At 32.6% G+C, this 142,125-nt stretch overlaps 18 protein-coding genes, 1 long non-coding RNA gene and 1 other non-coding gene across 29 annotated transcripts in view; 11 read left to right on the top strand and 9 right to left on the bottom strand.

Annotated features, from left to right (window-relative positions):
- Positions 1-5,650, top strand: part of LOC112702264 (uncharacterized) — a 7,245-nt gene extending 1,595 nt beyond the window's left edge. Inside the window, exons 3-7 of the mRNA XM_029288192.2 lie at positions 510-656; positions 1,595-1,756; positions 1,868-2,041; positions 2,997-3,463; positions 4,761-5,650. Of these exons, the coding sequence (XP_029144025.2) occupies positions 510-656; positions 1,595-1,756; positions 1,868-2,041; positions 2,997-3,463; positions 4,761-5,369 (1,559 nt within the window). The 3' untranslated portion in view covers positions 5,370-5,650. The remainder of the gene's footprint in view (positions 1-509; positions 657-1,594; positions 1,757-1,867; positions 2,042-2,996; positions 3,464-4,760) is intronic.
- A 1,391-nt stretch (positions 5,651-7,041) lies between these two features.
- On the top strand, positions 7,042-14,746 carry LOC112702263 (uncharacterized). The gene is made up of 7 exons (XM_025753230.3): positions 7,042-7,646; positions 7,890-8,039; positions 8,528-8,665; positions 11,454-11,603; positions 13,027-13,206; positions 13,347-13,744; positions 13,945-14,746. Exons 1-7 carry the CDS (start codon positions 7,097-7,099, stop codon positions 14,554-14,556), a joined length of 2,178 nt encoding a protein of 725 aa, XP_025609015.1. The 5' UTR covers positions 7,042-7,096; the 3' UTR covers positions 14,557-14,746.
- A 2,093-nt stretch (positions 14,747-16,839) lies between these two features.
- On the top strand, positions 16,840-18,567 carry LOC140174190 (uncharacterized). The gene is made up of 3 exons (XM_072198613.1): positions 16,840-17,506; positions 17,794-17,943; positions 18,289-18,567. The coding sequence occupies exons 1-3, from the start codon at positions 16,945-16,947 to the stop codon at positions 18,546-18,548; spliced, it is 972 nt and encodes a 323-aa protein (XP_072054714.1). The 5' UTR covers positions 16,840-16,944; the 3' UTR covers positions 18,549-18,567.
- Positions 18,568-21,689: 3,122 nt separating this feature from the next.
- On the bottom strand, positions 21,690-22,688 carry LOC112701054 (uncharacterized). Its single transcript, XM_025751855.1, has one exon. The coding sequence runs from the start codon at positions 22,686-22,688 to the stop codon at positions 21,690-21,692; it is 999 nt and encodes a 332-aa protein (XP_025607640.1).
- A 3,077-nt stretch (positions 22,689-25,765) lies between these two features.
- Positions 25,766-27,016, top strand: LOC112701053 (uncharacterized). The gene is made up of 2 exons (XM_025751854.1): positions 25,766-26,044; positions 26,408-27,016. The coding sequence occupies exons 1-2, from the start codon at positions 25,766-25,768 to the stop codon at positions 27,014-27,016; spliced, it is 888 nt and encodes a 295-aa protein (XP_025607639.1).
- Positions 27,017-29,015: 1,999 nt separating this feature from the next.
- On the bottom strand, positions 29,016-30,254 carry LOC112702262 (uncharacterized). Its single transcript, XR_003153958.3, has 2 exons — positions 29,814-30,254; positions 29,016-29,278 (listed from the first exon to the last, which is right to left on the bottom strand). It is a non-coding gene; the product is annotated as an uncharacterized lncRNA (long non-coding RNA).
- A 764-nt stretch (positions 30,255-31,018) lies between these two features.
- On the bottom strand, positions 31,019-32,358 carry LOC112701052 (uncharacterized). Its single transcript, XM_025751853.1, has 6 exons — positions 32,355-32,358; positions 32,161-32,310; positions 31,819-32,066; positions 31,444-31,647; positions 31,260-31,352; positions 31,019-31,150 (listed from the first exon to the last, which is right to left on the bottom strand). Exons 1-6 carry the CDS (start codon positions 32,356-32,358, stop codon positions 31,019-31,021), a joined length of 831 nt encoding a protein of 276 aa, XP_025607638.1.
- A 14,104-nt stretch (positions 32,359-46,462) lies between these two features.
- Positions 46,463-51,115, top strand: LOC140174189 (uncharacterized). Of its 5 annotated transcripts, none has more exons than XM_072198610.1 (4): positions 46,463-46,857; positions 47,553-47,699; positions 48,072-48,158; positions 50,653-51,115. In XM_072198610.1, exons 1-4 carry the CDS (start codon positions 46,500-46,502, stop codon positions 50,709-50,711), a joined length of 651 nt encoding a protein of 216 aa, XP_072054711.1. In that variant the 5' UTR covers positions 46,463-46,499; the 3' UTR covers positions 50,712-51,115. The 5 variants fall into 5 exon arrangements, with proteins under 5 accessions (XP_072054711.1, XP_072054709.1, XP_072054708.1 ...); XM_072198608.1 differs by having other exon boundaries at positions 46,463-47,187; positions 50,653-50,999; XM_072198607.1 differs by lacking the exon at positions 50,653-51,115 and adding an exon at positions 48,908-49,337 and having other exon boundaries at positions 46,463-47,187.
- A 5,745-nt stretch (positions 51,116-56,860) lies between these two features.
- Positions 56,861-58,169, top strand: LOC140174443 (uncharacterized). The gene is made up of 2 exons (XM_072199029.1): positions 56,861-56,896; positions 57,297-58,169. Exons 1-2 carry the CDS (start codon positions 56,870-56,872, stop codon positions 57,900-57,902), a joined length of 633 nt encoding a protein of 210 aa, XP_072055130.1. The 5' UTR covers positions 56,861-56,869; the 3' UTR covers positions 57,903-58,169.
- Positions 58,170-64,312: 6,143 nt separating this feature from the next.
- Positions 64,313-65,624, top strand: LOC140174442 (uncharacterized). The gene is made up of 3 exons (XM_072199028.1): positions 64,313-64,949; positions 65,149-65,295; positions 65,390-65,624. Exons 1-3 carry the CDS (start codon positions 64,322-64,324, stop codon positions 65,560-65,562), a joined length of 948 nt encoding a protein of 315 aa, XP_072055129.1. The 5' UTR covers positions 64,313-64,321; the 3' UTR covers positions 65,563-65,624.
- An 8,579-nt stretch (positions 65,625-74,203) lies between these two features.
- On the top strand, positions 74,204-75,905 carry LOC112702259 (uncharacterized). Its single transcript, XM_025753228.3, has 2 exons — positions 74,204-74,888; positions 75,006-75,905. The coding sequence occupies exons 1-2, from the start codon at positions 74,436-74,438 to the stop codon at positions 75,609-75,611; spliced, it is 1,059 nt and encodes a 352-aa protein (XP_025609013.1). The 5' UTR covers positions 74,204-74,435; the 3' UTR covers positions 75,612-75,905.
- A 122-nt stretch (positions 75,906-76,027) lies between these two features.
- Positions 76,028-77,552, bottom strand: LOC112702261 (1-aminocyclopropane-1-carboxylate oxidase). Its single transcript, XM_025753229.3, has 3 exons — positions 77,310-77,552; positions 76,690-77,223; positions 76,028-76,521 (listed from the first exon to the last, which is right to left on the bottom strand). Exons 1-3 carry the CDS (start codon positions 77,412-77,414, stop codon positions 76,252-76,254), a joined length of 909 nt encoding a protein of 302 aa, XP_025609014.1. The 5' UTR covers positions 77,415-77,552; the 3' UTR covers positions 76,028-76,251.
- A 5,780-nt stretch (positions 77,553-83,332) lies between these two features.
- On the top strand, positions 83,333-84,850 carry LOC112702258 (1-aminocyclopropane-1-carboxylate oxidase). Its single transcript, XM_025753227.3, has 3 exons — positions 83,333-83,528; positions 83,620-84,153; positions 84,311-84,850. Exons 1-3 carry the CDS (start codon positions 83,424-83,426, stop codon positions 84,593-84,595), a joined length of 924 nt encoding a protein of 307 aa, XP_025609012.1. The 5' UTR covers positions 83,333-83,423; the 3' UTR covers positions 84,596-84,850.
- A 3,770-nt stretch (positions 84,851-88,620) lies between these two features.
- Positions 88,621-91,906, top strand: LOC112702257 (vacuolar protein sorting-associated protein 29). 3 transcript variants are annotated; one of them, XM_025753226.3, is made up of 5 exons: positions 88,621-89,168; positions 89,410-89,554; positions 89,648-89,828; positions 90,803-90,940; positions 91,298-91,906. In XM_025753226.3, the coding sequence occupies exons 3-5, from the start codon at positions 89,697-89,699 to the stop codon at positions 91,598-91,600; spliced, it is 573 nt and encodes a 190-aa protein (XP_025609011.1). In that variant the 5' UTR covers positions 88,621-89,168; positions 89,410-89,554; positions 89,648-89,696; the 3' UTR covers positions 91,601-91,906. The 3 variants fall into 3 exon arrangements, with proteins under 3 accessions (XP_025609011.1, XP_025609009.1, XP_025609010.1); XM_025753224.3 differs by having other exon boundaries at positions 89,404-89,554; XM_025753225.3 differs by having other exon boundaries at positions 89,390-89,554.
- A 149-nt stretch (positions 91,907-92,055) lies between these two features.
- On the bottom strand, positions 92,056-94,398 carry LOC112702256 (chitin elicitor receptor kinase 1). 4 transcript variants are annotated; one of them, XM_025753223.3, is made up of 4 exons: positions 94,111-94,398; positions 93,912-94,011; positions 93,175-93,327; positions 92,056-92,841 (listed from the first exon to the last, which is right to left on the bottom strand). In XM_025753223.3, exons 1-4 carry the CDS (start codon positions 94,261-94,263, stop codon positions 92,582-92,584), a joined length of 666 nt encoding a protein of 221 aa, XP_025609008.1. In that variant the 5' UTR covers positions 94,264-94,398; the 3' UTR covers positions 92,056-92,581. The 4 variants fall into 4 exon arrangements, with proteins under 4 accessions (XP_025609008.1, XP_025609004.1, XP_025609006.1 ...); XM_025753221.3 differs by having other exon boundaries at positions 92,235-92,537; positions 92,687-92,841; positions 93,912-94,398; XM_025753222.3 differs by having other exon boundaries at positions 92,282-92,515; positions 92,687-92,841; positions 93,912-94,398.
- Positions 94,399-107,985: 13,587 nt separating this feature from the next.
- On the bottom strand, positions 107,986-108,089 carry LOC112704560 (small nucleolar RNA R71). Its single transcript, XR_003155179.1, has one exon. It is a non-coding gene; the product is annotated as a small nucleolar RNA R71 (small nucleolar RNA).
- Positions 108,090-115,516: 7,427 nt separating this feature from the next.
- LOC112702255 (uncharacterized) lies at positions 115,517-117,195 on the top strand. The gene is made up of 5 exons (XM_025753218.3): positions 115,517-115,651; positions 115,755-115,825; positions 115,946-116,026; positions 116,161-116,204; positions 116,834-117,195. The coding sequence occupies exons 1-5, from the start codon at positions 115,612-115,614 to the stop codon at positions 116,931-116,933; spliced, it is 336 nt and encodes a 111-aa protein (XP_025609003.1). The 5' UTR covers positions 115,517-115,611; the 3' UTR covers positions 116,934-117,195.
- A 1,500-nt stretch (positions 117,196-118,695) lies between these two features.
- LOC112702254 (protein ACCELERATED CELL DEATH 6) lies at positions 118,696-121,767 on the bottom strand. Its single transcript, XM_025753216.3, has 4 exons — positions 121,297-121,767; positions 120,336-121,039; positions 119,717-120,264; positions 118,696-119,578 (listed from the first exon to the last, which is right to left on the bottom strand). Exons 1-4 carry the CDS (start codon positions 121,311-121,313, stop codon positions 118,895-118,897), a joined length of 1,953 nt encoding a protein of 650 aa, XP_025609001.1. The 5' UTR covers positions 121,314-121,767; the 3' UTR covers positions 118,696-118,894.
- A 13,442-nt stretch (positions 121,768-135,209) lies between these two features.
- Positions 135,210-136,150, bottom strand: LOC112701050 (uncharacterized). The gene is made up of 2 exons (XM_025751850.1): positions 135,684-136,150; positions 135,210-135,303 (listed from the first exon to the last, which is right to left on the bottom strand). Exons 1-2 carry the CDS (start codon positions 136,148-136,150, stop codon positions 135,210-135,212), a joined length of 561 nt encoding a protein of 186 aa, XP_025607635.1.
- A 2,670-nt stretch (positions 136,151-138,820) lies between these two features.
- LOC112701049 (uncharacterized) lies at positions 138,821-141,686 on the bottom strand. The gene is made up of 2 exons (XM_072198606.1): positions 140,715-141,686; positions 138,821-140,547 (listed from the first exon to the last, which is right to left on the bottom strand). The coding sequence occupies exons 1-2, from the start codon at positions 140,965-140,967 to the stop codon at positions 139,961-139,963; spliced, it is 840 nt and encodes a 279-aa protein (XP_072054707.1). The 5' UTR covers positions 140,968-141,686; the 3' UTR covers positions 138,821-139,960.
- Positions 141,687-142,125: the final 439 nt, after the last annotated feature.

The raw sequence follows: 142,125 nt of genomic DNA, 5'->3' as shown, positions 1-142,125 counted from the left end.
TATGAGAGTCTCTCGAATTCATGACTTTTATTAATTTTATCTCTTAAATTTTAATTACTACTATAAAAATTTTTGAAATTGAATTCTAAACACTATAGTAATTTTAATTTTTTTTTACGTAAACTCTGAAAATACAGTGATAATTTAGTATTTTTTTTGTTGAGCCAATGTCAAAAAATAGTTTAGAGACTATTATGGTATCCGAAATTTAATTTTAGAAACTAATATAGTACAATTAAAATATGAGAGAGATTAAATTAATAAAAATAATAAATCTGAGAGCACTGCAAAAATTTAATCTATAAAGAGAATTAAACTTTACTCTAGTTCGAATATAGTACATGTATGTTTAGCTGCATTATTGTGATTTAACTCTTTGTGTAAGTCTTTTTAGAAACATCGTAACAAAATTATCCAAGAAACAAGTTCCCCCATGTCTAATTTAAAATAAAATCTAAAAATTGAATTCAACTTATTATTCTTTAATTTAATTTCCTCTCCTTCCAAAGGTATACTTGTCGAACCACTAGATGTTGAAACTACAATGGATAAGATTTTGAGAAAGATGAAGAAGCCTCCATCTGAAAAGTTGGAGTTCCCTGAGAATTATGCAACACTATGTCAAGCATTGTTGAACTTAAAATCTCTACTTGTGGGTATGGATTCTCATATTATCCCGCTTAATTTTCTCCTCTTTCTTAATTTGTTACTAAACTTAATTTCTTTTAAAAAAATTGTTCAACTTTTAAAAGTTTTTGGATAAACTACCAAAAATGTCTCTAAAAGTTCAAATATTAATACTGATAAAAATAATTTTAAAAGATAAAAAATGACAAAAAAAATATTAATTTAACAAATTAATCAAATATGAGATATATATTCTCAAAATACGGCTCTAGAAATTGGATTTTTAAACAGTCTTTTGCATGCATATAAATATGATATTTTTTCACTCGCTCTTAAGATGTGATAATTTTATCTCCATTGATTTTTTATTTGGTTATTTTATTTCTAAATGAATAGCTGAAAATTTTAAAAACAAAAATTGAAAAAAAAGCGAATTTTGTCTCATCATTTTTTTATGTATTTTTAAATAATTATCTAATATTTCTAAAATTTAATCAAATATATAAATCATTTTCTACTTATAAAAAAATATTTTTTTTATTTTGTCAAAAATAATGTTATTTTTAAGATTTTTTTTTGTCATTTTCATCTTTTATAACTATTTTTCAAACATTTTAGTAATGCTTTAGGTACAATGTTTATAATTTACTCAGTTTTCTTAGTCTTTATCTATGATAGATTTTGGTTCCTCTATTTCTTTTCTATTACTGACTTTAATTTTAAACAAAAAAAAAAGTTTTCGGTTGAGTTTACCATGCATATCAGCATGTGATATATCATATTAGTAATTTAGCTTGACATGCAAATATTTAATAGAATCAGTTAAATTATTAATGGCATGAACAACAATAAAAAATTTAAAGTTTTCTAAGGAAAAAGGAAATTAGAGGGACTTTAAGAATATAAAAAAAAGTTTATTTTAATTTGCAATAGTAAATTATTGCAAAACGTGTTTCTGGTTGGACAGGAAGCTGGAAAGAAGAACAGGAAAAAGAAAAGCATGACGCAGAAAATCCACAAAAGAAAAATTCAGAAAAACATGAGGTTGGATTTCTGCCACCAAATTATTCTACCCTTCAACAATTCATCAGGTCAATGTACGTGCACACTCTTGGCCTCTCGGGAGTGGGTATGTACGCCTTTCCATTCTTAATTATCTAAATTATTCTACTACTATGATTAATTAATAACATTACTGATTTTTTATATATTTTTTGGATGGTATATTAATTTTGAAAAGCGTTGAAGGATGTAAAAAAGATAAAGAAGAAGCACCAGTGGAGTCGTCAACTGCTGGACAAACTGATGGAAAAGCCATATGAAGCATTTACCGGAAGGGGTGGCCAACCTGATCTTATTAGTGGTTGGGAGTTTGACACTGGCGTCTTTGAAGCTTTTCATCAATTCAATCAAGGTAGTACTATTAGATAATTTAATATATTGGATTAAATTATTATTTAATTATTTTTAATTATTAATTACATAAAGTTAATTGTATATAAATTTGCACCTACTTTTCAATTTATATATTCTTTTTATGATCAAGGTTTTGAGAGAAGAATGTGTTTTCAGATATTGTGATTCTGAATAAGGATACAATGCATTTGAGTTGCATTTTTATTTTTAAATACAATAACACTATGACTAATAAATATTATTATTATTATTATTATTATTATTATTATTATTATAACTGATAATAATTTGTATTCACTTTTATAATATAAAGATTTATACATAGTTTTAAATTTATATTTATTAGAGTTTACACATATAAATTAGCATAATTTGTACTTACATACATTTATTAAAATTTACACACATAAATCATAAAATTTATTTGTTAAAAAAATTTAGTATTTGTGTTAGTCAAATACTAGCCAAAATTGCTAAAAACTATATTGGCTTTCAAAATTTTCTATTTATTTTTTCAAAATTGTGTGAAGTAAAAAATAAAAAGTAAAATTTTATTATAATTTTTTCCATACAAAATTTTAAAAATAAAAAATAATAAAAATAAAAAATAAAAAACCAACCAAACTTATTCTAATATTTTCATCTATATTCAATATGTGAAAAAATTGTTATTATTACATTTATATTATGTGAAATAGTATTTATATCATCATAAGAATATAAATTCTTTAAATGCACTTTATGATATCTTCATTGCCCAAACCAAATGATGTATGTTCTGTTTTCCTCATCATTCCCATTTTAGTTTCCTTTTTTCTTTTGGGATTAATATAAGGAATGGGAAGGAGGTTGGTTAGGCTAGTGTTGTAGGTTCTGTTATTCTGTTAAAACAGAATCTGTTAAGTTAGTTGTATTGTAAAATGTAAAGCAGATTTATGAATTACATTCCACAGGTGAAAACAGCAGTAGATTCGAAAATGTTGAAAAAGAAAAAGAAGAAAAAATCCAAACACCAATGCTGTTGTCATCGCCGATAACAGATAGCAGAAAGTCAACTCCTAATCAAAATAAGGAGGCAAAGGATGGCATTGACCCGAAAGAGACAGCATTTCTAGTGGCGGCGAAAAACGGCATAGTTGAAATGGTTATCAAGATTCTATCGAAAATACCAAGTGCAATCCACAACACTAACACAAAGAAGGAAAATGTTTTGCTGGTGGCAGTGATGAACAGGCAACCCTTTGTCGTTGAGACACTGAGAATGAAATCAAAACCAGAAGTTTGGAACAACTTGGTTCTGGCTGCAGATGATGATGAGAACACCATGTTGCATTTGGCAGCTTATGCCCTCGGTGATGAGAAGCCATGGCAGATACCTGGCTCTGCTCTGCAAATGATGTGGGATATCAAGTGGTTTGAGGTATTTCTATAATAATTAATGCATGTTATATATATTGTTATTTCTGTATCCGCATACATATTTTAAGCAGATTAAAGAATGAGTAATTATCAAGTAGTCTCAGAGTAAAATAAAAAGATTTATTTTCTCTAATTAATTTATATCCCATAAGCTAAAATGCTTTTGTTATAAGCATTTATTAATAATTTGTCATTTAATTAATACATCAGTGTAAGAATAATATTATTAGTATGGGATTTGGAGTTTGAATTTTAATTTAGAGAATAAAATGTGATCTCTTACTATTTATTTTATAGATGGAGTCAAGAGTAAATATGAGAGAGAAACTATTCAAGGGTAGAAGATCACATTTTACCCTCTAAAGTAAAAAATTAAAATTTAGAGAATCCAAATCTATTAATATAAGTAGAAAATGAATTTAAAATCTAGTTATTAAAAATTTAAAAATAATTATTTTTAATTTATATGTAGCAAAATCTATGGTGATATTATAGAAGTTAGTTACAATGATTATACAACTTTAGCAATATTTAAAAATTATTGTTAAAATTAGTGTCATTTTTATTATATTTTAATTTTTTATTTTTAAATTAAAAAATATTGTCTAACAGTAAAATAATTATTTTGATTTTAACAATATTTTTTAAGGTTTCTTTAAAATTTCATAGCCATTATAATTAATAGGGTTTAATTAATATGTGTCTTTTGGATACATAATAACGTTACTAATTAAAAAAAAGTTTTTATAAAAAATAATTCAAAATTTAAAATTTTAATATATTTATTGTACATTTATTAAAGTAAACTATTTAAACTTTTTATTACTAGTAACTTTAACTCTTGTCCTTAGTACATATGTTAACTACATCTTAGTTAATATAAGCATATTTTTTTCCTTCTAATTATTTGTTTTCTGTTTTCAGTGAATTGATATAATTATATACAAGAATTTAAATTTTTTTAAATAAAAAAATTAATAACGTAAGAGTACTAATCATCCATTGAATTTTCTATGATTATTTTTACTTTATCGTTTTATTAATTTTTTTACTTTAGAGGATTTTCTAATATACAATTAATTGGTGTGCCACTAACTGCAAAAATAACTTGTAATGCTAACTGTCTAATCACTGATTTACTTAACCAATATATTAACTATACTAATTGCCTAACAAACTGATATAATTATGTCGATCTTAGTCTTCACTCAATTAAACTTAGATGGATCAACCTTGTCTTAAATTAATTTCACACAAGCAATTATATATATTCTACTATGCATGCATGGATTTTGCAGTATATCAAGAGCATTGTGCCGCAACACTTCAATTACAGAACCAACAAGAATTCAAAAACTGCAGGAGAAATCTTCAAGACAGAGCACAAGGATCTCGTCAAAGAAGGTAGCGAGTGGCTAAGGGAAACATCGGAATCTTGCTCTGTTGTAGCAGGGCTAGTAGCCGGTGTTTCCTTTGCCACAGCAAGCGCTGTCCCCGGAGGGACAAGCGACGAAGGTAAGCCTTTGTTAGAAAGACAACCGGCATTCGAGGCATTCGCAGTTTCGTCCCTTATTGGACTTTGTTTCTCCGTCACCGGACTGATAATGTTCCTGGCCATCCTGACTTCTCGAAAAGAAGCAAGGGATTTTCGCAGAGGATTGCCGACGAAACTGCTTCTAGGGTTGAGTTCTCTCTTTGTATCCATCATAGCCATGTTTGTTTCCTTTTGTTGCGGCCATTTCTTCATTATCAATCACAAGTACAAGACGTTCTTGTTTCCTTTCTATGCCGCCACTTCCATACCCGTGGCTTTCTATGCCTTGGCGCAGTTTCCACTCTACTTTGATCTTCTAACTGCTATTTTGAGTAAGGTGCCACATGCAAGTGACAAAGTTGAAAGTTTTTAGCTCCTTTCTATTATATATATATGTATCCTTAATCATATTTTGATTTGCTGATTTTTTTTTTTATTTTTCTTTTTGGGGATTTGGGTTTATTTTTTGTCTCACAAATCATGTGGTGTATGTTTCATTAATGTACGAGTTTTTTACTACGGCCGATAGATTTAGTTATGTTTTCATCAAACCAAAAGTAGTGTGTGTTTTTCTGTGTCATGGATTTGTTTTTTGTGGTTTGTGTGTGTAATTTTGTAATTTATGTGTGTTTTCAAAATATATTCATTCATGTGTATTATTACTTAAATACTTTTTATGTGAAAAGTTTGACAAATATAATATAAATACAATCATATAAAATTACAATGACGATGTTAGAAAAAAATATGACCATAAAACTCTTGCCTTATTTATAACATACACCGTTAGAATAAATTTTTTTATAGAGGCAATCAATTCTCGTTGTTACCTTAACAAAAATAATTAAAAAACAAAACATTCAAGCAAAAATAATTAAATACATAGTTAAAACGCAAAAAAAAGTTAAATAAATTTCACAAAAAATATATATTGTTATAAAATTACTTCTCTCAACAATTTAAATTTACATAAATTTTTTGCATATATTTTTTTTGTCTTATACTAAAATTATTTCTTCTAGAGTTACCACCAAAGATCGGATTTTATATCTTTAGACCATAAAAATTATAATATTATATCATAAAATTATTTATCTAAATAATTTAAGATAATAGAAAAATATATAAATGACTATCTCTAATATATTCATTCACACAAAAATCTTTTTTGTTTTTTTAAATTTATATATATATTTTTATAGGATTTCTTTTTATTATTGGTCTTATGATGTTAATTTTTTTTTTATAATCACAAAAATTAAACTCTAAATTTTTAGATCATAAAATTTTTAATATTATATTATAAAACTACTCCTAAAAATTTGAAATGATAAAAGGATACACACAAATACCTATATCTCTCAACAATATGGACCAAATATTAAAAAAAGGGTAAGAGCTAATATTAGAAACAAATTTTACAATAAAAAACGAGGGATAAAAAGATACGCTTCTGCTCCCTAACAATAGCTTGGCTATAACAAGTTAACAACACAGGTGAATAATTCTTTCCTTCAATAGTATTATGGCCCGTACTACACTGCCCTTCCTTTTTATTTCTTTTGATTCTAACAATCAAAGGTTAAAAAAAAAAAGCAAAAAAAAAAAGAAGGGAAAAGAAAAGGGGGGGGGGGGGGAGAGCGTTAAAGAAGAGTGTTGCTTTAAGTATGGTAAGTCCAATTTTAATAAGCGAAAGAAGTTTCAGAAAATTGACGCAATTTGTGTTTTTGTTTTATAATTTATACTTTGTTATTATATCTTAAGAGTTAAAAAGTGACGGCTATATTAACTATAGAAGAAGAAAAGAAATTAAGGTGTATGTTACCTAAAATTTTGATTTATATTATGTTAATTAGTTAATAATTATTAGCTATCATCTTTTATATAATGATATTCTCATTTGAGTATTTATGAGAGTGTTGATGTCATGAAGGAGCTTCACTCAAAAGTTATAATAATATATTATTCTTCCCTTGTGATCTAAATAAAGCTAAAAGCATTAGATTCGAGGAATACAAATAATATACATAAGATGCGAACTATACTAATTAAGTATAACATAAGTCCGAAAGCCTTAGAATTTGCAATATTTGGCAAAAAATGTCGTCCCCTATGATGAGTTCATCACCAAAGAAAGAAATATCCGAAGAAGATGAGACAGAAGTTGAATTGAGTAAAAAGCTAGCACATTACACATTAGAAGGCAATTGGGATGAAGTAAGGAAGATGTACGAGTCAAAGCCAAAGGTACACACCATAACGGTTAACAGTTCTGAGGACACGGCGTTGCACGTGGCCGTGGATTTGGACGAAGAAGAAGTTGTTAAAGATCTTGTGAATGAAATCGTGGCGCAAAACACGGGTGCTCTGGAGAAAGGGAATGAGCACGGCGACACGCCTCTCCATGTGGCGGCGTCAAGGGGGTTTGCGAAACTCTGCAAGTGCATCATAGCGGAGAGGATAGAATTGAGGAGATTGAAGAACAAGAAAGGGGAGACACCATTGTTTCTTGCTGCTCTTAATTGGCACAAGGAAGCCTTCGCTTACCTCCATCACACCCATCAAAGCCTCCCCATCACTTTTCCGGAGCTTGTCCGCCACCATGACGGAGATACCATTCTCCACTGTGCTATTAGGAGGGAGCATTTTGGTAAGCCATCTTCAATTCATTGCTTAATTATTACAATATAGGAGCTAGCAACTTTTGTGTTTTCTGCCGATACTTAACCATCAAAAGAAAAGTGAGTGATTTCTCATCATTGAATGTAATCTCACACCATTAAAAATACTATTGATGACCAATTGATGGTTACAAAATACCAAAATTGCTAGCCCATTCCTCGTAAATATATACATGACTAATTTGTTCATATATATTATTATGGTGGAACAGATTTAGCGGTGATAATACTGCATTATTTTGGTGAACTTGCTACCCTCAGCAACAACAAAAGGCTCACCCCTCTCAAAGTCCTTGCTACTAGGCCATTGGCCTTCCCAAGTGGAATCAAATTTTCATGGTGGAAGTTAATCCTCTATCACTGTACGTTATATGCTTGTATATTTGAAACCAAAAGATTCAGTTTAATTTGTTCCGAATATTTTGAAAGACTAATATTATATATCCAAGTCTATTTGTTAACCAAATTTAATTAAATTAATCTAACATAATAAAAATCAGTTATAATTAATACTATTTTAAATTTTATTATTTAATTTGTTTAAACTTGATTTATAAAAAATCTTAGATGTGTAATATTATTTTATTTGAAGCATTACGAAATCTACATTCGTTATTACATGCAGTATGGACATTCTAAGTGATCACTTATAGAATTGCAAATATTTGGGTGTTCACATTCATCTCTTAATAATCTTCTTTTTTTTTCATAATATTTTTTTTTTATTTTTGTTTACAATATATATTTATTTATTTACTCTTTTTCAAATAAAGTTCAAATTAAATATCATTTATTTTTTTAAAATGATTGATTTCATCTACTAATTCTTTTTTTTTTCATTTTTTTAAAGGTATACTTGTAGAACCATTGGATGCCGAAAGTAAAATGAAAAAGTATTTGGAAAGGATGAACAAAACTGAACCCGAAGAATTGCTTCCAGAGAATTACACCACATTATACGAATCCTCAAAATCACTCATTTCTGTTGGTATGTGAATACATTTTCATTATATCCCTTCTTTTCCTCTCTCGTATGTACTTGAACCAATTCAATATATGAGACATGCTTCGCCGGTGAGATGTGACTGATTTTTCGTATATACATATCCTAGTGACAAACATTTAGCTTACGTTTGTTTATCGATAGGGATTTAGAGACACAAATTATATTTCACAAATAAGATATGAATATAGACATTATTTTTAAAGATATTGAATTAATATATTTTATATTTATCTTGACCCAAAAAGATACAACGATATTAATAAAAAGGTGAATGTTATCCAACCCCTCTAAAATAACATGTAAGTTACCCTTCATTATGTGTCACATTGTAATTGGTCCTTATCTTAACTATAGTTAGTTATTTTCTAATTTATTATTCTTAAAATATTAAAACTCCACTCCCGTTAATTGAAGCACATTCCACTCCTCTATTTTTTATTACGTAGATTCGGTCCTTCCAAGCACGGTTGCGTTCGTGACAAGAATCACCAACGTCATCGCCATCTACTGCCTTCCCACACAACCTCTATTTCTTTAGTGCATCATCCCTTAGTCACGTCTTTGAATTCCGTCGCCCATAACTTGTCCTTCCCAGTATAGCTAGTGCTTCTTTTTGCCATGTATCACTGCTTATCCATATAATTAATGGTTAATTTTAGTTATTAAATTTTTTTTATTAAAAAAATAAATCTTTATTTAATTACGTGACGGAACATATATTTATATATAAAATATAATATAATAAAATAAATCTATTCAAAGTATTTAAAAGTATAATTAAAATTATGAATATACAAATATAATAATAAAATTTGTACTCCAAACAAATAAACATATTTTTTTATCATACATGTATTATTTAAAAAATAAATATATTATTAAAATTAATAACAGAAATTTAAAATAATAAAATTTAACTTTTTTACTGTATTTTTTATAGTATTTTTATTTTTTTAATTTTTAATTTATTAGTACTTTATAATTTAATTAAAAATTAAACAAATTATTGTTATGAAAAATTATTTTTTGTATTATATTAGAGAAGAGACCAATATAGCAGTTTAAAAAATAAATTGTATAAATATTTAAGAGATAAATATGAAATACATACCTAAAATAAATAAAACAGACAAAATGGGAGTACTATTGAGAAATGGAGAATTATTTTTGTCTGTTTTATTTTTTTTATTTATTTTAGGCATGTATTTCATATTTATCTCTTAAATATCTATCTATATAATTTACTTTTGTATTTAAAAATTTTAATATTATCTATTTTTTATTTAAAAATTATTTTTACATTATTTTTTAGACTGTTATATTGGTCTCTTCTTTAAAATAATACAAAAAATAATTTATCATGAAAATAATTTATTTAATCATTAATTAAATAATAAAGTACGAATAAATTAAAAATTAAAAGAATAAAAATACTATAAAAAATACTTGTAAGAAAGTTAGATTTTATCATTTTAAACTTGTGTTATTAATTTTAACAATTTATTATTTTTTAAAATAATTTATGTACAATAAAAAATATATATTTTTTATTTTAATTATACTTTTAAGTACTCTAAATAGAGTTATTATATTATATTTTACATATGAATATATGTTCTATCGTGTAATTAAATAAAGATTTATTTTAATAAAAAAATTTAATAACCAAACTAAACATTACTTAGGTATGTATTTCATATTTATCTCTTAAATATTTATACAATTTATTTTTTAAACTGTTATATTAGTCTCTTCTCTAATATAATATAAAAATAATTTTTCATAAAAATAATTTGTTTAATTATTAATTAAATAATAAAGTACTAATAAATTAAAAATTAAAAAATAAAAATACTATAAAAAATACGGTAAAAAAATTGAATTTTATCATTTTAAGTTTCTGTTATTAATTTTAATAATATATTTATTTTTAAATAATATATGTATGATAAAAAAATATGTTTACTTTTTTGGAGTACAAATTTTATTATTATATTTGTATGTTCATGATTTTAATTATACTTTTAAATACTTTGAATAGATTTATTTTATTATATTATATTTTACATATAAATATATGTTCCATCACGTAATTAAATAAAAATATGTTTTTTTAATAAAAAAATTTAATAACCAAATTAACCATTAATTATGTGGGTAAGCAGTGATTCACGCCAAAAAGAAGCACTGGCTGTACTATACTGGGAAGAGAGGTTGTATGGGAGGGCATGGTGATGACGTTAGTACTTTTTGTCACGAATGTGACGGTGCTTGGAAGGACCAAATCTAGGTAATGAAGTGATAAACAAAGAATGGAGGAGTGGAATATGCTTCAATTAACGGGAGTGGAGCTTTGATATTTTAAGAATAATAAATTATAAAATAACCCAACTATGGTTAAGATAAGGACCAATTACAATGTGACACATAATGAAAAGTAACTTACATGTTATTTTAGAAGGAGTTTGGTAGTATTCACCTAATAAAAAATATATATTTTTTATTTTTTTATTATTCTTATTAATTTTTATAAATATATATTTTATTAATATATTTTTTTCATAAATTTTTTAAATGAACAAAAATAAAAATAAATTAGACTTTTATAATTTATTTTAACTCAATATTAAACAAAATATAAAAATATTAATTTTTATATTTTTTAGCTTTTGTATCTTATTTTTAAAATGCTATCTTATCATATTCTCATAATCAAATATAGCCTTAGAGATAATAGAATTATGTTGCAATGCAAATTGTTTATGTGCAGGCAAATTGTTTTTTACTTGGGGAAGTGATGACAAGGTCGATGAAGAAAATCCCTCAGAAAAATATGATGGATTCTTTCCACCAAACTATGCTGTAATTTGCCAAGCTATCAAAACTGCATACGTGTCTTCTGTTGGTGTTTCTGGACAAGGTATATATTATTGCTTGTTAACTCTTTAAATAGTGATGGATTAACAAAATTTGAACACACCATCAACACTTACATATAAGCATAACAAAAAGAATGTTATGGATTAAAGTAAGACAAAAACAAGAAAAAAATATATATTAATCACTTAGAATTATTTATTTCAACTTAAAGTGTTGCGATTCCTAGCTAGTCGTTTTCTTGATTTCTTCGTCATTCTCGTAGCTAGGCTTGGTGGTTGGAGATGTTGATGATGATTATAGAACACTATGATTACATTGAAATGATTATTATTATTATTATTATTATTAAGCATAACAAAAAGAATGTTATGGATATAACTCTCAAGGGATTAGAGTAAAAAAAATGGACTAATATTGATTTAAAAGACAAAAATAAGATAAAAAATATTAGTCACTTAGAATTATTTATTTAGATCTTTTAATTTAAAGTGTTGGTATAAGTAAGGGTAAAAATAAGCTAGATCAAATTTTGTTTTTAACAGATAAAATCTATCATATGAATATGGTTAATTAATTTGGGTTTAATTTGTAGTCTGTTATAAACTTTTTTTTTAAGTATTAAATTTTGTTTGTTATTCAGTTTGATTTAACTTGAAACTTATTAAAAGACTTGACATTTTTTTATAAAAATAAAAAAATTTAAAAATATTATTTAAAAAATATTTTTAATAAAAATATTTATATATAATATATCATATTTAATATTTATAAGAATTTTAAATTTTTTAAATATTTAAAATATATAAAAATATTTATAATAAAATATAATAAATTTAAAATATTTAATTATTTTATTAATAATAAAAAATTATTCATATATGTAATTATGTTTTAGTTGATTCAAATAAATTTGTCAGATCAATAAAATTAATTAATGAGCGTAAACTTGATTTATTAGGTAAAAACTCAAGTAAAGTCGACTTCACGTGAAGTTGATATTTGAGAGTTATTGGATAAAAATTTAGTCAAATCAGTCAAATCATCTAACAGCTCTCAAGTATCAACTTCATGTAAAATCGACTTCACTTGAGTTTCCACCAATTTATTAATATATTAAAACTTTTAAAAAATAAAACTTTTAAAAAAATAAGATTTTGTGCCTATTTTATAACAGATTTAATTAAATAAAAAAAATAAACGGCAGGTTTATGACAAACCACTTAGCCTATTTTCATCCCTAGGTATAAGTGTGTGAGCTTTTATAACCAAAGATAAAAAAAAAAACTTTATAATAAAGTGTAAAAAGACTATTGCACGAGGGAATAAGAGAGAGACCCATTCACACTGTCTGCATTATTATCGAAAGGAAGATAGAGCTGTATTATTCACACTATGATTACATTGAAATGATTATTATTATTAAGATATATTGGTTCAAATAATTATTGCATATGGTTGTTAAGTGTTAAATAAGGTAAGAAAGGCAAAGAAGAATCACCAATGGAGTAATCAACTGTTGAAGACACTCATGAAAAACGCTTCTGAGGCATTCACTGGAACTGGCGGTAAACCCTCTGATGATTGGAAAGGTGACTTCGAGGAAATAAATGATGCTTTAAATCAACGACAGAACACGCCGGAAGGTATCTGCGTACTATTCTGGACTAGTATATATTTTAGTTAGAGGACAGAAATGATTTAATAATTACATAAATATTTATTTGAGCCTTGATATCATCTATATAATATAAAATAATGATTTAGTGTGATATATAATTGATAGCCCATGAACATCATGATGGCGACGACAAGGAGGAACACGAAGATGACGACGATGACGAGGAGAAAATGACACCGTTCTTAGTGGCAGCAAAGTACGGCATAGTTGAATTGGTGGAAGAGATTCAATCCAGGATACCAAGTGCCATATACAACACCAACTTAAAGAAGCGAAACGTGTTGCTGGTGGCAGTGATAAATAAGCAACCCCTTGTTATTGAGAAATTGAAGAACATACTATCGACTTCGAAACCAAAAGTTTGGGAGAACATGGTGCTGGCAACGGATGATGAGGAGAACACAATGTTGCACTTGGCGGCAAAACAGCCTCTTGGCAAGGACAAGCCTTGGGGCATAGCTGGCTCTGCTTTGCAAATGATGTGGGAAATCAAGTGGTTTAAGGTATATCATTAACTCATAATAAATTAGAAGCATATTCTGCATACATATATGATTTTAGATATAAAGATTAAAAATTATCCTAGAAAGTTAGAATTAAAAAAGAAAATTGAGTCCTAATTAAAAGTAGATTCCAAACTTATTCAGAGATCATTTCTGTAATTTAGAACAAGTAACACAACCTATTACCTTGTTGCATGCAGTATATTAATGAGATTGTGCCGGAACACTTTTACTTCAGAAATAACAATGAAAAAAAAACCGCCGGAGAGATCTTTGCCGAATACCACAAAGATCTCATCAAAGATAGCAGCGAGTGGCTGAAGGACACATCGGAATCTTTCTCCTTGGTGGCAGCGCTCATTGCCGGTGTGTCCTTCGCTACAAGCAGCTCAGTGCCAGGAGGCAACGGCGACAACGGCCAGGCACCACTAGCCGGTCGACCGGCATTCGATACATTTGCCATCGCCTCCCTCATTGGACTTTGCTTCTCCGTGACGGGACTGATAATGTTCCTGGCCATCCTGACATCTCGGAAAGAAGCCAGCGATTTTCGTCGGAGTTTGCCGTGGAAACTCCTTGTAGGGTTGAGCTCACTCTTTGTGTCTATCATAGCAATGTTTGTTGCATTTTACTCCGGCCATTACTTTCTCATCCAACACAAGTACAGGACATTGTTGTTTCCTCTTTATACAGCCACTTCTTTTCCGGTGGCTTTCTTTGCCGTGGCGCAGTTTCCACTCTATCTTGATCTTTTGATAGCCATAGTCAAGGAGGTGCCACGCCCAAATTATAAAAGTAATAATCTGTTATAATTTCATATTTGTACACTAAAATCAACCACTAATATATTTAGGTATAAATATATGTGTGTTTGAATTTATTTTTAATGTGTATTTATATTTTAATATATATTTCATACTAATAACTAATTTTGATAATTGATTTTAATATACACCTAACATAATACATACTACATATATGTGTAGTATTCCATTCCTATCATTTGTGGTTTGTACTTTCTACATATATATGTTGGTTGTTTCTCACTTAATAAACAAAGTATGGTATATGTTTTATTAATGTATGATTTAAGCTTTATTGAGGCATAGTATTCTCTCTTTATATTCGTTACAAGTCCCATACTTTTTTAAAATATATTTTTTGGATAATTTATAAATGTGAGATATTCTCTCTTTATAAATATATTTTTTAAAATTAAATTAAACTAAATTAATCTCAATTATAATATGATATGAGAAGTTCAGCACATATCCGATCTAATATTACTGAACCTCCAAATAATTATTTTTAGACGTATAAAAAGAACATACTACAAATCTCACATCTATAAAAAATAAACCTATTTAATCTCATTTATAATAATATCAAAGCAATTATTAACCAGCAACACCATGCAAAAATCCAAGATTTGGGACCAAGAATATAGAGGGTGAAAAAGAGATGTATGTGTTATATGGAACTGATCTGACTTGTTCTTAATTAACAACATGTTGCTTTTGAGCATGTAAGGAATCTTGGTATCTGAGGTATATATATATATATATATATGTACATGCATCATGCATGGTTGAGTAACAATGATGAAGATGAAGACGATTAGAGGAGAGATGATATGATATGAGAGAAATTGAATTTCTCATTCTTTGTAAGGTTCTCTTGTATTCAGAGAAAGGTGCAGTGTATATAAGTTCTATTTATATGGCAAGCTGATACCAATTCTGTTAATTAGCCTAATCACAAAACTATGTAATCCGAACTGAATTGTAATCACTACTCTAATTGTTACAACTGAATTTCCTTATCAAGTAACTTCTTGTTTTAATTTGACCCAAGTTCATCTACTTCTGTAGACAGTAGTGCCTTTACTGTCATATACCTCAACAAAGTATTTTTATGTTATCAAACTCATACCGTATTTGGTTGCTTGCTTTTTCCTGATGAACCTGTTATTTTACAAATTTATATTATGCTGTCTTGTATATAATACTTGTTTACAAATTTATGATACATATGTTTATTATGTATTTACCATATTATTGATAAAATCTTAAAAAATGGGAAGTTTGGTGCACATATACAAGTATTCCGCAATATTAATTAATATATTAGGTTTGAATATGTGACCTGAAAGTCATACAATAATAAATTAATAACTAATCGTTGCTTTAAAGTAACTCTTTTAGTTTTTTTTTTTAATATTAGTTTTATAAAAAAATATAAATATTAGTTTATCAGTTAGTTTTTAAATTTTAATATTTTCTGTAGACTTTAATATTATAATGGAAGAAATCTCTTTATTAATAGGCCCTGAACATCTGAATAATTAATAGGGCCGGGGCTGATTTTTCATTGACATACTAGACAAATTCACTGTGTAGCGATGAAGGATACTCCTTCCGGAATTTGCAGCAGGGTACGAGGAGGGCTCTCATGGAGGTTTTATGCTAAGATAGTGTAACGCGTTACTATTATTTAGTCTATTGATGTTTGATTAACACTATTGCTTTAGTTTTGTGTTGGTTCCTAAATATAAATCCATTATTGTGCACGTACTTAAAGCTTAAAGTTTTAATTACTTTCAACAACGCCGGAATCTCCACTCAATATTTTATTCTTTCCTTGTCATCTAAATAAAGTTAAAAGCATGAAGCAAGAAATTGATAAAGGGATTATATTATTTACGCACGTAAAATTGAGATGGCTAGAAATCTTTTTTAGCGTCTTACGTGGTTAATTAAAATAAATTCAATAATAAAATAATCAAAAATATTATTTATACACTAAAATTAACTACTAATGTATTTGTATATAAATATATGTGTAATTTAATTTATTTTTAATATATATTTATATTTTAACATATATTTTATATTAATAATTAATTTTAGTGACTGATTTTAATATATACGAAGTATAATTTTAAAATAATATAAATTATATTAAAATTAATTATTATATATTTATATAAAAATATATGTATAGTTTAATTTTTTTAATGTATAATTTAATATATATTTAATATTAATAATAAATTTTAGTGATTAATTTTAATATATTGGTTGTTATTAGCAAAATGGGCAATCCATATAGGTATGGTAACACACACAAGATGCTAACAACACTGATATAAATCAACATTAGTTCCAAAATAAAGCCATATAATTTCCACTTGTACAAACATGTCATCGACAAACGAAGTAAATAAAGAAGAAGAAGGAATTGGAATAGAACTGGCCGGAGCCGATGAAGAACTGCGTGAAAAGCTAGTCCAATACACACTAGAAGGCAATTGGATTGAAGTAAAGAAGATTTACCGCTCAATCCCAAAGTCCCGCACCATAACGGTTAACAATTCTGAGGACACGGCGTTGCACGTGGCGGTGGATTTGGACGAAGAAAATGTTGTTAAAGATCTTGTGAGTATAATCGTAGAGCATGAAAAGAGTGCTCTGAAGAAAGGGAACAAGCACGGCGATACACCTCTCCATGTGGCGGCGTCGAGGGGGTTTGCGAGACTGTGCAAGTGCATCATCGGGGAGAATGAGGAGAGGATAGAGTTGAGGACATTGAAGAACAACAATGGGGAGACACCATTGTTTCTTGCTGCTTTGAATGGGAACAAAAAAGCATTCGCCTACCTCTCTCAAACATTTCATGATCGTCACCAAATTATTTTGCCTCATCTTGTGCGTCATCATCAGGATAGTATTCTTCATTGTGTTATCCAGAGGGAATATTTCGGTAAGCTACCTAATTTTTATATATATTATTTTTTATCTCACATTTATCTTTAATAGAGTATTTTTATTTTAAGAATAATCATTAAAAAAATTTTGAACGCATTAGTTGTGAAAGGAAAGTATATATTCAAATATATTATCGGTTGAATAATATTATTTGTGAAAAGTATTTTTTTTGTTGACATTATATATTTTAAAAGATTTTGGATACGAGGATATATACATACATTGATTGCTTATTTAATTTGTTGGTATCTGTATATATATTGCTATGGTGGATCGGAACAGATTTAGCAGTGATAATAGCGCATAATTTTCCTATGCTTACTACACTTCGAAATGAGCATGGATGCACCCCTCTCAAAGTTCTTGCTACTAAGCCCTCGGCTTTCCCAAGTGGAATCAAATTTTCATGGTGGAAGCGGATCCTCTATCACTGTAGGTTTTTGTATATCTAAACACTATACACATATAATAGCTATTAATAAGATAAGAGGCATCAGAATTTATTATTTTTTATTATTATTTAATTATTAATTCAATATTTTTAGTATAATTAATAATCTAACAATATATTTTATTTTATATTTTTAATTATTTATAATTAATTGATGATTAAAAATAATAAATTCGAGTGATTCTCTAGTATTCGACAATAAAAAATTGTGTCAATATTATTATCATGTTGAGCAATAGTGTTTTGGTTATTAATCAAAGTGTAGTTATATTTTTTTCTTGTTAACTTATTTTACTTTTCTTTTCTTTTCTTTGCTTTTTCGAAAGGTATTCTCGTAGAGCCACTGAATGCTGAGCATAGACTGAAGAAGATTCGAGAAAAGATGGAGGCTAAATCCGAAGAAAAGTTCCCAAAGAATTACGCCACATTATGGGACTTCATTAGTAAGTGGATGTTGGAAAATAAAAGAACAAGGCACACACACAAAGAATATAAAATGAAAAAGAATGTATGTATTGAATGTATTTGTGTGTTGTGTTTTAAAATGATTATTACATACGTATTTATATTTTTCTTTGACACCTAAATTTAATACATTTTAATAAACAAATGGTTTAAATTAAAATTAAATATAGATAATTTATTCAAACTATGGTTTCTATTCATTCTTGAATTTTAACCATCAAGTTTATTTTTAACATCCTCCCTTAAACTTGATAATTTTCTGACTCCAATCATAATCCTTAACTTTTGAAAAGCATCATATTTCAGAGGTTTTGTGAAAATGTCAGCAACTTGATCAAGTGATTTCACATACTCAACCTCCACATGCATGTTCTCAATACATTGTCGAATGAAATGATACTTTGTTTCTATGTGCTTGCTTCTGTCGTGAAACACTGGATTCTTTGCCAGGGCAATCGCTGACTTATTGTCCATCATGATCTTGGTGGATTCAGCTTGCTCAAAATGAAGTTCCTTCAGTAGTATCTTCAGCCAAATTGCATGACATGCACATGCAGTGGCAGCAACATATTCAGCTTCACAAGTTGAAAGAGTGACTATAGGTTGTTTCTTTGAACACCAAGAAATTGCATTATTTCCTAAAAAGAAAACAAAGCCAGTAGTACTCTTCCTGTCGTCAATATCCCCAGCATAATCACTATCACAATAGCCCATTAATTTGAATTTATCTGAAGCTGAATAAAACATGCCATATTCAAGAGTGCCTCTAAGATAGCGAAGAATTCTCTTGGCTGACTTCATGTGGGTTTCTGTTGGATTTTCCATGTAACGACTAACTAACCCAACCGAAAATAAAATGTCAGGTCTGGTACAGGTCAAATACCTTAAACTCCCAACGAGACTTCTGAATAATGTTTGATCAACTTTTCTTGCTCCTTCTTCCTCTTTGGAAAGTTTGACTCCACACTCCATAGGTGTATTGGTAGGATTGCAGTCTAGTATGTTGAGTTTCTTCAATAGCTCTCTTGCATAAGCCTCTTGTGAGATGAAAATTCCATCCTCCATTTGTTTCACTTCAATTCCCAGATAATAAGACATTAGTCCCATATCACTCATCTCAAATTCTTGAGCCATTACTTTCTTAAATTCTTCAAACATTATTTGATTATTTCCTGTGAATATAAGATCATCCACATAGACACAAACAAATAACAAATTTTCTTTTTCCTCTTTCACATAGAGTGCATATTCATGAATGCACCTAGTGAAACCATTATCCTAAAAATACGTATCAAGACGATCATTCCAAGCTCTTGGAGCTTGCTTCAGTCCATATAAGGCCCTTTTAAGCCTTAACACCTTATCTTCACAACCCTTAACAACAAAACCCAAAGGTTGTTCAATATAAACTTCTTCCAGAAGATTACCGTTCAGAAAAGCAGACTTTACATCCATTTGGTGGATTTTCCAATTGTTCTGTGCTGCAAGTGATAACAATAGCCTTATCGTCTCCAAGCGAGCAACTGGAGCAAACACCTCATCATAATCTATTCCTTGCTTCTGTTTATACCCTTTTGCAACAAGTCTTGCCTTATATCTTTCTACATCACCTTTAGAGTTCTTCTTAACTCTGTAAACCCATTTGACTCCAATAGCCTGATGACCACTTGGAAGTGATGCAAGTTCCCAAGTGTTGTTCTTCTCAATTGCTTGAATTTCTTCCTCCATAGCTTGTATCCATTTCTCATCTTTGATAGCTTCTTTAAAACTTAAAGGCTCATCATTGGAGAGTAAACACAATAAATTTTCATCTTCTAGTATTTCTGTTTGCTTATAGAGATCAGGGAGACTTCGATATCTGTGAGGGCCTTCGCTTGAACTAGAGGATGGAGATGACGATGATGATGCTAGTGGGGTTAAGGCTGGTGTTGAAGGATCGATTTCGCCTTGCACTTCTTGCATCGGGGCTTCTTTTTCCTCAAAGTAAGGTAGAAAATCATAAGTGACTTCATTTTGTGTACTCCAGTCCCACTTTGTATTTTCTTCAAACTCAAAATCTCTGCTTATTATTACTTTATTATTGATGGGATTGAAGAATTTGTAGCCTTTAGTATTCTCCTCATAACCAATAAATACAAGCTTTTGGCTCCTATCATCAAGCTTCGATCTTTCTTGCTCAGGAATTTGGACATATGCAATAGATCCAAATACCCTTAAATGTGATACATTAGTCTTCAAACCACTCCATGCTTCTTGAGGTGTTATATCTCTCAAACTCTTGGTAGGTGAGCGGTTCTCCCCATAACTCTTTAGGTAATGACTTACTTTTTAACATCGTTCTTGCCATATTTAGAATTGTCCTATTCTTTCTTTCAGCAACTCCATTTTGTTGAGGCGATCTAGGAACAGTTAGGGGACGTCGAATACCATGATTTTCACAAAATATCTTGAATTCATTTGAAGTGAATTCTCCACCTCTATCAGTTCTGAGAGCTTTTATCTCATAGCCACCTTCTTTTTCAACGAGGGCTTTAAACTTCTTGAATGCTTCAAATGCTTCGCTCTTTTGCTTCAAGAAATAAACCCATGTTTTTCTGGAATAATCATCAATGAAAAGCAAAAAATATGCGCTCTTACCAAGTGATAAAGGCTTGATAGGTCCACAAACATCCGCGTGGATAAGTTGAAGTGGCTTGGTAGCTCTTGATTTGGACTGCTTTGGAAAACTCTTTCTTGAATGTTTTCCAAGCAAGCAAGCTTCACATAACTGATGAGGATGATCAATTGCTGGAATTCCTTTAACCATCTTCTTTGTTCCCAATTCTTTGAGCCCACCAAAATTTAAATGTCCATATCTCATATGCCAAATCCATGGTGGATCTTCAATACACGACTTCAAACATATAGCTCCACCGCTTCTCATGTTTAACAAGAACATACGATTTCTTGTCATAGAAACCTTAGCAATAAGATTTCCATTTTTATCTCTAAGCCAAAGATAGCGATCTTCCATGACTATCTTGCAACCATTCTCCATAAGTTGCCCAATATTCAAGATATTATTCTTCATCTTTGGGATGTAATAAACATTGGAAAGAATCTTATGACTTCCATTCTTCAGCTCGAATAGAATCGTCCCTTTGCCATTAATCTCTACTTTTGATTCATCACCAAAATGCACGTGTCCTTTTATATTGGTGTCGAGTGCTACAAATTTACTCCTATCACCTGTCATATGGTTGCTAGCTCCATTGTCAAGATACTACGTACTATCTTCAGAATTTTGATATTCCTTGAGCGTAAGGAATAATGTTGGTTCTTCAACATCTTCACTGTGCACAACAAGTTTATTTTCTTCTTCTTTGGATGTCTGACACTCCCAAGAATAATGTCCATCCTTTCCACATGAATAACATTCAATGTGTCTTTTGTCAACGGTTCTTCCTCTTCCACGACCTCGAGAAAAATTTTGATTTCTTTTCTCTTGAGAATAATTTTTCTCATCTCTTCCTCTTCCGTAACCACGTCCTCGTCCTCGTCCACGGCCTCGACCTCGTCCTTGTCTTCCATTTTCGTTGGTTTCTCCTCTAGCATTCCACGAAAGTTTTGCCTGCAAGACATGCTCCACACGTTCTTGCTTGCCTTTATCCATTCTTTCTTCATGGGCTCGTAAGGAACCATTCAACTGATCGATGGACATCTTATCCAAATCTTTGGACTCCTCAATGGCTACCACAACATGATTAAATTTTGAGTTGAGAGAACGAAGGATTTTCTCAACAACACGAACATCGTCTAATTTTTCTCCAAGCCTTTTCATTTGGTGCACTACCGTCAAAACTTTGGTGAAATAATCCGAAATGGATTCAGTCTCCTTCATCATTAGAGACTCAAACTCAGCCCTTAGAGTTTGAAGACGAACTTTCTTCACCTTTTCAACTCCCTTGATGGAATTTTGAAGAGTATCCCAAGCCTTTTTTGCGTTGGTTATATCAGCAATCTTCTCAAACATATCATCATCCAAGCCTTGATGAATGATAGTAAGTGCACATTGATCTTTCTTTCTTTTATTTTCTAATTCTTCCTTCTGAGCTTCCGTTAGCTTGTCCACATTCTCTGGTTCTACATAGCCTTTCTCAACCATCTCCCACACTCCTTGAGCACCGAGAATTGCTTTCATTCGAGCTGCCCATTTGTCATAGTTGAGCTTAGATAATTGCGGGTATTGAAAAGATAAAGTAGTTCCTTTTGACGAAGACATTTTATAAGTGGCTCTGATACCACTTTGTTGGAAAATAAAAGAACAAGGCACACACACAAAGAATATAAAATGAAGAAGAATGTATGTATTGAATGTATTTGTGTGTTGTGTTTTAAAATGATTATTACATACGTATTTATACCTTTCTTTGACACCTAAATTTAATACATTCTAATAAACAAATGGTTTAAATTAAAATTAAATATAGATAATTTATTCAAACTATGGTTTCTATTCATTCTTGAATTTTAACCATCAAGTTTATTTTTAACAGTGGATGCATTTTCATGCTAGCATTATTTTTAGAGAGTAAAAATAATGGCATGAATGAACAAGTAGCTTGACTAAAATATTAATTAAGTAGTATTTGGTTTGTATTCTGCTGACAACAGGGATATGTTGGTGGGAAAAAGATCAGGAAGCAGACATAGAGAAATCCATTAAGAATCATGATGATAGTCCATTTTACCCACCAAATTATGAAACGGTTCTCCAAATTATCAGTTCTATATACGTGCTCGTTTTTGGTCTCCACGGTGTCGGTATGTCTTCCTTCTTTTCTTTGATGACGTCATCAAAATTATTTTGATCATAGCAAACTTATATGAGCCTCAATGTATGTGCTTCAAAAGCGGTAAAGGAAATAAGAAAGACAAAGAAAAAACACAAATGGAGTGGTCAATTATTGGACGCACTGATGGAACGCCCTTACGAAGCATTCGCAGGAAAGGCGGGAGAGCGACCCGATCCTCGCGGATGGGATATCCAACCTGAAGTCTATGATATCCGAAGACGCCACGGGAAACAGCAAGGTATTGATGAAAATTTATATCCAGTTTTTTTCATGTGAACAAAATTGATAACTAAAAATTATTAAATAACTTTGATTATTGCACGTGAGGTTTTGTCGCATATATCATATGAGATAAATTTAGAATTAAAATTGATGGTTTATCAGTGGCTAAGAGAAGGGGGTTGAATTTTAACTTTTTTTTTAATAACACTTGCTGTTTTTCAGAGTACTTGAGGAGATATTTTTATTTTTGTCTCGTGTCTAGTCAAGAGACATTTTGTTTTTGTCTCGTAACTAGCCAAGAGATATTTTTCAGTTTTGTCTCCTATGCAGCAGAAACAGAGATAGAGTAGAAGAGAGAGAAAATCACACCAAGATGTATTCTAGTTCAGCTGCCAAGTGCAATGCAGCCTACATCCAGTCTTCATCAACAATGATGGAATTTCACTATAATCATCATGATTACATACACCAATTCTCCCTAGGAACTACCTTTCCTATCTAGGACAAGTCCAGAATCTAATCCCCAATCCTAAACTTGACTTGGTCACTGCCAAGCTTTCAACTGCTAAGTGCTAATCCAACTTGTAAGGGGATTCCCACAAAATCATGAAACATAACACAGATGTACAAAGGACCTCTAAGGACATCTATGGCTTTTTTTTTTTAATTTTGCACTCTCTGGCTTTTTCCGCTCTATGGATTTTTCTTACAAACCTCACTGTTTGCCTTTTTTCATGAGACTTAAGACAGACAAAATTAAACAGAAAAATACAAAATAGAAAACATTGAAGGAGAAGAACTTCTGTTAGCTTAAGTAGCTATGAGAACTCTGTGCCTTGAACTCTCACTCCTTGCTTCAAGTCCTGGCTGTTCTCCCTTATTTATAGAAGGGGAAGCCTCCACGGTTGAAACTGTTGAACTAAGCTAAACTTCTTCTTCTTCAAGCAAAACCGGTTCGGCCAGAGAGAGAGGAGAGGAAACTGAATGTAAAACCCAACATGCAATTACCTCTGTGTCTTCCCTTTACACCAATCTTCACAAATCCGAGCCATCCATCTTGACTTGCACTCCAAGAAGGATCCCTAGCCCTTGATGAGTTCTTGATGATGACAGCTTCTTCTGCTCTAACTTCTACATCTTCTCCACGTAGCTACAGTAGCTACCTCCTGTGGTAGTTGATCAAAAATTGAGACAAGCCATCCCTTAAGGATCTTCTTCCTCTGACCGAATGGATCTCCACCATTTTTAGAGTATAGAGAGCTTGAGCTTACTTCACTATTTCTTACCTCTTTTGGCAAAGATCTCAGCCACTCCATACTTCAGATTTTCTTTTTCTTGAAGCCATCCTTACCATGGCCTCAAACTTGCTTCTGGCTTCTTCTTTTTGCTTCTGATTTCTTGCAAATGCTTCCATGTTTTTCTGATAGAAGTGACCGAGAGTTATGAGAGAGAAGAGAGAAAAGAAAGAAAAATATTCAATGGATTTGAACAAATGAATCAAGATGAATTAATTTTACTTCCCTCTTACTTTAGGTAGCGTGTAGCACTAATGATGTCATCAAATCAATTGCATATTCTCTCTCATGTTTTCAATGCAAGTTAACTCAAGTTAATTGAATTTGAAATCCATTACAAATTAAAAGTGGAATCCGCTGAAAACATGAAACTTTGATTTCTATTAATATTGGTTTCGGACCAAGCAAACTTGTTTCAAGCAAAATGAGTTTGGGCTAATAGTGATGATTAAATATGGCCCAATAATAAGATATTGCTTCAGCCATATCACTTAAACATTTTTTGAATAAGGCTGAAAACTTGAATTCACATTGGACTTGCAATTATTTTCTTTTTTGGCCTAAAGCCAAATTCTACAAGTAACAAAAAATTATTAAATAGCACATTAAAATCAGATTAATATTTTTTGTAATTAATTCTATTAATAATATTTGATCATCATTAACTTTAATTTGGAGTTTTTTAAACTCATCAAAAATAAATAAAATAAATATTTAGTAGATATTATCTTATTTTAACGTGTAGCTAAATAAACAAAATATATTTTTAATATAAAACTTTTTTATAAGAAGATGTTTTTAGTGAGTTTAAATATTTAACTCATTATATCTAATATTATTTTGTTGTTTAATAAGCATTAGACTAATTTATTATTTTCTTCGAAACATTTTTGAATCGTCGATCCAATACCTAAAATTGGTCCAACTAAGGTACTGACGATGAAGAGACACCATTTTTATTGGCTGCGAAGAATGGCATAGTTGAAATGGTGGTCAAGATTCGACGTCTGATACCAAGTGTGATCCACAACACTAACTCAAAGAAGGAAAACGTGGTGCTGGTGGCAGTGAAACACAGACAACCGCATGTTGTTGAGGCACTTAAAACAGAACTAAAAGATGAAGTTTGGAATACGTTGATTCAGGCAGTGGATGACGATGACAACACAGTTTTGCATTTAGCAGCACAAAAACAAGTAGGGAGAAAGCCTTGGAATGTTGCTGGCACTGCCTTAGAAATGATGTGGGATATAAAGTGGTATCAAGTAAGATCTCAAATCACTTTTTCAAAAAACTTAAACCGATAAAAAATATGTATAATTTTTATATTTGCAGAGCATTCTTCATCACGAATGTATATGTACACGAAAAAATTTTAGGATTCAGCATTTTTATTAAAATTTGAACAATATTTAATTATAAAAAAGGGTATAATCTCATATTATTAGATATAATCTCAATAATAAAAATAATTAACAAAATAGTTAATAAACAATAAAAATGAGACCAATTAAATTAGTGAGTCTCTTGTATTATCTAATGTGATCATGTTAAGGAAACAAAAGAATAATAATTAAAATTTATCTTATTTAAAAAATTACTTTATATTTCTGTTTTTAACGTTGCAGTATATTAAGAGCCTTGTACCGCAACGTTTCTACTTTAGAAGCAACAGGGAGTCAAAGACAGCAGGGGAGATCTTTCAGACATCACACGAGAGTCTTGTGGAAAACGGCAGTGTGTGGTTGAAGGAAACATCGCAAGCATGCTCTGTGGTGGCAGCACTTGTTGCGGGTGTCTCCTTCGCCACAGCCAGCCAATTCCCTGGTGGCACCAACGGTGAAGGCAAGCCGCAACTAGAAGGCGAAGCAGCATTCCATGCATTCGCCATGGCTTCCCTCGTCGGCCTTTGCTTCTCTGTGACAGGACTCATAATGTTCCTGTGCATCCTCACATCTCGAAAAGAAGCCAAAGATTTTCGCAGGGCATTGCCGCTGAAACTGCTTCTAGGGTTGAGTTCCCTCTTCGTCTCTATTGTAGCCATGGTTGTATCTTTTTGCTCTGGCAATTTCTTCATCTTCAGTAGCAAGTATGAGAGTTTCCTCCTCTCCTTCTATGCAGCTACTTCCGTACCTTTCGCTCTCTATGCCTTGGCACAGTTTCCGCTATACTTTGATCTTCTAATTACTATTATCACTAGGGTGCCTTGGCCAAGTAATAAAGCTGACAATTTCTAAAGTTGTCATAATGTTCCATTATTCTTCTATGTCAATTTGGGCTTCCATTCGTTGTGCATGGGAGAATGAAAATTTTAATCTTTAAATTAACAATGTTTCGGAGATACTTTCAATGTCACAAACATGGAGGACGATACCTTCATGTTTTCCTACACATTATTCCTTGTACTTGTTCCTTATTTATTTGGTGGCATAGTTTTGGATGGCTAAGAATAATTATGTGTTGACTGACAAATAATCTTACAACATGTGGCATGTATGGTAACTCATAGAAAAGTGTAATAAAAGAGGAGTGTGATAAACGAACAAACACTAATTACAATGGCAAATATAAAAATTGTTCTCTAGAATAAGAATTTTTGTGAGATGAACTACTGGAGGGGATTGAAAAAAATTAGAGGCAACTAAAAAAAAGCTGGCCAATAATAGAAAAAAAGTGGTATTAAATAATTAAAATTATGCAATAAATAATTATATTCAACCATTTGTAATATTTTGCCAAGTTAATATAATTTGTAACAAATAATAAATGAAATCATATTTGTTACGGAAAATTTTTTTTCTATATATTATACTTATTTTAACTTAAAAAAAACATAATTTATTTCATTAATTATTTGAGGCAAGATTGATGGAAGTATGGAGTCAGTATTAACAAATACTAAGAAATTAGAAAATGATGTAAATGGACATTATTTTATCTTAATTTTATGTCACTGACTACAAATTGGTGCCTTAATTTATATAGAGTATTTTACTCAAATATTATTACTATAAAACAAAATATTTATATTATATTAATATTATATGTTATATAATTATAAATTTTAAATATTATAAAATAAAAAATAATTTTATTTATTTTATAATGATATTATTTTAGAATTATTTTAAATTATAAACTATTTTAATATTTTTATTATTTGTGTAATACATTATAAACACTATTTATCTTCTAATTTATTTAAGTTATAGCTATGTACGAATAAAATATTTTGTAAATAAATAACAAAATTAATATTTACCTGCATTTAAGAGTATATTCAAGAGTAAAATATACTAATAAATCATATTTTTGTCAATTTTTATTTTATTATTATAACACTTTTAGCTTATACTTTAGAAGGATCTTTTTATTATACGTTTAATAAATCATGCATTATGTGATTCTTCATCAATTTATTTGAAGGATCTTTTTGCATTTATATGCATTCCACACAAAAGGAAGAAGATATCGAAGAACGATTTACACGCAGGTATGTATTGTACGATACAAACAAGCAAGGTATGTGGACACTACAATATTTTTAGATTGAGGCAACATTTAAAAAGTGTTGCCTAAAGGCTGACAAAAAGTTGTTTTTGATCAATGGCAACACTTTTGGACCTAAGGCAACGTTTTTTGTCGACGTTGCATATACAGCCGTTGTCTTAGATCAAGGCAACACTTTTTTGTTTCAAAAGCAACGCTTTTGAGAGCAACACTTGGTAAGTGTTGCCTTTGGTTGAAAAACAACAACACTTCAAAGGTGTGTTTGAGACAACACTTTTGCAGTGTTGTCTCTTCTCTCATATTTTGGTCACTACTAAAAAGTGTTGCCTATTTGCAATAAAATGCAACTCTTTTATGTGTTGCTTATAAATTGGAATTTGCAATCCTTTGAAGTGTTGTCTATTTGCAATAAAATGCAACTCTTTTGTGTGTTGCTTATAAGTTAGAATTTGCAATCCATTGAAGTGTTACCTATTAGTTTTGAATATGCAACCCTTTAAAATATTGCCTTTTCTTTTGGATATGCAACCTATATAAGTGTTGTCTAATATTCAAAATATGCAACTAATAAAAGGGTTGCCTTTTTGATAAAAATAAAAATTATTTTTGTAATAAAAATATAAAAAAATAAAATTTACAATAAAATTTTTTGTTCATACATGTGTAATTATTTTAATTAATAAATAAATTTGTACACAATAAAAAATAATTAGAAAAGAGACAAAATAACTAAAAATAAAATTCTAATTAAAATAGATATTAAAAAGTTCAATTAGTATTTCTAATACATGTTCATCAATAATTCTCAACAAAATAATAAAATTCTTGTCTAACAATAATTGTCATAACAAAATAGTAATTAATATTTATCAAAATAATGTCAATCTATTTGCATATTTTATATCTATGCTTGACTTTGTTGGAACAATCTGATAGTGTGTGGTATGATGAACTCAAAATCCTCTTGCCTCCACTGAGTCCAATAACTGCTGCATTTAAATGAATTGGGGTTTAGTTAAAGTTGCATTTTAAAAAAATTGAAACATAAAAGGTGCAATAACGGAAAATGATGCATGGTATGTGTTTGATGAAGTACCTGAGTAAACTGAGAAAGAGAAATGCAATGAAAAGATAAAAATGACTGAAACATAAATTTGAAGGGGGAAAAAATGAAAAGATAAAGATATGAAACAACTCCCTTGACAATTTCTGTCATTCCTGCGAATGAAACAGCAGTTACTAGAGTCTGTTGCAATAATAACATGCATCACTCCCCAACATAGCCACATTATTTCAGCAATGAAGAAAAAATTTTCTTCCTCACAGTAGCACAACGCTACAAAAATAAGTAATTAAAAAAGAAAAAGAAAAAAAGATGATTGATTAAAAATAGCAAGAGTGTATTGCAGAAGTCACCATGAAGTAAGATGGCAGAAGACAGAGAAAGCAAAGGCCAAAAATGTTGATAGTCCATTCCCAATAAATGATAAATCACAAAAATTACTGCAAATTTTTTTGTTATACCTGGTCATCACTTTGGATCACGAGTTGATGAGGAAGGACGATCGTTGCCATTCGAACATTGCTTACTATTTATATCATGTGTTGATTCCTTGGCTCGTAATAAAGATAGTGCTTCATCAATATCTGTGCCAAGAGAACTCTGTTGCAAGAGAAGCTTCACAAGATCCTCCAAACTTTGGACTCTATCTTTTGTCTCATGAAGTTCAGTTTTCATTGAACTTATAGTCTCTGTATGTTGTTGCTTAATTTTAGCAATCTCACGTTCTTTCTGCAGAGATGTTTTTGTGCTTGTCCTCCCATAACATCGAACTCTTCCTGGTTGTTCTTTGCCAAATACTGCAGTAAATGCTTTTTCGGGAGTGTCTCCAGCTTCTTGGTGGCTCTTAAGTTTATCCTATTAAAAGAAAACATAACAATTTTAGCTTGTTTCACTCACTGATTCTCATGCTTCTTTCCAAAATAGCCTAAAAGTAAAGGTGTTATGTCATGGCTATTTCCTCGGTTCAAGAAGAAGCATAGCAAGAATGTGATGATGAGTTCCCCAAACAGAACTGAATCTGAGAAAGTTTCTCAAGTTCTTAAGGACATGTGAATAGTTTCAATTAAGACACTCAAGAGGGAGTTAATGAAAGCAAATGAGAGTAGGGATGCAGCATTAATGGAAGTTTCTGAGATGAGAACTTCATTGGGGGAACTTTTAATACTTTTAATAATGATATAATGAACATATTAAAAGTTAAAACTTAAATTTTATGTCCTTTTCACAAAAATTATATTCACTTAATAATATGTATTTTAAAAACACACATTTTATTCAAGTTGATGGCTGAGAGCTCTGTTTACCAGTCATGTCCATATCAGCTACCCATTAAATATAAATAGATGACAAAAATTAAAGGATGATTTGATTGATTTCAAACCTAAAAATGCAAGCTGTCTTAAATTAATGCCTACCAAATCCCAAACTCTTAAAGGACACGGGAATTGACTTTGAAGGCTCTAAAATCAAGATATATACATATTACATACTATAACAATACATTTTTTTAGTTTAAACCCTCCGGTGGGAATCTTAAGGGTGGAAGAGAATCCAGGATTTTATATTCAGGATAGGATCTTAAGTTTTATATAGGACAATCTGACTTAAAATAATATTGTAAATTAAGGTAGTTTTATTTTAGATCAATTTGTAAATTAAGGCAGTTCTACTTCAACTTATTATGACTTACAATAACAGTTTGTGTTCCTGAATCAAGCTCTTTTCCTTTTCGTCCAGTTCGAGTTGCAACAAACACATCAACCTGTGATGGGTCTTCTTTGTTCTCATTCATTTCACGCTACAAGTAAGGGGAAAGAGTATTAAAAATGGCCAAAAATAATATTTATCTAGTTTTAAGATGGTCATTATACAACAAGAAAAAACTTATAAAAAATCAAAATTATTACCATTTCATTACGCACTCTTGCAAAACTTATAGGTCCCATTCGATGTTGATGTTGTTGCTTTTTACGATTTTCAGAATTTAAACGAGATAGAGCCTATACCCAACAAAATTAAAGGGAGTTATATGTAATAAACTAAAAGCATAAAAAAAGACAAAGAAACAGAATTATTTATTCTACAACTCACCTTAACAGAAGGAATACTCCAATATGCAATTAACTTTTGAAATTGAACTTCTGGAATATCTAAAGGGCGATTTTTCAGCATATCTTCAATGTTGTTATATCTCTCAAAATGCTTTCCCTTGATTCTTGTTTTGTAACTTTTCCAAGCTTCTCGAACACCAGTCATCACCCACCCTTTCCCCTCTTTTGGAAGAATGAACTTTGACTACGAAAAAGTACAAAACAAAAATTATAAATGACAATTCAAGAACACTAAAACCAAAGACAAAACTGCAGTGTAAAACAGCAGCTATATATTTTCACAAAACTACAGCTAAGCCATACAAAATTGAAAATTTTCAGATCATAAAAAATAGATGAGAAATAAAACACTTACATTAATATATTTCCATATGCGCTTTTTGACTTTGAGGGGCACAGCTTTCCAACTAGTGTACATCAATGTTATGAAATCGCTATTCCTTCCCATTGTTCCAATAAAGTAAGTTAAATCATTCACTCTTCTTGGAGTTGGTCCCACTGCTTGTCCTTTATAAAAAGTCACTTCTTCTCTTTCTTCCCAACTTCTTGCATGGATTTTAGCATACCTTGTTTTTGCTCGTGTCCTTCTAGTCTTTGGAGTATCTATAAATATGTGCAATTTAACCATTTAAATGAATTATATAACTATACATGCTAATGAATGAGTAAAATGATAATTATGTATAAAGTATAGCACCTTTAACATTGTTAGTTTCCATAAGGTGATTGTCATCACCATGAAGAACTTCATCTTCATATTCACCAACATAGTCCTCATCATCCGAGAAATCATCATCATCATCATCTCCAACTTCATTAGCATTTGCTCCACTATGTTCCTCCTCTCCTTCCACATGAATCCATACCAATTACACTTTCCCCATGATTAACCCATCGTGTATAGCCCTTGACAAATCCAAAGCATATTAAATCGCTATAAATAGACTCTCTTTGACCCCAAAGGAAGTTGCAACATTTTGCACAAGGACATAGAATTTCCTCTCCTTGAGGATTTTCAACGGAGTAAGCATAGTCCAAGAATCTATTGACGCCGTCTCTAAACTCTTGGCTATGTCTTGGTAAACTCATCCAGTTCTTGGATGAGTCCTGGGAAAACCTAATTGTTCATAGTGATATTACTATTAAACTAAAAATGATTATGGTCTTAAACACCAGCTAAAATAATTACTTTTGAAAAGATATATTTTAAAATAAAAATGCTTTTATATTTTAATTTTTTAATTAAATAATCAGTATTTTGTTACATAAAAAAGTGCAAAAGAATAACATAAACATATAAAAGCAAATAAGTATAAGATAGAAATATCTTACGAGGTCATGCCGCAACAATTTGCACTTAGTGTTCAGCTGCGTATACCCAAGTATGAGTGAAGGAATCAATCTGATTAAGAAGGAGAAACCAGAGAAGATGAGAAAGAGTACGAGTGAAAATGAATTGTGACTTGCATAGAATCAATCTGATTCTGCACTTAGTCCAGCTTTTATATACACAAGAGAGTGCAGGTTTTATATAAACAAAAGCATTCTGTTTTGTGACTATTTGATTCATATTTGTGTATAAAATATGAATTAATTTATTTCAAGAGAAATATCTAACGAGAAAAAAGAAAAGTTGTTGTTTGAACATAATGGTACGTGTTTTTTTACATCGATATTATTTACTCAATCCAAAATTAAGGAGAAGTGTTTTGATTTATGAATCAAATTTTTTTGGTATTGTCATTAAAATTAAGCACAAATCAAATAAGTACAGAAATACAACAAAAGAATGTAAATGTTTCAACAACTAAAACAAAGCAAAATAACAAACATGAATAACAATTAAATTCTATGATCCTTTCTTCTATTAATGTATTTCTTATATTTTCTCTAGATGATGCACCACCAATTTTCATGCTGCTTCTTTTTGGATTGGTCTTCCAACATCCCCTGTCACTCTATTTTCATGATGTACATTATTATCTACCATCTCTTAACATTTTCTCCTAACACCATCTCTTCCAGTAAACGTATTAAGTATGCTAATAATAAAATCAGCTTATTGCTATCTTCCTTATGCATTTGGTTTCATAAACTTTTCTTCAACTAATCTGTCTCAATTGTGCATTCACTTTGTCCAACTTCTACCTTTAATATTTGTCTTTTTCCACTCTTTTCTATATATGAACTCTTTTTGGCTTGCAATTCCACACTCAAATTTTGTATGATGAGCTTCAAGTTCATGGTTTTATTTTTCAAAACAAAAGTTTGTTCCCAACACACCACCTCCTTCCCTTTTAGTCAATCTACTATTTTCATGAATTTTGTACATAGAGGGAACAAAAGCTTTTAAACACTATTAGCAAGGCCATTAAAAAATATAAATAATTTTGATTAATATTTTTAAGATACTTAATAACCAAATATATTAATGTGGTTGTGATTAAAAGCTTGGAAGGTTGAAAAGTACAGGAGGTATAAATTTGATCATCCAAGTGTTTAACACTTGTATCTATATCATTTGGAAGCTAAGCTGTTCTTTTAAATCCCCAAATCAAGAAAAATACATGACAATTGTATCTTTTAATGGCCTTGCTAATAGTGTTTAATGCATGACACTTATTTTCTGGTAGGAAACGTAGTGTAGGCATGGCAAATAGATAAATACCATGATTTATATTAGCTAAATTTTACAAGAGGTTAGTGTGATATACCCAAGTAATAGCTTCTTTTTCTCATTTTTTTTCATGCTGTAACTTTCATACCAATAACAAAGCTAACACATGACACAATCTTCTATTAACATGTAACAAGCTTATGTTACATACCAAAAGTGCAAACTGCAATAATAATATATTTATGAAGTAAGAGAGCAGAAGAACCAATCAAATGTAAGGGTGGGACCCACTGAGTTGCACACGTGGTAAATAAGGGGAACAAGATTTTGCTACCATGAGGCCAGGAATGTGAATACTCAATTTCTGGCAGTTAATAATAATAATTTAGAAAAACAATGTTTCAAAAACTAGTCCAATAAGTACATGATGAAGATTGATCCATCCATTTCAAGATAACCTCCATTATGATCATTATCTTAATTAATTCAGAAGCTTGTAATCTTAAGCCAAAGATATTCACCATTCTCACGTTGTAGTGATGTGTTTCTTGGGAATGATCGATGATTTTTAGTTGTTTTGTAAGCCTTCGAAAGAGTTGCCACTGTAACTTGTGCAGCAGAATATGCAACTTCTGATCCAACCAAAGTTAACAGAAAAACAGCCTGCAAATTTGAATAGGACACGTTACACAATTAAATAGATATTCTAAAGAAATTATTTTGTGAAGCTCATAGGTAATTCAATACTGGCAGAAAAGTAGTAAATGTTATTTAAGTTAATCATCATCCCCCCAGTCAAATTATATATGTTAAAAAAACATCAACTCAGTTAAATTTGTGATTGGAATGATAAAAATTAAGAAAGCAATCCAATAGTGAACCATTCAATTGAATCGTGCAACCCTAATTGAAATGCAATCGGATCGGAACCGGAGAAATTGTGAAGTGAAAGGAGAGGAATAGAGAAACAGTGTTACTTGTTGCTGCGAAGCGGCGTAATCGGCGTCGTCGAATAAATCGTGAAGCTCCGATTCTAACATCGGCGAAATCGCAGAGAAGTGAAGATGAAAATAGAAAGTGAACTCACAGAGGAAATAGAGAGGAACAAGTTTAAAATTAATATACACAGCAACAAGTTTAACCAAAAATTAGGATTCAAAACACAAAAAGGTGCTAAAATAGAATAGAGAAAGAACAGTAGAATCATCAGTAACTGCAGAATAATGCCGAAACGAGAATCTTACAAAAAACACGAGCAGTGATAATCGAACAGTGACCGGCGGTGATGAACACGAGCAGAGAGGATCGAAGCTCAATGAGAAGAGGAGCAGAGAATCGAAGCTCAACGAGCAGAGAATCGAAGCTCATTCGTGAGCAGAGAAGATCAAAGCTCAACGATCGAATCACATTCGCGAGCAGAGATTGAGATCGAAGCTCAATAAAGGAACGCGAGTCATCATCGAATGGATTGAAGAACCAGAGAGGAATGAATCATTTGGAATGGATTGGGGTTATGGATTTCATTAGGGTTGGGTTTTGCTAACAACGAAAGACTCTTCTTTCTTTCTTTTTTTCCATTTTTCTCCGCATAATAGTTAGCCTTGTCGTTTTGAGTTATTTTTATTTTTTAACAAAATATTAAAAATTTTAAGCAACACTTGAGAAGTAAAGTTTAAAATAAAATTTAAAGACAACTCTTAAAAAAAGTAATATATTATTTTTATAATAGTTGTTTTTGTATATTTAATAGAGCAATACTTAATAAGTGTCTCCTAATTTATCAATAGCATCACTTATGGTGTGTTATTAAAAATTCATTGTTATAATACTATTTTATTACTATTAGTATAAAAAGTTACCTTTATATATATTAGGCAACTTTTTTTAAGTGTTATCTTGAACATATGTTACAATAGCCCATAAATGTTGTAGTGGGAGGTGGACCCAAAAAGGAAAAAATTGTAAAAGTAATTTATAAAAGAAAATTTTATTTTATTTTTCATATTTTATTTTGGAGCAATATATATCCAATTTGTTTGATGTCTATTTTCACCAAAGACTGCGTAGTCCCTAGCTACCTTAAAATAAATGACAAGGTATTATTTAATTAATTATTTATGTTTTGAGACAAATCAATACTTTTTGAAGATTTTATATATGCTTTTCACCAAAAATAAACATATTCTTTTAGAAAATGATAATATTATTTTCGTCATTCCATACATAATTTTATTATATTATATATTTATATAGATTTATAAAAAAATGTATTATTAAAATAAAAATAACATTATCTATTCTCTAATATTTTTGTAATTGATATATTAAGAATTATATTAAAGTAAATAAATATCCGAATATGACACATTCAGACTCGTAGTTTTGAGATTTTTACTTTTAATTTTAGTGTTGTTAAATCAATCTAAAATTTCAAAGAAAAAGTATAAGAAACAACATAAATCAGCCAATTTTTTAAACAATTCTATTTAATAATTAATTTTAAATTTTTTAATTTAAAATTAAAATAATTAAAAACTGATTAAAGAAACCCTAATTACAAACTGTAAAAACCTTTCTTTCTCTCACACTCTTGTAGCCGCACAAAAACCTTTTTCCTTCTCTCCATCTCTCCCTTCCACTTCCACTCCCACTCCCACTCCCATAGCCGCGCCATACACACTCTTCTCCGTTGTCATCGTCACCGAACCACCCAACGCAAAGCCCTCTCTATCCTCCTCAGCCACACCACCCTCTTCTTCTCTCTCCGCAAATCAGACACAACTAAAAAATGGATTAATACTGACAGATTTACAGACGGATTTGGTCTTTATTACAGACGGATTTTTGGTTACCGACGAAATTACTGACGGATTTTGTCCTTCTGTAAAAGCTCCGTCAGAAATTATTTACTGACGGATTTTTTTCCGTCAGAAAATTAAAGACAGATTTTTATCAGTTACTGACGGATTTTTCCTCTGTAAATTTTCTATCCATTTCCCAAAGGCGACGAATTTTCTGACAGATTTTCCGACGAATTTTCCGTCTGTAATTACAGACGGATTTTCAGACGGATTTTTCGTCTGTAATTATAGACGAATTTTTTGACAGATTTTCCGTCTGTAATTTGAACTTTGGAAAATCATCCCACGTTCTCATTATAGACAGAAAATTCATCTCTAAATCCGTCAGTAACGTAAAATAGAATTTTTTTATTTTTTAAATTGCAAAATAAACTTGTTTTCATACAAAATAAATATAAATTTAATATAAATTTTTATCTAATTTGTATTCGAATATTTATAATATTTCAAGAAATAAACAAATTCATCGTATTATGAAGTACTATAAACAAGCAAGTCAATATAATTCAAAACATAAACAAAATATATTGATCATCAACTATAATTCCTAGTATATTGTTCAACCATACTAAAACTATCAGCTATAGTCTTTAGTGTCATCTTCATTCTCATCATCATCATAGTCCTCATTCGAAGATATTGAGGGTGGCGGCGGTGGCCGTGGTAGTGAAACTGCACTAGAACTACTTGATGCTCTAACCTTCTCATAATAGCTAATCTTTCTTTTGTGACACATTTAACTTAGACAATAAGAGCTATATTTCTCACCGGAAGTGCTAGTTTCTACAACAAGACTTCTGGTTGCCACAGGAGAAGAATTAGGTGATTGTTTCTTCTTCTCAGCAGTAAGAACTTGAGAGAGAGCAGCTACTGTTGCTGCTCTTTGTGATCCTTGACTTCTTCCAATTGTCTTAGGGCTAGAACTTTTGGTTCCGGATGATGATTTAAATACAGAGTTTAAAGTAGTCAAAGCTTCTGCTCTTTGTCTTGGTCCTCCTTGATTCAGCCCATTCAATCTATCCTATGACTGTGAGAGTAAAAAGTATTAGAAAGAAAGGCAAGTTCCAACGGAGTATAAAATCATCATGATCTATGACTTGATTTGGAGATGTTCAATTTAATTTAAAAACTATGATATCTTTCCTTCATTTTCCTTTTTGGCAAATTTAATTTAAATACTATGATATTCTTTCCTTCAATTTTCTTTTTGGCAAAGATGGAAAAATCTGAACCTGTACCTACCTAAATATAATTATTAATTTTACCACTAATAACAAAAGAAAAAATACCATATACAATATGCTTAAATGCTTTATCATTATCCTACACCCTCTTGTTAGGAGAACCTACTTTTGGTTGAATTTCATTGACTATAAAACAACAAAGAAAAACATAGTTTATACAATCTTAAACATGTTGCCATACCATACTGGATGTCATATCAGAAGATGAATTAAAGGCATTAGACAAGACAGCCAAAGCTTCAGCTCTTTGTCTTGGTCCCCCTTGACTTGGCCCATTAGACTTTTCCTGTCAACATATTCAGCAAGCATAGTTAAACAGATATTCATTGCACAACATATTTACTGTACAACATTAGAGTAAGAAAAATAGCAAAACTTTTGTCATCAGAATTAATAACTCAGGTCTATACCTCTACAGCATGGCGAATCCCGAAGAGTAATGTCACCTTTTTCTGGAAAGAGTTCCCCTGAACCTGCATTGCATCAGGAAATAATCCATAAGGTAGCTCATTTTGAAACATGGACATGCACATGGATTACCTAATCAATTTCAGAAATCACACATATATCTGATATACTTCTGCTAAGTATATGTATTGATAGCATTATGTACCTGGCCAATTTCAAAAGCATTTTGTTTTTCTTTTGGGTTCACAGACTGGCCAATCCAAACAAACACTTCTGCATGCGTGTCTAGTATGAGGATGTCCTCTGTTAACAAATCATCTTGGGAAAAGTTGTACACCTCCTCTACCTGGAGAGTAACGTATAAGGTAGATTTAGAAGAAAAATAAAACCTATAGTTACAGAGTTACTGCTGACTGGTTTCCTAGCAAGAGTGTGAAAGTTTACATAATGTGGTAATCACAAACTCACCTGAAACTTTCCTGGTGCATCGACATTGCATAAGAATATACAAAATAAAAATGGTTAGCTTAGTTGAATATCATTAAACAAATATGGAGTTTCATAATTATATGGAGAAGTACTTATATGATGATACCTCTATTAAAATAGAAACTAAACAAATGTGGTTCTCTGATAATGTCATTGTTGACTTTTTTGCTGGTGTAACTCTGTTTTCCTCCAAGAGCAAACCAGAAAGCTGAGCTTTCTGTTCCTTCTTTAGCATGCTTTAAAGCAACTGCAGGTTGGATATGGATGCGTCAGTGTAACACATTAAGAAATAAGATGTTGTAACAATGACTATTACTAAATAATCTTCATATTAAAAATCATTTAGCCAACTGGTGAATGACTTCATCTTGAAGTAACCATTTAGGCAAACAGAAGTATAATGGATAACGAAAATTTTATAGAAATCCATTCTAATAAAAAACTTGCGAACTTGTTATGTGTGGAAGTGGTAAACTTGTTCCCAAAGGTGAATCATACAAGTCAATAGACACCAGAAACTCGAAAAACTGTGTGATTCATACCCATAAATAAATAAATAGAATTAAAAAAATAAATACTGCAATCAGTAATTCAGCATCCAAAAAATAATATATCATTAAAGTTTAAACAAGAAAAATAACCAAAAAAGCCATCAGATCAATGAAGGACCTCATCAATATTGATTTTATCCATTGACATTAGGTAGCAAATTTAGCATTCTTATTTAAGAATCCAGTAAATATAGTAGTTTCTAATGCAGAATTCCAGTTCTGTTCATAGCATATATTTCATCAAAAATTACCATGATAAATTACAAATCATCAGACAGGAATAAATAGATGGACTGACTTTGGAAAACAACAAGATCATATCATCTTATAAGCTCTCGCTTCAACCGCTAATAATATACACAGGTTCTATTGGCAACAGATTAGAGGCACTGCTATACAAAAGCACTCATCTTTGTAGCATTGACTCCACAAATGAAAGTATTTACCCAGTATCAATTTCAATCATCAACTGGTAAAATGAAAGAACTGTTAAAGAGTAAAAACATAAGTGAGTTTCAATTCAAAGCATGCTAGTACACCACAAAAATACAAAACTAACAAGCGGACCAAAAAATGAAAATAACCTGAATAACCCCATGAATCTGAACTATTTAAATACAATTACTGCAACCAACTACTAATAGATATCTGTCCAAAAAAATTTAGCCAAAGTTAAAATGAGACGTTTGGGTTCAAGGTTACATTAAAGGAGACTAGAAGTCAAAACAAAAGGCATATATCTTAAAATAGAAACAAGGAGACAAACACAGAAGCCACACAAGCAAAACCACAAACTCGTTGAAAAAGTGATTAGGAGCCGCAGCATCATCCATCAACTCCAAAATAAATAAAATCAAATCGGAAAGTTGAAAAAAGAAAACAAGCTTATCATCGTAGAAGAAAATATACTCCATCAAGCAAACAATACAAAAAATTAATATGAATAAAAAATAAAAAATAGTAATTATAACAATTAACAAAAGAATAAACAGAGAAATTAGGTTTGAAAAACTGAAAGCGGTGGTGGTGAAGAGTGGCACCTGAAGCAAATTTTGAAGATATGAATCACCACATTTACCAAACTTCAAGGCTGGTCAATCGTCAACTCCTTTGCACAAACATCAAAGCCAATACACGCAGCAACTACTACATGAACAAGAACAAGAACAAGTTTTTTGGCTACTGAGAGAGAGAGAGAGAGAGAGAGAGAGAGAGAGAGAGAGAGAGAGAGAGAGAGAGAGAGAGAGAGAGAGAGAGAGAGAGAGAGAGAGAGAGAGAGAGAGAGAGAGAGAGAGAGAGAGATGGAAATAAGAGGCAAAAGCGCAGATCAAGCACCTTTGAGAATTAAAGGAAGCAGAGATTAAATCACAAAATCAGAAATAAAATCACAAAATCAAAGACAAACGCTAGCTTAATCCTAAATAAAAAATGGCGAGGATCAGAGAATCAGAAACAACGCACGGCGAGGAGGGGAGGAACCCTTCGCAACGGCGACACCACGAGCTCAACTCAGAACTTCGTGCGACAGCGAGGAGAGGAGGAACGATGCGAAGAGGGCCGAGTAGAGTTTTCCCAGATGACGAAGGCACCCACAGTCTGTCCCCGCCGGCGGTGACAGCACCTTCTACCGAAGGAGAAGAGTTCGAGGTATGAGGGCGAAGAGTACGACATCACCTTCTACAGCAACGCTCGAATGGAGTGTGAATAGGTGGTGATAAAATTAGGGTTACCTCAACATTTCCGACGAAAAATTTAAATTACAGACGAATTTTCCGTCTATAATAATTTAATAAAATGCAGCGTTTTGTCTATTTAATTATAGACGGATTTTCCGTCTGTAACCATTTCCCACGAAAAAAAATTAATTTTACCGACGAAATTATCGATGGATTCTATTTTCCGTCTGTAATTTATCCTAATTCATTTTTTTTGTTTTCCGACAAAAAATCCCTCTGAAATTCCGTCTGTATTTCTGTGGGATAAAATCCGTCGGAAATATCCGTCTGTAATAACTAGTTTTCTAGTAGTGAGACCTTCGCACCAATTTCTGCTTCGTCGCCGCCACAACCCCAGGGCCACCGAACCCTAGCTCCGGCCCCTCTCTCTGTGCCATCCTGTCTCACTCTCCAATATTAAACCAGTAGAACAGCCGAAACTCCCTAAGCTCATCCAAGTTTCGACGCAACAGAGGACAGCCCCTGTTCCTCCTCCTTCGAGTGAGCTTAGAGACGCACTTTGGTTAACTCCACTACCGCTGCAACCTCAACCTTTTTCTTAATTTCTTACTCTGTTATTTTTCACATGTTTTGAACAAACTCAATTTTTTAATTCTTTTATTTCAGTTTAATTTGGTTTAGTTTTGATTAGAACTTCAGTTTTAATTTTCAATCGATTTCATCATTAGTTCAGCTTGGTTTCTTACTTTCTTTTAGTGGAAATAGGTTGTTTGATAGGATTAGCTTAGGTTATTAGGTTTTGAAAAGTGTTTAGATTGAATTATATTGCTGAAAATTGCTGCTGAATTCGTTTGAGCTGAAAGCATTGAAATTGTTGATTTGCTATAACTGTTGCTGGAATTATTTGAAAATAGTTAATTGTATTCATGATTTGCTATTTTGTGCTGAATTAATGGAGAATTTGTTATTGAGATTGTGTGAAAATTGTTTGATTGTGTGGATATTCACTGTTTTACTGCCCATTTTTACGAATATGTTGCTGAAACTATTGGGTTAATTGTGTGATTGTGTTGAGAAATTGTTGAGGATTTTGTTGAGAAATTAAAAATATTCTGAGTTTACTGACTTTTTGTTGAAAAATTGCTGCTGAAAGTGTTTGGAACTATTCTGAGTTTGCTGATTGAATTGATGGAATATGCTGTTGAATTCATTTGAACTGGTTTAATTAACTTTCTATTGAATTAATGGAGGAATTGTTGCTGGCATAGTTTGAATATTGTTGGGTTGTGTAGAGATTTTCTGTTTTATTGCTATTTTGCTGGAGTTGTTAAGATTATTTGATCATGTTAATCCACTATGTTATAGCCAATTTTGCGGAAATATGATTGTTGAATCAATTGGATTATGCTTGAGTATTGCTGTTAATCCACTAGTGATACTCCATCATGCTTTTATGTTTCTTGGACTTGAATTTCATTTGGTTTGGATTTTCTGATTTGTTTGCTGAATTTTGTTTAGGTTTAATTACAATTTCATTTTTGCTGATTCATTGTTGTTGGATATCATTGCTGAAAAGTGATGGGAAGGATGTTGCAGTGAAGATTTTGAAAAGGGACGATATACAAAGAAAAAATTTCAAATGATTATCAAGCTCAGATAGATCCATCAGCATAAAAAATATTTAGTGCATCAGAAAGTGTAAAAAATAATGGTCTTGATCCCATTAAATTTGTCATAGCCTCAATGCCAATTCTATTGACAATTTCATTATGTTTGTTATATTATATTCGGAAGTTGGTATTTCAAATTCTATAAGCAAATCGAATGACGCTTGTATCCTTGTATGGAATTAATCTTTTCATTATGTTGTTGTTAAAGTAGTTTAGAGAGTTTTTCTTTTTTCACTGTCTTTGTAAGTTACCAAGTTATCATGCAAATAATGATGGCTATTACTTATATGAATACAGGTACATAAATAGAAATTTTTCTTCTTCAAAACTATTGGATATTTAAGAAGCAAATACAAACAGATTATAGAAGTAATTTTGAATGGTGTATCTTAAACTATTAGACATTTGTATATGAGAACTTCAAAATACAAGATTGATAAAAAAAAGAATTTTATGATGAAAAATAAGATTGATTATACTACACTCTTAGTGTGATAGCTTCAAAAGTGAAACCAACATGGCATGTATGTTGCTTGGGAAGGTGGTGAAGGAATTTATAGGCATCCATAACTGCTACACAAGAAAATTTGAAAAATATATAAAGTAACATCTATTTAGTATAAAAAAGGAACATCCTGATGCTTGACAGAAGTAACATCCACTTAGATCTTTGCAAAAATAATCAGGTACCTACATGGAGAAACATGCCAAGTAGGATTTTAAAAAGGGTCATGTAATTCTTAAAGAAATACAGTCTTCCACATCTACAACACAAGAAAACTCGAAAAATGTATAAAGTAATATCCATTTAGTATGAAAAAAGAACATCCTGATGCTTAACAGAAGTAACATCCACTTAGATCTATACAAAAACAACCAAGTACCTACACAAAAAAAAACATGCCGAGTAGGATTTAAAAAGAAAAGGCCATACAATTCTTAACAAAATACAGACATCTACAACTACAAAACAAGAAAACTCAAAAAATGTATAAAATAACATCCATTTAGTATGCAAAAAGAACATCCTGATGTTTGATAGAAGTAACATCCACTTATCATGAATTTTCTAGGTATCCTTTTTCTTTTGTGGTATGACTTTAAAAACTCCATATCTTCTGCAATGGATGGCAAAGAAGGAAAAAAGAAAGAGAAGGTTAAGTTCCATAGCCGAATCCACATGTGTGTGTGTCTTGATGGTGGCGCACGATAGTCGGCGGCGAGGCTTTTCAACAACATAAATCAGGTAATTTTGTAATCTGTAAAGATCTTTGGGTAAGTTGTCACACAAGCAGAACTTTCAATACAATTCCACGGAAATATATATAATAACCATACATTGTCGCCATAAAAAATTTACTGAAATCTACCAATTCAAGTAAGGAACAATAGTATTAAAAACAAGTGACATACACTATTTGAATGGGATAGAGTTTTAATTTTTTTAGACAAAACCATCCATTATCTAATGACAGCAACATCCAATATCTAGTTACATGCAATCCATGTTTTTGCTACAATTTTAAATGCGCATATTCAGAACACCTCTAAATTTAATTAATATTATAACATTTAGCAATTCAGAAAAATTAAATGCCCAAATCACCCTTACAAAACAAAAAGCCTGTGTAAAGCATGCATGCAGAATTCACCAATTCAGATAACAAATAACAGTACAGAAAACAAACTAAATCATCAACTTTTTGAATTAGAAATAACAAAATTTTCTTTTAAAAAAAGCTATACAATCTATAATAACAATAACATCCAATCTATAATCGCATCTAATTCAGCATTATCAAACACAAATCAAAGAAAAAAAATTCTCAATTACTTCTTCCATCTAATATAGGGTTTGAAAAAAAAACAGATATATTTAAACGCGGTAAAAACAGAAACAGGAGACTCACGGTGGGAGGGTGGCGGCGCAGCAGCGGGTAGCACCGCAAGGAGAAAGGTCGGCAACAACGGTGGGCACAGACGTCGCTCAAAACGCGCGTGGAGGAGCCGACAAAGACGACGCTTGGAACTGGGTGGAGGCAGCGGGTTGGTCGGTGTGGTGTTGGCAAGGACGCAGAAGTCGATCGACGCGGCGGCAGTGACGTTGAACGGAATGGAACTCGCGATTGACAGCGTTGGTAGTGAAAGGCTCGGCACTGGTGGCCGTTCCACGTTGGCGGTGACTTCACCGGCCAATGGCGACGGTGCAGTAAAGATGGCAAGTGAGGGAGATAGAGGAAAAATTGTGTGATGAATTTCTGAATGTGAATTTGAAAAGTGAAAGATGATGTTAGGGTAACTATTGAATTTTTTGAGTATTTAATTTCTTTAGTTATTTGAGTTTTTTGTTACTAAGCCCATTTTAATTGGCTAGTAATCGGCAGATATTGAGTTGATTCCTAGCAGAATTCAATTTCAAATGATAATATACATATATTCACTACAGTTCCAAATCAATGTAATGGAATTAGCTATTAAAGCAAGCTCAGTATGTATCCAAAACAAAAGAGTAGTGGTCAACAGTTTATTTTGCCGTGTGGATCATGTGTTATTTAAACTACAATCATTTTAATTAGGGAGCCATCTAGAAAAAAATGTTTAAAATATTTTTTTAAAATTTTTTTAATAATTAAAATTCAATATATATAATCGATTGAATTGTATTTTTTTTTGTTAAAATTGGATCAAATCGATTTAATCGAAAAATCGATAAATCAAACTTTAAATTGATATAAATTAATATTTTTTTATAGAAAATGACTACAATATTTTTATTATAAAAATAACTAAAAAATTCTTATTATATATATAGGAATATTTTAGTCATTTTTTATAATAAGAGTATTGTAGTCATTTTCTATAAAAACGAATATTAATTCGATCGGTTTAAAGATTAATTTATTGATTTTTTAGTCAAATCGATTTGTCCGGTCTAATTTTGATAAAAATAATATAGTTTAATCGATTTCATATGTTAAATTTTAATTGTTAAAAAATATTTTTAAAAAAATATGTTTTAAGTATCTTTATGTGAGTGGCACCTTTATAAATATATACTAAACATAACTATAAAAATCAATTATTAATATAAATAAAAATACTATTTGTATATTAAAATCAATCATTAAAATTAATTACTAGTACTTCTTTTAATGTGTATTTTATATTTCAATATATATCGTATATTAATGACTGATTTTAATATATACTTAACATAGTTATAATATAAAATATATGTTGAATATAAAATATATATTAAAAAAATTAAACAATAAATATATTTATATACAAATATATAAGAAGTAATTGTAGTAACTTATTTTATTGTCTGCTTTTAGTATTTTTGTTTAAATTATTCTTGGCGTGCCATCATGTTAAAGTGGAAGGAAGCATCTGATTCAATGAAGCGCTCGATCTATGATCGATCTCTCTCTCTCTTTCTCTCTATATATATATGCATGCAAGTAGGAGAGAAGTAGCAGAAACATATACATATAAGAAATCATCAGCGTTTCGAAACATGGGAGAAGGAGGAGAGAGTAGCGGTGCAAAAGCCCCATGTGTTCGCAAAACACTTGATAATTATAGAGCTGAGAAACTGGCTCAGGAGACATTGGAAGGTAAATGGGAGGCGGTTACGGAGATGTACGAAAAATTTCCGGGGGCTCACACGCAAAGGATCAGCGACGATGACGACAACACGGCCTTGCACGTGGCCGTCGACTTGGACAATGAAAAAGTAGTGATGGAGCTGCTGCAAGCAATAATCAAGTATGAAAAAGGAATAAAAGTAGAGAAGAAAGCCCTAGAAGTGAAGAATAAAAATGGGGACACAGCTCTGCAATTGCAGCATCAAGGGGTTTTACAAACATATGCAGGTACTGTTATTTGTAAATCTATTTCTCCTAAAAAATTAGACTCTGGTAAGGGAAGACACATGAATAATTATATTTTGAAAAGGTGCGTCATTGGGGAGAATATGGAGAGGAAGCATTTGTTGAGATTGGAGAACAAGAAAGGGGAGACGCCTTTCTTTCTAGCTGCACTCAACTGGCACAAACACTGCTTTGCTTACCTCTCTTGTGTGCTCAAACAAATGGAAAACGATGTTGATATTTTAATCCTCATGACTCGCGGCTCCCAAACAGACAAAGAAAAACGAAAAGGAGAGAGCATTCTTCACTGTGCCATCAACAGAGAATGTTTCGGTAATCGGTTCCACTACGTTTGCCAACTTCTGCCAACTCTTCTTTATAATTGTATTTAATGGAAGTGTCTTCGTGGATGTGTCTAATAAAAATATCTTTTTTATGACTGTATTTAATAGAAGTGTCTTTATAAATATATTTTTTGGATGTGTCTCTTTATATATGTGTTTAAAATATAATAATTAATTATTATTGACAATAAGTTGACAGATAATATGTTGGTACCTTATACTTTTCTTTCGCTAATTAACCCCCTCGCCATCTAAAAAATACTTCTGATGAACATTTCTTTCATTGACAATTTCATGTTTTAATGTGTTTCCTTCTTTTTTCCTTCATTAATTTTGATATGTTCGTTGCAACAGATTTGGCTTTCATATTAGCCAGTAAGCATCCTTTCCTTACTAGGTATGCCCATAATGGAATCACTCCACTCCATCTTCTTGCCAAAAGACCCTCAGCCTTCCAAAGTACAACCAAACTTTCACACTGCAAGCAACTGCTCTATCACGGTAAGTTAATTTTTTACTCTCGAGTAAGATAAGAACAACTACAACTTATTTTATTTAATGTCACGCATAATAATATACTTATTACTTTTAATTTTATCCAATTATTCCAAGCGCAATTAAAAACTATACAAAATAATAAAAAATCAACAAAATTTATTATTTTTGGCCAAATAATATTTAAAAGTGTAGGCTATTCAACTGATAGGCCAAAAAAAATGAAATTAACGACTAAAAGTATTGATTAAAAACAACAAATTATGTTAGTCCACATTAACTTTTTTCAATAAATAATTTTCGATTATTTTAAACTTATTTTCTATCGTTTTTCGTTATTTTTTATTATATATTATAACACCTTTTCTCTTTCCAAAGTTATACCTGTAGATGCTAAGAAGGAAAAGGAAAAATGCAACGACGAGATTAAATGGCTTCCATTATCTAACAGCTCAAAGAAAAAAGGTAGGATGATCGGTGTGAGATTTGTATTTTGAGGGCCATATTTTGTCGTACAAAATCGGTTACGACTTAGGAGAAACTATACCAATTAGATAGTGCATTATTGGTAAGGTTTATCTTTAGTTAGAAATTCTCGTGTATTTGTTTTTGTTTAAAATTGTTAGTTAATAATCGTCAGATAATTTAATATATTTGATTAAATTATTATTTAATAATATTATTTAATTATTAATTTTAAATAAAATAATTATATATGAGTGTTTATTTTATATTTATATTCTTGTGTTTTATTTTTATTTTTAATTTTTTTTAAAAAATAAAAAATATATTTTTTAAAATTATATATAATTATTTTTATGTAAAATTAATAATTAAAAATTATTAAATAATAATTTAACTAAATTTATTAAATCTCTAATAAGGTGAAACTCAAGTGCAGTTGACTTCACGTGAAGTTGATAGTTGAAAGTCGTTAGATAAAAATTTAGTCAAATCATCTAACAGCTCTTAATTATTAATTTCGCGTGAAGTCGACTGCACCTAAATTTTTCACCGATCTCTAAATGATCGTTCACTATTAACTTCACCCAAAAAATTGCATGTGAGTTTTGTTTTTTTTTTTTTCAGTTGTTTTCTCTTTATTATCACTAGTAAAGAGCAAATGACAATCTTTATTATCTTTTAATTACTCATATAGTATTTATTCTTTCAAAATACCGTACTTAATATCATTGTGGTTAAACTACGTGTAGAGGGGAACGAGTCACAAACGGATGTACATGACGAAGAAAACGCATCCAAGTACTTAGAAAAACATGGAATTGATCAATTTTTTCCACCAAATTATAATACCATCCTAGAATTCATCAAATCGGTATACGTGCATTCTTTCCTTATCCGTTTGGTAAACGGTATGTACGTGTTTCAATCTCCATGCAACTTTCTCTTGATTTATATAAAAAAAATATTGAAAAAGTATAGAGAGTCAATAGAATATTTGTACAATATGTATAATGGAGGTTTAGGGATGTCCGATTCAGTATTAGAGATATAACCATTAGTGTTATCTTTTCCCATCAGCTGAAACTTTTGGAATGAGTGGTATCATGAGATGGTATCAGAGCTTTAAATCCCAAAGGTCAAGAGTTATAAGTGATGTCTATTTTTTAACTCATATAGCCCATTGTACACATTGTACAAATATCTCATTGGCTTTCTGACGAGACTCTAAAATATTTTTGGTAGAATAACGCTAGGGAGACAATGAAATATGTTTACAATGGCTACAATGGACCGTTTAGAAGGCCCAATTTAGTTTAATAGAGTAAATTAACCCATTAATAACCCTAATCTATTATAGCTGATTAGTTAACCATATCACAAAATTTTAAGTAATTACATTTTCCCCCAAAATCCTAATACAGTAGGTTGAGGCCGTTTCACTCCCTATCCAAAACCTTTGCAATTGTTGCAGAACCTTGACCAGAAAGACCCGTCAGCGCCGTAAACGTCAACCACGGAAGGACGGAAGCGCACCCACCGTGGTCGTCGAGAACACCCTGCCGTGACCGCCGCCGAGGCCGTCCGTGCTCCGCCTCCGATCAGAACCGAAGGGAGAGTGGTTGCTAAACATCCCGCCGTCACCGACCCAGAGTCTGTCCGCGCTCCGCCTCCGATCAAAGCTGAAGGCAGAGGAGCGCTCACCCCCAAAACGAGCATTCGAACAGTTCTACTCACGTGGGCAACGCCATCGCCGAGCAGCTGAACATCCGATTCGAGAAAACCAGCCGCGTGCTCGTCACAGGGAAAACATCTAACATCATCAGCGGAAGATCATAACAATCTAAGGTAAGTATGTGGCGTTGTTCATTTTTCGAAGGGTTATCACTGTTGCATGTTGTATTATAGATAGATTTTGTTGATGATATGAGTGATTAACCATGGTGAGAAAACTTTGGGTGCGATGGTAGCATTCCGGAGATTGTGGAATAGGTAGTTCATTTACGTTGTTACAATTCATGATGATTTAACTTTAGCGCGGGAAAAGGACAAAAAAGTTTGTTGGTTTTGATTTCGTATCAGTTTAAATTAATTTTTTTTACTGTATCTGTGTGGACCATGTGCATCTAATTTGACGTTAACTTGCTTGACCATTGTTGAATCTTCGTTGATATTATCTTTATTTTTTTGGTGGCTTTGTTTTAGCAATTCATTAAAGTTTAGCGCGAATTTAATTGTGTGAATTTAATAAGGCTTGCTAATTGTTGTGCTTTTAATTGTATGAGTTGATCTGTGAGTCCGCTTAAATTCAAGCTGAATGCAGCATTTGTATGAGTCGGTCTGTGGTTAATGTGTGCACTAGAGGGGTTTGTGCATTGTTTCTACTTATTTTTGTAGGGAATATGGTTTTAGTCGTTGGATTATGTAATTGTTAATTTGTCATGTTATATTTTTTTTCCTTGTTATAAAGTGAAAATAACCTTGCATTACATTGCAGAGGACCAATTGCATGATCAGGTGTTAGCATACTCACAACACCTAGCACAAGGACGTTGACGCGACGGGCTGAAGGATTACCACCTATGGAAAAGGTCAAGGGCAGGAAAAATTAGCATACTCATACTAGACTAAAACTTTTGATATGCTTGTTTTGATTATACATTGGTTCTAATCTTGGAAATTTATTTATGTGAAACTAGGAGGACGTAACTATGGACCCTCTTTTACCTTTTGTAATTTTGTGAATATGTTGGTCTTCATTCACTCAGGTATGACATTCTAAAAAATTCATGAAAGTGAACATCCATTTTCTTTGTGAAAGGAACCATCCATATTCTAGCTAAAACGAACATCCGTCTAACTATGTCTTTATTCAGGGATTTATCTTTAATTTTTCAAAATGGAACGACTTGAAATTGTTAAGCATTGAGTTCTTGAAATTTGAACTTGAGTTGAGTTCTCATGAAGCATTCTGAACAAATGTTACAGCGAAAATGAACATCAATTTTTTCTGTGAAAGTAACCATCTAGAATCTTACTATAACGAACATCCCGTCTTTATCCAGAGATTTATGTTTACTTTTCCAAAGTCAAATGACTTGAATTTGTTAAGAATTGAGTTCTTGAATTTCGACATTGAGCTAAGATTTCATGAAGCGTCCTGAATAGACGCTATAGTGACCATAGTCTGAACATCCAGTTATATGTAATGATGAACATCCAACATTTGTGAGTAGCGATAATCGTGTAATTAATAAGTGAGATCATATAATCAGAATGAACATCCATCTTGTCTAATAAATTAACCATCCGGATGGATACAATAACGGTGAACATCATTAATATTTAGAAACGAACATCCAAATTTTTTAAAAATAAACCCATTCTTTCCAAACCAGATAACTATTTTCGTTTATAGTATCTAATACATGAATTATGTACTGAAAGTCATGTCCAACAGAAATTAACTATTGTCTAATGAGCTTAACAAAGACATGAACCCATCAAATTGGTGGGGCTCATTGTGGCGAACATGAGCACCGACCTCTAGAGTCCAAACCTCGTAACTAAGATCCGTCTCTTCACTTCCAACCTCAATAACATCCGATAGTTGCATGGCCTACAATTCCAAAAAAATAAAAAAATAAGATAAATCCTTAGTATATATCATTTGTTTGAAATCTCACTAACTAGCACAAATAATGTAACCATAAAAAAGAAATCAAGTCAATCATTCTACCAAGCACATAGACCAAAAAAGAAACTTCATTAACCAGCACAAACAATATCACTATACATCACATACATGAACATGCAGTAGATATAACTACCAAGCACATAGTCCAGACATCGGTTTCAGAGCCAATGGTGACTAGAGTTATTTTTTTTATTCATTTAGTGTTTATCATGTGTGATCATATGTATATTCCAAACTGAACATGCAGGAAGCATATTAAGTCACCCATCCGTTGATAACTAACTCTTGGCTATTTAATTTTCATTATCAAATTAAATCTTAATGATGATAATAACATTCACTGTTTTTCATATTCAACAATCTCATGCTTATACATACAATTTACATTAAGCCATATAAATTCATATACCAATAAAAGTTAGTCCAAGAAAGACCTAGTTTCATCCAGCATCATATTAATATGCCATGCTTAATTAACACATACAAATTCCTCATACATAAAAGCATACCATAAATATAAAACCTTCATAAATTTGGTTGAATCATGAATGTTTATGATGCATTTGGATAAGCATTAAACATAAAAATAAATATGCCACTTGGAAGATGGAACACGACACAGTGATTCAACCAAATTGGACTCCATTAAAGAACTTCCGCAGAGTGATAATATGAAGACAAACCTAATATGTAAAATGTTGAGGAAAACAGGTTGAAAATGTGTAATATGCTCAAAAGAAAGTGAGGTTTTCCATAATTAAGGAGCCTAAGTAACTAATAAAGGAATAAATGCAATTAACGCACAAACAACTTAGACTAAAGCAATTTAGAGTGAATTGGGGCTAAAAAACTTAGTTATTGCAACTGTGTATTGAATTTGCAAGGGTTAATCAAAATTAGCACAAAAAAATAATCAAGGCAATAATAAAGAAGCCCACTTATTCATGTCAAAGAGTATAAAATAATCACATAAACACAGCCCTTTGTTCAAGAAGCAATAATTTTGATAAAAACCAATTTTAATTGCTCAAAAACTTCGAAGAATGAGTGATGATGCATGTGATCATTTATGTTTAAAACCAACATGAATAAACCATTTCATTCAAATCACTCAATAAAACATGGTATGCACTTCTTAAAAATATACCAAACAATTGATAGCATCTGAATTTTTAACCAAATTGGTATTTTGATAAAAAAGCACAAACAAGTGCATAACAAAATTCAAGCTCAAACATCATTAGAAATCACATAAAATTGCACAATTGTAAATTATAATGCCTCATGAGAATAGAATTTAAGTTAAATACTGGCCATACATAAGAATTAAACATATAGATTTCATTTAGGCATTTCATCGAACATATGGTGTGCATCATATGTAAACAAAGCATTCAGTTTAATGGAAGCAGCAATCAACCCATAAAATTCAGCCAACAAACATGTTCAATCTAGCAATAGATATTAACTAGTCCTAAGTCTAATCTATATGCAGAAACCAAAATTAAAAGCAATGAAATAAATAAAATAAAAAGAACCCGGTACAAGAAAAGGGATGGAACCTGCGTTGATGAAAGAGAGAAAGAAGAACGGGGGCAGTGATGGTGTCGCAGCGGCACAGAACTTAGCCGTTGCTGGGTTGCACCGGAGCGGTGCTCGCCGGAGCTGGCAGGCGCGAACGGCGGCGTGAGGGCAACGAACACGGCAGGGAGAAATGGGGAAGGAGGAAAGAAAGAAAAGAGAGAAAGGGTGGGCGACGGTGGTTAGTTGGCTGGGGGGTGATACTTAGGGTGATCTGGGTTGAGAAAACGAAGAAGAGAGATAGGGGTTGGTTAGAGAAGAAGTGATGGAGAGAAAGCAGGTAATGGCGGATTCAGAGAGGGGTTTGTTGTTTTGATTCTATAATTGAGGGTAATTCTAATTTAATTCAAATTTCAAATTAAAAAGAATTTAAAATTAAATAACTACCTATAATTTAATTTTAATTACAATTAAATCCTATTGTACGCATTGTACAATAAGGCTATTGTCTCCTCATACTTTTTCTTTTTAGTAAATCAAATAATTAATTATTAAAATCAGCTACCAATATATTTATGTATAAATATATGTGATTTAATTTATTTTTAATATATATTTATATTTTAGTATATATTTTATACTGATTACTAATTTCGATAACTAATTTTAATATACACATGACTAGACACGAATCCAAATAGGGGCAAGTATAGACCTTGGCCTTTCAACTTTTTTTAAACAAAGTTAATCATTTTAGGTATATAAAGTTATTATATATTATATAATTTTGTTTAAAAAATAGAGTAAATAATTATCTTAGACAAATAATTAAATTATTAAACTCAAAAACAAATAATAATTCTTAAATTGAGAAAAATATTATTGTCAATTATTTTTTGATTAGATAAATCTTTAAACATTTAAACTTTTTTTCTATTTTTAAATATTTTTTCTCTTAATTTTCACACCTATTATCATATAAAAATACTTTAATATTTATAATAACTAAAAAAATTTATATATTATAGTACGCACATAAAATTATGAAAGTAAATTATTTTAAAATTTATTTATTTATTTCATGATATTATATTAATAACATATTAAATAAATTAATTAAAATAATTATATTTATATATTTTATTTATGAATATATTTTAAATACATATAACAAAGTTATTAAAATAATTTATTTATATTATTTTATAATATATTTTTTTATGATATAAAACATAAAAATATAATATATTATCACAATAATACTCAACAAAATAAGTTAATAAAAAATAAATAATTTTTATATTTTAATAAATCCAAAATAAAAAAATTATAAAAATTAAGATAATTTTTTTATATAATAAACATTTATTATTTCTTTTAATAAAAAATATTTATTATGATTATATATTAAAAATATATAATATTATATTTAATTATATAATATTTTAATTTTCGAGTCCTCTTCTACTAAATTCCTGAATCTGTGCCTGCACATAGTATAATCTATTTATATATGTTTTGATATTCCAACATGGTTATTTAATTACAGCGTTTGTTCCGATCTTGTTACATAATATAATGCATTTCTACTATTTGTTAATTAATTAAGGGTTCAAGGAGGTAAGAGGAACAAAGCAGAAGCACGTATGGTGTGATATACTCCTGACTGAACTCATGGGGGAAAACGCTTACGACGCATTCACCGGCAAGGGGGGAGATCAACCTCGATCATCACTCTATCTCTTAGACCATCTCCAATAGAGAACTCGTTCCAATTCCTGTTTATGGCCACCTGTCATAAAAAGTTACTCCACATCAGCTTTTGCGTCATAAACAGTAAATAGGAACTCAAAGCATTTATCTCTTCTCCATTAGGAGGAACTAACTTTAGTCCCTATTGTGGTCCCACTTAATTAATTAATTAAAATACTTATAATTAATATAATAATTTTTTTAAATAATGTAATTTAAATATTTAAATTTTAAAAATAATTCACTATTAAAAAATATTAATATTAAATAAATTCATATATAACAACAATACACAATATAAAATTTGGGATAGAAGTAAACTTGGAAGAAGATGAAGAAAAGTAGAGGAAAGTGTGAGAATAGAAGTGTATGTAAATGATATATATAAAGTATTAAAATATTAATTTATTAATAATAACGGTAACATAATAATGGTTAGTTTTCAACTACTAATTTTGCAACGGCTAGTTTTACAATTACTAATTTTAATAATGTCGTTAGTATTTTAAATTTAAAAAATAAAAATAACCAACCCAACCAAAAATTATTTTGTAAGATGTAAAAATTAAATTTATTTTTTAATGTAAGTAAATTTAATTAATTATAATTTAATATAATAATATAAATAATATTTAATATTAATTATAATATAAATAATTAATATAAATTATTAATTAAATAAAAATTTAATTATTTAATCTAATTAATTATTAAAATTATTAATAAATTAATTATAATTTAATTATTTAATATAATTATTTATTATAATTATTAATAATTTAATTATTATTTAATTATTTAATATAATTATTTAATTATTTTAAATTTTATATAATTATTTATTTTTATAATAACTTGCCAAGTGGCAAGTTATTATTGGTTTAGTTGAGTCCCTGTTCAGAGGGACCCTTCACATTGAATCCCGTGAAGGAACTCAGTTTTTCTCTCCCTCCAACAGTTCCTACTTGCTTTTGTCAGTAACAGGGCCTCAAAACTATGCCCATTGAAGTTGCTCTTATAAGGATGATGCAAATTGGGGATTTGACCCTACTGAAGATCTGTACAATGATGACGATTTAGAGTCGGGTATGCTAGCATTCATACATACATGAATATTTAATTGTTTAATGCATGTGTGATGCACAATACATTTAATTTGGATTACGTATGTTAACCAAGTTGTGACTTCATCCTTGAATGTCAAAATATATACTTGCTAGAGATTAAACTTTAAATGAAAAATAATATTTATTCGTAGTCTTTTTCGCGTTTAATATAAAAAAAATTAAAATATTATTAAAGGATCGAGTCTCTCATTTTATAAACTCTTCTATAAAGCTATTCGCCGATTAAAAGAGGCGGCTTCAAGTTCGGAAAAACAGGAAAAAAATACATGTTCAAGTCCAAGTGGTACAACAAGAGCTCCAACTGATCAAAAGGATGACTCAAAGGAGACACCATATTTGTTAGCAGCGAAGAACGGTATCATTGAATTGGTGACCAAAATTAGAGAAAAGATACCGAGTGCTATCATAGCACCAATGCAAAGAATCAAAATGTGTTGCTTGTGGCGGTGAAAAATAGGCAACCCGAAGTTGTTCTGGTACTTAAAAAGACATCAGAAATACAAGTTTGGAATAACTTAGTTATTGGAGTGGATGATGATGAAAACACGTTGTTGCACTTGGCAGCTGAGGGTTTAAAAGGAGTCAAGTCTTGGCAAATAGCTGGCTCTGCTTTACAAATGATGTGGGATATCAAGTGGTATCAGGTATTTATAAGGAGGAATGCTAGGGTCAGCAATATTTGTGATTTGTAGCCATCAAATAGTCATCAAGATGGTTTTAATGGTGTGAGATTGGTGTGAGATTTCATCCAATGATTCACTTTTTTTTGCTGGTTACATACTAGACGAAATTTAACAAAGTTGCTGGCTCCCTAGACTTTTACATTTATAATTTTATATAACTTTGTGATTTGTAACTATCAATTAATCATCATGAATATTTTTAATGATACGAAATTATTCAATTTTTTTTTTATGATTAAATGACAACCAGATTTTAGTAAAAGTGCTAGACTTTTTCTTGTATATATTATTATGACCCAAAATAGTGTTTAATTTACTCAATTTAGTTATTTAATAATTTTTTATTATATGATGGTTACAGTATATAAAGACAATTGTGCCAACGCATTGCCACTTCAGAAGCAACAAGGATTCAAAAACGGCAGCTCAAATCTTCAATACATCACACGAGGTGCTCATCCAAGAGGCTAGTCAGTGGCTGAAGGATACATCGGAATCTTGCTCTGTGGTGGCAGCTCTGGTGGCCGGTGTTTCCTTTGCCACAGCTAGTAATGTCCCCGGAGGCTATGACAACGGCCAGGCACCACTAGAGGGACAACCGGCGTTCGAGGTATTCGCCATGGCTTCTCTGGTTGGACTGTGTTTCTCCGTCACTGGACTCATAATGTTCCTTTCCATCCTGACCTCAAGAAAGGTGGCGAATGATTTTCAAAGGAGTTTGCCACTGAAACTCCTTGCAGGGCTGAGTTCTCTGTTTGTTTCCATCATAACCATGTTTGTGTCCTTCTGCTCTGGCCATTTCTTTCTTGTTAACCATAAATACAAGTCAATCCTGTTCCCTTTATACGCTGCCACTTCCATATCCGTCGCTTTCTATGCCTTCGCTCAGTTTCCACTCTACCTTGATCTTCTCAGAGCTATTCTCACTACAATTCCAACTACAAGTGATGTAGGTGAAATTCTGTGATTTATTTACCGAGATTTATAACAACTCATTTTATAGAGAATCAAATAATTCCGTGTGGTAGCACATGCTCGCACGTGCATGTCAATTTGTCATGTATGTTGGTCTGGTGTTGCTTAGCTTGTGCTAATAAATTATTTCGTTTTAGATATATGTGTGGATCTTTATATATCAATGTATTTATCTATTATGAGATCAGAACTTCTGATTTATGGTTAATGTGTGATGTTAATGAGAGAATAATGAAAATTTTAATCTTTAAATTAACAATGTTTGGGAGATACTTTCAATGTCATAAACATGGAGGACGATACCTTCATGTCTTTCCCTTGCATCTACGAAGCATGGACACTTCGATGAGTTATCGTGTCCGCGTGTAGGATACATTTCGGACACACACTCACCATCGACATTCGTCCGACACGCTATGTCCAACCGTGTCTTAAAAAAAAATGAAAAATTTTTCTCCGGACACAACTGGACACACCTAAATACCATCACGTGTCCACGTATCCAGTCCTATTTTTAATATATATTCTTAAAATAAATTTAGATATAGTATATATTATTATTTATTAAAACAAAAATTTTTTTAAATACTTGATATAATTAAAATAAGACATTAAAAATAATTAAACATTTTAATTTATATTTTAATATTAATAAAATATCAAAATATCATTACAATTTATTTAAAAAATATTTTATATTTTATATATATGCGTGTCCCCGTGTCATGTAAAATTTAAAAATTCGCGTGTCGACGTGTCCTGTGTCATATCGTGTCCTGTGTTCATATCAGTGTCCGTGCATCGTAGCCCTACACATTATTCTCTCTACTTATTTATTACTTGCTTGATAATTGTTAGTTTTATTAAACAGTTTAATTTTTTGTGTATTATGGTTTGGGAGATACTTTCAATGTGATAAACATGGAGAAAGATACCTTCATGTCTTGGCTAATTTTTTTGAAATGGATATGTGTTATTAATTGGTCTGGATAAGTTGAGTATTTTTTTTTAATGTGGAGATAAAAAATTTAAGAGGCTGATTTCATAATGAAATTTTATCAATATATACGCAAATCTGACTTTTAAATTTATAAATTAAAAAAATAAAAAAATTATAAATGCAAATCTGATTTTTATATTTATAATTTAAAAAAATAAAAAAATCATAACCACAAATTTAAATTAGATTTGTGTTTATAATATCACAAATCTAAGAGTCAGACAGATTTGTGATTTTTTATATCTAATCCTTCGATTTTTTTTTCTTTCATAATTTTGTGATATTTTTTTTTATAATCTAACAAAACACACCTTCTCTAATATTAAAAAGCATCATGTCTTTCCCTACACATTATTGTTTGTACTTACTTATTGCATGCTTGACAATTGTTAGTTTTATAAAATAGTGTGAAATTCGTTTTGTGTATTATGATTTTAAATAATGTTATAGTAAAAATGAAAAATAATTTAAATGAATGGTTAGAAAAAATTGCTAGTTATATTATTAATAAACTAATTAAGAAGAAAATATAAAGGTATTTGAAATTTAATGTATTTCTCAGTTGATTAAAATGAGTATTACGATAGTTTATTTATAAGTGTTTTGAGTTGGCATACATTATAATTTTTAGATGATTTTGCATAGATATTATTTTAGATGTTTTTAAATATTAACCCATATATTTTTAGATATTTTTCATATTTTGATTTATTTCTTTAATTTTTAAAATTTTTTATCATAATATATAGATATTTATTTTTATAAAACAATATCACGAGAATTCTAAATTTTTTTACAAATGTATGGCATGATTAATAGCAATGATGATTAACGGCACTGAATTGATGATGATAAATAGTTCTTTACTTCATATTGTTTTGGTTACTTTGTTACTTCGTAGTTTTAATTTTGATACCAAGAAGAAAAAGAGAAAATGAATAAAAGATAAGAACCGAAGAAGAAGAATATTGCTTTAAAAAACAGTTCGGATATATGAAAGGTGCATATATATAGAGGCCAAAGATGTGAAGAAACTTAAGATTTTCTTTGTTTAGTTTTTTAAAGTTCATTTTATTAGTCAAGCACAATCCATACTTAATATATATATTGTTAAAGTATGTATTATTTGAACTACAAAAATATTATGCCTTCTAATCACAATATTAGTTGAGTCATTTGTGTCGAATATATGATAAACCCACCAAATTAAGAGTATCATGGGAGCCGAGAGTTTCATGCAAAAAGCGATAGTCATGCTTAAATTTATCGAAGAGAAATATTATGGCCAATTTTTTTAATTAATATTAGTTCATATTTTAAATAGCATGTTAATTTTTATACTATTAAAATTTAAGATTTAAAATTTAGATTAAAAATTTAATATTTATGGTTTAAAATTAGTTAAATATGGCCAAAAATGATATACACCAACGCAAATCAATAAGGGCGATAAATTTGTGGTGCTATTAATCATAGAGTCATTATGCGATAAATTTTTGCAATTATATGCATTCCACCCAAATTAAATAATGGTAAAAATGAAATATAAAATAAAAATTGGCGATAATTTTAAACAACTTCGCACAAAAGGAAGAAGATATCAAAACACGATTTACACGCAGGGATGTATATTATACTATTGTATAATACCAACAAATCAAGGCATGTGGAGGTGGACCCAAAAAGGCAAAAAGTGTAAAAGTAGTTTATAAAAGAATTTTATTTGATTTATCATATTTTATTTTGGAGCAAATATATATCCAATTTGTTCGATGTCTCTTTAGTATTTTCACCACTGCTAGCCCCTACCTTAAAATATGTTTTGAGACATATCAATAATTTTTTCTTTAAAGATTTTATATATGCTTTCCACTAAAAATAAACATATTTTTTTTAGAAAATAATAATACCATTCTCATTTATGATAATGTCACTTCACACATAATTTTGTTATATTGTACATATATTGACATAAATTTATAAAAAAGTATATTTAAAATAAAAACGATAATATCCCTTCTCTAATTTTTTACTTTTAATTTTAGTGTTGTTAAATCAATCTACAATTTCAAATGATAGGAATATACACAATATAATCACTACAGTTTCAAATGAATGTAATGGAATTAGTTAAAGCAATAAATAGTTCTTTCCTTCACTTTGGTTTGGTTGCTTCTCTGTATATAGTTTAGATTTTTGCTACGAATAAATAAAAACCAACAAAAAGAAAAAGAAAAAAAAAGAATAATATTGCTTTAAAAAACACTTCAGATATATGAAAGGTACACATCACAGACCAAAGTTGTAAAGAAGGTGAGAACCTAAGAATTTTCCTTTTCTTTATTTATTTTTTTTAAAGCTCATTTTACTAGCTAGTCAAGCATAGGGACGAATGTTAATTATGGCAATGGATGGTCATAGCCTCCCAAAGTTATAAAAGTTATTATTTATGATGAATTACCATGTGTTCATAATACGCAACACGGAAGAAAAATAAGATAATCTTAAATATCTATTTTGTGCTTAAACTTTTATTCAAATAATAAATATATAGTAGATCAGATCTAAATATCTGAGTACGCTAGTAAAATCACTTATTCTCCTTCGATGATACGAAAGCGCTATGCGTATCCACACCGAGACCAACCTTTGCTGTCAACTCTTTGACCAATGAATATCTGATCTAAATTGAGAAACCTCTTGCAACTCTTTGCACACCATAAAATTCTTCTCCAAGAATTAGGCTCACATACATTTATGTGCGTAGAGGTAAAGGAATAAAACTCTTGTTATTCTCTCGTTTTTTCACCATGTTCCTCTACTCTTGGCATACATATATATAGTACGAGATTTGTTACTGATTTTAAATTTGATTATCAATTCAAATTTAAATCATATCTTTAAATTCCAAATCTGAATACTTTAAATTTTATGAATCATATCATAACAATTTAAAACATAATCGATTTGGATCTCATCCAAATTTATAATTCAAATTTAGAAATAAAATAACTAATTATTCTCAAATCTCATTTAATATTCTCAATTATCATATTATTATTATATTCTTGGTGCTAGCAAAGAATATAATAATATTCCATTTGAATTAATATAATTATTTATTTGATCAAATCAAAATAATAATTAAATAACTCTACAGCAAAGATTAAAACACTCGTTAGTGTGTGACCCTATAGGTTCAATACTAAGCGAATAATAAATTAGTCATACTAAATTTACTAATTAAGGTTGGCGTCTAGCAACACTCCTTAGCAGCCCGATAGTTTGAAGTAATCTATTTTTACGAAGAATCTCAGAAGAACAAAGTATAATTCCTTCCATTTTTCCAGCTCTTGGTTAACCCTTAGAGTATGGTTTAATTGTCAAACTCTAACTTGTTACCATTATTATAATGAACTGTGAATGGCCTAAGAAACTCATTTCTTCATTCATTCAATTCCATTGGCCAAGGTTTTATTCATCTCAATCATTATAATTATAGAGCTCAAACTCTTTACCGAGAGTTGACGGATTCCTTATTGACTAATCATTAATTCTACAAGTATTTAAATCATACCCAATATCCATTCAACTAATACCCTAGGGTATTAGGTGTCCGGAATCAAAGTATAATAAATACATTGTTAATTACTATGATAGTCGCAGGTCAAAGGAAACTCTATCACCATGTTCATCTTGAAAATATCCTATTGACAAATATGCGGTAATTATAACCATTAGGAATTCTCAAAGTGAGTCAGTTCAATGGTCATATCTCTATATGCACCATCTATATATATAATTTAATAAATGAAATATATTAATCTTCATTCAATAAAGACCATTATATATATATTGATCTTTCCGGATTATTAATGTCCTTTTTAATAATCCTATGACCAAGAACAATTTAGATTAAATTATAAAAGATTTATCTCTCAATATTATGATCACTATCACAATGATAAATCTCTAAATTTAATCAAGAATCTTATTATATTAACATTTTAATATAATAATAATAACAAATTATTTGACACATAATTGATTGGATTGTGGTCATACTCCTTATTCCCAACAAGTTATATCTAGCTAGAATTATATATTGTAGGTATAATTAACTTATAAATTCAATTTACCAAATGCACTAACTTAAGATTGTATGCTTTCACAGATTTTAATTGGGAAGAAGACTTAGAAGATAGAAAATCTGTTACTGCTATTGTGTGTATTTGGAGAGTAATTTAGTGTCTTGAAAAAGTAACAAACAAGATAAAGTGAGCAGGAGCAGTACCAAAGCTGTTAGCATTAACTTGAGTTAGTTAGAATTAGTTTTACCAGCTGTGATTAGTGTATGTTTAAGCTAATCTCACTTGACATCTCTTATATATACGACCAACTCAGTGTAATCATCAATATACAGTAAATTCAATCACAATTCATACTACCATTCTGTTTTCTTGTAACACAAGTCTGCTATATTTTTTCTTTTCTGTTTTATTCTTCACTTCTTCAAGACTCATTGAGTTATATTCATGCTTCTAATAAACGGGAGATAAGTACAGAACACAAAATAATAATTTTGTGATGCTATAAATCAAAGACTCAATATGTGATTCTTCATCATCAATTATTTGAAGACCCTTTTGTCAATTTCACGTAAATCAGTTAAAATATACTCTTAGATCGATTGCCAACATCATATTTCATAGGAGAGCAAGATTTTGTTGCCCCGTCGGAACCAAACCCTTGTCTTTATCGCTTTTTGGCACCTAATTTCACAGAAAAGAGGAGGAAGATAACGAAAAAAGATTCACACACATATGTGATGCATGGTATACCAAAAACAAGCAAGGTATTATATATATATATATATATATATATATATATATATATATATATATATATATGAAGGTGGACCCAGAATATAGTTCTTGAGTAGTTGATAATAGTAAAAAAACACCAATTTTAACCTAATATAAAAAATAATTTCAGTCAAATCAATGCAATGAAATTATGCAATGTAACCTCATCTGTTAAGTAGTATCAAGCCAAAAGATAGAGTGGTCAACATCTATATTATTTGGCTAATTTTCTGGTATCTATTATTTGGTGTTAAATTTTATCTAATTTAATTTGTATAAAAAATTTTAAATATTTAAAATTTTTTTATAATTAGATACAACAAATATAATATTATCAAAAATATTATAAGTATATTAAAATTAATTATTAGTATATTTATTTATAAATATATATAATTTAATTTATTTTTAATATATATTTATATTTTAACATGTATTTTGTATTAACTTTAGTAGCTGAGTTTAGTGTACAATAGAGTGCTCGCTGCTCTCTCTCTATTATATAAAGAGAAAGTAAATCATGATGAGCATAGCGTGTTTGGAAATATGGCCGCAGAAGTAGGAGAGAGTAGTGGTGGTGGTGCAAAACCTGCAGTAAGAGAAAGCCGGCGTGAAAAACTAACAAAATATAGAGCTGGGAAGCTAGCTGAGCGGACATTGGAAGGCAAATGGAACAAGGTTGTTGAGATGTACACAAAATACCCGGGAGCTCAGACGCACAGGATCGCCGAGGACAACGACAACACTGCCTTGCACGTCGCGGTCGACTTGAAGAAAGAACAAGTAGTGAAGGAGCTGGTGGAAGCAATCATCAAATTCGAGGGAGCAGGGGATGAAGAAGCCCTAAGAGTGCAGAATAAAAACGGGGACACCCCGTTACACCTTGCAGCGTCAAGGGGTTTCACAAAGATATGCATGTACATCATAGGGGAGAGTGAGGAGAGGATGCATTTGTTGAGATTGGAGAACAAGAAAGGTGAGACACCTTTCTTTCTAGCTGCACTCAACTGGAACGCACATGCCTTTGCCTACCTCTCCTCCGTCGCCGATAACCTCCTCTGGAACAGTAACGAACTTGCTGATGATACTCGACGTCTCGTTACACGTGGCACCGGCGAAGACATAAACCAAAGAGAGAGCATCCTTCACTGTGCCATCAACAGAGAATGTTTCGGTATACTAACCGACATCCATTATTCCATATTTATCCTTCTTTTTGCTTGTTTTTTTTAAAGTAGATGGTTAAAAATTGTCAAATAATTTAACAGATTTAATTAAATTATTATCTAAAAAATTTTAACTATTAATTTTATATGAATAAACCTGTAGAAATGTTGATCTTAATTTTGACCCTATTTTATATGTTGCAATAGATTTGGCATTCATAATAGCCCGTAACTACACTTTCCTTACTATGCATGCCCATAATGGAATCACCCCGCTCCACGTTCTTGCCAAAAGACCCTCAGCGTTCAAAAGTACAACAAAACTTTCATTCCTCAAGCAAATGCTCTACCACAGTAAGTTACTCACATCATATATACGTGTAACTTTTTTATTATTATTATTATTGTTATTATTATGATTATGATAACACTTTTTCTCTTTCCAAAGTTATGCCAGTAGGAAAACTAGATGCTGACAAGGAAATGGAAAAATACAGGAAAGAGATTCAACGGCTTCAATTATCCAATGGCTCAAAGAAAATAGGTACGATTCAGTTCAAGATTTGTATTGGATGGCCATATTTTGTCATACAAAATCGGTTACAACTTAAAAGAAACTGAATCAAATAGATATTGCATTGAAATAATACTAGGAAGATATAATCTAAAGTTATCTTATTTAATTTAATATTTATAGTTTTATATATATATATATATATATATATATAAACAAATTATAACTACTTTTGATTTTCTAAATTTTGACTTTCAATCATCTTGGCTGCATTATTGGTAAATGTAGTTATCTCGAGGTTCATTTAATTTAAGTTAATTTATGACTCATTATGGCCAATTTGGCTAAATTTTTTAAATAAGTTTTTTTTTAAAAGGAGTTTAAATTATAAGAACTTTTATTAATAACAACTTTTAAATAAGTTATTTTATGTTTAGAAAGTTATTATAGAAGTCCTTATTTTAAAATTGTACATTAAATAGAAATGATAAAATAATTTTTGAAAATAGGAGAAGTCACATTTTTTAACTTCTTCAAAAGCTCTTAAATAGATTTTTAAAAAGTTAAAAGTTTATTTAAAAAATTGTAACAAACACTATTAATATAACTTTTTATAAGTCAAAAATAAAAAAAAAGTAACTTTTAAAATTTCTCAAACGGATCCTATTATTTCTATTATATCTATTCTTTATAAATAATGCTAAAAAATAATAATTTTATCTTATTTAATTTAATATTTATAATTTTATATATGTAATATCTAAAATTATATGTTTATTCTATTTAAAACTTTTTATTTATTTCAATAATAATTAAAAAAATAAAATAAAAAATTTAAACTATTTTAAATCAATTTTTATTATCTTCTAAATATTTTTTGTTTTTTAAATGTCTATATTCTACTAACATAATTACCGAATTTCAACTTCAAATCTATATATTGAATTCTTAAATCTACAATATTGAATCAAAACAGTTAATTTGTCAATACAATTGTTAAGTAGAGAAGTAACTATTTTAGTAATTTATAATTATCATGTGATAAAATCAGTTATATTTTATGAAAAAAACAGAATTAATTTCTTCAATAATAAAATTAAAAAAACTTTATATTAATAAAAAAGAGTTGTTGAGTACGATGCTAAAGAAGTTTTTGAGATGCTTGCTAAGCAAAGATAGGTAAAGCTAAGGCAAAAAGAGACAAGGTTAAAAGAGGCTAAAAATATAATTATGTATCTTTTCTTAACGGTTAAATTTTCAAATAAAAGAAGTGGTATTATTTTAATACTAAAATTTTTATGACATAAAAATCTAAAATTCAAATGTTTTATATTTGGCATGGATAAAAATATGTAAATTGAATTTATTTGTAAATTTTATAAATTTAATTTAATTGTAATTAAAATGATTTGATATTTTAAAATATAAAATGTTCTTTTTATCATCTAAGTATTAAAATAATACTAACAGTTTGACTGAGATTTATTATTAATATTGTGGTTTGATCCCAATCGATCATCAGCTGCTAACCGACTCACCCTACTGTCGAAAGATCACGAGCCGACTCCAGTCAACCACCGGCCATTCCCTGGCTTATCATCGATCAGGGTCCAATAACAGCTGGAGGACGGCAGTGGTCAGATAAAAATACGGTGGTTCAATGATGTTTAATAAAATAATAAAAATATAAAATTAAATCATTATATCAACTTTAATATAAAATCGATCCTAATTTTATATAATTAATTCCAAATATAATGTCATTTTAAATTTAAAAAAAAATCCAAAAATATTTGATGATTTCAAACACATCCTTATTTTTGTTCCCCTATTTTATGTTGTCCAGCATTAATTATTTGTGTTTAAATATATAAGCAATGCTACATAATATCAATAAAACTTATTATTTTTTTGTCAACATTGTAAATATTAAGTATTAAATTTTAAATCTTAAATTTAAAATTATAAATTCTAATAATATATATACTGACTAAATATTAGCTAATATTAATAAAAAGTGTTGACCTTCTAATATTTTTTTAAATATATATCTTATTTACAATAAGAGAATATCAGGAGTCTAATATTTATAGTGTAAATAAAGAAAAAAATGAACTAATATTGGTTCAAAATTATGGCAAAACCAAAGTAGTGATGCACCTGGAATTATTTCTCTTTACGATGTATTCTTGATGGAATAAGAAATCAAATCTTATTATCTTTTAACCACTCATAATATTTGTTCATTCTAACATACACTATTGTGGTTAAATAATTGTGCGTAGGGGAAAAAAAGGCACGTAGTTGGCTATTAGGTAAATTACTACGTAATTATTTGCCGGGACAAAGGCATGAGTATGACGAAGAAAACGCTTCCAAGTGCTTTGGAAAATGTAGAGCTGGATTTTTGCCACCAAATTATGATACCTTTCTACAATTCCTCAAATCAGTATACGTGCATTCTTCCCTTAGCCGTTTGGTAGATGGTATGTGTGTTTCACTATAATCTCCATGCAACATTATTTCTCTTAATTAGCTTGATTAATTCATTTATAAAAAATTATATGAAATTAATTTTTAGTTAGTTATAATTTGAGATTTAGAGTTTATCATTTATGATTTAGAATTTAAAATAAATAAAATATTTTTAAAAATTGGTTGATATTGTCCAAAAGAAAAAAAACTTCCTAATTTATATACCTGAAATGTTTATTTGGTAACCAAAAGAAATTAGACAAAAATGTAACATTTTTACTACTAAAATGTCACGCTTCTAGATAGATCACTCTGATAACTAGGATATTACGACGACTTTCATATACTTAATAATAAAATAGGAGCCTGTTTAACTTGAAATCGTATCGTTGTTTTTTTTAAAAATCGAAAATACTTTTCTTTTTAACTTACATACATACATGCAAACCAATCACAACACTTAAAATATATGTATATAAATAATAAGAACCAGAGTTCTTTATACAACAACTTATAAACATTACAAATTACAACTCCTATCCCTTTTATAAAAATACAATATTAATGGCGAGAAAAAAAATAATAAATAAGCTAATACAACAATATCGTATAAGTAACAACGTAATAAACTCTTCATAAACTTCTTCGTCCATATATTGAAAAGAGAAGGTTGTAGGGGGTGAGAACCTACCACACAGTCTCACTAGAAAAGTTTAGAATTGTCATAAGAAGATATATAAAAGAAAACTATTTTTAACTGCAGTGATTATCGCTCGTCTCATGAATCCTTTTTGAAAATCAACGGTTAATCATCCAAAATTCAAACCTTTTCAAAAACCATCAGTTAATTATTCAAAATTCAAAACTCATATTTTTCTTATAAAAATCTTAAAAGTTACCTAGACTCAATGAATGATTAACCTGTTCCAAACATAGATTAATTAAGTCTATGTTGAACCAGCTTGATTTTTCATACTTTGCTAAACCTCAAACACAAACTAATCGCAGCCTCCGATCCATCACATAATCAATCACGGCCTCCGGCCCAATCAACTCAATCAAACCCAATTCACCACAATCCAACCAATCAGTCACAAACACAATCAAGGACAATTACATCAAGTATAGCAATTAGCAGTTAAACAGAATTATTCACATAGGCAAACCAAGTACAATATGCATACCCAAAAAATGTCACATAGATGCACATGATGCATGCCTGTCCTAATGGCCATGAGCTCATGTGTCAGTTAAACTATTATAACTCAGCACATCTGATAGCTAACCCGGACATTGTCTCTCTGTCATGCATCTTTGTGAGGAATATAATAATAATCTTGACTTCATCAAAAACCGGTCTGAAAGGGTAGTGCCCTTGCACCTCTCACCGGAGGCAGTGCTATCCAGAATGCGTGCTGGACCACCCATACATCCAGAAAGAAAACCACAGGTAAGTGAGATTCACCACCGTCCTTAATTACCCGGGATCTCAAACAAACGGGATTAACCACCATTCTTGCTCAGAATCACGAATAAGCGAGATTAACTACCGTCCTTATTTGGAGCAAAACTCAGCTTAGTGTGCAAGCAGGATTCACCCCGACCCTTACCATGCCACGTCCTTGCCAAGAATAAACATCAGTCAGTATGCAAGCGAGATTAACTCCAGTCCTTGCCAGCACAGTAAATTACATCTCAGTAATATTCATAATCAATCAAACTCAAATTCATACTGAACTCAATATAAATTTTTATACTCGTTTTTATCACGATTCAAAATCACTCTTGCCTCATTTACTTTCAAGAGGAGTATATATATATATATATATATATATATATATATATATATATATAATCAATTCACATCACGCTAAGAATCACTTTTCCTCAAATCATTTTCCTTTAAAACCAAAATCACTTTTTGTAACACTTTCCGAAACCTTTAAAACAACTTCACTCTGAACCAGTCCTCTTTCGTAAAATTCATATTTCACTTAACCAAATTTTCCTGAACTAACTTCAAAACCATTTTAATGTTAAACCTCTTTCAAAAGGCTCAAGAATTATTTATTCTTAAATCAATCACTTAATTACTTTAAATCAAGATTTATTAATTAAACTCTATGGCAGAGTCTCAAGACTTTAAAGGAGCGACAACTAATCTCATTTTTAACCAAACTTACAAAATTTTTCCAAAATAATTTCCAACTTTCGCTTTTTAAGTTAAGACATTTTCAAAAATCTTGAAATTCATTATATTTTCACCAAATTAAAGGTCCCAAATTAACTTCAATAATCCATTTCTTCATTTTCATTTGAAATACCCAAAAGCGTAACTCTTAAATCGCTTTGAATTTTAAAACAAGTTCCCAAAACCGATTTCAATTTCCATTCTAAGTTTAAAACATTCCATTGCACAAAATTAAATTCAAATACTTTAAATTCACTAAATACTCTTCAAAATATAATCCTTTAATTAGAAGTAATCCAATGAAAACTCATTTTGTTTAAACAATTTACCAAAACTAACTTTAACTTCACTTTAAATTTAAAAAATCTTCCCAAAAGATTCAAAACCATCCTTACTTCCCGACCGTAATCTCAATTGAAACATAATCACTTATTTTGGAACAATTACTTAAAAATTCATTAAAAACACCCCAAAAATGCAATCCTTTCCATAGTTAATCAAAATCAAATAAAATAATTCTTCAATCCAAAATTTTCAAATAATACTTTAAACAAAGTCTTTAATTTTTATAAAAATTTCAACAGCACCTCCTCTAAAACTCGAATTTTACCACATTCACAGGTTCTTTTAAAACCACATTTTCTCAAAACCTTTTTCTAACAGTTTCAAAACCAAATCATTCCTCAATATAAATATATAAATCGAATTTCTAAAACAGAGCCATTTCTCATCATATATATATATATATATATAACCACTTTAACAACAACTAATCGTTTTCAATAATTCAAGATAACTAATTCAACAACACCAATCGATAAATCAGAATATCCAATCTTTTCAAACAGTCAATAAATCAATCCATAAACCTCACAAAATCATAAAAATATATTCTTCATGGCAATATTGACTTGTAACAATTCTTTATCATAAAACAGTTTTAAGAAAAGACTCATACCTCGAATAGTCGAACCCATAAATCTAAAGGCATTCAAAAATTCTTTTTCTTGCATCCCGCAATAGCGACAGCTGCAACCACAACTCCATTCTATTTTCGCAGCAACAGCAGCAACTTAAATGGCGATATACAATAACCATAACTCAACCCTATTGAAATAACGCTGCAAAAATCTCAGCAACATATAATGGAACAGCAATTAAAGAAATTACCCCACTTATACATAAAAATCTTTAAAAATATAATCTTAAATAAATATAATAAATCGTAAGTAACTTATTATTTAATTTTTTAAAATTTTGAGTCTTATAAAAAAATAGCTAGAATTTATTTTATTTATCCTTCACTAATTGTTGTAACAATTAATAAAATAAATTCTGATTTTTTTTTTTGTCTCCCTAACATTACCATTTATATATATGTTTGTAGCTAATATATTCTAACATGATAAACTTATCTTATTTAACATTTCTTTATTATAAAATACATTAAATAAAACAAAACATATTAAATTTTAATAATTTTTTACTAATATTTTTTTGTTACCAAATATTTTTTATTCTCACACTACTTTGTATGTTATTTAATTACAACAATTTTTGCTCCAATCCTACCTGTTACATAATGCATCTCTACTTGTTAATTAATCAAGCGTTCTCGGAGGTAAGAGGAACAAAGCAGAAGCACGTATGGAGTGATCAACTCTTGAGTAAACTCATGGAAAACCCTTTCCAAGCGTTCACCGGAATGGGGGGAGAAGAACCTACTCATGAGCCTGATGAATGGAGTTATTTTGACCCTGATGAAGACATATTCAAGGATATTGTGGGACGGAATATGGGTATGCGTATTTAATTTATAATTGCATATATATATAAGTCCCATGTATACATGTAATTGGATTGAAAAAATATAAATAATTAACTGTTAGTTAACTAATAATATTAGTCAATCTTATTTTAGAGTTTATAATAAGATTCAAAATAAAAAAAATATAATTTAAAATTTAATATAAATTAAATAAATTAATTTATAAAAAATTGATGATTGATATTGGTTAAAAAATATTCGTTACTTAGTAATGTCCTTTCTTAACCATAATAATTATTTAACCCTAAATAATTAATAAAAAATTTTTGGTAAAAAGTAGAATTGAACGAAGAGCGAAAATGTTTACTAAATTTATAAAAATTACACATGATGAATTATTTTTGAGAAATGATATATTAAATAAATTATTTTATAACTAAGTTTTTGTTAGTTATCAGTGACTAAGAGAAGAGAGGGTTGAATCATATCTTCTTTTTCTACTGTATAGTATTTTTACTTTTTCACAGAAATTTAGGAGATATTTTTACTTTTATCTCGTATTGAGTTGAGAGACATTTTCATTTTGTATCCTAAGTGGCAGAAATAGAATCGAAGTAGAGAAGAGGGAATGACACCAGATGTATCCTGGTTCAGCTACTTAGTACCATGTAGCCTACATCCAGTCTCCATCACAACTATGATAGAATTTACTATCTCTTTTTTAAAATTACAAATATCAATTCTTCTCTAGAATCTATCCAATCCTATTTGGGACAAATTCAGATTCTAACGCCAATCTGAATTTGACTAGACCTCAATCTAACTTTCAATACCAAAGTGCTAACCCAACTTGTAAGGAAATCTCCACAAGATCATGACACAAAACAGAAAGATGTACAAAGCAACTCTAAGACATCTTATGGCTTTTTATCACAATTTAACTCATTGCCTTTTACCTCTCATTGGTTTTTTCTTACAAACCTCACCATGTTTGCCTTTTACAATGAGACTCAGACAGATCAAAACTGAGAAAAAGAAAATACTAATTGAACTACATGAAGGAGAAGAACTCTAATAGTTTGGGTAGCTATGAGAGTAAACTCTGTACTTTTCACTTACTCTCCTTGCCTTCAACTCTTGACCGTTCACCCTTAATATAGAAGAGTGAAACTTCCAAGGTTGAAACAAGTTCAACTCTCACACGGTCTTCTTCTCCAACATCAAAGAGTAGCAGCAGCTGAGTGAGAGAGAGAGAGAGAGTATTGCATGCAACTCACTTATTCTCTCTCATCATTTTTCTTCAAGCTTCTATAATCTTGACCATTGAACTTGACGGCTCCAAGTTTTGATTCTTATCGTTGATGAGCTTCTGATCCAAGATGGCTTCACGTTTTTTATGGTTGGTTCTTCCATGCTTGAGACCTTGAAGCTTTCTTTTTGGTTTCTCGTCATAGCACAAATGAGAAATAAACTTTTGTTGTGCTTTGACCGAGAGAGACTAACTACTTAATTGTAGCCCCTTTTTTTTGCTTTGATTTGGTAACAATCTTTTTGCCTTTCAAAGCTCCGTAGCCTCTGTACTTTCTCTTTTCTTTCTTTCTTTCTTTCTTGGAATAGTGAGTGATGTGACCGAAACAAGAGAGAGAAGAGAGAAGTGATGACTTTCGGTAGAAGTTTCAAGGAACTTAATTGAATTAAATTTAAAGTCCCAGTTATCAAGAGTGAGAAAACTGTACGAAACTTGTGGTCACTTAGGTTCCTTTCTTTAATTCATTATACTTGGTTCATGAGCTTGTGATTTGACTTGTCTTTTCTTTCTTATTTTAAAGTTAAGCCACTAAATTCTGGATCAAGCCGAATTTGAATTGATGGACATGGACTTGCTCATTTGTTTATTGAGCCAATATGAAACTTAAATTATTTTTCTATGCACTAAACAAAATTCATTAAATAAATAATTTATAATAATTTAATAAATATTTAATTAACATTTTAATAATATTTAATCATTATTTTAATATTAATTTTTTAAATTCAACAAAATTTAACTAAGATTTTTTTTCTTCTTGTCATGTATTTCTTTCTTCTTTTTCAACAAGTTTTTATTGTGTAAATAAATTATTAGACGAACTTAATTGAATTCGAATTACTAAAATAATTTGGTTATGTAACGTCGTCACCCAATTTTTTTTAGACTTTTTCTTTACTAAAAGAAGCAATCTTCCTTCTTTATCAAAACCTCACTCCTCACCGAAGCAAAGTACCCTAATAAATGGATACTTTATAAGTACATCCAAGGATCGAATAGTTTACTATATGTGACATATTTGAAGTAGTGATGAGTAAGAAACCATTGATAAAATTTGTTACATCCAGAGAATTCGCCAAAACCAGAAAATAGTACTTCTCAAAATCCGAGTGATACAAGAGGAGGGGCTCCAACTGATCAAAATGACCCAAAGGAGGGAACTAAATCTGGCGACTTGGTTTTAAAATGTTGTGATTGTGTCATCTCTAATGTGAAGAATACAGAAGATTGTGAAAGAATGAAACCAATGAGGCCACAATTATTGATGAAATGTGGCTGCGGTAGAGCTGACTGTAAAAGCAATATTGCAGCCGCAATTGCGGTTGCAGATCACAGTACAGAAGATGCAAGTGATGATGATAGTAAAAAGGAGACACCATATTTATTAGCAGCGAAGCATGGTATTATTGAAATGGTGACCATGATTCAACAAAAAATACCTAGTGTTATCCATACCACCAACGCAAAGAATCAAAATGTGTTGCTTGTGGCGGTCAAAAATAGGCAACCCCAAGTTGTTCTGGAACTCAAAAAGAAATCAGAAGCAGAAGTTTGGGACAACTTAGTTATTGGAGTGGATAATGATGACAACACATTGTTGCACTTGGCTGCTCAGGGTTTAAAAGGAGACAAATCTTGGCAAATAGCTGGCTCTGCTTTGCAAATGATGTGGGATATCAAGTGGTACCAGGTATGTATATAACTTATTTCAGTTTAGACAAATAAGTCAAATCATTTAACTGCTCTTAACTATCAACCTCATGTGAAGTTGACTGAGTTTCCATCAATATTACCATGTTTGTTGCAGTATATGAAAAAAATTGTGCCACGGCATTGCCACTTCAGAAGCAACAAGGATTCAAAAACGGCAGGACAAATCTTCAACACATCACACCAGGAGCTCATCCAAGAGGCTAGCCAGTGGCTGAAGGATACATCGGAATCTTGCTCCGTTGTGGCGGCTCTCGTCGCCGGTGTTTCCTTTGCCACAGCTGGAAATGTCCCCGGTGGCTACGATAATGGCGAGCCACCACTAGAGGGACAACCTGCATTCGAGGTATTCGCCCTGGCTTCTCTTGTTGGACTATGTTTCTCCGTCACCGGACTCATAATGTTCCTTTCCATCCTCACCTCAAGGAAGGTGGCCAAAGATTTTCGAAGGAGTTTGCCACTGAAACTCCTTGCAGGGCTGAGTTCTCTGTTTGTTTCCATCATAACCATGTTTGTGTCCTTCTGCTCTGGCCATTTTTTTCTTGTTAACCACAAATACAAGTCAATCCTGTTCCCTTTATACGCTGCCACTTCCATACCTGTCGCTTTCTATGCCTTCGCTCAGTTTCCACTCTACCTTGATCTTCTCAGAGCTATTCTTACTACTGTTCCAACGGCAAGTGATGTAGGTGAAGTTCTCTGACCATGTTTCTGTGATTTATTTATCACTCCTCTACAATAGAGTATAATTTTCTTTCTTTCTTTTTTTCTTTTTTTTTTTTCCGTGTGGTAGCACATGCTCGTGCATGTCAATTTGTCAAGTTGGTCTGGTGTTGGTTGTGCTAATAAATTATTTTTCATTTAAGCATTGAAGTTCCTCCATGTAAGATGTATGTAAGAATATTTCATACACGAACACCTATATATTGTGTGTGTATCTTTATATATCAATGTGTTTATATATATTATGAGATCAGAGCTTCTGGTTTATCGTTAATGTGTGATGTTATTGTTGATTTTACCATGTTAATTTTAGCTCTCAGTTTCTACTTTTACAAGTCGATTATTCTGACATACATAAACTCTATTACTTGGAGGTGAAGGTGGACTCAAAGTGAGTAGCAACAAATATGGCTTGTGCCACAATTCAACTTTTAATACATTTCTGAAATACAGAACCTCTAAAGTGGCAAGTATATGTGTAGGTCAGTAGTTTAATCACCCTACTGTAGTAAGAACTTGTATAGGAAAACAGAAAATAAACATTCCCAACTACTCTTTTTCAAGAAGAATTTATTTTCTTCTTAAAAATTATTACAAGTTTAGGACACAGCTGCAATTAATTAAGCTTCTACAACGCTCATCATGGCTTGGAATCTTGGCTCCTTAGCTTGGAATTTAAGTGCAGCATAGAGCTTCATGTAGTCCTCAAACACAAACTTTGGGTATTCTTTGTTTCCTCCTTCTTCTGTCTTTTGTTCCAACAATGATGGTGCAGGGTATATCACAGCATCACTTCCAGGGTTGTAGAATGATGCTATAGACATCCTTGTTCCATTTGTTTGTGCTATCACACGGTGCTCCACACTCTTGTATTTTCCATTTGTGATCACCTATGTAATTTCACCATAATTATTCATGTTGGATAAGGTTACAAGAACAATCACCTTAACTGATATAAGCAATTAATTTGTGAATGTTAGGCATATAAATATGAGAAAGGTTTTGTTATACCAGTTTATAAACATTATTCTAAGGATTAGTAATAAGAGTTGAAATACCTCAATTTGGTCACCAAGATTAACAACAATGGAGTGGCGCATGGGCGGAACATCCACCCATTTTCCATCCTTGAGAAGCTGGAGGCCGCTGACCTTGTCATCCTGCAAGAGAAGGATGATGCCGCCGGCATCGGTGTGGGCCCGGAGACCCTTAACAAGGTCAGGATTGGGGCACGGAGGATAGTTAGCAACCTTAGTCCCAAAAGAAGGACCCCTTGATCCAGAAAAACCGTTTTTGAGATAGCCCTTCTCCAATCCAAGATTGTCACACAAAAGATCAAGCAGCTGCTCTGCAAGAATCTCCAGCTTTACTGCAAACTCTTTCATTACATCTTTGTACTCATCACTGAGATCAGGAACCTCAGAGATGTTAGATTCTGGAAGATGGCGCAAGAAGAAGGTGCTCTCCCAATCCAATAAGGCCTTGCTTGCCGCAAACTCCTTGAACCTCTGCTCCATGCATTTTCTATAATGCTCTTTGTTTACCCTCTCCACTCTGTCCAATAACTCCTCTTCTATTCCATGATTCACCAACTATATATATATATAAAAAAAACACCAATTAATGTGTTATGCTATAAGATCATGAAAATATGAAATATATAAATGAATGTACTTACCTCAAAGAATCCCCAGTTCTTACAAGCATCTTCAATTTGATCAAGAATAGCTTTCCTCTCGTTACCATTGACATTCTCTAAGCTAATCACTGGGAAGTTCTCCATATCTCTTTCTCTTTCTCTTTTGTATCACTTTGTGTGTTTTGTTAATGAATATGTTTTGAGTATGGAGATTGATGAGAAGTTAGGTGTATGTTACACTACTATTTATAGGAATTTCCAATGATTGTAGATGGAAAGCACTTTTAGAAAATTATAAGAGCTATTAGATAATGGGCAATTGGGCATGACATGACATGACATGAAATAAATATGATAATATATGCATGGTTCCACGTATGTATATAAGTCAAGGGTCAATTTGCGTCATTGAATTGTCTACTACAATTTTGGACTCATATTTGGTGGCTAAGGCTAGTTAACCCTTATAATTATTAGTTTATTACCCAAACCTACCAAACATTTTCTCCTAAATAATAATTACTTAAGTTTGCTTGATTTGACAAATAGCTTCTATATGCAATTAAGTAGTTTATCTTAGAAGGGGACATAAACATGAGTTAGATGGAGTTCTCCTTTGTTATTAGAGCCTCCCAAACTCATTATTATGATATTGTAAAACTTCTTTTTCCTATTTACAAAAGATAAAAAGGCGGATTTAAAAGAAAATAAATAATTTTAGAAACTTTTCTATGTCTCTTACAATACTATAGTATTAGATATTGTTATTATAATAAACACAGCTTTAACATATTTGTAGTAAGTTAAAAAAAAATATATTGTAGTAACTAGTAAGTGATTCAAAAAAAAAGGTCTATATGAAAATGACTTAATAACAAATAAATGAATGCAACAAAATGAGAAAAAAATCTTACTCAAATTAAGGTGATATACGAATTTTTTTAAAGTAAATTTAGCTACATAGAAAGAAAAAAAAAGAGTAAATTTACTATTGGAAATAATAATAATAATAATAATATATAATAAACGTTTACATAAATCATTTGGGACACATAATTTTGAATGAAAAGAAAATAAACTAATAAAAATTGCTTAGTTAATTGTGCAAAATTTCAAGTTTAAATAAGAAATTGATAAAGTTAAAAAATGGATTACCATTGAATTTATAATTTCCAATTCATTATGTGTAAATCTTACCACTTTAATTTAAGTAGAGTTTTATTTTAAATTTTTTAATTTATCAATCTTCTTATTTTAAGATAATTTGATCCTAAAAATATTCACTTGTAACTTATAAATACCATTTATACATTTGTTAGTGATTGTTAAAATATATTAGAATCAATAGCATTCATTAAAATTATTTAACATATCTAAATATTTATTATAAAATATTATATATTTATTATTTAAATTATCTTAACACCTATAAATACTTTTTTATATTATATCATTTTATACAATTTAAATACATTCAAACTTTTTCTCTATCATTCTCTCTTACCTTTCTAAGAGTGATGATAATTTAGAAATCATCTTACACAAGAACCGTGAGAATTATGATAATTGATGGAAATCATTAATTGAAAATTTCATATGATAAATTTTTCTTTCTCGTTGAGTTTAAAAATAAAAAAAATTAAGAGAAGCTACACATTCAAGGAGAAAGTGAAGAACATGATATCACTGGTGACGGAAATAGAAAATTTTAATAATGAAAGTAAAAATATAATAAAATTTAGGTATAGAATTTTTTTTTTAGTTTTATACAATATTCAATAAATTAAAAATTAATCTATTTGTAAACTTGAGTTTCATTTAAGAGTTTGTAATTTGTTGGCAATGAGTTGTTATACATACAAGACCTTCATTACTTACTTAAACAGACGATTAAGGTGATCACTTGACCAATCCAAATTAGTTTAGATATATTTAAAATTTTAAATTAAAACTATCTATACATATTGATAAGAACTAAAAATATATATACAGTCACTTATTATAGTATTTAAAATAATAAAAATATAATTTCACACACACAATATAATATTTAAAATAATAAAAAAAATAAATTATAATGACTTTCTTTTTATTTTTAACATGACTAAATATTTTTTTATATATATTCTTAAATAATTATTTTACTTTTTACTATCTCATATTTAATTATCAAATTTACTTATCACAGTCTTTATGGTATAAATAAAATTTTTAACCAAAATATATATAGTATATTAATATATAGATAATATATTTTTTATTTTAAATAATTTTAAAAATCACTAATAATTTAAATTTTATGTATTTAATTAAAAAACTAAGTTTTAATTTAATTATCAATTAATTAACTAATATAATAAAATTAATTATCAAATTTAATAATATAATAAAATTAATTATCACTATTTTTTGAATTTATTTATTTATTTTTTATATTAAATTAAATTTAATAATATAATTATTATTATGTATTAAATTTAATAAAACATTTTTTTAACATAAAAAATAAAAAAATATATTTTATTTTAGAACAAACATGATATAACAAGTATTATATATAATATTCATTTTTTTAATTTTATGGGAGTAAATATCTCTCTTCATTGAGTGTGAATCCGTCTCTAATCACAATCAGAATTGCAACAATAAGAGCCACATGAAAAAGAATGCCTGTAAACTAAAGACTTGAACCGTTTTCTGTTCTTCAAGGAAACTATCTTTGTTTTAATTTCCTCTAATATTCTTGCTCATTTTAGTAAAAGATAATATGAACTTATCTTTCCATTTTAAAATAATCGTTGCTTAATTATTATTAGTTTTTTTAAAATAATTATCGTTTTAAGTAAAAAATATTAATTTTTTAATAAATAAAAAAGGTGACTGTTATTTTGAAGGAGAAGATTTTACTATTATTTTATGAAAAAATATAAGTATACAATGAAAATACTAAACAATGTTAACAATAGATATATTGGATATTTATTTTATTAGGTGTACAAATGATTATAATATTAAGATTTAGACAGATAATTTAAAGATATAATGTATTTTTATTTAATTAGTGCTTATTTATATTATTTTAAAAAATCATTAATTATTTAGTATAATATTTATTTTATTATTGGTATCTTTTCGTACGATTATATTAGGTACATATACATCAAAATTTATTACTAATACAAAATACATATTAATTTATAAAATATATATTAAAAAAATAATAAATAATACATATATTTATACGTAAATACATAATAATTAATTTTAGTGATATATTTGAACTTACTCATACATTTTTCATTTCGTAATACCTATTTTCGTTTCCAATATCATAAAACTAAAGTCAAGCTTGCCTTTTAATAATGGAGATGAACCGCCGGAGGCTATCACACCAAGTGTGCCTATGGTCATGCACGTTTGAAATTACCTTTAAACCTTATCTATTTAATTTGAAGAGAAAAATATGATGTTTTATTATTCAAACTATTAAATTTATTTAATTATTATATACAGTCTAAATAACGTAATCCAATTCAATTTTGATCAGAATAGAAATATAAAAATTAATAAGTTCAATAATTGCTGTAACTATTAGTTCAAAAAATTATTATTATTATGGTTTAATTATATTATAAGTCTTTATAGTTTCTCAATTATATATAGTTTAAATAATTTAGTTATATACTTTTTATTTGACAAAAATTAATCATTGAATCTATATTCTTTATAATTAAGTTTCTTTTAATTTTTCTAAACAAAATATGAATGTATTCATCAGTTAACGACTTAACGGAAGACTCTCACAGCTGACTACTTATAGATGCATGAAGAACATATTTGAATCTGTTCAATCAGACTTTGATTTTTCTCCGTTATATTTGTGGCTCCTATTGCCTATTAAATATTTATAAGTGGTCAAAAAAGATGAAACAGTAGAACAGTATATTGCTCTGATTATATATTTCCAATTTCTTGACATTATATCCTTTGATTTTACCTAACTTATTTTACTCCTTTATCAATTGACTTAATATTTGTAAGAAAATTAAACTGTCATGTGATCATTTTCATTTTCCAGGTCGTGGCGTCTAATAATAATATAATATTGCTAAGTAATAACTGTTTTAAAAATTTGATTGCAAATTGACAACTAAACTCTTGCGCAACGTCAAAAACTACTTTTTTTATGGTTGGTTGATTATTATAACGTATATAAATTATAGTTCTTATGTAGAAAATCAAATAACTTTGAATCTTTATAATCATTATTCAATTCTGCTTACTTTTTTTAAGGATCTTAATCCAAATACAATAATCATTTCATATTTCACGCGACAACTACTTTTCTAACTGGACCAAGATCAAAAGTCATATATATGTATATATATATAATTATTTGTTATGATGTTTAAAAATTAATATTTAATTCATTAATTGTCAAAAATGGTCAAATAATTAGTATCTAATTTAAAAATATAAAATTAATAAATTTTAAATATTTAAAATTTATTATAAAAAGTAAATTAAATAAAAAATAAACACTAAATAAAAGAAGCAAAATACAATACACCACTCCATGCCAATCTTGTATCTTAATTAGGGTAGTGTACGTACTTAGTTTCTAATGAAAGTAGAACATGAATAAAAATAGGAATTAGAATTGATTTGGTTTCAATTTTTTTTTTTTTGGTTTGAAATGAATAAAAATATGAATTAAATTGATTTATAAATCCTATAGATTTACATTATAACTAAACTCATAAAAGAAAAGAATTTAGAGAATAAAAGAGGTGGTAAAGGTCCCATGACATGACAGTAATAATGGTCCCATAGTGGTCCAACTGTTGTTATTGTTGGTAAGGAAAAATTATTGTGTAATACATACAGAATAACAATGTAAAACCAAATTATTATATTAATTTTTATTTTACATAATTAGTTCGAAACAGAATCATTCATTCCAAATTATTTATTTTAAATTACTTAAATTAATTTCAAAACTATTTTATTCTAAACAAAACCTTTAAAATTTTATTAAAAATTAGTGTATGTAGACTGGACACTTTACATGCAGTAATGCTGACTAAAGACAAAAATAGAAATAATTCATATGCCAATATGCCGTTGCCTTTTTTGTTATGAAATATTCAAAAAAATAATCATAACTAGTATTGGTGTACTATATACGAAATATATATATATATAAAAATAATAACAAATGTAAAATTAATCAAGATAGTAAGTGCGGGATTTTTTATTTAAATAAATTAAATAAATATTTTATTTATTAAAATAAATAATTATAAAAATTATTTCGAAAATACATTTTCTAGTCTTATCTCGTTTACATTTATGTGTTATATAAATAATTATAAAAATTATTACAAAATACTTATGTTAATTTTTTTTATCAAAAAAAGATAAACTCGAATCCACAACCTCTTAAATAAGTATAAAAAGACTATGTCATTTGAACTTTAGTTCATTGACAATACTTATGTTAGTTTATTAGTTTAAACTTGTTAGTTTCAATAGTTTATTAAAAATATTTACTAAGCAAGTTTAAACTTCTAATAAACTAACATAAGTATCTTGTTAATTAAACTATTGAAAATTTTAAAATTGGTAATCCAAAGAGTAACTACTTTTATAAGCCGGCAGAGGACAATCGAAAATGTAAACAAGTTTTATTTAATGAGGTTGAAAATTTAATGTTTAAAAGCAAACGAAGTTTTACTATTGAACGGTAAATAGATCCTTCCTTGTTGAATTGAATTTTATAACTGTATTAACTAGCTTGTGGCAACTACCTTCCAATAAAACACGTGATGAAACTCCAACTAGCTTAGGGGGGATAATAATGCATTAATACTCTTGCAACTTGGTGCTTTGAGGCAGCCTCAAAGAAAATTCAACGACGCAACTTAGCGTATGATATGATATTTGATATAACCATATAGGTCTCAACAAGCCTAATTGAAAACCATGCATGCATGCACTTTTTATGAAATTCCGGCATATCACCATACAAAACTAATTTAACTACCTACAATAATTCCTATAAATAGCACTCTCCTTCTTTCTCATTCTGCATACTCAAAACATATTTATTAACGAAACACACGAAGTGATACAAAAGAGAAAGAGAGAGAGATGGAGAACTTCCCAGTGATTAGCTTAGAGAATGTCAATGGTAACGAGAGGAAGGCTATTCTTGATCAAATTGAAGATGCTTGTAAGAATTGGGGATTCTTTGAGGTACATTATTCATTTATATATTTCATGATTAATGTGATTTGTTTAACATCTTATAGTATAATACATTAATTGGTGTTTTGTATATATATAGTTGGTGAATCATGGAATAGAAGAGGAGCTATTGGACAGAGTGGAGAGGGTAAACAAAGAGCATTATAGAAAATGCATGGAGCAGAGGTTCAAGGAGTTTGCGGCAAGCAAGACCTTATTGGATTGGGAGAGCACCTTCTTCTTGCGCCATCTTCCAGAATCTAACATCTCTGAGGTCGCTGATCTCAGTGATGAGTACAGAGATGTAATGAAGGAGTTTGCAGTGACACTGGAAATTCTTGCAGAGCAGCTGCTTGATCTTTTGTGTGACAATCTTGGATTGGAGAAGGGCTATCTCAAAAACGCCTTTTCTGGATCAAGAGGTCCTTCTTTTGGGACTAAGGTTGCTAACTACCCTCCATGCCCTAACCCTGACCTTGTTAAGGGTCTCCGGGCCCATACCGATGCCGGCGGCATCATCCTTCTATTGCAGGATGACAAGGTCAGCGGCCTCCAGCTTCTCAAGGATGGCAAGTGGGTGGATGTTCCGCCCATGCGCCACTCCATTGTTGTTAATCTTGGTGACCAAATTGAGGTATTTTAACTCTCTTATCACTGATCGTCTGATCCTTAGATAGTGTTATTTTGTCTTCATTATTTATATGCCTAGCATTTACAACAAATTAACTACTTATATTAATTAAGGTGGTTGTTCATATAACCTTGTGAATAATTATGGTGAAATTACATAGGTGATCACAAATGGAAAATACAAGAGTGTGGAGCACCGTGTGATAGCACAAACAAATGGGACAAGGATGTCCATAGCATCATTCTACAACCCTGGAACTGATGCTGTGATATACCCTGCACCATCATTGTTGGAACAAAAGACAGAAGAAGGAGGAGGAAACCAACAATACCCAAAGTTTGTGTTTGAGGACTACATGAAGCTCTATGCTGCACTCAAGTTTCAGGCAAAGGAGCCAAGATTCCAAGCCATGATGAAGGCTTCACTTCCTGCTGCAACAGCATAATTAATTTCAGCTGTGTTTTCTAAGATTGTAATAGCTTTTAAGAAGAAAATTTAGTTGTGTGGAAATGAGTACTTGGGAATAATGCTCGTTTCTTTCTTTTCTTTTATCCTTGTCTATGTCAAAGCTCACAAGAAACATCTTGGTTGACACCGTTGTTAGGGGATCCACTGATATAGATGCTTTTAATAATGCTTGCAACTATATATACAAATTTAATATTTAATCAAAACGAATGAAATGTTACTTTTGTAATAAGTCCATGTTATGGTGGTCATTACATGTTCCTACTTCCTAAATTAATTTTTAAGTATATAATAAATATTATGTTTCCCAAAAACTGACCAAGCTCCAAAGAAGTTACTCTATATAGATAAAAAGATAATGAGTTAGGGTAGAATGTATATTTTGTTTCAGCCCTAAAAAAATAAGAATTATATTTTTATTATTTTGTGAATAAATAAAGTTGGATATTATTTCCAAGATATAAAGCGGATTAAAAAAATTATCCAATCACATTTACATTCACTAACTTCTTTTTTTCTTTCTGCAAGTCCCTAACTTATTTTTTTGAGATGATCCAAAATGAAAGATTAAAATTTAAAAAATGTAATAAACATTAAAAAAAAACTTTATTGATTTCCAAAATTTTAGCAAATACTTAAAGCATTTTTAATGGAGTGTTTTTAAAATATCACTTTTGATATTTTTAAGAAATGAATTAATTTAGAATTGATTTTTATATTAGAGTTGATTTATGAAATGAAATCAGTATCACCTTAGAGATATAGTATCCTTTTAATAGAGAATTAATAAAATTTTGTCACTTATATAATTATATTGATGAAATAATTTAAAATAGTATAAAATTTTAATCAAACTAATATTAAATATTAGAAGAACAAATTTTATTTTTAAATTTTAAATTACTATTTATGATATAGTCTCACAAATATTTTTGTAGGAATCAAAATAAAATAAAATTACAATTAACATAGGAGATATTCTTAGAAGTTGAATTTAACATAATTTTAATATTTTTAAAATTATTTTTTAAAACACATTCTAACGTCCAAACACCGTATGAGAAATTGAGAATCGCTGAATTGGAAAGAAACCGGCCGGTCAGGCTAAATCGAAACCTGACTGGTTTAACCTAACAACACTGTTTTATCACATTTATGTCCCACCAGCCCCTTTCTCCTTCTCTTTCCTTCGAAAATTAAAAATTTACTCTTTCAGAAATCAGAACCTCAAAAATTATTTTCTTTATGGATGCAGTGTTGGTGTGTTGGCCAGATATTGGCTAGGGAGGGAAATTACCGGTGGGTGGAGCTCACCCTCAATACGCTGGGGGCGTAGTGGCTGAGCGGGAGAGCCAGGTGGCAGCACGTCGGGGGCGTGGTTGCTGAGAGGGAGAGCCAGGTGGCAGCACGCCGGGGGCGTGGTGACTCACCACGCAAGGGGCGTGGAACGTGGAGGCCCGTGAGGCTTGGTAGAGCTGCGCGGAGTCCCAATGCTGCTGCTGCACCACGCGGGAGGCGTGTTGCAGGCCTGCCTGCATGCAGGAGACAGCCCCCCCACCCCGGAAACCAGCGCCAGTGATGCTCCTTGATGTATATACGCATGCGTTGGGCTCTCTTCTTCTCCCATTCATAGTGTTTGAGCTGAAGCAAAAAATATAAGGGAGAAGGAGAGAAGGAAGTGGGTTAGTCTGTAGTTAGTATTAGTGAGGAGAGTATAGTGAGTAGTAGTGAATAGTGGTGAGTTAAGTTTATACGTTGAAAGAAAAAGAATATTAGTTCAAAGGATTAAAAAAATGGTACGTAATTATCTGGCGCCTGAAGAACATATTATCAACTATTTGGATCATCTTATTTATATAAGTAGACAAATTTTTTTTTTGCTGTATTTAAAATAAAGTTTATTTTATTTTTTATGTATTTTTTTTATGCACGTATATTTTGTATTGAGAATATTATTCTGTGTATTTTATAAATATTTTAAGAATATAACAATAATTTTTATAAAATAAACGTTAATAATAATAATAATAATAATAATAATAATAATAATAATAATAATAATAATAATAATAATAATAATAATAATATGTATAATTTGTTATAATTTTTGTTATTAAGAATATGTTGAAGAATAAAAAACATATTCTGACTTTGTAATAATATATGTTGCGTGAGTAAGTAAATATTATAATAAATTAAATATGTAAATGTATAAAAAATAATAGTATATTATATTATATTATACTATATTGTTATTAAAAAATAGAAAAAATAAATAAATTGATAAATAAAGATTACTAAAATAATACGTGATAGGTTAATATTATTAAATATTATTATCGCATAAATATGTGAATATTTATTATAATATTTATAAGGATTATTATTTAATTAATGTAACATATATCTTTGTTGATACAGCTTAATAGGAATTTGTTGGTGTGTAAACTGGATCCACCACAGACATGGAATCTGATGGTGGAGAACTACTTACGCGTCACGGGATTCTACCACGTCTCTAGAATTGGAGTCATAAGAGGATTTCACCTCATGTTAGCTGCTCTGGTTGAAAGGTGGAGGCCTGAAACCCACAGCTTTGTATTGCCGATCGGTGAGGTTACAGTGACATTAGAGGATGTCGCTCATATATTCGGCCTACCCATTGATGGAGAGCCTGTCAGTGGATGGACAGATAGTAGTAGCGAGTTCGTTCAAAGTCAGGGCATAGCGATATTCGGTCGTGAGCCATCAGTTAGTCATAATGCAAAGTCCTATATAAAGTTGGGTTGGGTTCGACGTATTAGAGACGCAGAGCTGTTGGACACTGAGGAGTCCATCAGGAGATACGTCAGATGTCATATCTTCTATTTGTTAGGGTCGACCCTATTCACGGATAAGTCGACCGCATATGTCCATGCGAAATATCTACCATTGCTTCACAATTTCGAGCAGATCCATACTTATAGTTGGGGTCAGCTTGTCTCGCTCATCTTTACAGAGCACTATGCCGTGCATCACGATATGATACAAAGGAGATGGATGGCCCTCTGAACTGTTGTTTGTTTGGGCATGGAAGCAAATGTTGTGTCTTGCTCCCGTACCGAGACAAACCCTTCCACCGGCCGAGATACCAGTTGCCAGGAGGTACTAAGTCTTATTTTAGCCGTGTGTTATATTCATGATGCATGTTTGACTTATGGTGAGTTATTTAAATTTTTTCAATTAATAATGTGTCAGGTGGAGTCATTCGGAACGGACCACAGCGTGGTTATCCAAAACCGTAGAGACATTCAGGCATGACATAGACTACATGCAAGAGGTAAATAGTTATATTTTAGCTGTTTCGTTTTTTAATCCATTATTGTTAGGGTTCTAATATGCCAATGATACTGTGGCAGTTTGAGTGGCGACCGTATCACGGATTGATCGTTTCGGACGAGTTACATCCCCATCTTGAGGTGTGTGACATCGTTGTTCCGTTGTTGTCGTTCGAGTGTGTCGAGTGGCACCCTGCGGACTGAGTGATGCGTCAGTATTGATATGCACAACCTCCTCCGCGGACAGCAAGAGATATTCCAGTTGATCAGATTGCGTTGTTCTACGCGAAGTGCAACAACATGACTGGACAGTTTTGCATGAGCCATGGATAGAGGAGTAGGCCAACAGGCAACACAGTCAATTGCGGGTCGGCACCCCCTTCCGACTTGGGATTTTTTCTCGATGGTAGAGTATCGGGATTGGTACGTACGCTCCTATGGAGCTCTACCTTATATAGAGCGGTGCACTTAACACGCCCCACGTGTTACATACTTAGGCCAATCACTCTTCGCCACATTAGCACACCTCCAGCGTGCTGACTCAGCACGTCCCCCACGTGGTGCACCTCCTAGCCAACCAAGTTCTACCACGTCAGCACGCCCCCTACCTGCTGACTAAGCACGCCCCCTGCGTGCTGCCTAGGTAGCTCAACCATAATATACCACCTAGCTTCCACACTCCCACGTGTTATAGGCACCACACCCACTGCATGTTGTGCATTTCATCTGACACGTCTATCTCTCTCTAATACACGGAGTTACTCCATTTTTCCCCAATTCACCAAAATGTTTTCCATATTTAAATTAATGAGCCTCAAACCTTCTCATCAACTAAAATAAACTCTAGCTAGCCTCCACCACCGCCGCCACAAGGAGTGGGACACTTCCTCCGCCCGTCGCACTCAGGAGCTTCCCCCTTCGTCCTGTCGGCGTGCTCCAAGTCTCCTACCCCTGTTCGCTCTCGCCGATCGCAGCTTCTTCCTCGAGGTCAGCTCGGCGTCTGTCGTCCTCGTCTGCTTAGCCGCGCTTCCGTCGCCGTCTGTCGCGCTCAAAAGCTTCCGTCCTCATCTGGTGTTCGTGCTTCGAGTCTCCAACCCCTCTGCTCGTGTGGTCGTCGTCGTCTGTTCTTCGTCTTGTCGCCGTCGTCTGGTCACCGTCCCGCTCGCCGTTGTCTGGTCACCGTTGCGCTCAACCGCTCTCAGTCATACTCTACCCGGACTGCTCAGATCGAAGGTCAGTGAACTGTTCTTCGTTTTTTTTATTAAATCTGATTTGATTTAGGAGAATATTTTTCTATTCCTAAAGTTAATAATATCACTCTTCTTTTTTGTTTTTAAAATATTTTTCATTTTCATTATTTTATTTTTTTATAAAAATTGTCATTAATTGACTTACTCATATTAATTAATTATTATTTAATCGATAATGATTCTGAAGATTAAAAAAAATGTTAGTGTTTTTTCGTTAGGAGCAGGAGGTGGAGGGTCTTCGTCATTCCAATTTGAGTTTCTTGTTTTGATTCGTCGGTTCCCTTGCATCTGCGTGTTGTTTCCTTCGCTGCTGCCACCATTCCCACCGGCTCAATCCCGACGGCGGCATCTGATTCCACAGCCACTCAGGTTCGCTACTCTGTCTCTTTCGCACACTCAAATCAAATAATCTAATTCGTATCTTCTTTCTTGCATGTTCGATAATGTGATGTTTGCGTGCAGGTGCTTGAATCAATAATCAAAAATCTGAATCTGTGATCGATCGTTGAGGATGGTGCTGGTGTTGGCTCTTGGGGATTTACACATACCACATAGGGCTCCTGATCTCCCTGCTAAGTTCAAATCCATGCTTGTTCCTGGCAAGATCCAACACATCATTTGTACAGGAAACCTTTGTATTAAGGTCTCTCTTTCTCTTTCTATCCAATTCAGTTATCACTGATCTTAAGCTAATTTGTTTCAATCGTTGCTGATATCCTTTATTTTACCTTGTTTTTCTTTTTTTGCATAATGTTGTTGTTTGAGTGCATTTGGGTACAAAATTGGTGCTTTCAAATTAATTGTAAATTTTGGAATTCATGGCCACCTCTAAGGACTGTCTTTGGTTGCCACTTAGTAATGGTGAGGAGGAGTATGCATTATTATTCTCCACTTCCAATGACCAAGTTGAGAGGTTTCTTATTCTCTGTATCCTCCTTTTCATCCTAATGTTATCATAACATGGTATGTTCTGTTAATGGATCTAGCTTTGCAATTCAACCTGTCCTTGATATATATTCTGTTAACTTCTGTACAAGGGGCTTGAAATGTCAAGTAGGTTGTGGGACCTAATTCTCATGGTATATCTGTGTGTGACACACATGTATCTGGGATTAAAAAGTACCACTAAATTTTGAGGGTAAATTTTACTGTATTGCTATTAAACGGACAATGTTGTAGAGACGAGGATGCTTGGTTGGATGATTGGACACATTATACTTGATAGGATTGGAAAGGAAGGCATTAGAAAGTTAGAGTGTAACCTATCACAGAGAAGATGGTAGAATCTTGTTTAAAGTGGTAAGGACTTGTTTGGAAAAGGCTTGTAGAGACTCCAATTTAGAGAGTGGATCAAATGGACGGTAGTCCTATGGCTAGAAGTAGACTTACTAGAAACCATGAAGAAACTTATTAAAAATGGCTATGATGTTGGTAGAGCAATAAGGTGGCACTTTATCTATGTTGCTGACCCTAGTGGGACAAGCCTAGTTGTTGTATATACGCATATTATTGAGAATTCCAGTTTTTCATCAAGATATATGTCGTTTAATCCGATGTCATGTCAATGTCTGAGTTTCTTTTAACTTTTAAGCTAACTTAGATGTCAATTGTGTTCAGGAAGTTCATGACTACTTGAAGACTCTTTGTCCAGACTTGCATATAACACGTGGTGAGTATGACGAAGATACAAGATATCCAGAGACCAAAACACTAACCATTGGTCAGTTTAAGCTGGGACTTTGCCATGGTCATCAGGTCTGATTTTCCTTAAACAATTTTCTGCTATTCCCTCCAACTTCATTTCTAGATATATTTGGGCTTTGGCAAGTAATCAGTTTAGGATTCTCTTTGCCATAAGTGGTTACTCCACTATGATATTCCATGATCAAATATGTACTTATTAAGCCAAGAAGAAAAGGGTTTTGGGGGAGTATTTTTAGTGATGCTTTTTGTCAATCTATGTCAAATAATCTCATTCTGCAAGTGTCACTTTACACTGCTCGAGTACATTGTCGGCTTTCCTAATATGTGTTGGATGGTATATCTCATTATAAATTTGTTGCATATTATTTATAAGTACATGATGATTATTTGATCTTAATGGTTATGAAGGTTATTCCCTGGGGAGACCTAGACTCACTTGCAATGCTACAGAGGCAGCTAGATGTAGACATCCTTGTCACAGGTCATACCCATCAGTTTACCGCATACAAACACGAAGGTGGTGTGGTTATAAATCCTGGTTCCGCAACAGGTGCTTATAGCAGCATCACTTATGATGTGAATCCGAGTTTTGTCCTCATGGACATCGATGGCCTGCGTGTTGTGGTATATGTATATGAACTTATCGACGGAGAGGTTAAGGTTGACAAGATTGATTTTAAGAAAACAGCCTCAACCCACACTGCTCATTAGGCATTTGTATCTTGGTCTTAATCTCTCTGTAACTTTTTTTTTTTTTAATTTGGTGTTTCTAGTGTTTTTTTTTAATCCCCTTCTTCACTTTGTAAGAGTATTCTGCTTTAGTTTTATTCTGTTTTGGAGACTAGTAAAAACCTTATTATAGACTACACCAAAGAAGAAAGAAGCCTTAGACTGTCAGTATTCATAGAATTTGATCAAGTTGTGATATGTATGACTGGATGCTATAAACATTTATGGTTGATTAGCAATTTAGCATTGTGCATTCCATTGAATAAATATCTTCTTACATTGGGTTTATGATTAGTATCCTCTATTAAATTAATGCCACTCCCTACGTTATTGTCATGTCTGTTGGAGTGGGTTAAAAACTAGCTAACACTTTGAAGCAAGAGAAAGATTCTAATCTTTTATTCATGAGGAATGTATAGTGTAGACAGATCAGCTAATGAAAGAGAAAACATCAGCTTCAATTCAAATAAATTGGATAAGCTTTTAGTATTTGTGGATTGTGAGGCAGGCCTGTGCTAGTTCCGATCTCTCAGAGTAATATATAACTAGTAGATAATACCTTGAAAACTAAATCAATTGAGTAATTATAATTATCTCCAAGCCTAGGATCCACCAGTTCTTTAAGACCTTTAGGATCTGATTGATCAAAAACTTGATGAAACAGCCACAAAAATCACCAGAAAAATTAGAAAAGAAGGAACATAAATACAATCTGAATTACTTGTGTAAAGCCACTAGGCCCTCTGATGTTATCAGCTTTCACACAAAAAAGAAGTAATGCATAGTAGGGTATCAAAATTCACCAAAGCTACAAGTCCCTTGATTTCAGCACCACCATTGATCACAGTTCTGCGAGAAATTCTTTTGATGCGTTCATGTCCATCTTCTTTATTGCAGCTTTTTGTGTTATTAGAGAGAACTTCAGTGGAATTAGAAAAGATGGAAAGTAAAACAACTGCCAATCTATCCTAATTCTAACATATTTATAGTATATACAACTATAAAAAAAAATATGTAACCTTTCTGAAAAATCTTGTAATCAAATCTAACAACATAGAGATTACAAACCTTGCCATTCAGCTCTGCATAATAGATTTCTCCAAAACCACCTTTACCAATTTTGTTAGCCAAATTGAAGTTACTTGTGGCATGGGCCAGTTCTTCATATGAAAACTCTGCTGATTTTTCTATACTTGTGTTTACAAAGCTATCAGAGGCTTTATCTGAAAGAGGGATGATAAATAAGAGTCATTCGACTGTTCATGTTCACCATTCTTGCATGATACACAAACATAAATTATACTGAAGCCATCAAGAAACTGGAAAGGAAACTATCTCTAAGTAAAAGAGTTGTCAAACCATTCTTTTAACATTTGTTTTTTCAGATGTACAAACTAAGTATTTGACTCTCATTTTATATGGTAGCATCATATTTTTGGAATGTCAAGCCAACCAAATCATTAAAAATTTTAAGTACTTCCCCATGTTCAAATTAAAGGGCTATTTGAGGGAGTTTCAAACTTTGAACAAGTATGAAATATGTGCAAAATCCATACCTTCCCTAGCTCGAGCAGTGTTCCGACCGAAATATTCTGTTCTCAGTTTTTTCTTCTTCCTTCCGCAACATTTAATACAAACACAAAATGCTAATAACAGAAGTACTGCTACAACTCCAACAGATATTCCAGCAACAACCTTACCTGGTAGACCTGTTCTACAAGAACGAAATTGAGCAGAAAGTAGTACTATTACATTTGTCTTTTAGAATATCCTTACCCAGGATTGGGTATTGATATCAAATTCGAGTGTAAACAATTATCAATAAGACTACTTTCTTCTGATTGAGAATGGACAAACCTCCAGAGCTGAAAATGAAAATGACAATACATTCATAAAAATTAGCAGGTTATTAGAGAATTGCATGAAGCCAATAAGGTTTGAACTTTAAAGAACAATACCTTGGGCGAAGAGGCGCATAGTTGCCGTTTTCATTTGGAAAGTGAAATGAAAAGAAATATGAAGAATTTTTCTCAAGGTTTAAGTTCCTGATAAACTAATTTGAAATATACATTCATAACCATGATGCTAATTTTATTAATTATTATACTCTTGAATGCATTTAAGTTCAACTGCAAAAAGCCAAACTGCTTAGGAATTAGCATAGATATGAGGGACTGCTCTACTTTCAGTTCTATCTATAAATGCACCATATGTCACAAATCTTAACATGTACATAATCCTCATGAATTTATATAAGACGACCTAAACATGGCATCGAAATCAGAAAGCGAACCTCTGCCGGGAATATAAACCAGACCACTCCCTTTGCTGAAATTTACACCGGGGTTGTATTTCATCAACTCAGGATCAAGCTTTGTCTGGTTTGCAATTGACTGCAAGGAATCCTCAGGCTTAAGAGGGTATGTGATGAACAATCCATAATCTTTGCTAATATTACTGTCTCCACAAGAACAGTTAACTGTCACATTAACCTTTCCACCGGCCGGAATAGCATCTTGTGAATAGCTGTTAGTGTTCTGCAGCCACTCTGCTGTGACCAAGTTGGAAAAAGTCCCATTGGTAATGGCTGAGTAGTCGTCGTCGCGAGTAACTGAGTACTGGAATGTGTGGCACAGAAACTCCATCTATAATGCAAATGTTAGAATTTTGTGTTAGAATCAAAGTTTCAATTTAAAATAAGTGTGTGAATTGTGATAGCTCATCATTCATGCAATCACAAGGTATTGGAACTTTAACTATGGTATGTGATGGATGTGAGGTGTCTTTGTTGTATCTAAAACAATATCTTCAACTTTGTGAAGAAGATTGGATTGCATGATGTATGAAATATAAAGCAGGCTGGAATCATTGTTCCAAAGATAGTAAGAAGCAAAAGCTAAGTCACAGATCTTGCTACACTTTGATTCTGCACTCAAACGTAAAGTAATCAGCAACAAGAACAACAATGAAAACATGAAATTGTGTTCCATTGTTAGTGGAATCAAGCTTGTGCAAAGTATGCACATCACACATACAAAGATAAATAATAATAGTGGTAATAATTTAAAACAGTGACAACCTGAAATTGGTAAAAGTGACAAGGATTTGAATTTAGGTTTCTTACTAAAATTTTGAGTATATATTTAAAGGAAAAATATTGGAGACCAAGAGCTAGTCAGTCAAGTTTTGATAACAATAATTAATTATTATTTTTTATTAAAAATAGAAAAAATAATGGAGACCAAGATGAGTCCAGCCAATTTCTGCCAATTTTCATTGGGCCGGACTCTAGAGCTCATTTTATTAAAAAAACCACGTCTCTACCTACCCAAGGTTAAACCTAATTTCTCCCGAATACTATAATAAATCTAATTTATACAAATTTTAACCGTGCAGCCACATTCAGCAATTCCCCCTTCAGCGCCGTCCAACCGTCAGTCTTGGGAGTCTTCTTCGGTTGCTGGCGTCAATCCTGGTCAGCGCTGCCGGCGCGTCCGTCATCGACCGAACCAGTGGCTACCCGAAATCACCTCAGCGCCGCCACAACTGTTGCATGTCACCGTCGGCCCTCCCTTGAGGACGCATCCACTCCTCCGAGGTAGCACCCGATGGCGCCTCCTGTTGCTCTGCATCCACGCACGCCGCGGTGGAAGTCTCCCTGCTTCGTCGAAGCACTAGCAACTAGCAAGCGCCTCTGCTGTTCGCCTTGCACAGTCCTAGCCAGCGCCGCTCCCAGCCTCGCCTCTGAGACGCGTCGCGCAGGGTGTTCCTCTTCCGTAGCTGTCGCTGCGGTAACAGGTTAGTGGTAATTCACGAGGTAACAGGTTAGTGGTAATTCAGGTTTCGATAAATAGATTGTTGGAGGTTTGTTTTGGGTGCATGTTATAAGATTTGACATTCATACAAGATGATTTTTTTAATTTGTGAATGCTACTTTTAAGTAATGCTAGTAAAATTGATATATGAATTGAATTTAATTGTTTGTATAATATTGGTTCATATATTTTGGAGGAGAATTGTTGTATGCGATAGTAATTACAGTGGATAATAGTGGATAAGAGAATTTTGAAATATAGGATAAAAAAATTAGATTATTAGTTCATACATGTTTTATCTGTTCTGATTTAAATTAGATTCAAATGTAGTCAACGTATAATTAAGTTTAAAAAATATTTAGTTGTTATCCTTATAAATTTAGAGTGATATTTTAGAGTGTTAAGCAAAAATAGTAGTTATAATCTCATTAATTGACTGCTATTTCGGATATGTCTTTTGAATTAAAAGTAATTTTTATAGACATTCCATGATTCACCTAATGTTATTATTGATTGGTTTTTGTTTCGCTACGTTAGGTGTTCATTGAGGTGTTCATTGACCCAAGTTCTATAAAAAAAAATGGCGTGTTTTTTTTTAATCAAAGTTACTTTTCATGAAACGTTGCATGTTTCAAATTATTTGCAAGGTTGTTAGAAACTGAATTTATTTTGTTGATCCGGCTGTCCTTGCTTCTATTGTTGTTTTGATAATTTATAATCATCTGAAATAAAATATTTCAAAACCACCTTAATCACATAATTATAACCAAGCGTCGTAATATTTTTCTTTTTCTTAGTAAGATATATTTTATTAATATATATATGCATAAGTGAATTTTAATAAAAAATAATTTTTTTTTAAAATATAATAACTGTAATAATGACTTCACTTAAGTCGTACATAAATATTTATGACTTTCAAAAGAGAAAAAAATCTGTTTTATTTCTCGTACAAAAAGATATGAAATCATCATGGTCATATATATGAATGTGATTAAAATAAATAATTATTTAAATATGTAATAATTATTATATTATATTAGCTAGTATTTGTCTTTCTAAATTATTTTAAGTATTAATATAACTCATCAATTAATATATATTAGTTGATAATAATAGATGATTATAAGATTATACTAAAAAAGAAGATAACATAGAAGTTAAAAAAAAAATTTATAGTATAAAAATTATATTTGTTGATATGGCAGTTGTGTTCTTTTGGCAGTTGTTGAAAGTTCAGAAAAAAAAAACATTATTATTCATACACAAAAAATTGTTACAGTTAAGTTAATCAAATAATTATACAAAATGTAATATTTACACGTATGAAAGAGAAAACACTAATTCTTGCAAAGTATCAGCAGAGAATCCATCTTCATCATGCAAAACTTAGTAATGAGTAGGGCGAATTGTCCTCTATACCAATATAAAAAAAGGTACAAAAAAATATGTTATAAGCAACTTAGTAATGAATAGGCCGAATTGTCCCTTATACTAATATAAAAGAAGTACAAAAAAATATGTTTTAAATATTATGAAGGTAAATTTTTTTCAAGAAATACTGTTAATTAAAAAATAGCATCCCCAACAAATGAATAAGAGTTCTTGAGCAGGAAAATTTTTGTGTAGTGTTATAAAGGTGGTTGATTAATAGCTTAATTGATAAAAGACAATTAGTATTATTTAAATTTTGTAAATTGATAATTATCTTGCATAAAAAATTAAATTTTAAAATTGAACCATAACAGATTTCAAAAAAAATAAATATTAATGCAGTATTATATCATAAAAAATGACTCAATAATAATAAAAATAAATTAATTAAAAGTTATCTTATTGCATGTTGTTCCTGCCCTTGTTATTGTTTTTGAAGTATAATAATTACTATTATATAGGTGGTTCTAATAAAGAACACTCTTCCTTGATAATAGTAATTATTATACTTCAAAAGATGATTATGACTTAATAAAATAATAACAGGAGTAAGAACAACAGATAATAAAACAGCTTCTAATTTATTTATTTTTATTATTATTAAGCCATATTTTATGGCATGATACTACGTTAATATTTATTTTTCTGTTTAATTTTAAAATTTAATTTTTCATGCAAGATAATTATCTATTTAAAAAATTTAAGTAATACTAATTGGTCTTTTATCAATTAAGGTATTATTAAACTACCTTTATATCACACTTAAGAATTCTTATTCATTTGTTGGGGATGCTGTTTTTAAATTAAGAGTATTTCTTGCAAAAAATTTATCTTTATAATATTTGTAACATATTTTTTGTACTTCTTTTATATTGGTATAAGAGACAACTCGACCTATTCATTATTAAGTTTTGCATGATGGAATTAGGTTCTCTATCGATGCTTTGCAAGAATTAATACTTTCTCTTTCATTTGTGTAAATATTACATTTTATATGATTATTTGATTAACTTAATTATATGTGTAAGAATTTTCTGTATATAAATAATAATGTTTCATTTTCTATTTCTGAATTTTCAATGGCGGTCAGACGAGCACAACTGCCATATCAATAAGTATAACTTTCATACTATAAATTTCATGTTATTCCCTTTTTTTAGTATAATCTTATAATCATCTATTATTATTATTATCAATTATCTGCTATATATCTATTCTATTCATCAATATATGTTGATTGATGAGTTGTATAATATCCAAAATAATTTAGAAAGAAAAATGCTAGCTGAAATGATATAATAATTATTACATACTCAAATAGTTATTTATTTTAATCACATTCATATATATGACTATGATGAGTTCGTATTTTTTTTACGGAACAATTTTTTTCTCTTTTGAAGCCATAGTACCTATGTATATTAGACTTAACTGAATTCATGATTGCAGTTATTACATTCCAAAAACAAGGAAGAGTGTTTTTTATTAGAATCCACCTATACATATATATTAATAGAATATATCTTACTAAAAAATGTTATGATAGTTGCTATTATATAGTTAAGGTAGTTCTAAAATATTTTAATTCAGATGATTATGAATTATCAAAATAACAACAACAGTGGCAGAAACAGCAGGTAATAAAACAACTTCGAATCTTATTTTTTGCGAAATCGACAAAATAAATTGAGTTTTTGATAACCCTACAAATAATTTAAAACATGAAAAGTAACCTCGATGAGAAGACACAACAATTTTTTATAGAACTTGAATCAATGAATACCTAACGTAACAAAACAAAAACTAGTTAGTGACAACCATATATATTAGGTGAATCATGGAAGGGTACATTTGATTCAAAGATGCATCGAAATAACAGTCAGTTAATAAGAATACAATTATTTTTGCACTCCAAAACATCACTTCAAATTTACAGCGATTAAAATTAGATATTTTTTAAACCCAATTATACGTTGACCCCATTCGAACCCAATTTAAATCTAGACAGATAAACACATACGAGCTAATAATCCATTTTTTTATCCCATATTTTAGAATTCTCTTATCCACTATGATTACCAACGCATACAACAGCTCTCCAGACTCCAGCAAAGCATAATAAACCAATATCATACAAACAATTAAATGCAACTCATATATCAATCCCGCTAACATTATTTAAAAATAGCAACCACAAATTAAAAGAATAATCTTGTATGAATGTCAAACCCTATAACATGCACCTAAAACAGCAACAATCTCTTTTTATCTAAACCGTGAATTACCACTAACCTATCATCGCAGCGACAGCGACGGAGGAGGGACACCCTGCGCAACGTGTCTCGGAGGCGAGGCTAGGAGCGGCATTGGCTAGGGCTGTGCAGGGCAAACAGCAGAGGCAGGAGTGGATGTGTCTTCAACGGAGGGCCGATGGTGACATACAGGAGTTGTGGCGTGATTTTGGGAAGCCACTCAGTCGGTCGATGACGGACGCTGACCAGGATTGACGCCGGCGACCAAAGACGACGCTGAAGGGGGAATTAGTGGATGTGGCTACACGGTTAAAATTTGTGTAAATTAGGTTTACTATATTAATTGGGAGAAATTAGGTTTAACCTTGGGGATGTGACTTTTTGAATGAAATAGACTCGGGAGTCTAGCCCATAGTTATCAGAATCGGACCGGACTGGCCGATTCAACCGAAAAACCGGTGATTTGACCGGTTCGATTTAGGTTGCAGACCGTTTCTGCAATTAATCCGGTCAACGACGGTCAAACTCGTTGAAAACCGGACGAGTCAACGCGAACCGATGCGGTTCGGGCGCATGAACCGCGCGTCTCCACGGTGCACCGGCGGGCATGTTCACAAAAATGCATCACTTGGGATTCGAACCAGGAAGCTTGTGCAAAATCTTCAACTCCCTTGCCACTAAGCCAATCATTCTTCTTTGAGAGTGATAGGCTAATAATAATATATAATAAGAAACTTTACATGACAATGCTCTAAGCTAACAACCATACACTAGTTCATATGTCTAACATTAATTTTATTTATATGTAATTTTTTTTTAGATTAGACCATTAAATTAAAGGCTAATAATTTATATAAATTATATATATCATATTAAAGTAATAAGCTAATGAAATTTATATATAATTTATTTAAATTTAAATAATATAAAATATTAAACCCTAATTTTTATTTTTTAATAAATATTGTATTATAATTTTATATATTTATTTAATTATTACTGGATTAAACGGTTTGACCACTGACTCATCGGTTGAACCACTAACCCAGTGACCCAGTAACTTCACCGGGTCGATTGCCGGTTCGGTTCTGATAACTATGGTCTAGCCCAATAAAAATTAACAAGAATTATCTGGACCCCTCTTAATTACATAGTGAAATTAAAATTTTAAATTAGTCTCTGAAAATTACACCCGTTAGGTATATTAATCTCTCTATCACTTTTAATATTTATATTAAATAAATAAGTTCCTAACAATTTTTTTTAGGACGTCGTTATTAACAAATTTTATTATAAGACAAATTAGTCTTCCTTATAAAGAAATCAATTTGTATCAAAGATTTTCAAAGTAATAAAAGTTTATTGAAAAATAAAATTACGATTTAAAATTTTTTTAGTATTAATTTAAATGATTACTCTAATTCTTAATCAAACTCCAATTTGAGCTGCTAAATTTTTCTATGGACTCTATCTATTAAAAAGAATTAATATTAATATAGAATACCAAATCTTTTTATTATATAAGAATAATAATAGATTTTTTTATTTTGTAAAAAAATTAAAAAATATTTCAAATAAAAACAGAAGGATTAAAAGTTAACTTACTTAAATAAGATATACCAATTAATTACTTAAGTTGACGAAACATAATGCTAGAAAGTTAACCATATATTTAGAAACTACTTTAAATTCTATTTTAGATAAATTTTGTTTTTTCATCTACCAAGTGTAAATTACTTTTTTAGTCTTAGTATATTTTAATTATTTGTCAAAGTTTTATTAACTAACTAATATACCTTGGGTAAAGTTGTTCTTTCCATTTTTTTTTCTTGCATCATAATTGTTGAGTGTATTTTTTTCTCAAATTATTTTTTTTAGAAATGAAGTCAATGAGTTATAATTCAAATGAGAGTCTCTTCATACTCATTTAAGAGATTGTAAATTCAAGTCTCTCTATCTTTAATAAAAAAAAATAAAGCACCATATTTTATCTTGATTTATTCAATGTATAATCGATTAAAAGAAAATGAAAGAAAACCATTCATTTCATAACATATGAAAAATAATTTGTATCCTTTTATAATAAATCATTTTAATAATTTTTAAATAGTTAGTTAAGAAAATCACGTATGCTTTACAAATATATTTTATTTTATTTTATATCTATTATATATTTTAATTTTACAACTAAAATATATCACTTTTTTATTATAATTGGAATCAAATCTTTTTCTCCAAAATTAAGAAATTCTCCTCTCCTACTAATTTTACAACCAAAATATGTCATATGTCACTCTTTTATTGTAATTGAAATTAAATCTTTCCCTCCAAAATTAAAAAAATTCTTCCCTCCTCCTTACTAATTTTACAACCAAAATGTGCCACATGTCACTCCCTCATTGCAATTGAAATCAAATCTTTCTCTCTAAAATTAAAGAGTTCTCCTCTCCTCTCTCTTTCTTTCTCTATTTCTCTCATTCCTTCAACCACTCTATCTATTTTATATATCATTATCAATATCAATGACTAATTACTAATTTGACAATAAACAATGTGCAACATGACATTCTTTTTAATTGCATTAAAATTAAAATTGAAATTGAAATATACCTATATTATGTATCATATATTACTATCTAATTTAATAATCAAATGTGACGCATGACACTCTCTTATTAAAATTGAGAGAAAATATTTTTTTTTTCAAAATTAATAAACTCCCTTCCTAAATTCTCTCATCTACCTCTCTTTATTTTTTTATTTCTCTCTACTAATTTTACTCTATATATAATTTATATTTTATATTAGTAATTTGACAAATCAAAATATGTCATCTGATATTTTTTACAATTAAAATAATTTTTTTTCTTTTAAAATTAACAAACTTTCACTCTCACTCTCGTTCTTCATCTTTATCTTTCTCTCTTTTTTCTCATTCTCTATTTTTTCTATCAATCTTTTTTACAGAAAACAAAATTAACAAAATAATATAATTTAAATAAAAGTATTATTATTATTGTTATTATATACATAATTTTTTATTTAGTTTTAAATTTTCACCGCTTATCTTTCTAATCTATATTTTCATTTCTCTTCTTTCAAATATTTATTACATATAATTTGGAGAGAATACTAATGTTATAATTAAAAGTTAGAATCAAGATTCAATTGTTTTAAAAAGATAAATTTTGAGTTAATTTTATAATTATCAGTATAATTTTTTATACTAATATCTAATTATATTTTTATATACACAAGGAGAAAAAATATTATTTTTAAATAATAAGTATAAAGTTTAATTATTTCTATTTGTGCAACAGACTTAACAGTTAACACCTAATTAAATGTAAAAGTATACACGTTAAATTATTTTAAATTTTAGATAACTAATATTAAAATTAATTATTAATAAAAAATTAGACTTTTTCATATAAAAATAATAACTAAAAATCTTATTATTTGATTTTTTATTTACAGATACTTTGATTTTTTTTAGTCAAAAACTTTTATCAACCTATGACTTTTTTTTTGTAAAAATAGTTTGATTTTATAAATCTTTTGTACCATGCATAATCTTTACTGTCAGAACAAAATAGACTATAATTTTAAAAAATTTATATTCTCGTAATATTATTTTGAATAAAAATACTAGTTTTTTTTGGTGACTAAATAGAAAAGAAAGAAAAAAGAGACAAAACCAAATTAATTGGCTACGGTCATATCTAAATCTATTAGATGTTGAAGCTCACTCCATGGTTGGCTCCAATTCGAGTGAATGTCCGCGACAGAAGCAGCTGCTTTAGCCATACAATCTGCAACACTATTTGCAGTCCTCTGAATTAAAAGAATAGAGACTCTCCAATTCCAATTCATAACCTCCTGAATATGCTTTGCCAAATCCCATTCCGGAATATCCTTACTAAGCATTCTTTGGTTTACCAAGAAAAGAGCTTCTAAACAGTCTGTTTCACAAATAACCTCACGAAATCCACTCTCCCAAGCAAGAAGTAAACCTCTCCAAATTGCATACAATTCAGCAAAAAGAACACTGCACACTTCGACTTTTCCAGTGCAACCTTGCAACCAACATCCATCAGGATTGCGAATAATACAACTAAAACCAGCATAGCCAGAAGGAGCAAACCAACTAGCATCACAATTCAATTTAACAGAATGAACTGGAGGTGGAACCCAATGCAAACAAAGTGAAAGAGGAGACAGAGATTGATGCATAGCAAAAATAGTGTGAAACTCCCTTACTGAACTACGAATCAAACTCACCACTTTACTAGCACTCCATGAATCATCTATATTAAATAAGTCATGATTTCTGCTTCTCCAAATCCACCAGATAGTCAAAAAGAAAAGAAAAGCATCTCCACTCCTTGCACCTCTGTAGAGCCAATCATGTAAATTCGAGTTATCTGAATACAAGCCTAAAAGGGTCCAGACCTCCTTGGCACTAGGGCACTCCCGAAGACAATGAAGAGTGGATTCAGAACCATTCTGACACCGATGACAGGTGCTAGATAAAGCTAAACCACGACCCAAACGAAACTCTGCTGTAGGAATAGCATTATGGAGACTGAGCCAAATCAAGAACTTATACTTCTCAGGAATATGCAGACGCCACACCCACAACCAATTATCATGCTCATTCCAGTCAAACTTTCTTTTGGCTAGCCAACTGTACCCACTCCTAGCTGAGTAGAGTCTAGAAGATGCCACACCCCACGACCAACCCGAACTCTCTCCAGCATTCAAATCCGGATTATAAGCATTCAAACGCTGTTTGACATCTTCTGGAATGATAGAGAAAATATCATGGAGATTCCATTGACCATCTTTCCAAATGTCTCTAATAGTTAAATCAGAGTCAGATATATGTACAAAAGGGACATCTTGAGCAATTGGGCCCTCAATACTCCAATTGTCAAACCAAAAAGATTGATCAAGTGACCCAACGCACCAAGAGAAGGCATCCTTAAGAGCACCAAAAGCCTTTGAGATACTCTTCCAAACATGAGAAGCATTGCAAGGGACAGGGCCATCTAAAACTCCCTCATTCCTCAGATACTTCGCCCTCAATAGAGCAACCCAAGGCTTGTCCTGACAATGAAAAAGTTGCCACACCAATTTACCAAGTAAAGATATATTAACACACGCAGGGTCTCTAACAAGAGAAAGACCTCTACCATCAACTTGACCCTTCCAAAGGAACTGTCTCATCATAGAAGATAATTTATCGCAAACCCAATTTGGAAAAAAGGATACCTGCATATGATAGACAGGAATGGATGCTGCAACAGAATTGATCAGGCAAAGTCTCCCTGCTTTATTTAGAAGCCTTCCTTTCCAATTAGCTAATCTTCCCCTCACCTTTTCAATCACCGAATGAAAAGAAGCCCTACTGGTACGGGAATGATTAAGGTTAACTCCAAGATATCTTCCTAAGTCCAAAGCAAAACGTATTGAAGAAACACTAGTAAAAATATCTCTTCTACGAGCAGTCACATTTTTAGAACAAAAAGCTTTAGACTTTTCAAGATTCACTTTCATGCCAGATGCCTTGCAAAAAATATTAAGAGAATGCATGACCATTTGGACCTGACTTTTTGTAGCCTGGCAGAAGAGTAAGAGATCATCTGCAAACATCAAATGAGAAAATTTTGGGCCACCCCTAGTGACAGAAACTGGTTTCCACACACCCTCGACCACCTTATGAGATATATAGCAGGCAAGTCTTTCCATACAAAGCACAAATAAGTAAGGAGACATTGGATCGCCCTGTCTAAGCCCCCTTCTAGGAGCAAAACTATCCAATCTATTCCCATTCCACATAATAGAAAGAGAGGATGCACGGACACAAGTCATAATCAAATTAACAGTGATGATAGGAAAACCAAAAGCAATGAGAGTACTCTCCAAAAACCTCCAATCCACCCTATCATAAGCTTTTTCAAGATCAATTTTAAAAGCAAGAGTACCTTTCTTGGATTTTGTGTGCTTCATGAAATTCAAAATTTCTTGGGCCACAATAATATTATCAGGAGCACCACGACCCGGAATAAAACCTCCTTGTAAAGGACTAACAATATCTGGAAGAAAAGGCCGAAGTCGGTTAGTCAATACTTTGGTGATAATTTTATAAACAACATTACACAAGCTAATAGGCCTGAAATCCTTCATAAAGGTAGGATTATCAATTTTAGGAATAAGCACAATCAGAGTTTCCATGATGCTAGGATTTAAGAACTCTCCCAAAAAAGCGCTCCGGACAATATTCCAAATCTCAGTGCCTACTATCTCCCAATATTCTTTAAAAAAATAAGCTTGAAAGCCATCTGGACCAGGAGCCTTAAAAGGGCTCATACTGAATACTGCTGACTTGACTTCCGCAAAAGAGACAGGGTCAATTAACCTAGCACAAGCCTCAGTGCTTAGAGTGGGCATCGGAACATCCCCTAAACAATCAACCTCAACCTCTTCCGTTGTACCAAAGAGATTCTTGTAAAAAGAGAGGGCTTCTTCCTGGAGAATATCTGGATCAGTAGACCAAGACCTATCTCTAACATATAATCCATGTACTCTATTATGGTTTCTACGCACCAAAGTCTGAAGATGAAAGAATTTAGTGTTTCTATCCCCATACTTGACCCACTGCTCTCTAGATTTCTGGTACCAAAAAAGTTCCTCTTGCAATAAAAGCCTATTATAATCTTCCCTCAGTTCAGCTTCTTTAATTCTCAGAGATAACACATCGGTAACCTCCAAATTAAGAATTAAGATAAAAAAATTTTCAAGAGTATGGACAACTGACGGTTCATCTTGTTGCTCAGATTAGGTAATTTTCTTTTCAAAAACTTTTTCAAAAATTTTTCTTTTCTTTTTCGTTTTTCCAAAAATGTTTTTCGAAAAAAAAATTTAATAAAAATACAAAAAAATTAGAAAATCATAAAAACCAAAAAATATTTTGTGTTTCTTGTTTGAGTCTTGTGTTAATCTTTAAGTTTGGTGTCAATTGCATGCTTTTAAAATTTTTCTTGCATTCTTTTCGAAAATCTCATGCATTCATAGTGTTCTTCATGATCTTCAAGTTGTTCTTGATAAGTCTTCTTGTTTGATCTTGATGATTTCTTGTTTTGTGTCTTTTCTTGTTTTTCATGTGCATCTTTGCATTCATATTTTTCATGCATTAAAGATTTCTAAGTTTGGTGTCTTGCATGTTTTCTTTGCAAAAAAAAAAAATTTCAAAATTATGTTCTTGATGTTCATCATGATCTTCAAAGTGTTCTTGGTGTTCATCTTGACATTCATGGCATTCTTGCATGCATTCATTGTTTTGATCTAAAAATTTCATGCATTGAATATTTTTGTTGTTTTTCTCTTTCATAATTAAAAATTCAAAAAATCAAAAAAATATCTTTTCCTTATTTTCCTCCAAATTTTCGAAATTTTGGGTTGACTTGGTCAAAAATTTTTAAAATTAGTTGTTTCTTACAAGTCAAGTCAAAATTTCAATTTTAAAAATCTTATCTTTTCAAAATCTTTTTCAAAAATCATATCTTTTTCATTTTTTTTATAAATTTCGAAAATTTCAAAAATCTTTTCAAAATATTTTCAAAATCTTTTTCTTATCTTTATATCAAATTTTCGAAAATTAGCTAACAATTAATGTGATTGGTTCAAAAATTTGAAGTTTGTTACTTTCTTGTTAAGAAAGGTTCAATCTTTAAGTTCTAGAATCTTATCTTGTAGTTTCTTGTTAGTTGAGTCTTTTTAAAAATTAAATCTTTTTCAAAATATCTTTTTATTAAAATTTTTATCTTATCTTTTTATCTTTTATCTTATCTTTTTCAAAAATTTTATCTTTTTCAAAATTTGATTTCAAAATATCTTATCTAACTTCTTATCCTCTTATCTTTTTCAAAATTTGATTTCAAATCTTTTTCAATCAACTAACTAACTTTTTGTTTGTTTCTTATCTTTTTCAAAACCACCTAACTACTTTTTCCTCTCTAATTTTCGAAAATTCTCCCTCTCTTTTTCAAAAATTCTTTTTGTTTTAAATTTTAATTTTAATTATATTGTCTTTGATTTTCGAAAATTACTAACCTCTTTTTCAAAAATTATTTTCGAAATCTTCCTTCTCTTTTCTTCTTCTATTTAATTATTTAATTACTAACACTTCTCTTCACATCTCTTCATCCAAAAATCCGAATCCCCATCTCCATTCTTCTAACCCCTTTCTTCTTCTACTAACATAAGGGAATCTCTATACTGTGACATAGAGGATTCCTCTTTCTTTTCTTATTTTCTTCTCTTTCATATGAGCAGGAACAGGGAAAAGGGCACTCTTGTTGAAATTGAGCCAGAACCTGAAAGGACTCTGAAGAGAAAATTAAGAGAAGCTAAATTACAACAATCCAGAAACAACCTTTCAGAAATTTTTGAACAAGAGAAGGACATGGCAGCCGAAAATAATAATAATAATGCAAGGAGAATGCTTGGTGACTTCACAAAGCCAACGTCCAAGTTTGATGGAAGAAGCATCTCCATTCCTGCTATTGGAGCCAATAACTTTGAGCTTAAGCCTCAACTAGTTGCATTAATGCAACAAAACTGCAAGTTTTATGGACTTCCATCTGAAGATCCTTATCAGTTTTTAACTGAGTTCTTGCAGATCTGTGAGACTGTAAAGACGAATGGAGTTAATCCTGAAGTCTACAGACTCATGCTTTTCCCTTTTGCTGTAAGAGACAGAGCTAGAATATGGTTGGATTCACAACCTAAGGATAGCCTGGACTCCTGGGATAAGCTGGTCACTGCCTTCTTAGATAAATTCTTTCCTCCTCAAAAGCTGAGCAAGCTGAGAGTGGATGTTCAAACCTTCAAACAAAAAGATGGTGAATCCCTCTATGAAGCTTGGGAAAGATACAAGCAATTGACCAAAAGATGTCCATCTGACATGTTTTCAGAATGGACCCTATTAGATATATTCTATTATAGTCTCTCTGAATTTTCGAAAATGTCATTGGACCATTCTGCAGGTGGATCTATTCACCTGAAGAAGACGCCTGAAGAGGCTCAAGAACTCATTGACATGGTTGCAAATAACCAGTTCATGTATACCTCTGAGAGGAATTCCGTGAATAATGGGATACCTCAGAAGAAAGGAGTTCTTGAAATTGATGCTCTGAATGCCATATTAGCTCAGAACAAAATGTTGACTCAACAGGTCAACATAATTTCTCAAAATCTGAATGGGCTGCAACATGCATCCAACAACACTAGAGAGGCAGCTTCTGAAGAAGCTTATGATCCTGAGAACCCTGCCATGGCAGAGGTTAATTATATGGGTGAACCTTATGGAAACACCTATAATCCATCATGGAGAAATCATCCAAATTTCTCCTGGAAGGATCAACAAAAGCCTCAACAAGGCTTTAACAATGGTGGACGCAATAGGCTAAGCAATAGCAAGCCATATCCATCATCTTCTCAGCAACAGACAGAGAATTCTGAACAAAACACTTCTAATTTAGCCAATATTGTCTCTGATCTGTCAAAGGCCACTTTCAGTTTCATGAATGAAACAAGATCCTCCATCAGAAATTTGGAGGCACAAGTGGGCCAGCTGAGTAAGAAAGTCATTGAAACTCCTCCCAGTATTCTCCCAAGCAATACAGAAGAAAATCCAAAAGGAGAGTGCAAGGCCATTGATGTGATCAATGTGGCCGAATGCACAAGGGAGGAGGAGGACGAAAATCCTAGTGAGGAAGACCTCCTGGGACGTCCCTCAAGCAAGAAGGAGTTTTCCATTAAGGATCCAAGGGAATCTGAGGCCCATACAGAGACCATAGAGATTCCATTAAATCTCCTTCTGCCATTCATGAGCTCTGAAGACTATTCTTCCTCTGAAGAGGATGAAGATGTGACTGGAGAGCAAGTTGCTCAATATTTAGGAGCTATCATGAAGCTGAATGCCAAGCTGTTTGGTAATGAGACTTGGGAAAGTGAACCGCCCTTGCTCATTAGTGAACTAGATACTTGGATTCAGAAAACTCTACCTCAAAAGAAACAAGATCCTGGCAAGTTCTTAATACCTTGTACCATTGGCACCATGAGCTTTGAAAAAGCTCTATGTGATCTGGGGTCAGGGATAAATCTTATGCCACTCTCTGTAATGGAGAAGCTAGGGATCATTGAGGTACAGCCTGCCTTGTTCTCATTACAATTGGCAGATAAGTCATTGAGGCAAGCTTATGGAATAGTAGAGGACGTGTTAGTAAAGGTTGAAGGCCTTTACATCCCTGCTGATTTCATAATCTTAGACACTAGGAAGGAAAAGGATGATTGCATCATCCTTGGAAGACCTTTCCTAGCCACAGCAGGAGCTGTGATAGATGTCAACAGAGGTGAATTAGTCCTTCAATTGAATGGGGACTACCTTGTGTTTAAGGCACATGGCCATCCCTCTGTGACAAAAGAGAGTAAGCATGAAGAACTTCTCTCAGTTCAGAGTCAAGAAGAACCCACACAGTCAAACTCTAAGTTTGGTGTTGTGAGGCCACAACCAAACTCTAAGTTTGGTGTTAAGACCCCATATCCAAACTCTAAGTTTGGTGTTGGGACTACACTAACATTGACCTGATCACCTTGTGGCTCCATGAGAGCCACTGTCAAGCTATTGACATTAAAGAAGCGCTTGTTGGGAGGCAACCCAATTTTAATTATCTAATTTTTATTTTATTGTTATTTTGTGTTTTATTAGGTATATGATCATGAGGAGTCACGAAAAAATCAAAAAAAATTAAAAACAGAGTCAAAAACAGAAGAAAAAAAATTTTCACCCTGGAGGTCGCGCAGACTGGCGTTCAACGCCAGTAAGATGCATCTGGCTGGCGTTCAACGCCAGAACAGAGCACCATTCTGGCGCTGAACGCCAGAAACAAGCAACATCCTGGCGCTGAACGCCAGGAATGTGCCTAGAGGAGACAAACTGGCGCTGAACGCCAGTAACAAGTATGAAACTGGCGTTCAACGCCAGAAACATGCATTACATGGGCGTTGAACGCCCAGAACGTGCACCAATGGGCGTTTAAACGCCAGAATGATGCACGAAGGCATTTTACATGCCTATATGGTGAAGGAATGGTATTTCTTTTCACCTCAGGATCTGTGGACCCCACAGGATCACCTCAGGATCTGTGGACCCCACAGGATCCCCACCTACCATATTCCCACCTTACCTTTTAATCCTAATCACACTCTCCTAATCCTATTTCACTCTTCCCCATATCACACTTCCCAAAAACCTTCACCAATCACCTCAATTCCTCTTCCCAATTACCCCATTCACCATTCACATCAACCCACTCTTCCCCATAAACCCCACCTACCTTCATCAAATTCAAATTCAACTTCCCACCCATTCCCACCCAAAATGGCCGAACACCCACCCTCCCTCTCCCTATAAATACCCTCTCATTCTACTTCATTTTCACACAACACAACCTCTTCTTCTCCCACATAGCCGAACCTACTTCTCTCCCTCTCTACCATATTTTCTTCTTCTTCTTCTTCTCTTCTTTTCTTTCTTGCTCGAGGGCGAGCAATATTTTAAGTTTGGTGTGGTAAAAGCATAGCTTTTTTGCTTTTCCATTACCATTAATGGCACCTAAGGCCAGAGAAACCTCAAAGGGAAGACAAAAGCTTCCACCTCTGAGTCTTGGGAGATGGAAAGACTATAAGCCATCATAGCTCAGTGGTAGAACATGTGGCTGCAAATCAAGAGATCCCTGAGATACCTCAGGGAATAAGTTATCCTCCACACAAATATTGGAAGCAACTAAGGGTAGAAACACCAAAATTACTAGGAATCATTCAACAGAAGCAAGGAAGAGACATAGAGGAGCTCAAAAAGCACCATTGGACCTTCAAGAAGGCGCCACCCTCACTCAGGTGGATTCATTCCTTGTTCTTTATTTCTTTCTGTTTTCGGTTTTTAATGTTGTGTTTATCTATGTTTTGTGTCTCTACTTCATGATCATTAGTATGTAACCATGCCTTAAAGCTATGAATAAAATCCATTAATCCTTCACCTCTCTTAAATGAAAAATGTTTTAATTCAAAAGAACAAGAAGTACATGAATTTCGAATTTATCCTTGAATTTAATTTAATTATATTGATGTGGTGGCAATACTTTTTGTTTTCTGAATGAATGCTTGAACAGTGCATATTTTTGATCTTGTTGTTTATGAGTGTTAAAATTGTTGGCTCTTGAAAGAATGATGAACAAAGAGAAATGTTATTGATGATCTGAAAAATCATGAAATTGATTCTTGAAGCAAGAAAAAGCAGTGAAAAAGGAAGCTTGCGAAAAAAAAAGAGAAGGAGCAGTAGAAAAAGCCAATAGCCCTTAAAACCAAAAGGCAAGGGTAAAAAAGGATCCAAGGCTTTGAGCATCAATGGATAGGAGGGCCCAAGGAAATAAAATCCAGGCCTAAGCGGCTAAATCAAGCTGTCCCTAACCATGTGCTTGTGTCATGAAGGTCCAAGTGAAAAGCTTGAGACTAAGTGGTTAAAGTCGTGATCCAAGGCAAAAGAGTGTGCTTAAGAGCTCTGGACACCACTAACTGGGGACTCTAGCAAAGCTGAGTCACAATCTGAAAAGGTTCACCCAGTTGTGTGTCTGTGGCATTGATGTATCCGGTGGTAATACTGGAAAACAAAGTGCTTAGGGCCACAGCCAAGACTCATAAGTAGCTGTGTTCAAGAATCAACATGCTTAACTAGGAGAGTCAATAACACTATCCCAAATTCTAAGTTCCCAGAGACGCCAATCACTCTAAACTTCAAAGGAAAAAGTGAGATGCCAAAACTATTCAGAAGCAAAAAGCTACAAGTCCCGCTCATCTAATTAAATTAATATTCATTGATATTTTAGAAATTTATAGTATATTCTCTTCTTTTTATCCTAATTGATTTTCAGTTGCTTGGGGACAAACAACAATTTAAGTTTGGTGTTGTGATGAGCGGATAATTTATACGCTTTTTGGCATTGTTTTTAGGTAGTTTTTAGTAAGTTTAAGCTACTTTTAGGGATGTTTTCATTAGTTTTTATGTTAAATTCACATTTCTGGACTTTACTATGAGTTTGTGTGTTTTTCTGTGATTTCAGGTAAATTCTGGCTGAAATTGAGGGACTTGAGCAAAACTCTGAAAAAGGCTGACAAAAGGACTGCTGATGTTGTTGGAATCTGACCTCCCTGCACTCGAAATGGATTTTCTGGAGCTACAGAACTCCACATGGCGCACTCTCAACGGCGTTGGAAAGTAGACATCCAGAGCTTTCCAGCAATATATAATAGTCCATACTTTATTCGGAAATTGACGACGTAACTTGGCGTTGAACGCCAAGTACAAGCTGTTGTCTGGAGTTAAACGCCAGAAAAACGTCATGATCCGGAGTTGAACGCCCAAAACACGTCATAACTCGGAGTTCAACTCCAAGAGAAGCCTCAGCTCGTGGATTAATCAAGCTCAGCCCAAGCATACACCAAGTGGGCCCCGGAAGTGGATTTATGCATCAATTACTTACTCATGTAAACCCTAGGAGCTAGTTTATTATAAATAGGATAAGTTACTATTGTATTAGACATCTTTGGTCTCAGTTTTGTTTTATTCTTCATCTTAGGAGGCTATTGATCACATTCAGGGGGCTGGCCATTCGGCCATGCCTAAACCTTTTACTTATGTATTTTCAACAGTGGAGTTTCTGCACACCATAGATTAAGGGTGTGGAGCTCTGCTGTACCTCAAGTTTCAATACAATTATCATTACTTTCTATTCAATTCTCTTCTATTCTTATTCCAAGATATACGTTACACTTAACTTTGATGAATGTGATGATCCGTGACACTCATCATCATTCTCACCTATGAACGCGCGTGACTGACAACCACTCCCGTTCTACCTTAGGCCGGGCGCATATCTCTTAGATTCCCCAACAGAATCTTCGTGGTATAAGCTAGATAGATGGCGGCATTCATGAGGATCCGGAAAGTCTAAACCTTGTCTGTGGTATTCCGAGTAGGATTCTGGGATTGAATGACTGTGACGAGCTTCAAACTCCTGAAGGCTGGGCGTGATGACAAGCGTAAAAGAATCAAGGGATTCTATTCCAACCTGATTGAGAACCGACAGATGATTAGCCGTGCTGTGACAGAGCATAGGAACGTTTTCACTGAGAGGATGGGATGTAGCCATTGACAACGGTGATGCCCTACATACAGCTTGCCATGGAAAGGAGTAGGAAGGATTGGATGACTGTAATAGGAAAGTAGAGATTCAAGAGGAGTACAGCATCTCCATACACTTATCTGAAATTCCCACTATTAATTTACATAAGTATTTCTACCCCTTTTATTTTCTATTTATTTATTAATTTTCGAAACCCAAAACTATTTAATCCGCCTAACTGAGATTTACAAGGTGACCATAGCTTGCTTCATACCAACAATCTCTGTGGGATCGACCCTTACTCACGTAAGGTATTACTTGGATGACCCAGTACACTTGCTGGTTAAGTTGAACGGAGTTGTGAACTATGGTATTGGCATCATGTTTTTGGCGCCATTACCAGGGAATGAAAAGCAATGAATTTTGCAAAATGGAATAACAATTGAATCACAATTTCGTCCACCAAGTTTTTAAAAACTTGGTGCACGAATTTGTAATCCGTACAACTAACCAGCAAGTGCACTGGGTCGTCCAAGTAATACCTTACGTGAGTAAGGGTCGATCCCACGGAGATTATTGGTTTGAAGCAATCTATGTTTATTTTATTATTCTTAGTCAGGATATTAATTAAAATTATCAGTTGGAATTATTAGATTGGAAAAATAAAAGAGAATAAAATCGTTACTTGTTGTGCAGTAATGGGAAATATGTTGGAGTTTTGGAGATGCTTTGTCCTCTGAATTTCTGCAATGTAATATTCAACTCAATTGTTTGTAAAGCACGTCTACGGCAAGCTGTATGTAGGGTGTCACCATTGTCAGTGGCTACTTCCCATCCTCTCAGTGAAAACGTTCCAGATGCTCTGTCACAGCACGGCTAATCAGCTGTCGGTTCTCGATCATGTTGGAATAGGATCCATTGATCCTTTTGCGTTTGTCATCACGCCCAGCAATCGCGAGTTTGAAGCGCGTCACAGCCATTCAATCCTTGAATCTTACTCGGAATACCACAGACAAGGTTTAGACCTTCCAGATCCTCAAGAGTGGCCGCCATCAATTCTAGCTTATACCGCGGAGATTCTGATTAAGAAATCTAAGAGAAGTTCATTCAGTCTGATGTAGAACGGAGGTGTTTGTCAGGCACACGTTCATAGATTGAGGGAGGTGATGAGTGTCACGGATCATCACCTCTTTCACAATTAAGCGCGAATAAACATCTTAGATCGGACCATACGCACGTTTGAGTGAAATAGAAACAATTGCATTAATTCATCGAGACGCTGCAGAGCTCCTCACCCCCAACAATGGAGTTTAGAGACTCATGCTGTCAAAAAGTATGTAATTCAGATCTGAAAATGTCATGAGGTACAAAATAATTCTCTAAAAGTTGTTTAAATAGTAAACTAGTAACCTAGGTTTACAGAAAATGAGTAAACTAAGATAATTGGTGCAGAAATCCACTTCTGGGGCCCACTTGGTGTGTGCTGGGGCTGGGACTAAAGCTATCCACGAGTAGAGGCCTTTCTTGGAGTTGAACTCCAAGTTATGACGTGTTTTGGGCGTTCAACTCCGGATCATGACGTTTTTCTGGCGTTTAACTCCAGACAGCAGCATGTACTTGGCGTTCAACGCTAAGTTACGTCGTCTATCTTCGCGCAAAGTATGGACTATTATATATTGCTGGAAAGCCCTGGATGTCTACTTTCCAACGCCGTTGAGAGCGCACCAATTGGACTCCTGTAGCTCCAAAAATTCCATTCCGAGTGCAGGGAGGTCAGGATCCAACAGCATCAGCAGTCCTTTTTCAGCCTAACTCAGATTTTTGCTCAACTCCCTCAATTTCAGCCAGAAATTACCTGAAATCACAGAAAAACACACAAACTCATAGTAAAGTCCAGAAATATGATTTTTGCCTAAAAACTAATAATATTCTACTAAAAACTAATTAAAACATACTAAAATCTACATGAAATTACCCCCAAAAAGCGTATAAAATATTCGCTCATCACAACACCAAACTTAAACTGTTGCTTGTCCTCAAGCAACTAGATGAATAAAAGAGGATAAAAAGAAATCAAGAAGCAATAATATCTCAGAGTTTTAAGTGAAGCTCAGATTCTAATCAGATGAGCGGGGCTAGTTTTAAGAATTAAGAAAACGATGACGAAAAAAGTTTAAAGAAAAAGAAAATAAAACAAAAGCAGAAGATATTTTGCTGTGCGAGTTGTGTGACAACAACAGAATCGAATGGATCCTAAACTTTGGCACAAGGTAGCTGGGATTTCAGGTAATTCCTTTCTTCTTCATCATCGTCTTCGATACCTTCTTTTTTTTTTCAGAAATTTCAGAGTTGCCATTAACCGTAGCTCACAGATTCTTACTACAAACAGGTGTAGCTGCACTTGGATTGGGCACTTATGGTGCTCATTTCTTCAAGCCCCAAAACCCTTCTTACAAAGATGTATCTTTTCCATTTTTTTCCTCTTCAATTTCATCACAAAATTTTAGCTTTTTAAATTATCCCCATTTTTTTTCCGAAAAGAAAAATGATAACGTTGCATGTTTGTATGAATTTATGAAGGTTTGGCAAACAGCATCGCTTTACCATTTGGTTCACACTGCTGCCTTACTTGGTGCTCCATTGACGAAAAATCCCAATATTGTAAGTTCCCATTTCTCAAAGTTCCTTGCTTTGTTCCTCTTTAGAGTTTAGATGTTACAGCTATCAAGTGTTTGTGAAATTAAGACATCAATTTTTTTCTCTTTCCTCTTCAACTCAGCATTTTTTTTGTGCAGTTTGGAGGCCTTCTAACTACTGGCATTTTGGCCTTCTCTGGAACGTAAGTGATTTCTCTAGCTCTCATACAGTCATACTTGAACTATTTCAATGGATACATATGCCGTGTGAATGTGATCCTTTTTATGCTTATTTTGCAGTGTGATTGAAAGATATTCAGATGTTAATGACTTAAATGTTATATATCATTTCCTATGGAAAAAATAAAATAAAAGAAAGACTGTCAAAAATAATAATAAATAAAATAAAATAAAGGGCTAGCCTAGTGAAAAAAAGGTGCCATCTTAATGGTTCTTCCCTTCTTTGGAATGCATCTGCTGATGACATCGTGGTTGCTTACTACTAAGCCACAAAGGTTCCAAGGTTTGAAGAAAGTATAAGCAACATAACCAGTTAATTTCAGGGCATTGTTTAAGGTTCTTGCTTTTTCGATTGATGATAACTGTCAATCGGATTTGATCCATTTTAACTGGCTTTCTTGTTAAGCCTCATAATGGCTTAAATTCATTTATCTCGCATTTTAACTTTTCAAGTAATCAGACACCCTGTTTATACTTGAAATGGTTCAGCGATTCATTACCATAAAGCGAACCTATATCAATATGGTGTAACTGCATGCTCTATAGTGTAATTGTTTCTATTCATCTTTTAGAAATTGTTAAACTTTTTCAGGTGCTATACTGTGGCATATCTTGAAGACAGAAAATATTCTAGATTGGCTCCATTTGGCGGCTTTGCATTCATAGCAGCTTGGGGTAGCTTGCTTTTCTGATAACTTAAAACGGTGTTCTTATTTCTATTGGTACTTGCTACATAACACCTATATATATTGCTAAACTTGTATAGATGAATGAGGCTATCATGGGATTTGTTAATTGCCCCCTACCTAGCCCTTGAAGATTGGTATAAACCCTTATAAGCAATTATGTTTTTATATCATGTAAGATTCGTATAATGTAATGCAACATGATTTTTGGAGAAAAACTGGGTTTCTCATGCTTAATACAAGTACTCTCAAAGCTAGATTTCATAAACCTCTTGTTAATATCCAATTTTAGCACAGCTCATGTAGTGCTTGCATTAGCTAAGTAGAAATTAATAAGAAAATTAAATTCATCTACTCTAGCTATTTACCAGGACTTGTTAATATATATTTTGTTTGCTTATACTTTTGTGTGGATAGTTTTTGCTAGACTAAAAAATTATTGGGCTAACTTGATTATATTTAGTTACCAAAAAACCTTATTCAATTAATTAATGACAACTGCATTTTTATTTAATTGTTGTTAAAAGTATTTAATTTACAATTTCTCTCACAAATTAATTAATTATATAAGTCTTTTTGTTAATCAAATCTACCGTGTCTATCTATTCTTTGATACTCATCAAGCCTCTTTCTCAAGAGTATTAGTATTAACCAAACATATATAGAAAGGATAATTTTAGCCATAAGATCATTAAAGATTTATCTATCTTTTATATGGGATTATTGATGATGATTCTTTAGCTCTTTACATTGGCAATCTTAATTCATATCCTATTTGGTAACACACACGAAAAAAGCAGGAGACAACTATGGCATCTATTTATCACTTTCACCCAAACATGCATTTTGTTCTTTATTTATTTAGTTATTTGGTAAACATGCACATTTTTTTCTTGTAAACTTAATCCATTGCCATCTGGTCTTTTTAACATCAGAATAACTCTATATAGTTAATTAGCACCTTTGAATTTTCGTCCAACAAATGATTCTGCTTAGACAACTTTTAAATGCTTAATGTTTCAAAATTAAAGGTGATGAATCGGGCATTAATGCTCTTAAAACTTTACCGATGTAGCAAGTTATCTGGGTTTTATTGCTTTTAGTTTTATATTGCATCATGCAAAGTTGTGTATTATTAGTCCTCACTAATAAAGGGATTATTTTTTTAAAGCTACTGTAATGCTTCCTTTTGGTAGTAGATTTAATTTTATCGTGATATTTTCCTCTGCGATTAAGCATTGTATGTTTTTAAGCTACTGTAATTTTATCGTGACTAAAATAGCTGTATTTTTGGTGTTCACTTTCAATTGTTGGTAAGTAATTGTCCTTCTTAAGAGTGCTTTTATCTTCTGTTTCCATAAAGAAAAATTACTTCCATTAAACTTATCTCAAACTTTGTTGTCATGCTATTTAATATAATTGATTTTTTACTAAACAAGTTCATTTTCTGTTCACTGTGAATAGCACTGTATATATGAGTAGTACTGTAAATTTATACCTAAAATTGGACAAATCCAATACAGTGTTATTGTATGCCACAAAAGGTGGCTTTGCATTTGCACATTCCTAAACTTATATAAACAATTAACGGTTGAACACTTGATACTATAAATTTTTTAAGAAATGATGTTTGTACTGTTTTTATACACATTTATTGTATAATTTTCATTTATAGTATAAAGGACAACTTTTATTTTCTCTAACTTCCTATATATCAATAACTTTTAATACAAAGAATTAAAGATACACAAAAATAGTGCACACAATCTTCCTCAAACACAAACATGTGGCAAGTGCCAACCATACTTATACACAAGTGAAATCAATGCTAGTGACAAGTGAAGTTCTTTCTCAATCTTTTTGCTTTAAGAGCTTAAGTCACAAACACAAGCTCTATGTATGCAGTAGAACAATAAGAAGCTAAGATTCTTCTGAACAAAAAAAAAAAAAAAAAAAAAAAAAAGAAGCTAAGATTCTTGCATCGTTTCGAAGTTGACGCGGTAGATATCATCGTTCGCTGTTGTTCCAGGGATTATAATTTGGCTAGCAATGGTAGTAAAATAAACAGGTCCTACAGGTTCCTTCTCAGCAAGAGATGCTAAGAAGATAAAGGGGTAGTAGGAGATGAAGCGAGAGAACTTGGATGCAGAGGATGATGGGAGGAAAAGGAGCATGTACAAGAAAAAGATAACTGCCACCAAAATGGCAGTTATAACAAGAAACGTTGTGGCCAACCAGGTGAGTTTGCTTATAACTGTGTAAATACCAGCCATGAACGCCAGCGAGAGAGTCACAAGAGCGGTTCCAAGAAGCGGCATTGCCACCTCCATGGAAAGAGTCAACAGCTCAATCACTCCGAACCTTCCCCAGATGAGTATGATCGTGGCACTGATGGAAGTAAACAATGATATTGTGATGCAGAAGATGAAAAAGTGGAACATGGCCTTGTTGAGGTTATTGGCGGCGCCATCTGCCTCACCGGGCACGGCCAAACATGCTGCCACGGAAGCTGTGACTATGAGTGTTGAGATGACACTGAGTGAGTCCACTCTGTCTTTGAACCGCTCTGTTCCAAACACAGTATTGAATCCAAATTCAGACATACGTGGTGCTTTTGCGCCAGCAGATTTTAGTGCAATCCATGTAAGCGACTACAAATTCAGAAATGTGAGTTAATTAAGAATACCAAATATTTCAACGAGAAAAGTTCAAGAGTCAGTAGAATCTAGCATTTTTAGCTGACAACATATTTTAGTCTAATTTATTGCTGGCTAACTAGCATTACTTACCCGTCGAAGGGATGGTGTTTTCCCTCTCCCACCGGCATGATATCTTTTAATTGCAGTGTCAAGAGGCGTTTCCTTACTTGAGCTAACCACGTTAAGATCAACCCGGTGGTCACTTGTTAAGGCATAGACAATGTTGGGACGACCCCAATCGGTAGCCCCATGCAAAGGAGTCTCTCCTGACCGATTCTTTTGATTGATCATCATGTCAAGCTGAGGAGTTTGAAGGATGTAGCGCACCACATCAAGCTTTCCACTATTAGCTGCAATGTGAAGAATACTATTGAGACTTCCATCCCGCATCTCGTTCAGATCTGGACAGTATAGTAACAATTCCTTAACCACTTCCACATGGCCTCGACCAGCCGCTAGATGAATTGGCAGGTACCCTGATTCGTCTTTCTCAATGCTGCAAGTCTTGCATCTACCAAGTAAAAGAACAACACCTTCAAGGTAACCTAAACCTGCTGCAAAATGAAGAGCAACCCCTCCATACGGGTCCCTTAAATGTATCCATTCTTCTTTCTTTCCCAATATGGTGCTCACCATATCTGTCACCATGCGCGCACATATGTAACGTTATTATTTCATATACACAAAACATTATTAGGTAGCTAATTACCTTTATCCCGGTTGAAGATGGCTACTAGAAGGGGTGATAATCCCTTTGGCGTGGCATTCTCGGGGCACTTGTCCAATATTCTGTTAACAGCTTCAATGAGCCTAGCCTCAACCGCCAAGCACAACACCGATTTCCCTTCCCTATTTACTTCATCCAATGCTAACTCATAACAATGATGTGAGAATGATATTGATGATGATTCCTCAAGTACATCGAAAATCATAGTTCCCGCCGTGCTGCTCATCATGGCTTCGTGTAGCATAATGTTCCCTTGCCAGTTCTTCATTTTCATGAGATCCATTAATCTTGCTTCACCCCCATTATTATTAAGACAATAAGCATCCAAGAGCCTTTTAATAATGGAGAAATGCCCAGCTCTTGCAGCAACATGAAGGGGAGTGTCCTGGTTTTCGTTGAGGGACGCTATAAGATCAGGTTCTTGTCGCGCCACGTGATCTACCATCTCATCATTTCCGTAGAAAGCTGCTACATGTAGCACTGTGTTCTTCGTAGGGGTCTTGAATTCTTTCAGAATGTTGGAGGAATAATAAGATGCTTGTGTTGCAGCACCCCCGCTTGCTCGGTGATACACTTCTGAAAGCAATTCCAGCTTCTCATGTTCACCATGCTTCACAATCGTAGGGACAAATTCCACTTCGTTGTTAACATCATAACTGGCGGAACTGGAACTGGAGCTCTGCGATCTGCTTGTCAAGTGATCATAGTTCAAACTTCACTCTTTCTTTTTTCTTTTTAAACAATAATAAAACCGGAAAGAGCCGAGTATTGTTATTTAAATCAAAACAAGAATATCAAAGTGAATTTGTCAGATGCAAAGTATTTGCTTCTGTTGTATATATATTTCTTCTCTTGTTTTTAAGATTAACTACTTAAGGAATTACATAACAGCATTATAACTCTACTAGTCCCTATCAAAAACTATTTCCAATGAAGAACTTACTGTGTATGCTGGCTCATGATGCGGTCTCAGTTCAGCAAAAGCTCAAATCGAGAATCCTACCACGCAGTTACAGATTGCTGCCTTTGCTTCTCAGCTTCAGAAAACCTTGTGCTCTCTCTCTCTCTCTCTCTCTCTCTCTCTCTCTCTCTCTCTCTCTCTCTCTCTCTCTCTCTCTCTCTCTCTCTCTCTTAAACTAATTCTTAAAAGAGACTGATTGAATTCCATTATTAGTAACCAATACTCAACCATTGTTTACTATACTTTTTCTTTCTGATAGCGCTGTCCAAGCTAAGCTGGGCATTCATGCTTTTGCATTATCTATTTTTATGGTGCCGTCTAATCGTCTACTCTACTTTTTCCTAAGTCATGGCTACGGCGAGGAGGAATAGGCCTATAAGAGCACAACACCTGGCCGTTTGATTCTTATGAGAGAACATGTTTTTTTTTTTTTTTTCCTCACGCACTTACCACACGTTGCAGCAACATTGAGGAGATGGTTTTAGTTGTAACCGCTGGGATTAGAACCCAAAACCTATAGATGGAAAGGGAGAGACTATGTCATAAGAGTTATAGCTCGTTAGTATGAAAAAACATGTTTGACCCACATAAGGGATGGTAAATTTCATAATTTGGATCAATGTTTTAAAAACTGAATCGGATCGATCAGTTCGACCGAATTAATCAAATATCAGTCACTTGACCGATTCGGTTGAGATATAAAACCGTTCTGTAAAAAATCGATTTGAAAATTAGTCAAATTCAACGGTTAATCGATAAACCACCAGCCGATTTTTTCAGGATTTCTTGTTCGTGTATATAAGCTCCAACGCGTCGTTTCTCTCAGAAGGAGAACCCACACCACCCCCACCTGTTTCTTTCATCTCTCTGAGAATCAGAAACCTAACCCTAACCTAAACCCAGCCACCAGCCCACCATTACCATTCTCCATGGCCAAATTCTTCTTCTCCAGTAGATGATGATGTCGCCGCCGGCGGGAACCATTGGTGCCGTCGCATTCTTCTCATCGCCAAACCCTTCTAATCTTTCCTCTTTTAGTCACCGTCACACGAAAGAAGCGTTGACCCCAGGGTATCACCGTCGCTAAGGTTGCTCTCTCTCTCTCTCTCTCTCTCTCTCTCTCTCTCTCTCTCTCTCTCTCTCTCTCTCTCTCTCTCTCTCTCTCTCTCTCTCTCTCTCTCTCTCTCTCTCAGCTTCGACCTCTCTGTCGCTCTCTGTCCGAGCTCACTCCGTTGTTATTAGCTCGTCATTTCCCATTCCTCCTCCCTTCCTTTTTCGCCACCAGTAAGCACTGCTGCTTCCATTAATATTGCTTGTTTTGTACTTTTGTTAATAATACTGATTCTAGGTTCTGAATCTTTTTATTTCTGATTCAGAGTTTGATAATTTTGCTTAATCTGAGTTACTAATTTTCTGAAATAATGGTTGAATTGAATGATTCAGTTAAATATTTTTTTGCTGAGTTAATTTTGTTGAAGGTTAATTTATTTTTGCTGGATGTTGAAAATGGAACAGGAACAACACCCAAAAAAATATTATTTATTCAATTTGTTGAATGTTGATGTGATTTTGAATTCAATTTAATTTGGATTCTGACTTTGAAATTTGATTTAATTTAGTTTTTGCTGCTGATATATTTTTAGAGTAGTTTGGATTCAGAAGTTAGAACCATATTATTGATTAATTGATTTGTTGTTGAAAGTTTGAATATGAGAGTTTGAGCTTAATTTTTATCTTGAACATACTTCAAAATGCAGCTTATTGTCATACGATTTATGTACCACATTTTTAGCTACTAAAGAAGACTTCTGCTCGCCAAATATCAAGAGCTGCTACCCTTTTTCTCTGTGTGGTGTGTTTTCCCTTCCTTTTTTCATGTGTGTGTATGGTGGTGGTTGGTGGAGTTAGAATAGTATGGTGTTAATGACAAAATTAGTAGGTCATGAATAGGTTCGTTAAGTTGGAAACTTATTTTTTCTTTAGTTTTGTTAAATTCATACTTGTGATTTTACTAAAGGTTAGTCACTAGTTATGTATATCTGTTTAATAGGATTTTGTGCAAGTTCAAAATTTGTTTATTAGGTAGCATTTGGTGGAGAGACAAAGACGGAAAGACTGAGACTGAGACTGAGAGACAGAGACTAAGAGACAGAGATTGAAATAAATCTCAGTATTCTGTTTGGTACAAAGTGGGAGGCAGAAATTGAAACAAGAATGAAATTCTAATTTAATTTGTACAAAAGGTAAAATTGGAATTAATTAATTGAAATGAAGGTATTTTAGGTATAAAATGTTATTAAAGTTTCAGTCTCTATCTCTAAAAATTTTAGCCTCATGTGTCTCTACTTTTTGGAGGTACTAAAATACTGAAATTTTGGGGACAGAGATAGAAATTTTAGTACCAGTCTCTGAACCAACAAATATGATACTGAGTCTCAGTCTCCCAGTCTCTGTCTCAGTACCTCAAAACAAATGCTACCTTAATATTTTTTTATAGTAGAACATTATGTGTTTGTCACTATATGCATTTTGATTGGTTTTAGTTATGAACTTTGATGTTTGAAGTTGTTTGTGAACTTTTAATATTAAATTATGGATAATTTATTACGTGAAATTATGAATTTTATCAAGTTAAAAATTATTGAATTTATATATTTGAAATTATATATTGAGTTTGTAATAATTTTATTATTTAATTAAACCAATTAAATCCCTGTCGAACTAGTGATTTTACCGGTTTATTGACCGGTCCAGTTCTGGTAACCTTGATTTGGAAAGTAATTATTTAGGTTAATGAGTTTTTTATTGTTTGGAAGTTATAGGGCCAAGTCGGACCTTGAGGGCCTGAGTCCGGCTTCTTTGGCGGGACCTGGGAAGACAGTAAAAATAGTTACATAGTGGCGACCACAAACGAAGACAGTAAAAATCGAGGAAGTCGGGCACTACCTAATTCAGAACGGAGAAGAGCAGAATCTCCTAAAAACTTATTCGTATCCAAATGAGGAGGCTCCCCCCAATGCTCCTCCAAAACACCCACAAAGGCCCACTCTACCTCATCAAGACTCTCTAACGAATACTTAAGAACTACAGGGTTCTCTTGCCACCAAAGGGAAAAAGTAGGTTCCTTATTCTCATCCAGAAAAAAGGGGTGAACATTGTCCACAACCCGAACCTTGAAGTAGAAATTTTTAAAGTCGTGGAAAGAGTCATCAAAAATGGAAAACACCTATTTACCCTGGGTAGCCCGGAAGGAGATCCAAGAAGCTTTCTTCTTGGCCGCCCCCGGCTTGGTCAGCACAAATAAATAAAGAAAAAGATAGAGAGAAGGTCGGACACCCAAATCCTGACAGAACAGCTGAAAATTTTTCATGAAAGCCCAAGAGTTGGGATGAATCTGAGTAGGGACAAGATTACAGTTCCAAAGGATGTCAGTCTCAAACTCAGTAAAAGGAAGGGTAATGCCTAACTTGGTAAAAAAGCAATCATATGCATAAAAGAATGGACGTTCTGCCCGACTTAGCGAAGGAAAACTGACCCTCTCCTCGTGGTCGGGGGACACTAACTCGTAGTCCTTCTCATCCTCCCTATTCCCACATATCCTATGATATCTCTTAAACTTTTCATAGTACTTTCGATCTGCCACAGTAACACAACTCAATACTACAGAATCTAACCAGTCAGCCATACCAGGAGGAACCTTTGTTGACATTTCAACAATATTTTTACGAGACATAGACACTACACCTACAGCAAGAAAATGAAAAACTCACCACCAAACAACTTGGCCAAAATGCAAAAATGAAGAAATAACCAACAAACAGCGACAAGACAGCAAAGGGCGCCCCAAGGCTCGCAAAAAACAAAATCACCATCACAACCTAGGGACACCCTTCGGAGGCAGTACAGGCACAAGACAGATAAAGTGCAAAGGATCAAGGAAGATCAAAAGCCCTAGCCTTTCAACAGCAGTAAGAAGAAAGATCAAAACTTTAAAGAAAACGAAAGCATACAGTACCACCAGAAGTAAACACGAAGCAAGAAAGAAGGATCACAACTTCCATCAAACAAGAAAAATCCAAAATACTACAAGCAAGTACCAACCTAAGAAGATGAAGCAGAAACAATGACGAACGAGCAGCAAAGTCACGAACGACCCACACCAGCAAGCACCTCGAAAGCTTCAAGGAGAAGGAAAACTTGGGGCAAAACCAAAGAAACAAAATGAGAGAAAGAGACGTTCTCCAGAAAATGAAATGAAGCAGATAAACGAAAAAGGGAAAGAAAGCTAAGATTTTGAACAAAATGCAAAGAGGGAAAAACGAAACGACAAGGAGTAAAAGCCAATTAAAAGGCTTTAAAAGCACTCGCATGAACCCAAGAAAAGGATGCACTCGAGAATGACACAACATTTAAAAACGATAATGCTTCGCGTTTCAAAAGCATTAAAGACGCAAAGTTTGCCCGAAGAGAATAACACACCTCATGAAAAGGTCGAAGCTCAGAACAAGCATGACCTCATGAAAGGATCGAAGCTCAAGCAGGGGCACTGTTCATACACTGTTCCGAGCTATATGGTCGGGCCGACCGAAGACAAAGGGACGACCTTATGGAAGGTTGGTCCACTGCCGACCTCTTCACAAGAGAGCTCGAAAGATCTCCCAAGAGGCCCAAGGAGCCCAAAACGAAGAACCACCGCCTACTATGAGGCGACTGACAAAAGATGTGATCTTGCCCATAAAAGATAAGATAAGATAACAAACTTATCTCAAGGAAGGTCATTAAAACACTTTTATAAATACACTGGAGCACCCAGGTATAACTCATACTCCAATTCTACCAAAAACCTGCCTAAAGCCCGTACTGACTTAAGCATCGGAGTCTCTTACAGGTACCACCACCCCTCTCCCAGAGATCAAGATTGGCGGCATCTTAGCTCCGACAAGTCGGACACAGCAAATTCAACCGAACCAGAAGATCTCGTCCGAGATCGACCTCAACGTTTCAGGTAACCCTCGAAACAGGGATTAACACCAAAAACACATCAGGCACAAATAGCCAAAAGCCCAAATTATTTTTGACAAAAGAAAAAACTTAACCTATTTGCAGCAAGTTGGACTTTTCTTCCATCTCCAAAAATGAAAAAAAAGGTACTTTCTTCAACCTCTCCGTACTGCAACATCAGTGCTCCAACTATAGCCACCTGCAACAGTTTGTCCGGAGTGATTCTGAAACGCAACACACTGAAAAACTCCATCAAGCTGGAGCTGGCCCTACATCACAAGACACTAGCTAACGCCCTTCACAAACGGACCACACCCACCTTCTTCGAATTCTTTTTCGGTTCACATGCCATTAAGCCAGCCACACCCTTTCTCGCCGCAGGCTATTCGACCAAATGACATCCATATCACCTGGGACATCACCTACAGCTTAATAGAAGGTTAAAGGACAAAACACCAAACTCCACCTATCACCTCCTTATTCGTTGGTCAACTGCTAGCTACCGCTAGCCACTGGTACCACGACAACCAGAGAAGCGTGGAAATTTTAGTTAGCATATCCAAGCTGAAGCTTCCTAGTCTTTCTATACTCACTAACAACAAAAACTATAACTCACTAATATCAGCATTAGTGGCATATAAAGGAGTCAAGCACTTGGAAATTTACTTATCATATTCCAGTTGAAGCTTTCCTAGTCTGTTTTTATTCAATACCACATTTTTACTTAGCAATTGGTTGCACCCTTATTTGGTTGTCCGCGGAATCCATATAATAAATGTCTCCTTATTAGGTGGATGATGATGTAAAAGTTCAAACGGGGAAAGATTATTAGTGTTAGGGGAAAAGGGAGTCTATAATAATATATGTTGCAAAAATAAATGCATCATCCCAGTGAATTAAAAGGATCCAGATGGCCAAAAGTGCCAAGTCTACTTCAGTTACATGTCTATACTTCCTCTCTGTCCTCCCATTTTATTGATGAGTATAAGGGTAGGAGAAGCAATGAGATATGCCTTCTTAAGTTAGATATTGAGTGAAGGCATTGGAGTGATACTCCCTGCCATGATCTGTCAGTTGTTTCAATTTTAAACCAGTGAAAGTTTCCATTTCAGCTTTGTACTGAAGGAAGGCCTGAAAAGCTTGTGATTTGGTATGAAGTAAATAAATGCAAGTATACTGAGTGTAAACATCCACAAAAAAATATAATATATGAAACCATGATAAAATGTATATGGTGCAGGCCCAAATATCACTATAAACCATTTTTAAAAGGGCATGAAAATTGAATTCATCTAATTAAAAAGGCAACAAGTGCATTTTAGCCTGACAACAATGTTCAGAAACACCAAATTTTATCGAAACGGCGGAAATGGGTAGATTACACTTGTTCATTATAGATACAACAGTCTTGGATGCACAATGACTTAAACGTTTGTGCCATAAATTGTAATGATCTAATTGGGAAGCATAAGCAGTAGGTATAGAAATACAAGAAATAGAATTTGGTGGAGATATATGACTATTCTTAGGTGCAGATTTTGTGATAGTAATGTTATCAAATTTGTACACCCCATTATATAGAGCTCTTTGTAGAAAAATCTCTTGGGTGTCCTGAAATTTCACATAACAAACATAGGATGAAACTAAAAAAAGCATGCATTATCAGTGGCAAACTTGTGTACACTCACTAAATTTTGTGTAATTTCAGGAACAAGTAAAAGTTGGTTCAAAAGAAATTGTTTCTTTGAATCTAAATTCACCAAAAATGAGTATCCAACATGAGAGATACTACTACCTAATCCATTACCTAGAAGGAGTTAGTCTGTACCAAGAAATTCAGAGGGCGCCAAAATAAATTGTGCATCATTTGTAACATGATTGCTTGCCCTGTGTCAGGAAGCCAACTTGCATCTGAGAAAGTGGATGGAGCAGCCATATAAGCCCTTGGGTTGTGATAGGTAGTAGGAGATGATAACAGTCCAGATTAGGTTGGAGTCCTTGAATTAGAAGAAGAAGCTTGATATTGTTGATCAAATCGGTTAAAACATGATGACAATGCAGTATGATCTGTCCTTCCACAAATTTGACAAATTGGTCTAGAATCAAAATTTGTAAAACTGCCTCTGTTTGAATTCCTTCCTCCTCTACCTCTTTTTAGAGCAAAATTTGTGGTATTTGGTGGTCTGGAAAGGGAAGATGATGATTGAGTATTGTGTGTTTGTATCATTCCCAAAGTAGTTTTTTAAACCTCTCAATCATTTCTTCATGTCCAAGAAGAAGTGTTTCATCTTCAATAAGAGTAATGGATTCTGATTTTTTCATTACTGTTGAGAAATATAAAGCATAGTCTTCATTAAAACCATCTGTAATTGCTAATATATGATTTTCTAGGGAAAGAGTGTAGCCTATTGATGCCATAAAATCAACAATATCTCAAATCTTCTCGAGATGCTCATTTGCTGAATCTTGATCTTGGAGGTCTTTGCAAAATATTCAGTGATAGTTGTCCATGCTTGATGTGCATACTTGCAATCCAGCATTCGATTCTTGAATGTGAGGTCCAGAGAAGAAAGGAGCCATGTCATAAGGTAATCATCTTTTTGCTTCCAATCCTTGTAAGCTTTTGATTTTGTACCAGTTATTTTGGCAGAATTGGATTCAAACTGTGAAGTAATTTTGTCAATAGAAAGATGATCAGCAAGGCCATTAGCATTGATAACGTGAAGGACAAGCTTCTGCCAAGTTCAAAAGGTGTTTTTAGTCAATTTATCAAGAACAAGTACAGTAAAGGTTTGAGAAAAAAGGGAAGAAGAAGAAGAAGAAAAAGAGGCTGGATTTTGATGAGGGATGATTGAAGCTATGGATTTATCACCTATGCTCTTGATAACATGAAAGTGTTTTCAATGAAACAAAGAGATAAAATGAATTAGGTTTAATTACTCTATTGATTCCTATAGTTTCACGAAATTTTCAATTAGGTCTCTATACTTTTTTTCTTTTAATTGGGTCCCTGCACAATAATATTTTTACTTATAAAAAACTTTTGAGTATTTATCCATTTTGTTCCTCAAAGAATTTCGGACCAAATACTTTAGTTCCTAACTAAAATTAATTACTCGATTGGTCTCTAATAATTAACTCTGTCAGTCACTTAGGTCCTTTGCTCTGTCAACTCTAACGGAGGACAAAATAGTCCCTGAAAACTCTAACAGGGACAAAATGGTCCTGACTTCCTCTGTTTGGAAATGACACTCCCAATTTTTATCATATCTCGCATAACACTAACAGTATAACACTGTAACTTCAAGTTACACAATGCACACTCTGCAACTTCAATATTCACAAGAAGAAAAATCATTAACTTGTTCTCAACCAATTCATATTCAGGAAACTAATGACTATGTCTCTCAAGTACTTGTCATCTTCGATGGATTCCATGAATCTAGACAGCAAGTCTAAGTTGTTAAAACCCATCGTCGTTATTGCCATCTCTCTCCTCCTCTGCCCTATCATCTCCATGACCACATTGTTCACCACTTTGATCACTTTCTTCAGCTTCTTCTCTAAACCAATGTTCAGTAATTGCTTTAATTTCCATATGAGTGGCAACGACGACATTGCTCATTGTACTGATAGCTTGGATGCGAGATCGAAGCTTTCTGCCAACTTGGACTCCGAGAAAGAAGAAACGAAGCACTCGGGGTCCATTCCAAATGAGAATTTGCATATGATATCAAAGGAGAATCTTCTCATGATGTCCTAATGTCCAATAATCTATATTGCTTACCGGAGAGTGGAGAAAGGAGTGCCCTTGGAGTAGTTGTGGAACTTGGTCTTAAGGATGTGGTGGACGTTGTTGGGGTTGGAGGTGATGATGTTATCGAGGACGTGGAGGTGGATGCTTCTGGTGGATGAACTACAGAGGAGGTGAGTATACCAGCCACAGAGATTTAAGAAGTGTGTGGTCCATGACATGTTGAGGTAGGTGCCATATGCGTGACAGTTACACCATGGCTTGATTTTGGAGCTAAAAAGGAGGAAGAAAAAGATGGAAAAGAAGACCGTGAAGGTGAAGAAGGAGAATATAAATGTTAGAATTATGCGAGATATGATAAAAATTGGGGAAATATAGTGTCGTTTTTGAATAAAGGGGTCAGGGTTCATTTTGTCTCCTATTAGAGTTGTCGGGAATAATTTTGTCCCTCTGTTAGAGTTGTGAGGGACCATTTTGTCTTCCGTTAGAGTTGCTAGAGCCAAAGACCTAAGTGACTGACGAAATTAATTGTTAGAGACCAATCGAGTAATTAATTTTAGTTGGAGACTAAAATGTCTAGTCCGAAATTCTTTGAGGACCAAAATAGATAAGAAAAAAATAAAAAAATCATAGACAAAGTGACAAGATAAAAAGGTTTCCACTACATGTGGGAAAATAAGTATTACGACCCCTCTTTAATGATGAGAGAACAATGACAATCTTGCTAACACTAAGAATGTAACTCTCTTGATAACTCAAATGTAACTCAAATTCTTACTTGTAAAGATGTAGGAAATTCTTAATTTTTAATTGAGTAAAGTATCAGTTTTGTTCTCAATATTTGAGTAAGTTTTATTCGTATCCTGAAAGTTTAAATCGTTATATTTGTATGCTTAATTCTTATAAAAATGATTCAATGTTATTCTGTCGTTAATTATACTAACATATTAGATTGTATTTTTCAATTATTCTCACTTGAATGTATTCATTCTCAATTTGGTCTTACTTGGATTTGTTCGATTTCAATATTATACCCACTATTTGTATTCAGGTTCAATTGTGTCCCTAAAAAAGTAAATTATGTAAATGTTGCAGGAATTAGGTTTAAGTTTTGATGAGCTACTATCCAGAGTAAACTATCAGTTATGTCCCAAATATTTGTATTCTAACTTCAAAAAGACATGTATTACACATTCTACTATGGAGGCTGAGTTTGTAGCTTTATCAGCCACAGGTAAAGAAGCAGAATGGTTAAGAAATTTGTTATATGATATAAAGCTGTGGCCACAGCAGACAACAATCATTTTAATCTTTTGTGATAGTGAATCAACCATGTCTCGAGCATATAATAAGGTTTATAATGAAAAGTCTAGACATATAAGTTTGAGACATGAGTTTGTGAGGCAACTAATAGATGATGGTGTAATTACCATTACTTATGTAAGATCTCAAGAAAATTTAGAAGACCCTTTGACTAAAGGTTTGTCAAGAGATAAAATCAAAGAGACTACTAATAAAATGGGATTAAAACCTATTATTGCTAAATGATGGGAACCCAACCTTATTCTAGTAGACCACTAGCTTCAAGGTTTAATGGGTAATAACAAGTTATTTAGCAATTGGAGCACTAAGGTATAGGATTTACTGCTATTTACAATAAATTAGGAGGGTGAGTTTAAACTCTTAATGGAATGATAATATTATCTATCAAAAGATTTCACCTATATGAATATAAGAGTGGTGTGGCTCTAATCGAGAATTTTAGAGGTTTTATTCTCGTAAATATTCATGAAACTAGGATGAGCACAAGGCCATATAAGTGCTTAAAATTGTAAACTCTTGAACTTGGAGGGTATAAGTAATGTGTGTGATTTTTTGTACTAGCATATGGAGTATATGTTTAATCAATTAGACACTTATTACTTCGTTAGAACTTTAAAATTTACATTAAAAGAATGTTTAATCTTAGTGACACATTCTTTATGCATATACTTGTATGGCATTTAAATTTTGTAAATAGTGGGGAATTGAAGGGTATTTACAAATTTGATTAATTAATATTATTAATATTATTGATATTATTATTAATATTATTATTAATATTAATAAACGGTTACTAACCGTTTAATACCATTTGTTAAAGGGATACAACCTTTTAAGGATTGTGTATGTTCAAAATATTGTGTCTATTGGCTAAAGGGACACAACTCTTTAAAAATTGTGTATGTTCAAAACATTATATCTATTGACAATATAAAAGACACAACCATTTGTATACGTAACTAATCATAATTGCTACATGCTATATGTATAAATAAGTCCTTGTCTACTATTTCAGAAACTGAAGTACTAAGTGTACATTTTAATCAACTATTAAGAGATTATCTTTGTTCAAGAGAGTTGAGAATTTCTTACTATTGCTAATTAAGAAATTCTTAGGTTTCATTGTATCCTGGGAGAGTATTGTCATCAACCCTATAACAACTAAGTGTGGGGACAAATATCTCTCTAAAAAAAGCAATCTAATTGTGCCTTGAAACCACTACACAAATATAATATTTTGTCATCTTCTCATACCAATATACCCAACAACTACAGGTTCCTTCTTATCTAGAGATGCTAAGAAGATAAAGGGGTAGTAGGAGATAAAGCAAGAGAACTTGGAGGCAGAGGATGATGGGAGGAAAAGGAGCATGTACAAGAAAAAGATTACTACCACCAAAATGGCAGTTATAATAAGAAACGTGGTGGCCAACCAGGTGAGTTTGCTTATAACTGTGTAAATACCAGCCATAAAGGCCAGCGAGAGAGTCACAAGAGTGGTTCCAAGAAGCGGCATTGCCACCTCTATGGAAAGAGTCAACAGCTCAATCACTTCGAACCTTCCCCAGATGAGTATGATTGTGGCACTGATGGAAGTAAACAATGATAATGTGATGCAGAAGATGAAAAAGTGGAACATGATCTTGCTCAGGTTATTGGCAACGCCATCTGCCTTGCCGGGCACGGCCAAACCTGGTGCCACCGAAGTTGTGACTATGAGTGTTGAGATCACACTAAGTGAGTCCATTCTGTCTTTGAACCTCTTTGTTCCAAACAAGTATTGAATCCAAATTCAGACATACGTGGTGCTTTTGGGCCAGTAGATTTTAGTGCAATCCATGTAAGTGAGTGCAAATTCAGAAATGTGAGCTAATTAAGAATACCGAATATTTGAATGAGAAAAGTTCAAGAGTCAATAGAATCTAGCATTTTATTAGCTATTATCTCAATTCCTTTAATTCAATAATCCGGCAACATACTTTTGGTATTTATTGTTGGCTAACTGCAGGCCAACAACAATAAATTATATTTGTCGTCTAGCATTATTTGCCTGTCGAAGGGATGGTGTTTTCCATGTCCCACCGGCATAATACCTTTTAATTGCACTATCAAGATGCGTTTCCTTACTTGAGCTAGCCACGTTAAGATCAACCCGGTGGTCAGTTGTTAAGGCATAGACAATGTTGGGACAACCCCAATCAGTAGCCCCATGCAAAGGTGTCTCTCCTAACCGATTCTTTTGATTGATCATCATTTCAAGCTGAGGAGTTTGAAGGATGTAGCGGACCACATCAAGCTTTCCACATATAGCTACAATGTGAAGAATATTATTGAAACTTGCATCCTGCATCTCGTTCAGATCTGGACAGTATAGTAACAATTCTTTAACCACTTTCACATGGCCTCAACCTACCGTTAGATGAATTGGCAGGTACCCTGATTCATCTTTCTTAATGCTGCAAGTCTTGCATCTACCAAGTAAAAAAAAAAACACCTTCAAGATAACCTAAACCTGCTGCAAGATGAAGAGATGTCACAATTTCAGATGCCGGAGTACCACCCCCAGATGGATGAGGTTCAGGGGTACCGCCCACAGATGAAAAGGTTCAGGGGTACCGCCCACAGATATAAGAGATTCAGGGGTACCAACAGCAGATATCATATGTGCAGGCGTACCATCCGCAGCCACCAGAGATTTGGCCTCAAACTCTGCTATACCATCCCTAGCCACCAGAGAGTCAGCCTCATATGACCGAGTACCTCCCACAGTTTCATGTAGACCTAAATGAGCTTGCAGCCAGCCCGTATGATAGTTGGTTCAGCACGGGAGGGACGCCTCCATCTGCATATGGTGTGGGCATGCTTGTTGATCCTCCTGCACAGCAGCTTCAGAGGCCAGCTAGAGTGAGATGGCGTGCTCGGTATGGTACATGGTCGCATCTCCTTAGAGCATTTGGGGACGACGCTCATGATGACGATGAGGACTACCAGGATCAGTAGTTGTTTTGTTTATGTTTAGTTTCGTGTACTTTTGTATGCCTTATTTATGGTTATTTATGTTTACAAACATGTACCCGTGTGTGCCTTGTTTATTTTCATGAACTTTTGTATGCCTTATTTATGTAAGTCATGTACTTTTGTCAATGAGGTTATAGTTGGTATGCTAACTCAGATAGTCGCTATTTATAGTTGGACACCGAATCATACATTGATATATGGATATAATGAAGTCAGTTTCTTGTACTCAATAGAATTACAAACATAATGACAACAACTTTACTCAAGAGAATCATAACTATATAGAGAAACACAAATAATAACCAGAGTACAATAAAACCAAATCAACAACATGGACTAAACATTCAAACCAACAATATAACACACTAAAACAGGACAACATAACAAATAAGGAAAGAACAATAAAACTTAATCACAACAATATCATGACACCTATGCATCAGCTCCGGCCGCAGATCCTCGCTGAGGGCAACTCCTACGAGTGTGTCCTGGGTGTCTGCATAGGCCACAACGCTTTGGCCTACCAGTATCGGCTTCATCCATGGTGTTACAGATTCTGGTAGACCTCGGTCACCCTTCTCTGGCACGTCTCATGTTAGGATCAAGAACGACAGTCGGACCGTCATAAGGTGGCCAGAAACCCTCTGGAATAGGAGGCAGAAACCCCATCCGGTATACATTGAACATCTTACTCATGGTATAAACTTTATGAACGTATGTAGCTCAATCCATTCGGGACTGAGCACAGCATGCAATCGCATGGCAGCACGGGTAATGGAGACCCTGAAAGTACCTACAGTCACAAGTGCGATCCCTGAGGGGAAACTCGATACGTATCAAGCGAGAAGTTACCAGTAGGAGTCTTCTCAGCCACAGTATACTCAAATTGATGCCTGTCAAATAGAGTAACAGTGAAGCACCTCGAATCTCTCAAGTTGCGCTCTATCGCGTTAACCAACGCATGGCAAAATCGGTGCCCAGATCCCAACTACGCCTCTGCTATCTGTCCTCGGATGACAAAAAGCTCATATGTGGACTTCACCAATGTAGTAATTGGCAGATTCTGTGTCCCCTTCAATACAGAATTAACATACTCAGATACGTTTTCGTCATGTGGCCGAATCATCTGCCTCCATCCTGTTGCTGGGTCCACTTATCGTACTCCATTCGGTTCGCCCAATCACACATGGCCGAATTCTCAGACCTCATAATATCAAACCAATAGTCAAACTCTTCCTCAGTCTTGGCATATGCTACATTCACGAGCAGTCACCTTGCATCCTGACCCTTGAAACTGAGGGCAAAATTAGCTGTAACATGTCGAATACAAAACGCTCGATACGCATGAGGTGGTAGCCAACCACTGTCAGGTGCCTCCAGTGCAGTCTTAATGCCATTGTGCCTGTCAGAGATAACCAGAATGCCTTCTTGTGGGGTCACATGTTGACACAAGTGGGATAAGAAAAAAGCCCAGGAGTCCGCATTCTCCCTTTCTGCAAGTGCAAAGGCAACATGAAAGATATTCGAGTTTCCATATTGCGTGATAGCCAGAAGCAAAGTCCCACCATACTTCTCATACAAATGAGTCTCGTCAATGCTGACTAGTGGGTTGCAATGTCTAAATGCCTCAATGCATGTAGGGAACGTCCAAAAAAGACGATGAAAATACTCTGCAGATTCATCAACCTGATCACCTACACATACTGGAGAAGTCTTCAACAATGCCATGGTTCCGTCCATCGTGGCTTGCACACTAAGGATCCAACGGGGTACTTCGGCATAGGACTCTTCTCAATTCCCATAGATCTATGCAACTGCCTTCTGTTTTTCCATCCACACCTTCCTATAACTAGGCTTGAATCCATAGGTTGCCTCAGTAGCTTCTTGCAACACCTTTATCGTAACTGCTACATCCGCTCTAACCAACGGAAAGATCCTCGCACAAATGACATGGTGATTGAGCTGTCGGTGGTCGCTCAAAATCAAAGTGGCCAAGTAAGTGTGAGTTCCATTGTACCTTCTAACCTCCCAATTACCTTTACGCTGTCGAAGTGTAATGCGAACCATCCACGTGCAACCGTTTTCGAACTCCTTGCATATCCCATGATACTTCAGATGATCTGACTCTATCACCCGATACTCAACTCCATGATGGATGCTATAATCCTTAATACTCAACACAGCTTCCTCCTTAGTCTAAAAAAATTGGCCAATCTGAAATTCTCCAGAAGGATTTTCCTCATGTAATCCTTGACCTTCGAAAGTGGGATCTATGTCCGGTTGCTGGGCGACGGCTTCCAAGTTCAACGTTGAGAAATGCGGCGGGTGTTGGTGTGACCCAGAACTTGATGGCCCCTGACGTGCTGGTGGGTTCCTAGAAGTATCCTCATCACTGTCCCCCAATATGTGATCTGGCTCATCATCCGAATCATCCTCTCGCATCACATTTTCAACCCGATCTGGTTCACCGCCACCTAAAAGACCGAAAATCAAACTGGGTGACCTAGCTAACCCAGCTGGAACAGATGGAGGTTCGACCAACAGACAACCAAGTGCAACGATAGGCATCGAGGTAGAAGCACCCCCCACCGTCATCGACTGAGGATTCGGCATTGATGTCCCGGAACTGGCGACACCATCTTCCAACTTGGCAGACAGCTCGTGTATTCTAACTTCCAGAAAACTGCGCCGACAATGAAACAAAATCTGCATCCTTTGTGCGACCGTATCACAAATGTTTCATACTGCACACCAGCTGACACAACTGCAATTGGAATCTTGTAGAACACCTTTTTCACCCACCTGGCCCCACACAACCCTGCCTTTTGCAGTATACTCGTCTTTAGTTCTGACAAAGTATTTGTTGACTAAATAAAAACACTCACCGGTTTTTTATTAGTGAACTTAACTCTCCTCACTATCCATTTGTGAAGGTGTGAAAATGACCCTCTACCATCACACCACTCCCTCTGCTTGGTATATATAGGCGTTTTTGGTGCAAGCATAAATCGCTGCCCATTTTACATATACACAGAAATTGCGAGACCGACCCTTGCCGCGGTTTCTAGCCATTTCAGTTGTCAACGTAAACCATTAGAGGGATGTAGCGGTTTATATTTAATTGGAATCTGTGGAATCCCTCTCGCAATTTACATAGTTTAGTAAAAAATTACATTTGCGTATGCAATATGCAAAAGTTGTATTTGGATAAAATTGTCTCTCAAATAATTTATTTTAGTCATTTTCCCTAACAAAATAGAATAAAAAACAGTCGAGAATAGAAGGGTAAACCGAAATTGTGAGCATAACCTAAACTGATTCTGATGATATAGACTACGAGCTCACGCAGCAACACTATTATATCTTCCCTTGGTCTTAGATTGGATATGATGCTCCTGAATTAATCTCTAATTCTATATATAGGGTTATTGATGTGATGATGATTCTTAGTTCTTTTCACGGGCAATCTTATTCTGTGACACATTAAAAAAGCAGGAAGCAACTATGGCATCATTTTAAGTCATAGTTAAGAACAGTATAATTCTTTACGTATATAGTTAGCTATCCTTTAAATTTTCACCAAAGAAGTCATATATATTCTGCGTCGACCATTTTAAAATGCGTATAAAAGGTGAATGTGCGGGCATCAAAGCTCTTAAGAGTTTCTCTTTTCAATTGCATATGTCATCATCCAAAATTTGTTCTATATTGTACTACAGAGTAGGATCATTGATGATTGTTTTGTTCTTTACTTGTGAAATGTTAATATTCTATTTGGTAAGAAAAAAGCAAGAAGCTAAGCATTAAGCAACAACCAAAACTTATATTCTGCTTTGGCATGAAAGATGAACACAACCAAAAGTTACTTTCACTCTTAGCTGAAACATTTGGTGAGGGCATTCTCAACCTGTTGCTCTTTGAAAAAAGATTCAATGATGAGTTGTTATTTCTATTTAGTTTCAATGACCATTCATCACAATGAAGCAAGAAAGACTCCCAAAGATTTTCTACCTTATATTCCACAGAAAAAGTCCAGGGGCCACCATTTTTATTAAAATCTGGCCAGCATTTAATTATAAAAAAGAAAGTGGATAATTCCACACCATTGAATTCTTAAATCTCCACACTTTCATGTAATAAATGCATAATTCTCACAGGCATAGCTGAATGTAATAAACGAGTCCCCTGAACTTGAATGCACTATGCTATGGGCTATGCCAGATATTCCAGTTACATATGCATACGATACGAGTTTATAATGCAGACCATGATATTAAGCTTTATTTTCAGAAAAGATATATTTAAGAAGAAACTTTCATATTGTAAACCCTTTTTTGCTGCTCTGTTTAGCCAATGTGTGTCAAACGGTATAAGTGATTTAGTTTTATATCTTGTATGATATGTGTAATGCAACAAGATGTTGGGAGCAACCGATGAAATTAGAGTTGCTAGGTTTCAATTTAATAAAAAATAAAAATAAAAGTCAAATAGTAATGATCATATACTAGTGTCAAACTTTACAGTCCAGTACCAAACATACTAAACAGACAAGAAAGACAAAATGCAATCACCCTTATTAATGTTACACTTGTCAAGTAGTGGTGTATACTGATTCCCCTTATTCGTTGACGGAGAATATTAGATCAAGCTCCTGTTGCACAGCGCGACCATCAGAACCCTCTGTTAGTCTTCCAAGTAGAACCCTTTCAACCATTAGACTTTGATTACATACATATTCTAATCAACTGTCAGTTTACTAACTCCCACTAAGAGGTGCCTCTTTAATTGAACACGTGTTAACAAGCTAAGATTCTATTATGTTATGACTTATAGTATTTCCAGGAGAGATAGATACGATGGATCTTTGTCTCCAGGGACTTCTACTCCTTAGGTTCGGCAACAAAAGCAAGGGGCAATTGTCGTTCCTTCTCAGCAAGCGATGCTAGAAAAATAAAGGGGTAGTAAGAAATGTAGCGTGAGATCTTGCCGGTACACGAAGTGGGGAGGAAAAGGAGGAAGAACAAGACACAGATGATGGCCACAAATATGCAAGTTATAATCAGAAAGGTTGTGGCCAGCCAGGTGAGTTTGCTTATAACTGTGTAGATACCTGCCATGAACGCCAGAAAAAGTGTAACAACAGCGGTTCCTAGAAGCGGCAGTGCCACCACCATAACTAGATTCAACAATTGAACCACACCGAGTCTTCCCCAGATGAGTATGATAGTGGCAGCAGTGGAAGTAAACATAGACACTGTGATGCAGAAGATGAAGAGGTGAAACATGGCCTTGTGCAGGTTATTGGCGGCGCCATCTGCCTCTCCTGGCACAGCCAAACATGCTGCCACCGAAGCTGTGATTATGAGTGTTGAGATCACACTCAATGACTCTACTGTGTCCTTGTGCCGCTCTTACAGAGATATTATCTGTTCCAACTAATTGTGGTCCTTTTGCACCGGCAGATATTAATGCCATCCATGTCAGTGACTGTGTAGAACAACAGTTTTTCTAAGGTTTAGAGTTTATGATTTAAAGATGCAACCAGGCATGTCAAGAGGTAGAGATCAGAACTACTACTTGCCTTTCGAAGGGTGCAACTTTTGACGCTGCAGCAGCATAAAAATTCCTATTTGCAATATCAAGAGGTGTTTGCCCCCCTTTTCTTGATGAGTTAACCACGTTAAGATCAACCCTGTTGTCCCATGTTAAGGCGTGCACAATCTTGGCTTCTCCATGGGATGTAGCTACATGCAAAGGTGTTTCTCCTTCTATATTCCTCTGGTTTATCATCTTCTCAAGTAGAGGTGTTTGAAGGATGAAGTTCACCATATTAAGCTCTCCACCTTTTGCTGCAATGTGAAGAATATTGTTGCCACCTGCATCAAGCATCTCGTCGAGATCTGGACAGTAGCCCAACAATTCTTTAACCACTTCCAAATGGCCATGACGAGCTGCTAGATGAAGTGGGAGGAAGCCAAGTATGTCCCTACGAATGCTACAAGGCTTGCATCTCTCAAGTAAATAAACAACACCTTCGTGGTAGCCTGTCTCTGCTGCAACATGAAGAGCAAGCCTTCCGTCCCATTCCCTTAAATGTATGCATTCTTCTTTCTTATCCGCTATGGTTGTCAACATTTCTGTTCCATACAATTTTAATTTATAAACATTATAGCTTTCATGTAAAATTAATAATTAAGAATTATTAAATAATTTGACATATTTAACTAAATTAATATTTAATATTTTTAATTATTTATTTTTTACCAAGACAACTGCACGTGAATTTTGTTAACTAAATAATGACCTTTATCTCGGCCCATGATGGCCTGTACAAGGGGTGATATTCCTTTTGGTGTGGCATTCTCCGGGCACTTGTCCAAGATTCGGTAAACAGCTTCCGTGAGCTTGCATTCAACAGCCAAGTACAGCACCGAGCGAGCTTCATAGTTGATTTCATATAAGGCGAACTCATAACAAGACTGCGAGAGAGAGAGAGAGTGATATTGATGAAGCAGATGAGGGATCCTGTAAAGTTGTGGTGTATGCTTCAAGAACATCGAAAATCATAGTCCCTTTGCAGCTGCTACCACTCATGATGGCCTCGTGTAACATAGTGTTCCCTTGCCTGTTCTTCATCTTCAGTAGTTGCAATAAATGTGCCACATTGTTGTTGGAGTTGACCCAATAAGCATCCAAGAGCGTTTTAATAATGGAGAAATGGCCAGCTCTTGCAGCAACATGAAGGGGAGTGTCCTGGTTTTCGTTGAAGAACACTACAAGATCAGGTTCTTGACGCGCCACGCAATACGCCTTCTCATCATTTCCGTACAAGGCTGCTACATGTAGCACTGTGTTCCTCGTAGGGGTCTTGAATTCTCTCAGAATGTTGAAGGAATAATAATAAGATTCTTGTGTGAGAGTAGTTGCAGCACCCCCTCTTGCTTGGTGATACACTTGTCCAAGAAATTCCAGGCTCTCATGTTCACTATGCTTCACAATCACAGAGACACTTTCCGGTTCGTCTTCGACACCATTATGCAAAGAAGAGGCCTCTGTTTCGCATGCCCTTAAATTAAAACAACAACATCGGTAATATCAAAGTGAATTTGTTAAGGCAAAAGAGATGCAAATTTTTTGGTTACTCGTTAACTACTAGCCCCTGTCAAATGCTATTTCTGAATTCAGATATAAAGCAGCCCAAAGACGAAGAACATACTCTGGTTGCTGGTTCATGATGCGGTTTCAGTTCAAATTGAGAATCCTACCACGCCGCTATAGATTGATGCCTTTGGTTCTCAGCTTCATAAAACCTACGAAGAGAATTGTGATTTCTGATAGCTGTCCAAGCTAGCGATTCATGCTTTTTGCATTATTTATTAATATAAGTCGTTCCTTCCTTTGCAAATTGCAAATAGAAAAACATGTACTAGCATTACCGACATATAAGTTAATGAAGTCAACTACTTGGAGATTTACTTAGCATATTCAAGCTGAAGCTTTCCTAGTCTTTCTTTATTCCATGTCCATGATTCATTCATATGCAAGGATGTCTTATATGTATTCCTCACTAACACATTATATGTTATATATATTCCTACTATCTGGCATTTTTCAATCAAGAGTTATTCTTCCGTGAATACAAATTTAACCCTTTATATTAATTTAAGTAATCATATAAAATGTATAATGAACATTTCTAATGTTGATTCTTTGGT

This window comes from Arachis hypogaea, chromosome 7 (genome assembly GCF_003086295.3).
Source record: "Arachis hypogaea cultivar Tifrunner chromosome 7, arahy.Tifrunner.gnm2.J5K5, whole genome shotgun sequence".
Taxonomy (NCBI): domain Eukaryota; kingdom Viridiplantae; phylum Streptophyta; class Magnoliopsida; order Fabales; family Fabaceae; genus Arachis; species Arachis hypogaea.
The sequence above is the reverse complement of the archived record's forward strand: the minus strand, read 5'-3'. Positions and strand labels throughout refer to the sequence as shown.

Excerpts from the sequence above, each read along its gene's own strand:
- LOC112702263 (XM_025753230.3), top strand. The coding sequence starts at position 7,097 with ATGTCGTCCCCTATGATGAGTTCATCACCAAAGAAAGAAATATCCGAA. Across the intron at positions 8,040-8,527 it reads GAAGTTAATCCTCTATCACT|GTATACTTGTAGAACCATTG; the intron begins GTACGTTATATG and ends ATTTTTTTAAAG. Across the intron at positions 13,745-13,944 it reads GGGAAATCAAGTGGTTTAAG|TATATTAATGAGATTGTGCC; the intron begins GTATATCATTAA and ends TGTTGCATGCAG.
- LOC140174190 (XM_072198613.1), top strand. The coding sequence starts at position 16,945 with ATGTCATCGACAAACGAAGTAAATAAAGAAGAAGAAGGAATTGGAATA. Across the intron at positions 17,507-17,793 it reads TATCCAGAGGGAATATTTCG|ATTTAGCAGTGATAATAGCG; the intron begins GTAAGCTACCTA and ends GGATCGGAACAG. Across the intron at positions 17,944-18,288 it reads GAAGCGGATCCTCTATCACT|GTATTCTCGTAGAGCCACTG; the intron begins GTAGGTTTTTGT and ends CTTTTTCGAAAG.
- LOC112701054 (XM_025751855.1), bottom strand. The coding sequence starts at position 22,688 with ATGTCTTCGTCAAAAGGAACTACTTTATCTTTTCAATACCCGCAATTA.
- LOC112701053 (XM_025751854.1), top strand. The coding sequence starts at position 25,766 with ATGGTGGTCAAGATTCGACGTCTGATACCAAGTGTGATCCACAACACT. Across the intron at positions 26,045-26,407 it reads GGGATATAAAGTGGTATCAA|TATATTAAGAGCCTTGTACC; the intron begins GTAAGATCTCAA and ends TTAACGTTGCAG.
- LOC112701052 (XM_025751853.1), bottom strand. Across the intron at positions 32,067-32,160 it reads GGAAACTAACAATGTTAAAG|ATACTCCAAAGACTAGAAGG; the intron begins GTGCTATACTTT and ends ACATATTTATAG. Across the intron at positions 31,648-31,818 it reads GCATATGGAAATATATTAAT|TCAAAGTTCATTCTTCCAAA; the intron begins GTAAGTGTTTTA and ends ACTTTTTCGTAG.
- LOC140174189 (XM_072198607.1), top strand. The coding sequence starts at position 46,500 with ATGGGAGAAGGAGGAGAGAGTAGCGGTGCAAAAGCCCCATGTGTTCGC. Across the intron at positions 47,700-48,071 it reads CAAGCAACTGCTCTATCACG|TTATACCTGTAGATGCTAAG; the intron begins GTAAGTTAATTT and ends CTCTTTCCAAAG. Across the intron at positions 48,159-48,907 it reads TAACAGCTCAAAGAAAAAAG|AGGGGAACGAGTCACAAACG; the intron begins GTAGGATGATCG and ends AACTACGTGTAG.
- LOC140174443 (XM_072199029.1), top strand. The coding sequence starts at position 56,870 with ATGATGTGGGATATCAAGTGGTATCAG. Across the intron at positions 56,897-57,296 it reads GGGATATCAAGTGGTATCAG|TATATAAAGACAATTGTGCC; the intron begins GTATTTATAAGG and ends TGATGGTTACAG.
- LOC140174442 (XM_072199028.1), top strand. The coding sequence starts at position 64,322 with ATGGCCGCAGAAGTAGGAGAGAGTAGTGGTGGTGGTGCAAAACCTGCA. Across the intron at positions 64,950-65,148 it reads CATCAACAGAGAATGTTTCG|ATTTGGCATTCATAATAGCC; the intron begins GTATACTAACCG and ends ATGTTGCAATAG. Across the intron at positions 65,296-65,389 it reads CAAGCAAATGCTCTACCACA|TTATGCCAGTAGGAAAACTA; the intron begins GTAAGTTACTCA and ends CTCTTTCCAAAG.
- LOC112702259 (XM_025753228.3), top strand. The coding sequence starts at position 74,436 with ATGAAACCAATGAGGCCACAATTATTGATGAAATGTGGCTGCGGTAGA. Across the intron at positions 74,889-75,005 it reads GGGATATCAAGTGGTACCAG|TATATGAAAAAAATTGTGCC; the intron begins GTATGTATATAA and ends TGTTTGTTGCAG.
- LOC112702261 (XM_025753229.3), bottom strand. The coding sequence starts at position 77,414 with ATGGAGAACTTCCCAGTGATTAGCTTAGAGAATGTCAATGGTAACGAG. Across the intron at positions 77,224-77,309 it reads AGAACTGGGGATTCTTTGAG|TTGGTGAATCATGGAATAGA; the intron begins GTAAGTACATTC and ends ATATATATATAG. Across the intron at positions 76,522-76,689 it reads ATCTTGGTGACCAAATTGAG|GTGATCACAAATGGAAAATA; the intron begins GTATTTCAACTC and ends GAAATTACATAG.
- LOC112702258 (XM_025753227.3), top strand. The coding sequence starts at position 83,424 with ATGGAGAACTTCCCAGTGATTAGCTTAGAGAATGTCAATGGTAACGAG. Across the intron at positions 83,529-83,619 it reads AGAATTGGGGATTCTTTGAG|TTGGTGAATCATGGAATAGA; the intron begins GTACATTATTCA and ends GTATATATATAG. Across the intron at positions 84,154-84,310 it reads ATCTTGGTGACCAAATTGAG|GTGATCACAAATGGAAAATA; the intron begins GTATTTTAACTC and ends GAAATTACATAG.
- LOC112702257 (XM_025753226.3), top strand. The coding sequence starts at position 89,697 with ATGGTGCTGGTGTTGGCTCTTGGGGATTTACACATACCACATAGGGCT. Across the intron at positions 89,829-90,802 it reads CAGGAAACCTTTGTATTAAG|GAAGTTCATGACTACTTGAA; the intron begins GTCTCTCTTTCT and ends AATTGTGTTCAG. Across the intron at positions 90,941-91,297 it reads GACTTTGCCATGGTCATCAG|GTTATTCCCTGGGGAGACCT; the intron begins GTCTGATTTTCC and ends ATGGTTATGAAG.
- LOC112702256 (XM_025753219.3), bottom strand. The coding sequence starts at position 94,263 with ATGGAGTTTCTGTGCCACACATTCCAGTACTCAGTTACTCGCGACGAC. Across the intron at positions 93,328-93,911 it reads GGTTTATATTCCCGGCAGAG|GTCTACCAGGTAAGGTTGTT; the intron begins GTTCGCTTTCTG and ends CTTGTAGAACAG. Across the intron at positions 92,842-93,174 it reads CACTGCTCGAGCTAGGGAAG|ATAAAGCCTCTGATAGCTTT; the intron begins GTATGGATTTTG and ends TCCCTCTTTCAG.
- LOC112702255 (XM_025753218.3), top strand. The coding sequence starts at position 115,612 with ATGGATCCTAAACTTTGGCACAAGGTAGCTGGGATTTCAG. Across the intron at positions 115,826-115,945 it reads AAAACCCTTCTTACAAAGAT|GTTTGGCAAACAGCATCGCT; the intron begins GTATCTTTTCCA and ends GAATTTATGAAG. Across the intron at positions 116,027-116,160 it reads TGACGAAAAATCCCAATATT|TTTGGAGGCCTTCTAACTAC; the intron begins GTAAGTTCCCAT and ends TTTTTTGTGCAG.
- LOC112702254 (XM_025753216.3), bottom strand. Across the intron at positions 120,265-120,335 it reads CATCTTCAACCGGGATAAAG|ATATGGTGAGCACCATATTG; the intron begins GTAATTAGCTAC and ends GCATGGTGACAG. Across the intron at positions 119,579-119,716 it reads AAACACCATCCCTTCGACGG|TCGCTTACATGGATTGCACT; the intron begins GTAAGTAATGCT and ends CTGAATTTGTAG.
- LOC112701050 (XM_025751850.1), bottom strand. The coding sequence starts at position 136,150 with ATGGACGGAACCATGGCATTGTTGAAGACTTCTCCAGTATGTGTAGGT. Across the intron at positions 135,304-135,683 it reads TTCAAGGGTCAGGATGCAAG|GCATCAATTTGAGTATACTG; the intron begins GTGACTGCTCGT and ends TCTATTTGACAG.
- LOC112701049 (XM_072198606.1), bottom strand. The coding sequence starts at position 140,967 with ATGTTCTTGAAGCATACACCACAACTTTACAGGATCCCTCATCTGCTT. Across the intron at positions 140,548-140,714 it reads CATCATGGGCCGAGATAAAG|AAATGTTGACAACCATAGCG; the intron begins GTCATTATTTAG and ends TGTATGGAACAG.